Below are 134,039 nucleotides of genomic sequence, written 5' to 3' on the forward strand. Positions count from 1 at the left end.
TCGAGGGAGGAATTTCAGGGGTTTTGAGGGGATTTTAGGGGGTCCCCTAAAGCCCAGCAATGGGATTCAAGGGGTCCCCCAGCCCCCAGGGGAGGGGTCCTAGGGATGCCCCCCAAAATCCGGAGGGGGAGATGTACCACATCTGGGTAAGGGGATCCCAGTGCCCCCAGTATATCCCAGTGACCTCCCAGTTACCCTCAGTATGGCCCAGTAACCCCCTCAGTGACCATCCAGTGTGTCCCAGTGACCTCCCACTGTCGCCCAGGATGGCCCACTGATCCTGCAGTGAGCACACAGTAAGCCCCAGTATGGTCCAGTAACCTCCCAGTGTCCCCCCCGTTGTCCTGGTATCCTCCAGTAACTCCCCAGTTCTCTGCCAGTGCCCTCCAGTGTGCCCCAGTTCCCCCCCAGACCCTCCCAGTGCCCTCCCAGTGTCCCTCAGTAACCCCCCAGTCCTCCCAGTGCTCTCTGGTTCCCCCCAGTGTGTCCCAGTATCCCCCAGTAATCCCCCAGAACCACACAAAGCCCCCAACTGTCCCCAACGTGTCCCCAGATGCCCTTGGCCTTTCTGTGAGTGTGGTCGGGAGGGGGGATGTTTTTGGTGTCAGAGGGTCCAGGGGGGGCTCCTGGGGTGAGATGGAAGGTTGGGGACATCAGGGTTGGGGTTTGGGGACAGTGGGGTGGGGTATGGGGACAGTGGAATTAGGGGGAATTATGGCCATGGAGAGGCCCTGGGGACATTGGAGACACCAGGGGGGTCTCAGGGTGTTAAGGGGGGAATTAGGGACACCAAGAAGGTCTTGGGAACCCCAGGAGGGTCTCAGGACTCACCTGCTCTTGGTGCTGCTCCTCCTCTTTCCCCCTAGACATCATTAACCACCCCAAATGTCTCCCAACCCCCATTTTCCTTTTAATCCCCTCCCCCTACAGATCCCTTTGACCTCCCAAGACCCCTTTTAACTCCCCTAAATGCACCCAAAGCACCCCAAAACTCCCCAAATTCCTATCCAAGTCCCCCCTCCCAGATCCCCCTAAATCTCTTCCAGCCCCCCCCTCAAATCCCTTCCAACCTCCCCAAAGAGGGATCACCCGGCACCCTGGGACAGGAACACAGTGGGCTGTACTGGGGGCACTGGGCTGTACTGGGAGGGCACTGGGGGGGGCTCAGGTGTCCCACAACAATGTGGCCCAGCTCCAGGAGAGATGTGGGGAGCAGTGAGGAGGTACTGGTCTGTACTGGTCTGTCCTGGTTTGTACCCCCAATCCCCAAAGCCCCTCCCCAGCTCCCCCAGGACCCTCCCACACCCCAAAGCCCCCCAGGCCCCCCCAGGCCCCTGACTTGGTCCTGCTGCCCCTTGAGCATCTGCAGCTGCTGCAGAACCAGGCATTTCATCAGCAAATGTGCAGGTGACCCCAAGCTGGGGGTGTGTTGATGTGCTGGAAGGCAGGAGGGCTCTGGAGCACAGATGGTGTGAGGAGAGGCTGAGGGAGCTGGGGGTGTTGAGGCTGGAGAAGAGGAGGCTCAGGGGAGACCTCCTGACTCTCTGCAAGTCCCTGCCAGGAGGGTGTAGCCAGGTGGGGGTGGGGCTGTTGTGCCAGGAAGCAGCAGTAGGACAAGAGGGCTGGGTCTGGAGCTGTGCCAGGGGAGGTTTAGGTTGGATATTGGGAAGCAATTTTTTGCCAAGAGAGTAATCAGGCCTTGGAATGGGCTGGGCAGGGAGGGGGTGGAGTCCCTGTCCTTGGAGGTGTTGAAGGTGAGAGTGGATGTGGCCTCAGTGCCATGGTCTGGGAAGCACAGCGGGATTGGATCCAGGGCTGGACTTGATGATCTCGGAGGTCTTTTCCAGCCCAGCTGATTCTGTGATTCTCTGATTGCCATTCCTATGGCAGCACATGCTTGAGGCTCCATCCCCAGGGTGATGGAGATGTCTGTCCATATCTATCTGCAAGGTTAGTCTGTAAATGTGTGGTGTTAGAAAAGCAGGCTGAGTTCTGGGCTGGTTGTAGAAGGAGAAAGAAGCCCAGAGGCCAGTGCAAGCAGGCAGCCCTCAGCTTGCACCTGATGTCCCCTCCCTGCAGGTTCCTGTCCTTGAGCCCAGGCCCAGAGGTGAGGCTGAGAATAAGTGCAAGGCAGAGGTGCTGCTGAGGAAGGAGAGCCCCGTGGTGGGGAAGGCACAAAGCTGTGTGTGCCCATCCCCAAGCAGGTGCTGTGTCCATCCCCTGTGTGCCAGGTGAGCTGGGGCTTTGCTGCAGAGCTGCGGGTGCTGATTTGAGCGGCTGCAAGTGCTGAGATGGTGGGCACCCAGGAACACCAACTGTGCCTGGCCACGGAGCCTGCAAGGAGGAGCAGAGACAGCCCTGGCAGTGTGGGGGGCCAGGTTGTCCCTGTGCCTTCCCCTGCAGGCCCTGGCTGTCCCTGCTGGGCCCCTGTCCATCCCCATCAGGTCCCTGCCCGTCCCCCCGGGCTGAGCTCCCCCCAGGAAGTGCCGTGGAGCTGAAGCTGCTGCCATCCCCCCCTGCAGCCGCTGCCCCAGGCAAGGGAGCAGCAAAGGCAGGGCCAGGAGCAGAGGCAGCAGCAGGGGAGCCCTGGGGGGGCCGGGAAGGTCTTGTGTGGGGCAGGAAAGAGGCACTGGGCACGAGGCCGGGGCTGTGCTGAGCAGGCCCAGCCCTCACATCCCCCCAGCCAACGCCGGCTGCCCGGGGGGCTTGGGAGGGACCCCCAGCCCGTGTGCCCCACACTGAGCTGGCAGAGAGAGAGCCAAGGGACAGGGCCACGGGCAGGGCCCCGGGGGAGGGACAGGCAGGGCCATTGCAGGGCCACGGTGAGGGCACAGCCTGTGGCAGCAGAGCTGCCCAGGGCCGGGGCAGCCGGGGCTGTTGGGACCAGCCAGTGGTGGGGCCGAGCAGAGCACGAGGCCTCTTGCAGAGCCCTGGAGCAGCCTCCCACTTGCCAGCCCTGCCCTGGTGGGGTGACACTGTCCCCTCCCTACAGGACACTCCCCCCGAAATCTTCGGGGAAGGCCTTTTGTGTCTATTCGTGTTTTCTGATCCATCCTGAAGACCCAGGGGATCCTTTGCCATTCCATCCAAGCAGCAGGAGTCACCCTCCTGCCCTTGACTCCCTGCAGTAGAACAAGTGCCCTCTCTCTGTTTGGGAGAAACCAGATGCTGCCCCTGGGCCATCAGAAGTGGTGCTGAAGCCTCCTTCAGCCCAGCTCCGGGTGCAGGTTTCTCATCCCCTCACCGAGTGCCCGCTCCCCCAGCTGGCACTGACCAACCAGGGCGTTTGGCACTCTTGGTTTGGTGGTTTGGAGAAACAGCCCTGGACTGGCAGGGGGACAGAGAACCTCCAGGAACAGCCCTGGTGAGTTTTAAGTGACACTACTTTAATACAGCTTTTGATTAATATGTAGCAACTCAATCAAGAGCTCATGAAAGCACCTCACTCCCCTCATCCTCCCAACAAAACACCTTTTTTTGGGCTGAGTCTTCATATTTTGGAGTATTTTTTGGCTGAATCTTAACTTTTTGTAGTTTGGGGGGGTTCATCTCACTGTTTCTGAGGGATTTTTTGGCTGCATCTGGGTTCTTTGTGTTTTTCTGGGCTGAATCTTGGTGTTTTGGAGGTTTTTATGGTCACAGGATGCCCGGTGAGTTCTAGAGATGGACTTGGGCAGGAGGAACCCCCACGGCAACGCGCTCAGCCCTTGTTTTCCCCCCATCAGGATTTGTCCAAAGCTTGGGCAGATGAAGGAGGCTGCGAGGAAGAGGAAGATGCCTTGGGCCCCCCAGGCAGGTGAGGAGGAGGTCAGTGTCCCTTTGGGCCGGGGCCGGAGTTGGGGGGATGTCCTTGGCCTTCCCTGTGGGCCGGAGGCAAATCCCCTGCCTGTCCTTCTTCCCTCCTGCCCCAGGCCCCGAGGTGAGGCCGGAGAGCCCGGAGGACAAATCCCCCCGTGAGACCCTGGTGGGAGAGGCCGTTTTGAAGGGCTCCCCGGCGCAGGAAGGCAGCGGGGAGGAAAAGGGCCGGAGATGCCCCCGCAGGAGGGGCTCCAAAGCCAGCCCAGGGTGCTCTGAGGAGGAAAGAGCCAGCCTGTGCCGGGAAGGCGGCCGGAGCTTGAGGGGGAGCTCTGACCTGGTGGTCCCTGAGCAGCCTCCCAGCAGGGAGAAGCCCTTCCGGTGCTTGGAATGTGGGAAGAGCTTCAGGAACAGCACCAAACTAATCCGACACCAGCACATCCACACTGGGGAACGGCCCTACACATGTAGGGAGTGTGGGAAGAGCTTCAGGAACAGCTCCCACCTCCGCACCCACCATCACATCCACAGTGGGGAACGGCCCTACATATGTAGGGAATGTGGGAAGAGCTTCAGGGACAGCTCCACCCTGATCCGACACCAGCACATCCACACTGGGAAACGGCCCTACATGTGTGGGGAGTGTGGGAAGAGCTTCAGGGACAGCTCCACCCTGATCCGACACCAGCACATTCACACTGGGGAACGGCCCTACACATGTAGGGAATGTGGGAAGAGCTTCAGGGACAGCTCCACTCTGATCCGACACCAGCGCATCCACAGTGGGGAACGGCCCTACACGTGTGGGGAGTGTGGGAAGAGGTTTCAGCGCAGTGGGAATCTCCTCAGGCATGAGCAGACACACACGTATGAGAGGCCCTTCCGCTGCACCGACTGCGGGAAGGGCTTTAAGCGGAACTCCAACCTCATCATCCACCAGCGGACGCACAGGGATGAGAGGCCCTTCCACTGCACCGACTGTGGGAAGGGCTTCAACCGGAACTCCCACCTCATCACCCACCGGCGCATCCACAGCGGGGAGAGGCCCTACAAGTGTGAGGAGTGTGGGAAGAGCTTCACCCGGAGCTCTAACTTGACCTCACACCAACGGACCCACCAGTAAGGGGAACCCTACGAGTGCCCCGACTGCAGGAAGAGCTTCGGCCGCTGCTTCCACCCCGAATGAAGCCCCTGATGGTGAAGCAACCCCTGGAGTCCAGTGACTGTCAGTCCATCCCTTTCAACCACAAAGGGCCAGTCCCCTTTCCCAGGGGCAGCTTCTTCCAACAGAACCCTTCCTGGGGGGTGTGTGGAGATTCCTGCCATGGCTGGGGACCCCCCAAGGTCACTGCTGGACGTTGAGAGCAGAGATCTCCCCACCAGTGTTGGTCTGGGGGAGTTCCATCCATCTCTAATTAAGAATTATTGCTTTTGTGCCAGTTTGAGTAGAATTGCTTCAACAATTGCTTTAGTGTAGAGCACTGTCCTGTCTTATCCTGTACTCCTGGTAGTTTTAGTGTTTCTATTGTGCAGTAAATAATTCTGATGAAGATCTTCTGTCTGATCATTTGTAACCCTAAATAAGTTCATTTCTATCAATAGTTCTGATTTGCCATCATTAAAAGCTGGGGGACAAAAGTGGTTCAGTCACAGCTCTGTAATTCCTCTAAACTGAAACTGTTGGTATGATCCAAGGCTGAGATTGGATCCAGCAGCCCCCAGCACCCCACAGGAAGTTGGGAGCTCAGGGGGGCCACCCCCTGTGCCAACCCCCCTGTGCCCAAAGACCCCCATGGGACCGTTGGACCCACCAGCCCACCTTCCCTTTTCCACCCTTCTCCCTGTTCCTTCCACTTTCCCATTGTCCCCTCAATCCCCGTTTTCCTCCCGACCAGTTTTGGGCTCCCAACCCCCACTTTTTACCCCCTTTCCTTTGGTTGTTGAAGGATAAAATGAGGCTGCACACACAGAGTTCCATTTCAGGACTTGTTTGCCGACACTTTTCTGTGTCCCCTTTTATTCCTCTTCTCTCGTGAGCAGCACTCAGTGTTTGTCTTTTAGTCCATCAGAATTCCCAGCATGGCCCCAAAGCAGTGCCCTGATCCCACACATTCCCCTCCCCTCACGTGCTGGCTGTTCAGCCACCAGAGAACAACACAGGTTGGTCATGGAGGCTGGTTAAAGAGCATTTGCACTTGGAGAAACAACCTTCTGTCTCTCCAAGCACTCAGCCAAGGTCCATCCTCCCTTTGCATTCCCATGAACTCAGGGCAGGTGCAGAGTGACTCCTCTTGGTCCCACCTCTGCCCCTGTTCTGTTTGGACACGCAGAGTTCAGGGCCAAGAGGGCCAGGACCCGGGCTCCTTGTCTTGGGGCTTGTCCCATGTGCTCCCAGAGGACTTGGAATACTGAAACCAGGCAGATTCTGAACCCCTGCTCCTGGTGCTGCCACAGTGCCCATACACTGGCCCTGCAGGCATGGCCTGCACTGAATGGCCAGTGCAGCAGGAGCCGTGGCTGCGGCAGGAGCCGGGATTGCTGAGAGATGATCCAAGCAATCAGCCCTCCCCTGAGGATTTCTGCATTTCACAGTTGCCTTCATTCACTGTATCCTGCATCATCCTCCCGGCTTCTGCTTCCCTGGGAGCCCCAGTTTGGCTCTTCTGCCCACGGGAATTATGAATGATAAATGGAGGGTAGGCAGGTTTTGATCTGTGATACAACTAAAATAACAAGGATTACTTACAGGGGTGTTACAGGGCCCCTCGCCTCTCCGGTGCCACACGCAGAGCCCAGTCGGGGCTTGGTTACAGGGATTCAGGGAACCACCTGTTTCAACTCCTGTTTCAACTGCAGTGACAGCTAACAGCCAATCAGATGCTGCAGTCACAACTTTTACCTTATAAGGCATGATTGTCTGCTGGTGTTGGGTTATAAAAGGAGGGCTGTGACTCCAATAAATTGTCTAAGCTTCACCCCCCTCAGTCCGTGCCTCAATACGCCACAAAAAACTATTTTTTTTTATCCCAAACAAACTAAGCTTTTAGTCTGTTTGCAACAGAAAACAACTTTTAACGTGATAGTCTGTTGTACCTGGGGCTCAAAAGGCACAAGAAATAAATAATAAGTAAAATATGGCTAAATAACCTTGGGAAAGGGGAATGGCTTTCATGGGCACTTCATTGCACGCTGTTTCTGCCACTGCTCAGGGCCAAGAGTCCTTTCCCTGCTCCAGCGTGGGCTTCCTCCTGTGGCAGACAGTTCCCCGGGAACTTCTGCTGCAGGAGTCCTTCCACAGGATCATCCTTAAGGAATCGCTCCAGTGTGGGTCCCTTGCATTGGCTCAATCCTTCAGGAACGGGCGGCTCCAGCAGGGGATGGCCGAGGGGAAGCCCTCCTGTGTCGGCCCAGGCTGCTGCAGGCAGGCAGTGCTGGGGAGGAACACACTGCAGCCTGGCCCCAGGGAGTGACCTCTGGGAGATGAGACTTTTGGGGAGAAATTGTTCCCTGGGAGGGAGGTGAGGCCCTGGGCCAGGTTGCCCAGAGAAGCTGTGGCTGCCCCACCGTGGGAAGTGTCCAAGGCCGGGTTGGACGGGGTTGGAGCCAGCTGGTGTGGTGGAAGGTGTCCCTGCCCAGGTGTTCTGATCCCATTAGGGAGAGATGCCTCAGCCCGAATTAAGGTGTAAATGAGACCATTTGCCCAAAACAGGCGGATTTTATTAAATGCAGATTTTATTTAACACAGATTTTATTTAACAATAAATGTGAGTTAAAGAGATAGGTAGAGGGAATGGGTACTTAAATGGAATCTACAGGAAATCTTCCTAATCTTATGTCTTGTCTTGTCTCTAATTCCTATAGTCTAACTGTAAACATCTATCTATGTGCCCTAGAAATATAGTAATTATTATAATATGTAAATATAGTATTTCTATCTTATGTAACTCTATCTTCGAAGTAAATCTACAATAGTCTATCTAAATATTATAACTACATGTTATAATAATTATTAATTAAATTACTTAATTACTTAACTAGCCTAATTAATTAATTAAAGTAGTTAATTGACTTAAGGCATATTTGTTTGTTTGGCAAAAATCGTGTATGTTGTTATCCTGCAGGGAGTTCCTGGGAGCAAAATGTCCTGTCTTGTTCATTCCCTGCAGGAGCAGTCAGGCATTGGAATCAGTGTCTCAGGTGGGTGGTGGTGTCAGTGTCTGTGCTGGAAGCACTGCGGAGGTGTCCGGGCCCACCTGGCGCTGGAGCGGGGCCTAATCCTGGGGCTGTCCCGCCGTGCAGGAGCGGAACAGCCTGCGCAGAGCCCCGAGCGCCCGCCTGAAGCGGGAGAGACGTTTGGTGGGGACAGGCAGCTGCCTGCTGAGGGCCTGGGCCTCCAGCTGGGGCGGCGAGGGGCTGGGGGGGCAGCAGGGGCTGCGTGGGGCAGGGACCGGGCTCTGTGTCCCTGCCCATGGCACCTGCTCGTCGAAGGCAGGAGAAGCTTTAGTCCCCCCGGGGGACAGGGCTTCCAGCTGGGGAGGTGAGGCGCAGAGCGGCACTTGTGTGCACGGGGCAGGTGCCCGACTCTCAGCCCATGCCTGGCGAGGGACGGGCACTGGGAGCCCCTCTGCTGCAAGAATTCTCAGCCTGTCTTCTGTGCCTTGTCCTTCCTTGGGACAGCTCCAGCACGCTCAATTCTTCCCACTCGTCCTCCTCCGGGAGCAAGGGCTTGACCCCAAGCTGGGGACGCTCATGTGTTCCCAGTCCGCCAGTGCCAGCTCTCTGTCGCTGTCATCTTCCCATCGGGACAGCCAGGAGGGTGTGTAGTCTTCCCAGTCGGACACTTCTTGGTAGCTCTTCACTTCTCCTTGGGGCTCCTCTTCCTCGCTGTGTTCTTCCCAGTCAGACAATTCCTGGTAGCTCTTGACTTCTCCAGGGGACAGCTCCTGCTCAGTGCAGTCTTCCCCCGGGACACTTCTTGGTATGTGTTGATGTTTCTTGGGACAACTCTTGGTCTCCCTCATCTCCCCACTGGGAAATGTCTTGGTCAACGTAGTATTTCCAGCCTATGCCCTCCCCAGGGAAGGGCCCCTCGTCAGTGTCTTGCACTGCCAGGACTGAGTCCCCTCCTGCTCCCTCCTCCTGCTCGCTGAGGGCCTGGGCTTTCACCTGGGAAGGTGAGGGGCTGCTGGGGGAGCAGGGGCTTTGTGGGGCAGGGACTGGGCTCTCTGTCCTTTCTGCTGGAACTGTTGTTACTGTGTCTGTATCCATGGTTTGTTCCAGGTTTCTCTGTTCCTCCAGCTCCTGGCCAGATCCCTGGATCTCAAGCTCAGGCTCGCTCAGGATCTCACGGGTGATGGACTGGTCTGTGTCCAGCAGGGCCTTGCTGCCCTCTGAGGGGCTGTGTGGGGCAGGGACCGGGCTCTCTGTCCTTTCTGCTGGAATTGTTATCATTTTTGTAGCCGTGCTTTGTTCTGGGACCCTCTGTTCCTCCGGCCAGCAGCTGAGCACACACTCAGCCTTCCTCATGATCTCCCTGAAGAGGCAAAAGACCATGTCCAGCAGATCCTGGCTGCTGTCTGGGGGGCTCTGCGGGGCAGGGACTGGGCTCTCTGTCCTTTCTGCTGTAAGTAATGGTACCATTTCTGTAGCCGTAGTTTGTTCCAGCTCTCTCTGTTCCTCCAGCTCCTGACTGGATCCCTCGATCACAGGCTCAACCTTCCTCATGATCTCCCATGTGATGGACTGCTTTGTGTCCAGCAGGGCCTCACTGCCCTCTGAGGGGCTGTGCGAGGCAGACACGGGGCTCTCTGACTCTGGTGCTCTTACGGTTTCTTGCATTTCTGCATTCCTGGTTTGTTCCAGGTCTCTCTGTTCCTCTGGCTCCTGGATGGATCCCTGGATCACAAGCTCAGCCTTCCTCATGATCCCACATGTGATTGTCCTAGTTAGGACAGCTGAGACCAGTTCACCATGGTATGGGTGTAACCCAAAACTGTGTATTCTATAGCCTTCCATGCCATTTCCCAGAAACTGTTAGCAGTAGAGGCCTGTAGATGTTCCTGTCCTCATACCCTTTTATGGAATTCCCCGCTCTGAGGGAAGGACTAAGCATTCCTGCCTGAACTGGAGAATATATAAACTTGGAGTTTTGGAACCTTTTTACCACTCATGGGATCCAGAGGAGGACTGCAGCTCACCGCTCTGGGCCAGACTGAGACCACCACCCTCAACTGGACTGCAATCACCACTTTGACCAGACTGCAACAGCTCTCCCACCAGCAGGTTTTTCCGCTCTCCCTTTACTTTGGACTCAGGGGGGCCCGGGGAACACTGTTTTGTTCATGTCCCAGGGTGCTGGGTTGTACATTTGGGTTTTTGTGGATTGAAGCCGGTTGTTTGTCTGTATAATCATACTTGTGTTATTTTATTAAATTGTTATTCCGACTTATGGTCTCTCTTTTGAGTTGAGTTCATTTCCCCTGCTGGTTTACCTTTAAACCAGCACAGTGATGTACTGCTTTGTGTCCAGCAGGGCCTCGCTGCCCTCTGAGGGGCTGTGTGGGGCAGGGACCAGGCTCTGTGTCGCTGCCGATGGCACCTGCTCTCCAAAGGCTGGAGAACCTTCCGCCTCTTCCTCAACAGGAGCCAGAGGCCCCTGGGGCTCCTCCTCCTCAGCAGCTCCGGCCGGGGCAGCACCTGCTGGCTCGGTGTCCGTGGCACTCACCGGGGCAGGAGCTGGACTGGGCAGGTCACGGGCTGCCTCTGCTGCCACCTCTGTGCCCACGCTGCTGGCAGAGCTGGGCCCCTCCTGGGGAACAATCTGGGGGTCCCCAGCATTCAGCAGGCGCCAGGGTTTGTCCCAGATGCTGTAACCGACATCATCTCCCCACTGGGACAGCTTTTTCTCACTCCTGTCTTCCCTTTGGGGCAGCTCTTGGGCACTGTAGTCTTCTTGACATTGCTCCTTGTCTGCCTTGTCTCCCACTTGGGAGAGCTCTGGGTCTCTCTTGTCTTTCCATTGGGACGGTCCATGCCCTTGCACATCTTCTTCCCACTGAGGCAGGTCATGGTATCTCTCACCTTCCCACTGGGACAGCTCTGGGACTGCCACATCTCCCCATTAGGAAAGTTCTTGGCCTCTCAAATCTCCCCATTGGGACAGCTCTTGATAGGTCTCTTCTTCTTCCCTTTGGGACACCTCTTGCACTGTCACATGTTCTTCCCATCGGGTCAGCTCCTGGTATCTCACACCATCTTCTTCCCATTCGTACAGCTCCTGGCGTCTCACAGGTTCTTCCCGTTGGTACAGCTCTGGGTGTCTCCCATCCCGCCATTGGGAAAGTTCTCGAACTCTCCCATCTCCTTCAAATTCGTAGAGCTCTCGGTGTCTTCTGGCTCCCCGTTGGGAACGTTGTTGGACTCTCACTTCTTCTTCCCATGGGTAGAGCTCTTGGAGTGTCACGTTTTCTTCCCACGCGGCAACATCTGCGCATTGGGAAAGGTCTGGATGGGTGTCGTATTTCCAGTCATCGTCCACGTGGGCAAAGGCCCCCTCCTCAGTCTGATAGAGAATTGTGTCTTCTTCAAGCTGACGCCCAGCCCAAAGAGCTCAGCAGCCTCAGCACAGCAGGATGTTAAACGCTGCAGAGCTGCCACTGTGTGAGCCACGAGGGCGGCGGCGGCAGCGTAAAGCAGCTCCCGGACAAGATGGTTTAAGGTCTTGGTGTGGGCCTTCAGTCGCCTTAGGTTGAAAAGGCTTCCATGGGTACGATATGGGATGTAGATCCCACCTTCTTCATCGAGGTCTGCCGTGGCCCTTTGGAGCATCCTGCTGACAAAGATTGTGAACAGGGTTGGTGCGAGAACGCTGCCTTGTTTCCCACCATTGGATATTAGAAAGGGCTCAGAGAGTGCATTGCCATATCTGACTTGGCCGTGCTGATCCTCATGGAGCGAGATGATCATTTTAAGGAACTTGGGGGGACAATGTAAATGTTCCAAAATCTGCCACAGACCTTTTCTGCTCACAGGATGGAAAGCCTTGGTGAGCTCAACAAAGGTTCCAGAGAGACCTTTGTTCTGTTCCCTGCACTTCTCTTGCAGTTGTCTGAGAACAAACCCCATGTCTGTGGTCCCCCTGTTGGCTCTGAAACCACCTTGGACAGGCCTCTTTGGACACCTGGCCTCAAATTCTACAGCAGGTTTTATGCTATGGATGGCAAGCACTGAACTGATATTTGCCAAAAAAGGACCGAATAATCTTTTCCCAAAGACAGATTCTCTTTTGTCACTGATCTTCTTGCTTATTCCAAGAAAGACTGCACCACCTAAGCTACCAAGACAAGCCATGAATCACAGAATCCTAGCAAAACTCAAGAACTAACAGCAAAGAACGGGGATGGTTTGGTTTAGTGCTGAATGCCATGGGTGTACACGGGAGGGGAAGTGATGGCTGAAGCTTCTAAAAATCTGATCTCGTGGCTGCTTTGCTGTTTGTGCTTGAGATCAACTCTAGTGACGGGCAACTTCAGCTTCAGCCAAGTGTTTCTTTGCGCTTGGCTTTTTCCAGGCAACTGCATAACATTGGACGCAACATTTTGGGAAGCAGCAAGTTTTCACATTCCAGTCTCAACTGGAAGGCTGGCAGAAAACCCCCAAAACCTACTTCTCACAGGAACTTGGAAAAAATGGCTGGAGAGCTGTCAAGAGTTAGAAATAGTCACCTTTTTGCTTAAAAACCCTCCTGACATAATGACACATTACCTCGTTGAAGGTCTCTAGCCATTTTTGCATCCCGTTCCTGTCGTGCCCAGAATTATACAGAAAAGACACAGTTAAGATGTAGCACTGATAGAGTTAAGAGTGTAGAACTTAGGTGGGAGGTTCCTGCGCCACAGAGCTCTTTCCCACACTTTCTCTTGTCAAACAATGGAGTTCCACAGCTCATTGCTTCCATTTCCATATTTTTTGGCCTTTGACCACTCTGGAAAATTTGTACATACCTGTCTTCAGCTTTACCACAGGTGTCTGGGTGCTGTTCTGAGACCCAGGCTTCTGCTCAGTCCCAAACTGATGCCAAGATGTCCCAGGCCAGTTGAATCCAGAAGTGGACTTGCAGCCAGGTGTCCGCTGACGGCGCTGCTTGGACTGCAGATCTGCTTCTGTGGCGCTCCCAAAGGAGCTTGGTGTTGGCCTCTGCAAGTCTCTCATTAGCTCTGAAACATTCACAAGCACACACAGAGTCATCTTTGGCAGGAAGGCTTTCGCAAAATTACCCTCCACAGCCTTGGCTACTACTCGACTTCTAAAAGCCAAGGGCATGAAGAGCGTCCAAAACCAGCACATCCTTTGATCTGAGCTTGTTCACAGGGCCTGTTCCTAAGAAATCACACCAAGTGCAAGGAGCAGCGAGTGGCACCTCCATAAGAACTCTGGGCTAGCCTGGCCTTCTCAAGGAAAGCTCAACCCTCAGACCCGCTGCCAAAACAGAAGCCAAGAAAGAGCCTTCTTAGTTTGGATTCACAGAATCCAACTCTCTTCTCCGAGAGGCCTCTCCTTGTTCAAACAGCAAAGGGCACAAGATTCATCTTCTCTGTCACACATGGGATGAGGAGATGAGAGACTGGCAAAAAGACTGCCTGCTAAAACAACCTCAACTTGAAAAGACACCAGTAATGCCATAGTGGTGCTGCTGTGGGGTTACTGCTGGAACTCTAAAGAGAAAGGAAGACAGGTCTGAGGAAGGGAAGGGTCTGAAGGAACTTTCCCCACAAATATGCCACGTTCTGCTTTCCCACCTGACGCTGGCCAGATGTAGAAAAGGGAATTTAGAAGGAAAATGCATGAGGAAAAAGGAGTTTGTTATTCCCAGTCCAAAAAAGCAGGGACTTACCTTTCCAGTTTCTTGGCGAGGCTTTTTCTGGTTTTGGCTTCCACCAGATACAGCTCTTTGTACTTGTCCACTTCTGCCTGGGTGGATTCTTCTGGAAAAGGTCTTTCTGCTTGGTTGCTTTTTCTCCTTCCCAGTGCACGTTCCAGATCTCTAATTCTGTCTTCCAGCTGCTTTTTCAGTGAGTCGAAATGACTGCTTCTGATTTCTTCTAAGGTGTCCTGGTGGGCTGCCTGTGCCTGAAGGAGACAGTGCACCTTCAACCACCACAAGAAAAAGAGAGCTCTGCCCAGCACAAAATGGCACAGACCCAGTTCCAAGGGCCCAGCCTTACTCAGAGAGGCGGCTCTGCCTCCTCACTCCCAGCAGCAACCAAGGCAGAACCCAGGAGCTCCCAGGGCAAAGAATTCTTTGCATTGGCAAAGAAGCCCAAATTAGCACTCTTCTTCAAAGCTACTAATGAAGAGACCCTGTGTCTGTAGGACAGGGCACATGGAAAATGGTTCTTCAAAGACAAGAAGAGCATCCCCCACCTCCACCCCCTCACCCCCACCCCTGTCATTTAAGGGACTCCTTTTCTGAGCACCTTCCCCCCCTGCAAGGACAAAGCAGCACCTGTAGGTCTGGCCATGCCAGCTGGAAGTTGCCAAACCCATCCAAGGATGAGCAGCGAGAAGCAGAGCAGCACACAGAGATCCCCCCCAGGCACTGCAAAGTGGGAATCTGCCTTGGGCAGCCTTTGCATTCAGGGACCTGCCAGCACATTCCACACCCAGGACAGCACTCCTGCCCAACCAGATTGCCTTCTGCCACTGCCTTCAGCAAAGACAGAAGCTAACCCACAGAACACAGGAGCAAAAGAAAAAGACCAAAACCATGGCCACAAGAGAAGTTTACGTAGTGCCTGTGGACACTGGGGAGAAATTCACTTACTTGCAAAAACTCATTGACTTCTTGGAGTTTTTGCCTTATTTCCTGGTCTGCTCGTTCTTCCACCTCTCTTTTATGTTGTTCTAGTTGGCTGCGATCCACCACGTTGGTCTCCAAGTGATGCTGCAGTTTTGCCAGCTCTTCTTGCAGCTGGCATTTGTCCATCGCCAGGTTCTCGCACTTCCCACGCAGGGCAGACAGCTCTTCTTGCAAAGCCTGGTTTTTGGCTTCCAGCTGCGTGCACTGTTTACATTCCCTGTCCAGCTGCTGGGAAAGTTCAGCAACCTGCAGACAGAAAGAAAAAAAAGGAACTCACTGCGATGTAAAGGCAGTGAATTCTGGGAAAACCCCAAAAGGGGGTGCCCAGGGAGACTTTATTCATCATCTGCTGGCTCAGGACTAGACACAAAGTGCAACCAGGCTCTTCTTTTCCAGCAAGAACAGCTTTCCCATCATTTGTCATGGGATTCCTCAGCTTCCCATCCTTTTGGAGTTCCTCATGCAAAAATGCTCCAAGCTTCTGGACTCCAAAGGAATGACTGCAAAGGCAGGAAGCCATTCTGCAGGGATGCCTTCAAACCCAAGCGTGACTCTGACAGACGCCGCTTTAGCAACGGATCCGAGTGACGAGGGGAGAAGGGATGAGAGGTTCTGTGCCACTGCTGCACAGGCAGAGCAGCCTCAAACGCACTGCTGGGAACAGTCCTTCTGGCTCCCCGCCACAGGATGGGCTGAAACAGCTCCCCGTGAGCAAGAAGGGACAGATTTTCCCCTGGGAGGCCCCTGTCCTCCTTGGGCCCTGGGCAGCAACAACACTGTGGAGAAAAGCCAAACCTCAAGTGCCTCCTGCTCAGCTCGTGCCTGAGACAGGGCTCAGGGGCTGATGGTGCCCTGCCAGTGACAGCGCTGTTCCTCCCCTCTCTGCCAGGGCAGCAATTCATCTGTCACACCCAGAGGACGCTGTCACAGCCTCCCTCCAGCTGCAGCCAGGCCTGAGCTGGGCCCCACTGCTCTCAGCCCATGCACGTGATGTCCTGCCAGGACGGCAGACCTGCCCATCCCTCAGGCCCAGCCGGGGGATCTGCACTCTTGGCTGACCCCGCTCACTGTCAGTGGACCTGTTCTGCTCTTCCTGCTCAGGGCCTGTGGGACGGCTCCCTGGCCCCTCAGCTCACACACCCTGCCAGGCTGGCTGCCACTCCTGGCTTGCCCCTCCTCTGCAGGACAGCCTGGCCTCCATCAGCCCTTACACCTACTGCTTTGCCCTTAACATTTCCATCTTTCCCCAGAAGGAGAACTACCTCCGGATTAGTTTGAGTCATCTCCCACTGGAACAGCAGGAGGAGCATTAAGAAAAGCCCATCACATCCAAAATACAGCCAGGGAAATAAAAAAATCATTAACGTGACAAGAAATAGAGGGAAAGCATCTCCCAGGTTCCAAAAGAAGGAACACCACAACCAAAAAGCCCCACCCAGAGCACAGCTCACCTCTGCTTGTAATCTATCAACTTCCTTGACCTTTTCAGAATATCTGCTCTTCATTTCTTCCAGCTGGGACTGGCTTTCTTTCTCTTCATTAACCCTGACTTTCCTCCTCTCTATCCTCAGAAGCTTTTCCAACCTGCACAGCAAATTAGTGAAGAAAACCATGAAACACGGGAAGAACCAGCCTTTCCCCCACAGTCTCACAGAAACAGCACAGACAGCATCCAAGCCTAGAATGGCTTGGCTTGGCAGGGACCTTAAAGATCATCCAGTTCCAAGCCTCCTGCTGTGGGCAGGGACACCTTCCACCAGACCAGCTTGTTCACAACTCCATCCAGCCTGGCCTTGAACACTTCCAGCCATGGGGCATCCACAGCTTCTCTGGGCAACCTGTTGCAGTTCCTCACCACCCTCCCAGCAACCAATTTCTTCCGAGGATCAAATCTAAACCTCCTCTCTTTCCCTTTGAAGCCATTCCCCCTTGTCCTCTCCCTACAGGCTCTTTTAAATGCACTCTCTTCATCCTTCTTGTAGGCTCCCTTCACACCCCAAAAGGCCACCAGTAGGTCACCCCAAAGCCTTCTCTTTGCCAGGCTGAAGGGTTGCAATTGTCCCAGCCTTTCCTCCTAGCAGAGGTTCTCCATCTTTCCAAGCACCTTGGTGGCCTCCTCTGGGCTCAGTCCAACAGCTGGAGGTCCTTGCTGTGCTGAGGAGCCCAGAGCTGGATGCAGCCCTCCAGCTGGGCTCTCCCAAGGGCAGAGCAGAGAGGCAGAATGCCCTCCCTCCACCCGCTGGCCACGCTGCCTTGGACGCAGCCCAGGACACAATTGGCTCTCTGGGCTGCGAGCGCACATCGCCGGCTCATGTCCGGCCTCTCCTCCAGCCCAAGGGCTTCTCGGCAGGGCTGCTCTGCCCCTCTTCATCCCCCAGCCTGCACTGATACAGGGGCTGCCCTGAGCCACGGGCACCATCTTGCACTGGCTCTGGTTAAACCATCAGCAGATTGCCATGGGCCCACTTCTCCAGCTGGTCCAGGGCCCTCTGGGTGGCATCAGCTGTGTCAACCACACCCCTCAGCTTGGTGTCAGCCTCAAATTTGCTGAGGGCGCACTCCAGCCCTTCCTCTGGATCATTAGTGAAGAGATTAAAGAACACTGGGCCCAATCCAGACCCCTGAGGGACACCACTCGGCACTGATGGCCCTCAGCACTCTGAGCCATTGATCACCACCTCTGCATGGCACTGTTCACCCAATTTCTTATCCATCTAACAGTCCACGCATCCAATCCATCTCTCTCCACTTTGGAGAGAAGGATGTTGTGGGGGACTGTGTCAAAGGCTTCCCAGAATGACAGGGAGATGACATGGGTAGCCCTTGTCCACTGAGGCAGTCCCTCCTTCTTAGAAGGCCACCAGGCCGGTCAAGCAGGACTTGCCCTTGGGGAAGCTGTGCTGGTGCTTCCAATCACCTCCCTGTCATCCACGTGCCTTGACAGAGCTTCTAGAAGGATCTTTTCCATGGCCTTCCCAGGCACAGAGGGGAGGCTGACAGGTTGGCAGTTCCCAGGGCCCTCCTTTCTACCCCTTTCAAAGATGGGCACAGTGGGTTTCCCTTTTTCCCCTCACCTGGGACTTCCCCTGCCTGCCACGACTTTTCAAATATCAAGGAGAGCGTCTTGGCAACTCCATCAGACCCTGGTGGCCAATGGAGGGCAATAATGCTGGCCAGATGTAGAAGATGATTTCGAAGGCAAATGCATGAAGGAAAAGGAGTCTCTTATTACCACTCCAAAAAAGCCTGGACTTACCTTTCCAGTTTCTTGGCAAGGCATCTTCTGGTTGTCACTTCCTCCTGATACAGCTCCTTGTACATTTCCATTTGGCCCTGTGTTGCTTCTTTCCGAGAAGCACTCTCTTGTTGGGTTTTTTTGACCCTGTCCAATTCACTTTCCAGATCTCTAATTCTTTCTTCCAGTTGGATTCTCACGGAATCACAATGACTGTCTGCGATTTGTCCTGATGTGTCCTGGTGGGCTGCCTGTGCCTGAAGGAGACAGTGCACCTTCAACCACCACAAGACAAAGAGAGCTCTGCCCAGCACAAAATGGCACAGACCCAGTTCCAAGGGCCCAGCCTTACTCAGAGAGGCGGCTCTGCCTCCTCACTCCCAGCAGCAACCAAGGCAGAACCCATGACAGCACTCCTGCCCAACCAGATTGCCTTCTGCCACTGCCTTCAGCAGAGACAGAAGCTAACACACAGAAGACAGGGGCAAAAGAAAAAGACCCAAAACCAAGGCCACAAGAGAAGTTTACGTAGTGCCTGTGGACACTGGGGACAAATTCACTTACTGGCAAAACGAGGCTGACCTCTTGTAGCTTTGGACTTATTTCCTGGTCAGCTCGTTCTGCCACCTCTCCTTTCCATTGTTCTGTTTGGCTGCCATCCAGCCCCGAAGTCTCCAATCGATGATGGAGTTTTGTCATCTCTTCTTGCAGCTGACATTTGCTCTTTTCCAGTTTTTCACACTTCCCAAGCAGACTGGACAGCTCTTCTCTCAAAGCCTGCTTTGGGGCCTCTGGCTGCATGCCTGTTCTAGGCTCCATGTCCAGCTGCTGGGAAAGTTCACCACCCTGGACACAGCAAGAAAAAAAAGAAAAGGGAACTCAGCGTGATCTAAAGGCAGTGAATTCTGGGCAAACCTCTCAAGGGGGTGGCCATGGCAACTGTATTTATCATCTACTGGAAACCAGCCTAGAAAACACTTGAAAGATTCCCCAACAGAAAGAAGGAACTTTGGACCTACTTAAGAATTTGGGAGACATTTCTGGCAGCAATACTTCCGGCTCCCTTGGAGCTCAGGATGAAACTCCTCATTTAGAATCTAAGATCTCCTCGTGTCCAGCACAGCAAATACCCTCAGGGCTTTTGTAGCAGCTGGGGAAAGGAGCAGGCTGCTTTCTGAGCAGCCTCTGCTGAGGAGAAGGCAGAAACTGAGCTCCCCAGGCTCTCCAGGAAAACTTCCTCTTACAGTTTCCCCACAGAAATAGGCAACTAGGCTCAAGAGTCACAAAAAGGGACATTTAGGACCAGCTTACTGAGGCAGAGGCTTGCAGGGCTCTCGGAAGGGCTTCAACGCTGTCGCTTGGCTGCTGGACAGTGGCTTCCAATCTGCTGTTTCCACTTGCAAAGCTTAAGAAGAAATACAGCTCTTATTCCCAGAAAAGCCAATGCCAGACAAACTGTGCTAAGGAACAAAATCCACAGCAGAAGTGTCCTTCAAAATCCCACTGACTCTGCCCTTGTTTCCACCCAATCCCCCAAAGCCACAGACCCCTCGCTTCACTGGGTTACTCTCTTACTCTTGCGCGTCTTCTTCCAGTTGTTTTACGGTCGGATTGGTCTCGGAAGATGCCAACGGGAGGTCCTGCAGTTTCTGGGAAGAAGTTCTTGCTTCTCTTCCCTTGTCATCCAAGGCAGTCTTCAAGTCACCAACACGATGCTCGGACTGAAGATGCTTTTCTTCCTCCTCCCGCGGCTGTAAAATCACGGGAGGAATGCACAGTTGTCAGGGGAGCTTTTCCAGAGAGGAGCCAGCTGCTGCTGAAGAACTCAGGTGCTGCAGGTCTGTGTGCATCCCCTCTGCCCAAAGAACTGCATTCCATTCAAGTCCCTTCAAAGCTTCACTTCTACTCCCCAATGAACACAAGCTGGATGCCTTTGTCCTCTTTTACAGCAGCCTCTCCCCTCCCTCCACTGCTTTCCTGCAGCTCAGTTCTAAGCACCGACACTGCCCCTCCGACCTGCTTTGTGACCTGGGACACTTCTTGTATTCCCTTGCTTGCTACTCCAGGAAGAGAGGAGTGAAATAGTTCATCTCCCTAAAGGAAGGTGTCTGGCAAGTGTCAGAGGCCAAGTGCTCTGGCACATGTGCTCGGGAGCCCAGGATTGCACCAGGGGAGCACGGGGAGTTTTCTGAAGTGGGAAAGACCCGGACTGTGGTGCAGAGAGAGGCGCCCAGCAGCCCCTGAGCAGGAAGCAGAGGATGCCAGAATACTGGTTTGTCCGTTTTCATGATGGAGAGGAAGCAACAGGCACCCCCAGGTTTCTCCCTGTGGGGACAGGCTTTCCATACCTCCGCGTCAGCCCTGTCCAGCTCCTCCTGCAAGCACAGATTATCTTCCTCCAGGTGAGCCTCATGGCTTCCAGGAACCACAAGAGCAGTCCTAAAGCATGCAAAATTTCATTGGAAACATGTCTGACCCTGCATCATTTTCCCCCTGCTTGCTCCCAAAAGAGCTCTTTCCCCCTTTCCTACAAGCTCCGGGAAAGCAAAGCCAAGTCCATGGAAGCATTGGAGAATTTCTCTTACAAGGGGCCTCCCTAAAGCAGCCTCAGCTACGAGGTCAGGCCGTGCTGTTCAGGGCTCCTTGCACTGCTCTTCCAAGTCCCCCCAGATGCGGCTGCACAAACTCCCGGGGCAAGCCCTTCGACCCCCTGACCATCTCCATGGCAGGAAGTTTCCTCCTGTGTGCTCGGAGCCCCTCGTGTCCCCTGGGACAGTGTTGCTTCTCTTTCCCCCAACGCTTCCCTTCAGAGCACTTCACGCCCCAACTCTGCCGTGCCTTAAACCCCCCTGGCCTGCAGAGCAGCCACGCTGCTGAGCTACTGGCAAGTTTCCCCATGGCTCTGGCTCTGGGTGGGGAGAGGGCACCACAGACAAGGCTTTCTTGCAGACCTCAGCGGGCAAAGGACGAGAGCCCCTGAGGTACGAGAGCAGCCAAGGGCAGACCTGCATTTACCAGTCCCACTGGAACTGCTTCCACGGGGCTGCTCCTTCTTTTCCCCAGCTCATTGCCACACCCCTCGTCTGGGTCACACTTGCAGACTACCCAGAAGCCCCAGGTGCTGTTTTGACAAAGCCCTCACCTTTCCCCCTGGGCTTGAGCAGGCCTGTCAGCTGCTTGTTTCAGAAGGCACTCCATCTCCTCATGCTGTTGGAAGGCTGCAAGTTTGAAGGGGGTAAATCCCCACTAAAAGGAGAAAGAATCCCCATTAGAAAGACACAGACAAGCTGTGCAGCTGTTGGCAGCTTTAGCCCACATGCCAAGGTTACCTGGTTCTGAGCATCACTCTTGGCATGATGCTCCAGTAACAGCCCTGCTACAGCTGTGTTTTTAGAGAGCACAGCCAGGTGAAGGGCAGTGTTGCCGTCAGCGTCTGCCAGATTGGGGTCGGCACCGTGTTCCAGCAGAACAGCAACACATTCTTCCTGCTCCTGCTGGACTGCCTGGCAACAACACACCAAAAGGGAAAGACTTCCAACTTTTCCATCCCCCTCTCTCACAACTCCCTCAGCCCCTGAGTGCTGCCATAGAAGACCATCTTCAAAGATCAGCTAACAGAGGCTGTGCCGTGCCCATTGCAATAGGCGTGTTTCTATGGCCCTGCCCTGCAAGGAATCCTGCCAGACACCTCCCCTTTAACACCCCAGCACTAAGCCCCACCTCCAAGCTCAGAAGGCATTCCACACACCTTCATCAGGGCCGTTCTCTTGAAGCTGTCAGTGAGGTTGGGCTGGCTGTTCTTTCTTAGCAGATATCTCACGACATCTGCATGGCCATTGGCTGAAGCCAGATGCAAAGGTGTCCTAAAAATTAAACAGATGCTCTTAACCCAGACAGACAAAGGAGGAGCCCAAGCTGTGTCTCTACCCAGCACCCTGGGGACCCTGCCCAGACTCTGCTCCTCCTCCTGCTGCTGCTGCTGCTGCTGTTACAGGCCTGCCCTGATGAGCCAGAGGGCAGAAGGGAACAGGTGAGGGCTGAGCAGCTGCAGAACAGCCCTGCAGAGAGAGCACGGCCAAGGGGCAGGTAGGCAACACGCGTTTGCAACAGCGCTGGAGCCCGGCCGGCAGCTCCGAGCAGTGAAAAGCTCAAGAGTTCCCTCTCCCAGCTGACAGGGCAAATGTCACTTTTCAAGCCTTGTCCCTGAGAGAGGGCTGCCAAGGACTACTGCAGCTTGGCTCAGGAGCAGCCAAGCTGTGCCATCAGCGTGGCCCAGAACTCACCGCATCTCCTGGTCTGGCCTGTCGATGCCGACTACCTTCACGTACCAGCGCCAGCGCCTCAGCCAGCCCAGGTCACCGCGGGCGGCCGCGCGGTGCAGCCTGCCCAGCCCCTGCTCCCGGAGCTGGGAGGCGCTGCTGGAGCTGGTGGCAGCCCAGGGCTGCCCACTGGGGCTGCTGGAGGGCGACTGCCGTCGCTTCTTGCTCAGAAGCCACGGCATGGCCCTGCTTGGAGCTCCCAGCAGCAGGAAGGGCAAGAAGCCCCCGGCGGGCTGCCGGGAGCCAAGTGGGGATGAGGAATGGGATGGGGTGAGGTTTAGGGGGAGGGTGACAAAGGGGACGAGAAGAAGGACGGGCACAGGGTATGAAGCACAAGGAGATGAGGTCGCCCTGTGCAGCGGTCGTGGCCTGCAGCTGCCAAGACGGCGATGCAGGCGCGCAATGCTCCCCGAGCGGGATGTGCTGCTGCTCCCCGAGAGGCTACAGCAGCTCTGGGCGCCGGCTGCGGGCACCAACAAAGCCGTGCCCGACTGGCGCCTGTGGCGTCACAATGGCTGGTGGAAGGCTCAGCACGTCAGCGTGGGGTGTGACAGAGGCCACGGGGCAGGGTGGGGCCGGGCGGGGCAGGGCAGGGCGGGGCAGGTGTGAGGGCGGCCCTGCTGGGCCTTGTGGGAAGGAGGCGGCCTGGGCCTTGTGAGGGCGGCCGGCGGGAGTGGGCACTGCCCCGCCTCAGGGCGCCCCGGGGCAGGGCCCGGGACGCTCCCACCGGGCCGGAGGCTGCGGTAGGCGCTGGAGCAGCTCCCGCATCACCCGCTCTGGCTTTTTGCTTCAGCCTGGAGCCGGGCTGCCTCTGGACACACTGCCATGAAATGAGGCTCAGGAGGAAGTGGGATCCCAGCCCAAGCAGGCGGGACCCACCACAGCTCTCAAGAAATGCCCACCCAGCGCTCCAAGCCCACCAGGCCAGAGTTCCAGGACAATTCCCCAACTCTTTTGTCTTGTCCCTCTTGAAGAGCAGACACTTCACCCCCCTCCCCTTCACAACTGCTCTCACCTGCTGCTTTGCCTGATGCCAACAGTGAATTTCTGCTCTGCTGCTCCACCAGCCAACGGGCAGCACACAGCAGGGCAGCAAGAAACTTTCAAACACATCTTGTCCCACTTGGTCCCGATGACAAGACCAAGTGAAGGACCAGAGGTTTTGCACCAGCTTTCCCAGGGGAGGGACACTACAATGGACTGCAAGCAGGCTGAAGAAATTTCCCTTTTTCTTTACGGGTGTATCAGGGTTGTATTAGATGTTGATACTTTTGGTCTGTCTTTGGCCCAGCCACCTGGGACAGTCTCTCCTTTTCCTGCCAAGTTAGGAGAAAACAAGCACTGAGAAACAGGAACTTGGTCCTTGAAGGAGGCGTTTTGTACAAACTACAATTAATTGGTGTCTTCTTATTGGCTGATGGCCTTCCAAGGGCATTTGAAGAAGAAAGCGAAGAGGAGGGGTGTAACGGGGAGGGGTTACTGTATCAGGGAAAAAGGTTCGAGAGATTCTGGAACATGGAAAACTAAACACCATTGCTAGTTAACAAAGTAACTATTTATTATGAAAGGTGGCAAACAGGGAAAAGGAAAAAAACAGGCGCCTAAGGGAAAAGAATTAGGGAGGAGGAAAAAGTGAACAAAAGACCCTAGAAAGAAGGCTCGACACCCTACTCACCCAGGTGTCACCTATAAGAGAGTCTTACCCACCCTAACCCCCTCTAAAGCCTCTCTGCAGCAGCTGCGTGTTCCGGAGGGCTGGCAGGCTCCCACTCCAGCAGGCGTCCCCGCTAAAAGCAACTTGGTCCTTCGTGAAGAGCCGGCCCCACACACGGAAAACGTGTCAGCTTTTATACAGTTCATTGAGAACTCCTGCCCCGGGGAGGGGTGGCCAGCACCGCCCTGTCAGGGGCTCTCAATCCCACCCCCTTGGTTATGTCAGTGCCCCCCTCCTGTGCATGGGTGAGAACTTTGGAAATCCCCTCACGCAGGCGCAGTGAGTCCTGGGGGTCTTTCCCAATTGAGTCTGGGGGAGAGCCTTCATCATGTCATCGTCACTTTCTCCTCCAAATGCCCTTGATGAGCCATTGACCAATCACAGGAGACCAATTAAACAGTTTATACAGAAGTTCTCCCTCCAAGGCCAAATTCACTGTTTTATCAGTGAACTTGGCAGGGAGAACTATAAACTTCTGCAGGTGGCTAAGGCCAAACGCAGACCAAAAATATCACCCCAACTCCGTCCCAATACAAGGGAGATGGAGTACGCCCCCAGACTCATTTAGAAAAGACCCCCTGAATACAGCGCGCAAGCGTGGGGGGAATTCCAAAGGACACACGCGTGCGCAGAAGGGGCACCGCTTCCAGAACGCTGGGAGGGACTGAAGGCCTCTGGCTGGGCGGTGCTGGCCACACCTGCCCGGGCAGACCTCACCAATTAATTGGGTAAAAAGCTGATGGCTCGTGCTCGGCAGACACAAGCTTCACCTGAAAGCACAACGTTGCCTTTTGCGGGGACGCTGCGACCTTGTGAGCCTGCCGACTGTCCCAGAGTGCAGCTTCTGCCCTGGGCAATTCTGGGCATTCTGGGGCGGTGAGATAACTTCAGAAGCAACATCTGGGCGACTGAGGAGTCGTACTGAGGGCTTATTTTTCTCCTCCTTCCTCTCTCTTGGGTTTTTTCCTTTTGTTGGCAACCTCTTGCTAATAAATATTGGTTTTGTTGAGTTTTCAACGGTGTATGGTTTCAGTTTCAGCATCCTTCCAAACTCTCCCTGATACAACTGCTAAGAAATTAATTAAAAAACAAAACAAAACAAAACAAAAAAGCCCCCCCCAATTAGAGGAGAACTGTTACATATTCGGTAGTACCTGCACAGATAGGACCCCAGCCAGCAAAAAGCAGGATTCATTGGGTCCAAAAAAGTATTTCTTTTATAGGACATAACCTATAAGGTTTGAAGAAAGGAAACCCTCATCAATCATAGAATCCTAGAATAAATAAATTTTCTCCAGAAATGGGACTCCCCAAAACTTTCTCAGTTAGAATAGAGCTTTGCTCAAAAGCTGGCAACCTAACCCCAGAATAGCTCTGGGTATAATAAGAGACAGGGTGCTGAGAGTGTTCCAGCAGGTGAGGGAAACAAGGGGGAGTAAAATGAAGTTAAGAAGTGACAGTCCCCAGCTCCGGGAAGTCTGAGATTTTTAACTGGACATCAGCTTCCCATTGTCACTGTTATGTGCTATCTATGCACCAATAGGAGGTTTTGTGAGGGTGGTTTCCAGAGGAAGATCCAAATGAGCTGACACTTAAGGGACCAAAGAGCCAAAGAGCCTCTGTTCCCTGCACAGTGGAGCTGCTGGTGCAGCCTCAGCAGCCCAAGCCAGAGGTGGAAGGAAACAGCTTGCAACTAAAGCTGCAGAAATGAACAACTTCCATGAGTTGCCACCAGAGCAACGGGACATTTGGGATGGCTTCATCCTGGAAAGGAGACCTTCCCTATTTCCACGGGCAAACACGTACATGACAGGAAAAAGGACCCATGACAGGAAAAAATACCACTGTAGTTCCATTACAGTGTCAAACCACCAGATAATGGAAGCCACGAGCTTGTCCCGTGGGGCTTGTTCAGGGGGTGACAGACGATGTGACGGCAGCTGTGAGTGACATCTGGGTGGCTCTGGCCCGCTCCTGCTCCCACTGTGCCCTGTCCAAGCTCCAGAGCCACCTGAAGGCCACGGGGAAGGGCCCTGGTGAGGCTGTGCTCCTCACCTTGGGCAAAGTGGCCGCAGCTCCGGCACGGCACTCTCGGCCCCCTGGTTTGGGCAGGGGGCTGCGGTCATGGGGAGGTCCCTCCCCTTTCTCTAAAGCTCCCTGTTGGACTGGGGGCTACGAAGTTGCTGTGCCTCCTTGCTCTGAGCCAGGGCCAGCCGGCTGCTCTGCCTTACCAGCCCAATCCCAGTTCCTGCAGGGTAGGAACCCACTGGGAAAAACCTGCAGGGTCTCTGCCCCTCTCTGTCCTCATTTGCCTCAAGGGCTCCTCGGGGTCCCCCTTAGGAAGACAGCTCTCCCCACACCCCCCGGCTCATCCCGCATGGCCCAGCAGCCCCAGCCTCGCCAGGGAACAGCCCCAGCCTCCTGTGTCTCTCCCTACTCCTCTCAGTGCCTGTCTCTGCCTTCTCCGCAGCCCCCGGTGCATCCCCTTCGTGGGAACGCCGCTCTCGCCCTGCTGTGCCCAGTCGGGTGTGGAGGGGCCGGATCCTGTGCCCGTCTGCAGTGCTGAGTGTCGGCTCCTTGGCCGGGATCTCGGGGACAGGGGCTGGAGTGACCTTGGATGCCTCCCTGTGATCTCAGAGGGAACATGGGGAGTGTCAGCCTGCTGCAAGGTCAGGCTTTGGCGATGCCCAACTGCTGTGAGTGAGCAGGAGGAGCCGGGGAAGCCTGGGAGGTTTCTGTGGGCAGGATGTGGCAGTGCTGGGGTGGAGGAGCTGCAGGGTCCCTTCCCCAGTGCTGGGGTGGAGGAACTGCCGGGTCCCTTCCCCAGTGCTGAGCACAGGAACTCCTGGGTCCCTTCCCATGGCTTTGTTCCCTGGCTTTGCTTTAGGGTTAAAAGGGTGAGTATTGGGAGGGGAAGTGCAGGGGTGCAGTGGAAGAGGCTGGAGGGGAACAGCCACTTAGGAGGAAAAGATGCAATGGGGAGGAGGAAAGAAACAGCCAGGGGTTTGAATCCGGATACCTCAGGGCACAGGCTGAGCCTGGATCCAGAGCTGGTCCTGGGCTGAGCCTGGGACTGCCCAGAAAGCTTGGCTTGGGGGAGGGTGCAAGGAACCTTCCTCACTGCAGACTCTCGAGTGCTCCCTTTTCTCCTGGCACAGTTGTGAAACAATGGTCCAAAGGGGTCAATATGTCACCCAGGAGCAACACCCCTTCCCTGGCAGCCAGGAAGTGCAGCTCTGTGAAGACATTTACCCCCTCTTCCATTACGTGCTGGTCAATTGGCTGGGCTGCCAGGAGGGAGAGGAGAGAGCTGCTGCTTCCCACGCCTTGGGCCACAGCTGGGACGGCCACGTCCGTGGGTCCATCTGTGCCTGGTGGCACGTGAGGAGAGGGGGGCTGGGAAGGGCCGTCTGGGTGACAAAGCACCCCAAGCCAGGAGCCTGCCAGCACCGTGCCCGAGGCTGGGGGCTCCCTGGAGGGACACAGCCCAGTCCTGGGCCCCTTCTGCAGGGAGGCCTGGGGGGCCAGCATGGGGAAATGCTGCTTTCTCTGCTCTCCAGGGAGCCCTTCTCCTGCAGGCCAGAAGGTAAAGGGAAACCCCTCCCAGCAGGGAGGACAGACCCACCTTCAGCCCTCCCAGCAGAGCCTCTCCTTTCCCTTTCCAGGACAAGCAGCACGTCCTCAGGGCTGGCACTGCCATGACACAGCTCCTTCTGCACGAGGAGCAGCACTGAGAGCAGCCCTGGGAGCAGCTCCTCTGGCTCCAAGACCAGGAGGGCCGAGACACCCCCAGATCGCTGTCAGGGGTGGGAGTGGAAGGCTCAGACAACACTTATTACAGAAGCCCTGCTGGGGAGTCACAAGGGCAGAAAGGACCCCCTTGCTTTCTAAAGTCCTTCTCAGAGAGGAGTCTCAGTGTGCCTGGATCCAATCTTAGCCTCGGATCATGTCAATGGTTTAAATTTGAGGAATTACAGAGGTGGGACTGAACCACTTTTGTCCTGCAGGTTTGAATGATGACCAAGGGAGACTATTTCTATAAAATTAATCATTTATTAATACAAATGATCAGACAAATCAACAGATGAGTGAACAGAGGGAAGATCTCAATGAGAATTATTTACTGCACAATATAAAGGCTAAGACTACTACTGCACAGGGTAGGATAGGATAGTGCACTCTATTGAAGCAATTCCTGAAGCAATTATATTCAAGGTAGCAGAAGGAAATAATCATTAAGTAGAGATTGGATGTAACTCACCCATACCAACGCTTGTGGGGAGAATTCTTTTGCTCAACCTCAAGGAGTATCCTTGGGGGGTCCCCAGCTCAAGGGAGGAATCTCCACACATACACCCCAAGAAGGGTTAGGTTTGAAGAACCTGACTGCAGAAAAGTGGACTGGACTTTTATAGTATAAAGTGATTGACTGCTAGTCACAAATTTACAGGCCAGCCACCAGCTTATCTGCCACACCCAACTTCAAAAAGCAGGATGTGTTTGGAGTTTGGTGAACCAGGCTGGTTTTAGCCTCATTCAACACCAAACCCCACCACCGTGGCACCACCAGAACTCACCACAGCCAGCTTGCATGAGAGCCTGCACTGTGGGCATTTTCTGATGGGCTTCTGGGCCTTCTCGGGGTAGGCCCTCCTGCCACAGCCCCCCCTGACTACAGTCAGTCATCTTTACCTCATGAAGTGGTAGTGCAGGTACCTCTTGCCTCCATGCTATAAAAGTGTCCGCTGCAGATGTGAACCTTATGGCTGAGTATGGTGAGATACATCAGCCTCCTAAGTTTTACTGCCTTACTTGAACTCCTGGACTTTAAAAGGGGCCTAGATCCCATTCCCATTACTTGGGATGGCACATGTGTGAGCAGTTGTTTCCTTTCCCCCAGGCTGCCACAGGGGGAATTTTTGCTGAGATGCAGGAAGGAGGAGGTTCCCCAGATCTGCCTCACCACCTGCCTGGAATGAGCTCTTTCCTCTTGCAGATTCCTCCCTTCTGGGCTCATCTCAAGTTCTCACAGTCTGCACAGCAGGGATTTTTTGTCCACTGGCTTCTCTTACAGCAAGTTCCTTCTGTGGCTTTGACAGGGTTTGGAGACAGGCAACTGCACTGAAGTCCTTACCCCACCCCATGGCTCAAACACTCTCTGCCAGGGACTTTTCCTCAGTTCACGGGTTTTCCATCAGGGTGATGTGCACGTAGACAAGACAGAGCAGAAAAGACACAAACAGCAGAAACAACAACAAGAGTAATCATACCACAGACATCAGCTATTCCAATCATGAAAAACGTAAATCCAATTGCAACCATCAACCCAACCCTCATCAGCCACTGCCCCCACCCCGTGAGTCCCAAGGATTAGAACATGGACATCAGCCAGGAATTGGGGCCAATTCCTTGAAGTCAGTCTTTGGGATGGAGTGATTGCAAAAGTTCTGATGTTTGATCAGCCTTTTCTTTCATTTTGGCTCAGATTTTTCAAATTGCTGCCGTTACATTGTGAATGGCAATACAACATTCAGGAAGATTTAACATTCCACACACCCCTTGTTCCTTTAACAGTAACATATCCAACACCAACCCATTTTGTAAAGCCAGTTTTGACACCTGCTGGACTCCCAAGTTCAGCTCTCTGAACACACACCTGGCCCAATTACTGAGGGCATGCACCTGCCCTGGGGTACTTTCCAAGGCCCACTGGTGGTGTGTTAGAACTAGAGAAGGTGTAAAAAATACCCAAAGATGAAAATCTATCCTTTGCCTGACTGTATAACAATCTGGGGCACGTGTGTCAGTGATCCAGTCTCAGCTTTGTTCAGGACAACTCAGTTCCTGCCCTGTCCTTCCTGCCCATGGGTCAGGAGAGACACGATTTGGGCAAAGGGATGGCAGCACTACCCCCACCTCAGAGCAGAGTGATGAGTCAGAACACCCCAAGCTGACCCAAGTGGGGCACCAGAGCTGCTTGTCTTGCAAGTCCAGGGGTCTCTCAAGTACATCTGGGGCTTGAAATGAGTCCCAGAATTCCACAGCAAGTTCTGATTTTTCAATCCCATCGAGGGGGATCCCCAACAAACACACCTCACGTATAAGACACGTGTTTTTCAGCCAAGACTCAAAGGGCATCTCCAGGTCTCCCAGTAAATTGGTTCCCTTTGCACACCAGAACAAGTGGGACTGGGTTTGTAAGGAGGTGTGTTCATACAGTTCAAAGGCTTTAAAACAGGGTTCTCTCTGGGCCACATCCACATCGAGTTGGAAGAATTCCTAGGCAACGTTCCTGCCCCACTGGGTAATTCTACACACCATGAAAAATTAACTTTTGGTGTACAAAGTCCTCATACAAAATATAAAAGTGTTCATATAAGCACATCTTTACATCGGGCCTATACTCCATTCTCAGGGGACAGAGCACAGGGGAGAGCTCTGCTGTGATTTAGTCCTGACACAAAACAAAAAGCTGTGGCTTTACTGTTGGGGTCATAAATGAAATTAATTCCCTTTCAAATTTAACTGTATTATCCCCAGGTGCTTTTCCTTTTTTATTTTTTTAATTTTAGTGGGCAAATTCCCCTCATCACATTCCTTTACAATTGCTGCTACAGTAAATTGCACCCAAAGTTTAGAAGCATGTGGGGTGCACAGTGGACTAGAGTTACCATATTGATTAGCAAAAATGAAAGAAGAGATGCAAAGTAAAAAACCTGCTTAGGACACAGGGTAGGAAACCCAACAGTACATCAGACACGTTCAAGTGAGAACACAAGTGTTTCCAAAACTGGTTACAGGTCTTGAGAGCTGGTAAAAGACCTTCCTGTATTTTATCCATGTCCCCTTTGCAGTCCGTGGCCGTCCCTCCTTCTGGTTTAGGAAGGGGGACTCAACCATTTCCCATGTAATGTTTTCTTTTGTTTTGTTAAGATTATTTAGTTCACTCATTAACATCTCTGAAAAATTTAGCCAAATCATAATAAATCTAAATCCTTCTGAAGCAGAATGGGAAGGTTAATACACATTTATATGATTCCAAATAGGCATAAATTCTTGTACCATCTCCCAGGCTAAATTTGATTGAGTTTTCTGAGACAAACTTATACGTCCATAAGATAAAAGCTTTCCCCACCCCATTCTTTTTAGTAAAAAGACAAAATGAACTTAGCAAAAATCAAACTGGCAATACATAGAATGGTTTGTCTTATATAATCCTCCTAATATTTTTAGTTCTCAACAAGTTGCTTGCCATGGAAACACAAACAAATCACAAACATCAATAAACTGACAGCACAAGCAATTATGGGGCAGTTAAAAGTTCCATCGGTTTCAGGCAGCTGGGTCTCACCTGTCAGCAGGTTCCTAGGAAAAGAAAAGGGAAAATTTGGCCTAATACAGACCAATCCTGAAAAAGAAGAAAGAATGTCTTGTCTGGCAGGATGCTACTCAAGCAGCAAGTAACCAAGGTTCAAAGGGCCTAAGGGAAAAATGATTATCCCATCTTGGCTGGCTGTGAGCCTTCTCGGGGAAATCCGCTGGCAGCTGCCCTGCTTGCAACTCCTTCCTCTCATCTTCAGTGGGGGGAGTGCTGGCTTTCCTGGAAAGAGAAAACAACACAAACTTCCCCTATTTTTCAGGGAGGTCTGCTCTGGTTGGCAGAGCAGCTGTTAAAGGCCAAGCATTGGTATTCAACTGTCTGTAATAAACTGCCCAGGCAGGAGAATTAGAAGGGAAGGCTGAGACCACTCCTCCAGGGCTGAAGCACGGGTGTGCTGCTACTGTGGCTCCTGGGTTTGCAGCATTTAATGCTGCAGCTGTCAGTGGAGCCAAATTAGCTGTAACTTCAGAAATTCTGTTTGGTGTTGCAGCAAACCCCAGCACTGTGAGAGCACAGTCCCTGCGTTTCCTTTAGGGTTAAGATTACCAGATTTCCACTTTTCAACCGGGAGCCATAAAGTAACCTCAGCAGTTTGGCAGATCCCACTTGCTCTGTTTACTGCAGTGATTTTAACTCTTTGCTACCCGGGAAGCACACCTGGCCCCTCAGCATCCCACTGCTTTAATACTGACCAGATTTCAATCTCACCTCATTTATGGTCAGACCTTCACATCTCGTAGCCGTACCTGGCACCATTTTAGGAGCAGTTTGCTGACCCTGACAGTCGTTTGTGGTTTCAGTTTTAATTAAGGGTCGTAATGTTACTTCCTCGTCATCAGCTGTCAATGCAAACGTTAGGTTTTGCTCTTTATCAGAATAACACTCATTCACCATCTCCCAAACTCCTCCACTGAACACAGAAGGTCTGAGGCACAGGTTCTACATCCTGCAATTCTTCCCTCGGATTCTCTCTCATGTGCATTCCAAAGCTCTGGGGGAAGCTTTCCAACACGGTGCTCACCAGCAGCAGCCCCTCTACCTGCATCTCTTTTTCCTTCTCCTCATTTAACTGAAAGTACAATTCCTTCACCAGATCTTCTAAAGAACGTATTATTTCATGTTCAGATTTCTGAGTGACCAATCACTCATTATCCCAATTTACTCGTGTGTGGTGGTTTGAATCTTGTTTTCCCCCAGTGGCTAAGAAAGTGGTAGAACCCCAAGGGGTGGAAACCCCTGGAAGTTTTGAAGTTCTGCCCAATGGGCGCTCCTGCAAAAATGTCAACATTCCACAAGCACCGGAAGAGACAAATTGTAGTTTGGTTGTTGAGGAGAGGTGGCCATGTTGTAGAGCCACGAGGAAGGGGCTCTGAGCCCCTCGGGGCCTCTGGGCCCTCCCAGCCCCGGGCTGGGGGAGACTGCAGAGACTCGGAACAGTGTTAGACTGGGCTAAGTGTTTGTGGTTAAGCTGGGAGATGTTTCTCTCCACCCTGGGCAGTGGAGACAGAGCAGAAAGCAGAGACACAGTGTCCAGAGACTGGCAGAGAGCCAGGACAGATAAGACCTGAACCGGAGGAGCAGCAGGAACAACCTGCAGCACCGCAGAGAAGACTCCTGGAAGGAGAGCCGAGGAAAAGAGAGCCAGCAGCTGAGAGACAGAGTTCTGGGGGTGAGAACTGATACCAGACCCCCTCCCCCCAAAACTCCTTTGATCCCTCTGAGAAAAAGAGGGAGATGGACTCCTATTTTGGAGAAGAGTTTTGGACATGCAGCACTGGAGAGAGAGAGGAGCTGAGAAGCTCAAAAGACGTCCCAGAGCTGGACCAGGACAGCCAGATGGAATGCGGGGGGGGGGGTTGACCTTGGTCCCCCCGCTGCTGCTGACAAACCTGGCAGCCTGAGACAGAGCACAGGAGCTCTGGCAGAACTCTTGAGGCAAAGGCTTGCAACTGAATGCTGCCCAAGATGTTCTGACTCAGGGGTGAATCCCCTGAGGAAGGGACTTTCACGAAGATGCCCCTGCATTTCGTGACATACCTGTGGTGACGCGAGTCTTGTCCCTGCTGGCAGCCCACAGGTGAGGCCTTCGCTTGGACCGAAGGGGAGCCAAGGGGCTTGGAGACCCCCTTGTGTGTATGGAAAAGAGATCCAGCTACAACAACCCAGTTACTGCCGCATGGAAGAGAGATGAGGAAAACCTGCTGCCTTAGAAGATGCTTCTGCTTTGAGACTGGAAGGGATCTGTCCTTCTTTCCCTCCTGGACTTTTATTTGGAGGGGAGAAGAGATCTGATCCATTGTAAATACTATATGTCATGGTAGAGATAGTTGTGATCGTGTGTATAATGTGTTATAATATTTATTTGTACAGTCATTGTAATATATTCTCTTTCCCCTACTCTGAGTCTGGTGTGTTTTGTCTGGAAAGCCCATCCCACATTAGGTTGAGATGGGGAAGGGGGCTAGGACTAGGGAATTAGGATTTTGGGGCTATCTCAAACCATGACATCGTGCCAGCTCCACCCCAGGGTGGACCCTCTGGGTCTGGAGGGTTCCCGCTCTGCCCGGTGGGGACACATCAGCTCCACGGTTCAGGTGGGGGCGGGTCCCCAGAGGGGACCTTGGCCAGGGCTCAGCACCAGGCTCGGAACTGGTGCGGACCAGGGGAATCCGACTGTTTAACTAAAGCCAAGCATCGCCAAGGCCCACGGCGGGGGCTGACGCGCTGGGATTTCTGCCCAGAGCTCTCAATGGCAAAGGGAAGAAATTCAGTGAAGTGCAGGTAAACGGTGGGAGTAACTATCACTCTCCTAAGGTGGGAGCAGAGTTACTGACTGGGCTCAGCCCCAGTGGTCGCACCTCCTCGTGGTCCCGCTGGATGCCCTTCACAGGTAACTAAGTCGGCCTCTGCCCCAGTTCGGAGGAGGGGTTAAAGCCTCTCTCTTCCCATCGTCTGGAGTCACTGCCCAGCGAGAGTAATCAAACGAATCAATACAAATTTTTGGTAATCACTTACAGAAGTTATTTACTCAGAACCTTGCCCACTGGTTGGAAAATTGGAAGAGTTGGGCTAAAGTTGGAAAATGGAAACCAAGCAGAGCAAAGCCTGCAAAAGATGGACCAATGACGAGATGACATGAGACTGAGGGGGAGGTGGTTGCAAAGGGTATAAAAGATGGGGGTTTGACTCTGTTCTTTGCGGACCGCGGCAGGAACAAGGGTTTCCTCCGGTCGCCCGGTGCTCCGTTTTGCTTATTTGCCTTTAATAAATTCTTTTATATTTTCAAATTTAAAATTCTCGAGTCTAATGACTACAACAATTGGTGCCGTGACTCGGATCGAGACCTCCTGGGCGGTAGGATCATCTCTCCAGGGGGGCACCCCCGTCCCTGCTTGGACGGTCCTGGAGGGACTCCTGCAGCACAGAGTCTTGATATCCGACCGAGAATTAGAAAGAGGCAAATAAGCAAATAAAACACTACAGTTCCCTGCAATCTTGGTGCACAAGCCCGGGCGAAGACTCACTCAGGAAAGAAGTGAGCAGAAAACACCTTCGGGTGAAAGGGGTCTGTTCTGCCAGGTGAGCGAACGGGACTTACTCCGGGAGAGAGTAAGTGCCTTACTCCGGGCGAGAGTAAGGGTTGCGGGTGCCATCCGGTCGGGGAAGGGACCGTCCAGTGAGGAGCTGGACGAAGACTTGCCCTGGTGAGGTAAGTATTTGTGATCCCCCTCTTTCGGTTGGGAGGGGGCCCTGGAGTGTGACTGATTGAGACGTCCGGCAGGACGAGGCAGTTTGTAGCAGGAGCATGGGAAGATATTAAAAAGAAATTGGAGGATAGTGAAGATTGGCAACATAAGGGAATGGATGAATTGTTGAGGGCAGCACAAAAGGTGTATGTACGAAGGGACGAGGAGAAGGAGCCGTGTGAGAGCACCGAGTGCCAGGAGGAGCAGTCGCAGCCAGGAAACATCAAGGACATCCTGCACACAAAAAAATAATTTCGATATATTTTAAATTAAAATATTTCTGGTCTATTGACTATAACACCCCCGATTTCCCTCAGAGTCCGGGGCCATTTCCCCTGAATGATCAATAAATCCCTGGGGGGTCTTGGTAGAGCCTGTCTGCTCCAGGAGGGCTGGAGGCACTGCTCTGGCCTATCCTGCCCTGGGCCTTGGGTGGCCTTGACCTTTCTGCTTCCCCTTACAGCCTCCAGTGATGAGCCCGAGCTGGATGGTCCCAACCTGTCCAGACAGTTGAGATTGGAGCCTTCCTATGAACCCGAGACCATCAGCCCCAGCACTGGTAACCACATGCCATCAGGGATGATTCCTGGCTGTCCAGCACCAGAGACCAGCAACCCCAGCTCTGATCAACAGGCAACATGGGAGCAGTCTCTGGAATCTCCCTCACAGGAGACGAGCAGCACCAGCACCGAGAGCCAGGTGAAATCAGACTCATCCAACAGCAGCTCCTCAGAACCTGAGGACAGCACCTGCTCCAGCAGTCCTGTGCCTGACCTGACACAAAACCGCTTGCGCCAGCAACGTCGCGCCCCAGATTCACATGGGTGGCGCAGAACTCTGTGTGACAGGACCCATGTGCCATCAGCAAGTGCTACAAGGTGCAGGCCCAGGCAGAGACAATCAGGGACAGCCCGCAGGCGAAACCGCTCCTGCCTGCAAAGTCAGACCCCAAATCCATCCATCCGGTCCAGAAGTCACCGTGATAGGAACTGCTTAATAGCACCAAGTGCTGGGAGGTGCACCCCCAGCCAGGAAGCATCAGAGCCATCCCGCGGGCAAAACCGCTCCAGCCTGCAATGTCAGACCCCAGATCCATCCAGCCGGTCCAGAAGTCCCCGTGGCAGGAACTGTGCGCCAGCACCGAGTGCTGGGAGGCGAAAGCCAACGGGGAGAGCAGCCAGGACTTCCCAAAGGCAGCACCACTCCCGCCAGCAGCGTCGGACCCCAAATCCACAGAGCCCGTCCAGAAGTCCCCATTGCAGGACACATGTACCAGCACCAAGTTCTGGGAGGCCCAGGCCTTCCCGCAGGCGAAACCACTCTCGCCTGCAAAGTCAGCCCCCAAATCCATCTGGCCAGTACAGAAGTCCCCATGACAGGAGCGTGTGAGAGCACCGACAGGAGCCGTGTGAGAGCACTGAGTGCCAGGAGGAGCAGCCGCAGCCAGGAAACAGAGGACATCCCGCACACAAAATCGCTCCCGCCAACAATATCAGACCCCGAATCCATCCGGACGGTCCAGAAGTCACCGTGACAGGAGCCACGTGAGATCACCAAGGGCTGGGAGGTGCAACAGCGGCCAGGAAGCATCGAGGACATCCCAAAGGTGAAACTAGTCCCGCCAGCAACGTCGGACCCCAAATTAATGCAGCCAATCTAGAAGTTGCCGTGACAGGAGCCGTGTGGCACCCCCAAGTGATGGGAGATGCACCCCCAGCCAGGAAGCATCAAGAACATCACACACGTGAAACTGGTTCTGTCAGCAACATATCATATCCCTCTATCAAATCCCTTCAATTTCCCCTAATTGTATTCTTCAATCCCCTTCCACGTGCTCTCACATGCACTACAGCAATTCTTTTTGGTTTTCTTAAGGCTTTTAAGGTTTCTTTAATTAAGGTTTCATGGACTAGTTCTTTTCCTTGGCTATTAATTAATCCTCTTTCTTCTCAAATTTTTCCAAATGTATGTACTACTCCAAAAGCATATTTAGAGTCTGTAAATATTGTTTCCACCTTTCCCTTTAATTGTTCTAAGGCCCTTACCAATGCATACAATTCACAGGCTTGAGCTGACCATGTCTTATCTAAAGGTCCAGCCTCCCTGATTCCAAATGTGACACCATCCACTACAGCATATCCTGACTTCCTATGTCCATTAACTACTCTGGATGAGCCATCTATGTATAATTTCTCACCTTCCTCTAATTCTTCCTCTTCTAAGTCCTGTTGCAATCTGCTTAAATATTCTGGTAAGAACAGACTCCTTTTTCCTCATGCATTTTCCTTCTAAAATCCCTTTTCTACATCTGGCCAGCGTCAGGTGTGAAAGCAGAACGTGGCATATTTGTGGGGAAAGTTATTGAACACGGTCACCCCCTTGATAAAAAATCCGCAAAGGCACTCGCCAAGTGGCTGGACCACAAGAGTCACGTACCTGCAGAAAACACCTCTGTGGACCAGTGGCAGTCGATAGGTTATGATCTCTGGCAAGCTAACGATAGAGGGGACTGAACAGCTAAGGAAGCACTGACTGCCTGGAGACTAGTTCTGATGGTGCTACAGCACCAGATGATGAGCTCCAACAGCGGTCTCCATGAAAAATCCACTAAACACGAGAAACCACGTATGAGACTCTCATCCACTAAAACGACTATCACCTCGGCACACAAATTTCATCAGTCACAAGATGGTGGGAGGGAGAATGAAGCTGCATCACGGCACCAACAAAATGGCATCGGGAAGGAGGGAGGCGAGGAGCGAGGAGCGAAGGCGGGAAAAGTTGCTGTGGGAAACGCCAGTGCGGGAAAGAAGGGGGCGGGTTCCCTCAGCACCACCCCCTAGGCCACCTCTGCCTCCACCTGCGCGTGTCAGGGACTCCACCCCTGACACACCTACACCCACGGCCTCTCCCTCCAGCTCCACCTCCTCCCCAGAAAGTCCTCCCTCCCGGGACAGAAGGGAATTCAGGGGCGGGGCCAGGCCAAAGGTCAAGTCCAGCTTCCGCAAACACGGCCATGCCCATAGGGTCTGTTCCACCGAGGCCCACCCTACCTACCAGTTATCCGACACCCACTCAGACTGTTCCCAGCACTCCCCTGAGAGACAGGCAAACCATCCAAACATCTGGAAGTCTTTCAGGGAGGAGGCTGCTCAGGCCAATGACGAAGACTTCCTAAAGGCCTTTCCAACTTACTTAGAGGAGGGTAAAGCTTCAGAATGGAGGCCTATCTCTTACCCAATGCTGAAGGACATTAAAAAAGCTCTTGTTCAGTATGGGTTAGGAGCACCCTTCACGGTTGGCCTGCTGGAATCATTCCTTTTACCTTACAGACTCACACCTTATGATATTCGTGCAGTTATAAATGGGCTTTTTTCCACCGTGCAATCGTCCGTCTTTGAGACGGAGTGGAAGAAATTAATTACAACTTATGTTAACGAAAAGGTGGAAAGGAGAGGAATACCAGTGACACAGGCTGTAGACATGCTTTATGGTCAAGGACATTACTCAAGTAGGGACGATCAGTCTAGAATTGATCTGAAACATTTGGATATATCTAAAGAATTGGCATTGGAAGCAGTTAAGAGGGTAGCAGATGCATACGTCCAGACTCCCTCATTTACATTAATTAACCAAGGTCCAAAAGAGCCTTTTGTGGACTTCATTACTAGACTGAAAGAGGCCATTAGCCGACAAGTCCAACAAAAGAAAAGTCGAGACATCCCCTTTAACAAACTGGTAATCGAAAAAGCAAACGAGGATTGTCAAAAGGCTCTTAAAAGACCCCTCCCTGCTTGAGATGATTGAAGCCTGCAAGAACATTGGCTCCGGATCCCATAAAGCACGTCTATTAGCCGCCGCTCTCACCGGACCCCAGTCCTGTTTTAACTGCGGGAATAAAGGTCCCTTCAAAAAGCATTGTCCAGAGTCAGCAGCAGAACCAAATGCTCCAAAGACACTTTGCCGGAGGTGCGGGAAGGGCTGCCATTGGTCCTCCAGCTGTCGATCGTTAACTAATATCAATGGCGAGTTCCTTCCCCCGAGAAGATCCCGGGGACTGAAAACTCACCTTTAGTTCGCTGCCGGACCTCCGCCCGTGCTCTTGTGAGCACTCGGGAAACGGGGAGCAGAGCGCTCAGGGAGGGGCGACGACAAAAGCATCCCCTCAGCTGCGCTCCGTCCTGCGCCCGACACCGCGCCCAGTTACCCCGTAATACAGGAGCCCCCACCGGTCCCAGTCCCTATAAAGCAACAGTGCACCCCCTTGGACTGGATCATTTTAACAGCTGTCCATCCCTCAACCCATCTCAGTTCGTACGAGCAGTTGGCCAGGGTTAGGTCATCTGCAAACGTTCACCCAGAAGAGACATATTTAACAGTGTCCCATTTCTCGGCAGTGTCGAGAGGTGTCATGGTGGTTCCAACTCTCCTGACGGGTCTTGCTAATGATAACGTTGCCGTGTGTTTGTCTGTCATACTTCCGCCCGTACAGCTGGAAGATCGGTTCCCGGTCACTAAAATGATCTCCACTGATGCCCTGACTGGTGTGATGCCCAAGGACGAGGAGGAGAGGAGTGAGACTCTGAAGGAAGCCAACTGGGTGACCTCAGTGAAGTCTTCTCGACCTCTCCTAAAATGTTTTATTTATTTTCCAGAGCCAAGACATCCCCAGAAAATTAAGGTGGAAGGGCTTTTGGACACAGGGGCGGACGTAACCATTCTGGCAGCAAAGCACTGGCCGTCCGGTTAGCCGGCCCAGTCCACAGACACACGTGTAAGCAGGGTAGGAGGCTCACAACACCCGGTCAGGAGTAAAGAAATTGTTACGGTGTACGGGCCGGAGGGCAGGCCTGCATCCTTTCAACTGTTTGTATTGAACATTCCAATAACACTGTAAGTACAGGACGCCATGGAACAATGGCAGTTAAGTTTGAAGACAAAAGAAAATTTTTAGGAGGGGTCACTGAGCAGGTGCAGCTGCCCAAACTAAATTGGAAAACTGAAACCCCTGTTTGGGTGGATCAGTGGTCCCTACCCAAAATGAAGCTGCAAATCCTAAATGATTTGGTTAATCAAGAATTGGCTAAAGGACACTTGGAGCCTTCCACCAGTCCCTGGGACACTCCACTGTTTGTGATACAAAAATCCTCAGGCTCCTGGAGATTTCTCCAGGACCTGCGCAAAGTGAACGAAGTCCTGGAACCGATGGGAGCCCTCCAGCAGGGAATGCCATCTCCATCTATGCTCCCTGCTGAATGGCCCCTAGTGGTCATTGACATGAAGGACTGCTTTTTCCACATTTACCTTAATCCGGCTGATTCGGTCAAATTCACGTTCTCAGTCCCAGCCATCAACGCTTGTGAACCTCACCGCAGGTTCCAATGGAAGGTGCTTCCCCAGGGGATGAAAAATTCCCCAACACTATGCCAAATGTTTGTGGCAAAGGTGCTGGAACCTATCAGACGGGAATTCCTGCAGTCAATCATCTTCCATTATATGGATGATGTATTGATCTGCACCATAACAGAACTGGCGGTAGAAAAGACTTTCAATTCGACAATTTCAGCTCTGAATTCCCAAGGATTGGAAGTATCCCCTGAAAAGGTACAGAGGGAAGCACCCTGGAAGTACCTCGGACTCCAAATTATATCTAAATCCATCAAACCTCAATCACTTGTGATTAATAAAGAAGTCCAAAATTTAAATGACCTCCAAAAACTATTAGGAGCGATCAATTGGATCCAATCAGTATTGGGGATCACAACTGGTGATTTGCACCCCCTATTTCAGTTGCTTAAGGGAGATGCAGACTTGTCCTCCCCCAGAACCCTAACTCCTGACACAGAGAAAGCCCTTTCCACAGTCGAGAAGATAGCTGAGAGACAAATACACAGAAACATGGAGGGACTGCCATCTTCCTTGACTGTCGTTAGGGAGCACAGCCACTGGCCATATTAGGCCAATTTTCTGCAGACACTAAAGACTTCTGTTTGTGGGAGTGGACATTCCTCCCACATCAATTTTCAAAAACCATTGTTACACTAGCAGAAATGACTGGAAAACTAATTTTTCAAGGACACACCAGGTGTTTGGAACTCAGTGGGGAAGAGTCAGATTTCATTTACCTTCCACTGACTTCCAAACAGCTGGAACAACTGATGCAGAATTCCACCAATTTCCAGATTGCCATCGTGGGCTACCCGGGAGAAATCAAATTCCACCTGCCGGCGTGCCAATTTTTACAGAGGTTGATCCCAATTCCTGTCAAATTAAAAATTATGCCATCAGACATATCAATAAAAGATACTAAAATATTGTTTACCAATGTGTCGGGGAGAACTGGAAATGCTGTAATCATCTGACAAGAAAATGGCAATTGGTAACAAAATACTCATAAAGCCCAAGGTTCTCCTCAAATCGTGGAATTGTCAGCAGTTGTTCGTGCCTTCGAAATTTTCAAAGACAAAGTGATTAATATTATATCAGATTTGGTCTATGTTGTGGGCATTGTGAAAAGAATAGAAAATTCATTTTTAAAAGAAGTTTCCAATAAGAGACTGTTCAACCTGCTAAAAAAATTATTGTCTTTAACTCGTGACAGAAACTTTGATACTACATTGTCCACACCAGATCTCACACTACTTTACCAGGCCCTGTGGCGGAGGGAAACCAAATCGCTGATCACCTAGCAGGTATGGCTGTTACCCCTAATTTATACCAACAAGCTAAAATTTCCCATGAATTTTTTCACCAAAATGCATGGTCACTGCAGAAACAATTTGGCCTGAAATTTGTGGGGTGAAGTCACAGCCCCACAACTGAAGCTTGAGGGGTTTGGAATATTACAAAGTGTTGGGCCGTTTTCCATGAGAGCAGTGGAGCTAATTAGATAATTCCCATGGACACAGCCTTGAGTTATAAAGAGTACAAGGTTAAAGCTGTTTGGCTGAGTGCAGGTGCTGCATTCCTCGGTGTTTTTGTAACAATATGTTTATGTTATATGGGTGGGAAAATAGAAGTTAGAGAAGTCAATAAAAAAGATGCCTGCTGCACTGAGCAGGCAGACATCTCTCTGGCTCATCCTGGTGTGTCTCATCATCCTGCTGTGCGTGTCGTGTGTCTCTCTTCCCCCACAGACCAAGGCCTCCGACAGGTACCCTACGACAGAAATTAGTACAAGCAAAAGAGATTCTAAAAGCGTGCCCTGATTGCCAAATGGTTGCCCCGCTAGTTCCAGAGGGAACTAATCCCAGAGGATTAACAGCATTGGAAATTTGACAGTCAGATGTCACACACATACCTGAATCTGGAAAATTTAAATATGTACATGTGTCCATCGACACATTTTCAAAAATGATTGTGGCCACCGCGCGTTCTGGAGAAAAAAGCAGGGATGTGAAGAGACATTTTTTATCAGCATTTGCAAGAACGGGAGTTCCAAAACAAATTAAGATGGACAACGGATCTTCCTATGTCTCTGCAGATACAAGAAAGTTTTTTGAAGAATGGGGGGTACACCATACCACTGGGGTCCCACATAACCCCACAGGACAGGGTATAGTAGAAAGAGCCCACCAAAATATCAAAAATTTACTAAAAAAACAGAAAAGGGGGAGTACAGGTATGACCCCCCAAGAAAGATTGGAACAGGTCATGTCTGTTTTAAACTTTTTAAATTTGCTGGAGGAATCTGATACACAAACAGAAGTCCAACCGATAAGCACTTTAACTCAGGTACAGTCCAGGCCATTAAAAAAGCAAAATTAATGTATAAGGATCTACTAATGGAAAACTGGACAGGCCCCTTTCCCCTTATCACATGGGGGAAAGGGTACGCTTGTATTTCAGGAGACGCAGGACCTAAGTGGGTCCCGGTAAGGAGAGTGAGGATTTTCTTAAGTCCAGATAGGACACGTGGGCCGTCCACATCTGTGCCATCATCGTCGTCACTTCAGGAATAATTATCAACGCCACTGCCTCATCACCACTTAGAGACTGGATGAAGCAGCCTTCGGAAAACCTGTGGGTAACGTTGGCCAAAGCCACGGGCACAGACACCTTGTGCCTGGCTTTGTCCAGTGCTGGGAACCCCTTTCAAACTTGCCTGGTAGGCATCCCTGTCACCCCAGGCGAGATCTGGAACATGTTTGTATCTCAAATCTGGATCTCAGGCTACCTTCCATTGAATTCAGCTACACTGTCACAAACCGTCTCACGCCAGGCATTCACTCCCCATCCACCCCAGGAAATTGTCCTCCTCAGCTCTCTCCCCACCAGCTACTGTGTCATTTTTCATAGATACACGGAACCACAGTTGTTTTCACCCCACAATGTATTTGCCAACAAAAGGATCTATCAGGGTGCTTCCTTGCTGTGGTGCAATAACTCAATTGCCACTCCTGTGGCTACAGAACACGTGCCAAGGAACATGAAGCTCCCTAAGGGGTTTTTCCTTCTGTGTGGGGATCGGGCCTGGCAGGGCATTCCTGCTTATCCAGAAGGAGGTCCCTGCACAGTAGGGAAGTTGGCACTTTTTAATCCGGCCAAATTTAAATTGTTGGATTTGTCGTCTACCCCTAAAAGTCCTGTCAAAAGATCTTTTTCTTTTGCCATAGGTGCACCACTCAGGCTTCCAAAGCCGAAAAAACCGACACCGCCGACCCTCAGCCAGTCTGAAAGGTCATTTATTGCTTATAAGGTGACACGCCCCAAACCAAAAACCACTAATCCCCCTACCCTCCTTACACCACGTGTGGATGCTGAAATCGCCACTCTGCCATCACCCCTACCATTCCCCACGGACTGCGATTCCAACATCCACATATGGTCTCGCATGAAGAGTTTTTGGGCTTCCTTCCCGATCCCGGGGACAGGAACAGCCCACGCTTTATCACTACTGACACACTGGGGCAGGAAGAATGCAACGAGGAACCATGGGAGTTGTAGTCTTCCGGGTTTTCACGCATGCTCACACAATACTTGGCTGTCATTGGTTGGAAGGTCACGTGACATGTTTAAGCGTTGTATTTAAACCTAAGCGTTTTGAAATAAACGGCAATTCTGCTCTGGCACTCGTTCGTGTCTGAGTGGGGTTCGTGCCTTAATCAACACCCCAACACACCTTGGCTGTTGGCTCATGAAGGAAGCCAACGCCACCACAGCAGCCATAGAAGGACTGCTGGCAGATACTCAAAACCTTAAAGAGGTTAGTTTACAGAATCGTGCAGCCACTGACTTCCTACTTCTGGCACACGGACATGGATGCCAGGAGTTCGAAGGAATGTGTTGCATGAATTTCTCTGACCATTCCCAATCGATCCACCAAAGTATCCATCAATTAAAGAGTTTAATCCAGGATATCCACAATTGGATATGGATGGATGATTTGATTGGCTGCACTTCCCCTCGCTTCCAAAGTGGTTAAATAGACTTATAATCATGATTGCAATTTCTATATGCACTTTTATATCCTTTTTAACCTGTATTCCGTGTATTGTCGGCTGTATGCGCAAGCTGCTACTGAAGAGCCTTTCCGCGAATGTCGCGTCAGAAAATAAAGAAGGGGGAGATGAGGAGGATCACCCAAGCGACTGGGAGAGATTTAAGGCCTGGAGGGACTTGTATGGGGCCTGAAAGGACTATTAATCCACAGACTTTCTTGTTACTCCCCAGTTTTATACCATGTTCAATGTACTCCCATGTTAATTTGTACTGTTCAGTGTTGGGGGAACACACAGACGAGTGGAAGCAATTTCAAGCCTGGAGACAAATCTACAATCCTCAATAAGACGTAACCACACAGAAATAGACATTTATTTACTGGATGTGACACTACACCGGACTGGACAGTTTTCCTTGTTATCCCCAGTTTTCCCCGGTTTATCATTGTATTGTTATATGGTTGTGTATACCCCCAGTTGTTGTTTTAAAACCCTATCCACCATACTGTCTCCTTCTTCCCCTCAGAGTTTTCCCGCCTAAACCCTGTTTTCCCGCTCCTCTGCCTGCTATTGGCTGATGCTTGGTGCAGTGCAGAGGCAGCTACCATTGGCCCATTTCCCCGGTTACACCCAAAACTCCTCCCTTCCTTACCCAGTCGCCCTATCATAAATGTCCCTGAGCTGCCAATCCCAGACTCCTCCCCTCTCCTGGTTCCGCCTCCCCATCCTACCTTATTTAAGTCTCGTGCTCCCCCAATAAAGTTGGCATTGCTCCACAGACCTCTACTGTGTCAAGACCCCTTTTTGCAGTGCCCGGTCCCATTCCTTTTTTCCCCGTGGGCCGTGGCAGTTCAGGGCTTGTCTGGACTTGCCCTCAGTTATTTCCCGCCAAAAGAGAACTCCCTTGTTCTCTCCTGGTTTTCCTGCTCATCTCTCACTGACTGGCTGACAGGTGCCGCGGTGCAGAGTGAGCTCCCATTGGTCCCTTCTCTTGGATACTCCTAAGTTCCACCCATCTTTTCCTTGTTCTCCTATCCTGTTTCACCCTGAGTTGTCAATCCCATGCTCCACCCCAGTTATTGAACCTCCCCTTACCCAAACCTTATCTAAGTCCTTGTTTTCCCTAATAAACCGGCCATTGCACCCTGACCTTCTACTGTGTCAGTGTCACGTCCATATTCCTTTTTCTTTCGGGCCGTGGCAGCTGGAGCCATTTTATGCAGTGCTCTTTCTGTTCCTCCTTTTAAGCCATTCAGTTGTACCCCACTTTTATAATAAAGTCACCTTACCAGTTGCACCCTGAAAAGTTGTGGAGGTGTTTATTCAAGTGTCAACCTCCGCACAACACCAGCACATGCACACTGGGAAACGGCCCTACATGTGTGGGGAACGTGGCTAGAGCTTGAGGAACAACTCTGACCTGATCCAACACCAGCACATCCACACCGGGGAATGACCCTACATGTGTTGGGAATGTGGGTAGAGTTTGAGGAACAACCTCCACCTGATAAAACACCTGATCCAACACCAACACATCCACACTGGGGAATGGCCCTACACATGTGGGGAATGTGGGAAACATTCCCACATTCAGGAACAGCTCCGACCTGTTCCAACACCAGCGCATCCACACTAGGAAACGGCCTTACCCATGTGGGGAATGCGGGAAAAGCTTCAGCCAGAGCTCCTACCTCCGCAGACACCAGCTCATCCATACCGGGGAACGGCCCTACCAGTGTGGAGAATGTGGGAAGAGCTCCAATCTCCTCCTGCATGAGCGGATTCACATGGATGAGAGGCCCTTCCGCTGCACCAACTGTGGGAAGGGCTTAAACCGGAACTCTGTCCTCATCAAGCACCGGCGCATCCACACTGGGGAGAGGCCCTACAAGTGTGAGGAGTGTGGGAAGAGCTCCACTCAGAGCGCACACTTGACCAGACACGAACAGACCCTCCGGTAAGTGAAGCCCTACCAGTGCCCCCACTGGGGGAAGAGCTCTGGCTGCTGCTTCCACCCTGAATGAAGCCCCTGATGGTGAGGCAACCCCTGGAGTCCAGTGACTGTCAGTCCATCCCCTTCTACTAAAAGGGCCAGTCCCCTTTCACAGGGGCAGGTTTGTGGCGGTCTAAAATAAGGAAATCGTAGATTATGCATATAAGTTGTATTGTATTGTATGTATGTTCTGTCCTTTCATTGGTTGGTATTTGACACAGTACCATATATGGTTATGTTCAGCCCCTATCTCCGATGATTGGTTGTCATTTGCAGGCTCCGTCTAAACCCCACCTTCTGTTCCAGTGCCTTCCTTACCCATATCATTTAAGGCTGGAGCCATTTTGTGCAGTGCTCTTTTGTTCCTCCCTTTAAGCCGTTCAGTTGCCCCGCTACTTTTATAATAAAATCACCTCACCAGCTGCACCCAGAAAAGTTGTGGAGGTCTTTATTCAAGCGCCGACCTCCGCACAGGTTCTTCCAACACAACCCTTCTTGGGGGGTGTGTGGAGATTCCTGCCTTGGCTGGGGAACCCCCGAAGTCACTCCTCGAGGTTGAGGGCAGAGATCTCCCCACGAGCGTTGGTCTGGGGGAGTTACATCCACCTCTAATTAAGAATTGGCCACTTCACAAGTCAAAAGGCAAGTGGAGATTAACTGGGCACTACCGACGCCTTAATGCAAACACAGGGCCCCTTACTGCAGCAGTCCCAAATACTGCTGAACTAATGGCTCCCATACAACAACAAAACCACCAAATCATGGCCACTGTTGATGTCAAAGACGTGTCTTTTACGCTTCCCCTGTGGGACCAAGATCAGGAGTGTTTTGCTTTCCCGTGGGAAGGCCAGCAGGACACTTTAACCTGCCTCCCACAAGACCGAAGCATTCACCCACTCTACCACACCACACTCTGGCACCAGAATTGTAATTCATTCCTCTTGCACGGGGAGTAAAAGTATACCAATACACTGATGACATTTTGGTAGCAGGAGATGAAACTGCACCTGGACAGTCAACCCAAACACACATTATTAAACATCACCCTCCTGGAAAAGTACAACTGCCTTCGCAAGAAGTGAAACTCCTGGGAATATGGTGGAGGGGAGGAATGGTCTGTATTCCCCCAGATACGCTCACTGCCCTAGACCAAATTAAAAGGCCTGCAGCATGATCCTTAGATCCTAGTATTTACAATTTAGTGTCATTTCTAACCACCCTTTGTGTCAAATTCCTGAAACTCTGTTTAATGTTCTTTTCCAAAGAAAGATTTTAGCAAAAACATCCAGTCTGGAGGAGATGTACCCAGACAACATAACACACACACACTGTTTGATATAACTTGACTTGTGGAAACAAACCCCAAAACTCACAGAGAGTACTGAGGAGGTATGTTTATTCAGGCACCGGGTGCATAGGGAATATCTCTGCCCAGTATGCACACCTACTCCCTTTGTTTGGCCCTTTTACGTCATACAATGTTACATACACATTAATTGTGTTACAGATGCAGTCAGCAAATTCCTGACAACTGGGAGGGGAAGTCATTAACATACACCACACCTCCGACTCCATCTCGGAATGCCCCTTGAGGGTCTTCATTTGGGGGTCTTTTGGATGAAGTAGGAGTCTTCCTCAGCTCCAAACTTTTCACCTTTGCTAAGAATTGCTGAGCTGGCACAGTCCAATTACCTCAAAACTGGTATCATCTCTAGGAACCTTTCTTTAGCAGTCTTCAAGGTCCCTCTTCTTAAGCCTCAAAGCCCCTTATCGAAACCCCAAGGTTTTCTGCTCCTGCTACAGTTCTCATTATAAACTTAACTATGTCCTGTCTGTGAATTAACACAAGCAAGCAAGGCCTATTCTAATTTAACAGTATTATATCTAAAATTAACTTTAGGAAGTATCTAAGGCCACAATCTTTTATCACCATTCCAAATTTTGATCACCCCTTATCAAATTTTAGACTAAACTAGTAGAGAACACCCAGGATCCTTGAAAGAGGGCCGAGCAGGACAGAGAGGGATGATGAAGATGAAGGAGGGACCAACTCTTGTTTTCTTGGGACCACCAACCCAATTTGGGGAGGTGTGCCTAGGGGAGGGCCTGAAGGCAGGAGGGGGGATGTACAGTTTTTGGGCCAGGATGTAATGGTTAGATAGGATAATTAGCCAGTATTATAAAATTGTAACAGCTATTCTGCATGTGTGTGCTGAATGTATTTTATGCACCTTAAGGCCTTAAATAAAGACCTGTTCTCTGCCTTACTTCAACAAACTCTCCAGAGAATTTTCCTTTCATTTTAGGCAACAGTAGCCTCTCACCAAGAGACTGAAATCCCAACTAGCCACTGGAATGACAAGGCAGATGAACTGGCCAGACTAGCCCCACCACACGTAAAAACTCCAGCAGAAAACTGGGACCAATCATTAGAGTGGCTGCACTCAAAGCAAAAGCACACAGGGGCACAAGACCAATACAAACAAGCAGGAAGTAGAGGATGGCAGTAACTCCTGAGATGGCTCACACCTGCATATCTGCATGGGAAGTGTCGAGTCCGACTAGAGCATCATCCCCTACAACAACCTCCCTTGCACACAAGAGACAGGAAGAGACCGGGGGACACACGGCAGCTGGACTATATTGGACCTTTCTGGAAATCAGAAGGAAAGCAATATGTGTTGGTAGGAGTGGAAGTTAGATCAGGACTGGGACAAGCCGAGGCTTTCCCTCCAGCAACTGGGGCAAACACTCTGGAAGCTCTTAAAGCAGGGTTCAGTTTCTTCCCAAAACCTGTGTCAATTCAATCAGACAACAGGTCGTATTTCACAGCTACAGTCCAAGGCTGGCCCAAAGAAGGAGGAGTTCAGTGGGTATTCCACATACCATATTATCTGCAAGCTAATGGCATAGTCAAGGCAAAAATAGCTCATACTGCTGTATCTTAATTTACAATAAAGTTAAGCAATACCTACGGCTGCAGGGCTGCCACAAGCCAGTTAGATCAGGGCAGACAGTACGTAGGGATGACAACTGGGGCTCAGATCATCACGTGTCACACAACATCGACTTCTGGACAAAATTCTACCATTCTGACCAAGGTGGACAGGCCACCTTTATGTAACCCGGAAAAGGAACATATATTTCTATGTGTTCAATAAACAGCCAAATGCCTCGTCATCTAATTAGTGATGTGCATGAATGGATGAAGGACATTCCCACTGCCCCTACCTACTACCCAGTGAAACCACAGCCAAGGGAACGGGCTTGGCAGAATCGGCAGGGAAAGAAGACCCTGTTGAGCTTTAGTCTGGCGCTGGGAAGAGACACGAGAGGTGTAGAATAAGTGGGAGGCCGGGCACGTGCTCGGCAGTGCAGGGCGACCTGCCCGCCGGCGTCCCGGCCGTCGGTGAAATACCACTCCTCATCATCTCATCATGGCCAGTCTTCGTGAACGAAGATTTGGGAAAGGTCTTTTTACCCTTCGAGCCTGCGCAGTGGATGTTTTAGGTGAGACACAGTGTGCGCTGAACTGAGCCCACCCTTTAATCCTGAGGTTCATCTGCCGGGGCCGAGCGAGCTTGGACGGTGGCAGTGAGGTCCTCAGGACGTAGGTTTGCTTAGAGTGACCTTCTCTTAGATGGATGGCCTTACAGGGCTGAACGAGCTCCATCTGCCCGGGGAAGTCCCCTGACCGGGAATCGAACCCGGGCCGCGGCGGTGAGAGTGCCACATCCTAACCACTAGACCACCAGGGGCCCCCGAAATACCACTACTCTGATGGTTTTGTCACTCACCAGTGAGGGAGGGGTGAGCCCCGAGGGGGGCTCTTGCTTCTGGCGCCAAGTGCCCAGGGCCCGGGGGCCTGGCATCAATAGCAGGGCACGTGGGAGGCCTCTCGTTGTAGGAGCCCAAACCCAGCTGCCAGCAGAAAGGGGCTTAGTGGGCTTGAACAGTAAACCTTCGACAATGGGGACTGAGAGAAATCCCGTGACCTGAGGGACTGGACCTTCCTCACAAGACCTGGTGATGTACAACCATGTGGCTTAGCCTGGCTCCTGCAGCAAAATAAGAAAGGACTTTGAGATGGTTTTATCAGACCATGTTTAAACCCTTTATCCTCTTCCCCCCATGTAATCCTGGTTGAGGGAAAGATTAATCAATTAAGTAACTTCAGTAAAAACTTGTGCAATTCCCTTATTATCATGACCTGTCCTCCTCATTAACATGCCCAACCCCCAAGGCCCTTAAATTACATTTTGCTCTTCAATAAAGTATTCCAGTTTCTCGCCTCCACCTGCAATCACTTAGTTACCGACTCGCCATTCACCGTCACAGAGGGTGGCAGTGGCAGTTGGACCCTCGCCACTCCCAGACCATGGAAGTTTTCCATCTATGGCTGGCATCAGCAGTGATACCAGACATGGTGAGGTGCTGCTGGACTATTTTAATACCAAAGTCAACCAGACCAGAACGCCTGAAGGACATCAGCAACTCACAGCCCATTACCATTGGATCAATCACTTTAAGCCTCTTTTCCAGAACTATGACAGCAAAGCTGGCCAAGGCATGTCCCATTAATCTCAGGCAGAGAGCATTTAGAAGACAGGCAGGATGCTCCAAAAATCCAAACTGTTACAACTGCTAATCTGAAATGCTAAGGACACAGAGAACTGCGAGTGCTATTGGTCGATATCGCAAAGGCCTCTGATACCCTGAGCCATCAACACATCCTAAGGGCTCTCAAACAGAAGGGAGGAGACCCTCCTATTATCACCTTGTTAAAGAACATGGATGAGAACTTCTACACCTGGATAGACACAAAGAATGAACACACAGATCACATCCACATACAAAGTGGTGTGAAACAAGGTGATCCAATGCTGCTGCTTCTATTCAGTTTGCCTGTAGACCCTCTGCTGTGCAAGCTGCAAGAGTGTGGAAAAGGGTACCAACAGGGAGGGAACACTGTAACAGCAACACCCTTCACTGATGACTTGGTCCTATTAAATGGATCCTGGCAAGGCATAAAAAACAACATCAAAATCCTACAGACCTTCTGCAGGACACAGGGAGAAAAGTGCCACGGCTTCTACACCAAGCCAACTAAGGATTCGTACACCATCAGTGACTGTCCAGCACGGACCCTTAACTGCACACCCCTCAATGGGATTGAACCCAGTAGTTCTGAGAAATATCTGGGCCAGCAGATTGACCCCTGGACTGGTAGAGATACACCAGAACTATCTGCAAAATTAACAAATTGGTCACAATGGATCAATAAGGCACCGCTGAAACCATTACAGAAAACTGACATCTGCAAAACTTATCCCATCCCCACATTAACCTACTTGGGCCCCACACTGATGTGAAAGCAGGGTTCCTCCAGTCCCTGGACCTACAGATACGATCCACTGTCAAGGAATGGCTGCATTTGCCACCGAGCACATCTCACATCATCCTAAATTCAAGCACAAGGGGTGGAGGTTTGGGTATCACCAGGTTGACAGGATTGATCCCAAGTGCACAAGCCCAAAGATGGCAGAGACTGGCTCAGTCTTCAGATGAAACAGTCAAAACAATTCTGAAAATAAAAGGAATCAAACAAGCAGATGAAAAGCTATGGATAAAAGCTGGAGGAGACAAAGAAAAGAGCCAACAATATTGGAACCCAAACCTCTAATCCAACTATCCAACAATGGGGATGAGAAAAGAACATCAGAATGGGAGGTACCCACTCCAAAGATCAGCTTTCTGAAACCCTGAAACTGGAGAGCATCAGAATTTACAAAATGGACCAAGCTGGTATCCCAGCACCTGGGCATTACCAACTTTGAAAGGGGTGGGACCAGCAACTTTGGGATCTACAACTACAGAGGCATCACCCACACGAAGCCTAGAACAGCACTGCAATTGAGAGCCAACGTTTACCCCACAAGAGAGTTCCTGGCAAGGGGGAGACAAGCAAGGTACATCAAATCCTGCAGACACTGCCAGGCTGAGAAGGAAACATGCTCCCATATCATCAGGAACTGCCCAGCCTTGCAGGAGGCAAGACTTAAAAGGTACAACTGTATCTGTGATACCTTATCAAAGGAAGTTAAACACAAAAACTGGGTGGTGTTTCAGGAACCACATAGAAGAGATAACAACAGTTCCATAAATGGCACCTCATATTTGTGAAGGACAACCAAGCATAGGGGGTGGATGTCACTGTGATACTGACACATCTTTGGAAGAGGCTGCAATGGAAAAAGTAGGGAAATACCAACAAATTTAGGATCTGACAAATGCAGCAGACACTGTATTTATGGGCTTTCCCCTTGGAGCACAGGGGAAATGGTACCATAAAAATGAGGAACTTTTGAGGGACCTGTGTTTCTCCAAATGGAACAAAGAGAAGACAGCCCAGGGCCTGCCCTCCAGAGCACTCCTTACCTCTGCAGATATTGTACAATGTTTGGGAGCAAAGCACGCACTGCTGTATCCTCTTAGTTCACAACAAAGTCTCACAGTACTTCAAGTGAGTGCTGTGAATGCAAGGCCACCACAATCCAGTTAAATCTGGCCTGGACAGTAGGTGGGGATGACAATGGAATCAGATCATGATGTGTCACATACCACCAACCTGTGACAAAATTCTACCAAGCCTGACCAAGGTGGACAGGCCACCTTCGCTTAATCCAGAAAAAGAGCACGTTGAAATTATATCTGCTATTATATGTGCCTGATAAATAACCAAATGCCTTGTCATCTAATTAGCGATGAGCATGAAAGCAGGAATGAGATTCCCACTGTCCCTACTGACTATCCAGCAAAACCACAGCCAAGGGAACTGGCTTAGCTGAATCACCGAGGAAAGAAGACCCTGTGGAGCTTGACTCCAGTCTGGTGCTGCAAGAGACACGAGAGGTGGAGAACAAGGAGGAGGCCGGGCACACACTACTCTGATGGTTTTGTCACTTACCCACTGGGGGGGTGACACAAGCCCCGAGGGGGGCTCTCACTTCTGGCACCAAGCACCTGGGCTCCAGGCAACAATGGGAGTGCCCATGGGAAGCCACTGGTGGCTTTTGCTTCCCTGGGTGGGATCCGCGGGGCTGGGGCTGGGCTGCGATGGGGGAACCCACCGTCACAGGGGGTGGCAGTGGCAGGCGGCCCCTCGCTGATCAGTGCAGGGGTCCGGCTGCTCCCCTCTCCCACCACACAGGAGACCTGGTGGCCCTCGAGCCAGGGCCACCCACCCTTGGCACGCCTGGGCTGGGTGGGGCAGACATGGCATCCCACTCCCGTGCCCCGTTTCCCCCTGCCTGGCGGATCCCGCTGCCGCAGGTCCTGCTCCCCGTTCCTGGGTTCCCCTGGTGCACCTGGGCTCCGGGAACGGACTTGGCCTGTCTGGTAGAGGAGTGTCTTCCATCCAGATGGGATTCGGGGTTTTTCAATGCCTTTAGTCTTTCATCTGCTCCTCTCCTCTCCACGGCCAAAGGGACAGCACTCTGGCTCGCCTGTGAGCAAAGGCAATCGCAGGCAGTCATCTCATTATGCATTAAATCAATAAATGACCAATCAGAATATTGGTTTCTAACAATCCTTTCAAAACGTTTTCTATTTCACCGGGATCATCTCGGTATCCCTTAACCACCCCCTTCCAATTACCAAGATCTGCTGCACTAAAAGGGACCTTTACTCTCACCAACTCTCCTGCCCGTCCTACTCCCTTGCCCAAGGGGGGCCCGGAGCTGGGGGCTTTTGGCTCCTTTTACTCCTCCTGTGCGGTGATGGGGGGGGCTGCCGCTGGCTCCTGCTTCACTGCCATCACTGCTGGATTCATCTCCTGATGCCACTGCAGGGGCTTCAGGTCCCGCGGGGGGGAACTGGGGGTGTGCTGCTCTCAATTCTTCCCGATCTATAACCCCTCAGACTTAAGGTCTCTCCCTTTCCTTGTTTTAAGGCACCTTTGCCGATGCTGCATGATGAGCAGCACCTTTTTATCTTTTGGTTCTCTTTCCCCGTCCTTTTCTAATGTTAATAGCAGAGAATCCTGGAGTGAAACGTTTCTCCCGCAATCTCTCTGCCATTCTGGATGGTTTCTCAAACAGAAAAACCTATCTCCACATATTGCCTCATTCCCTTTTCCATTACGCCTTAAAAACAACATTAATTGCAAAAGTATATTATAATTTAAAGTTCCATTCGGCGGCCAACTTTCTCCCCCGTTTCATTTATACAAAGACCACCATTATCTGCAAGATTTAATCGTGTTAGCCTTATTGACACCACTTCCACTCACACCACCCAGATCTCTCCAATGGCTTAAAATACAGCCCAGAGGACTCTTTTTCACAACTTTCTTACTCTGGCTATTTCCCACAGTAATTTACAGGTGCTTTTCTACCTCCTTGCCTTTTACCAACCCTTAAATACAACTGCTTTTTAAGTTACAAACTGCGGGAAATAAATACTGGGAAGCTGATGAAAATTAGTGCCACAGAAAATAAAAACTCCTAATCACACTGCCTGCACCAGACACTGAGGTGTTAACAACTGCGAATTCAAACCGGCACTACAGAACAATAAGAAAACCTTTTCTTACCACACTGCTTCAGCAAACATTAAGATGTTAAGAGGTGCTAATTAAGACTCCTGTCACAAAACAATAAGAAAACTTTTCCCATTCACACTACCTACACCAGACACCGAAATGCCAACAGTTCCTAATTAAAATTGTCGCTACAAGACAATAATAAGACTTCTCTCACAGCACCTACACTGAGTTGCCAACACCTCCTGATTAAAATCGGTGCTGCAAAACAAGGAAACTTCTCACTCACACCACCCCCACCAGACACTCAGATGCCAACGCGTGCCCATTAAAATCGGTGCTGCAAAACAAAAAGAAAACTTTTCTCACTCACTGCACCTAATCCAGACAATACCAACACGTGTCCATTAAAATCGGTGCTACAGGACAAGAAAAAAATCTTCTCGCACTCGCAGCACCAACGCCGGACACTGAGATACCAACACCTGCTGATTAAAATCGCTGCTACAACAACACTGCTCTCACAGTACCTACACCAGGCATTCACACGCCAACATGTGCCCATTAAAATCGGTGCTACAAGACAATAACAAAACCTCTCTCACAATAGCCCCACCAGACACTCAAATGCCAACACGTGCCCATTAAAATCGGTGCTACAGGATAAGAAAAAATCTTCTCTCACTCGCAGCACCTACCCCAGACACCGAGATGCCAACACGTGCCGATTAAAATCAGTACTACAAGACAATTAAAAATCTTCTCTCACTCTCAACACCCCTACCAGACACTCAGCTGCCAACACGTGCCCATTAAAATTGCTCCTACAAGACAACTTCTCTCACTCACACCACTCACACCGGACACTAAGCCAACAGGTGCTGATGAAAATCGCTGCTAGAACACAAGAAAACTGCTCTCACAGCATCTACTGCAGAGACGCCAACATGTGCCGATTAAAATCGGTGCTACAAGACAATAACAAAACCTCTCACTCACACCACCCCCACCACACACTCAGATGCCAACACGTGCCCATTAAAATCGGTGCTACAGGACAAAAAGAAAACTTTTCTCACTCACAGCATCTAACCCAGACAATAAAATACCAACACGTGTCGATTAAAATCGCTGCTACAGGACAAGAACACTGCTCTCACACTACCTACACCAGACATTCAGACGCCAACACGTGCCGATTAAAATCGGTGCTACAAGACAATAACGACTTCTCTCACAGACCCACACTCAGACGCCAACACCTGTTAATTAAAATCGCTGTTTTAAGAACACTACTCTCACAGTAGGTATACCCGACACTCAGACGCCAACACGTGCCGATTAAAATCGGTGCTACGGGATAACAAAAAATCTTCTCTCACTCGCACCACTTATGCCAGACACTCAGATGCCAACACGTGCCCTTTTACCAACCCTTAAACGCAACTCTTTTAGGTTAGGAAATACGGGAAATAAATTGTCGGAAGCTGATGAAAATTAGTGCCAGAGATGATAATAAAAACTTCTCCTAATCACACTGCCTACACCAGACACTGACATATTAACAAGTCCTAATTAAAATTAGTGTCACAGAACAATAAGAAAGCCTTTTCTGACCACACTCCTTGTATCAGACACTAAGGTATTAACAGGTGCTGATTAAAACTCGTGTCACAAAAATATAAGACAACTTTTGCCATTCACAATACCTACACCAGACACTGAAATGGCAACACGTGCCGATTAAAATCGCTGCTACAAGACAAGAGTAAAACTTTTCTCATAGTACAGCACCTACACCAGACACTGATGCCAACACGTGCTGATTAAAATCAGTGCTATAAAACAAGGAAACTTCTCTCACTCACAGCACTCACACCAGACACTCAGATGCCAACACGCGCCGATTAAAATCGCTGCTGCAAGATAAGAACAAAACTTCTCTCACTCGCAGCATCTACCCCAGACACTCAGATGCCAACACGTGCCGATTAAAATCCGTGCTACAAGACAATAAGAAAACTTCTCTCACAGCAGCTACAGCAGACCCTGAGAGCTATACTTCACACGCACTGCACTCACCAAACTCCTGAAATAATTTATTAAGACCCACAAGCTTTGCCTTACACACCGTACACGACCTCCGAAACAGAAACAATTTACCGGGACACACACGAACTCCGAAACAGGAACAATTTACCGGGACACACACGAACTCCGAAACAGAAAGCGGCTTACAGGTACTTTCCAATGACCGGGACACACACGAACTCCGAAACAGGAACAATTTACCGGGACACACACGAACTCCGAAACAGTAGACGACCGGTCAACCAAAGTAGACGAAACAAATACCTTCAATTGGTCGCAGAGGTCCCCGTCTGCTCCCGCAGCGAGCCCAGCGAAGTGAGGAGTCCCTTCGGCAAAATCTCGAGGGCGCCCCAGGGAGTCCCTGCCTCCAGCGGAGTCTGCAGCCGAGCGCAGGGTGACTCCCGCCTGGCTGGAACTGAGGCCGGCAAAAGCCGACGGTAGGAAAACCCAACAGCCACAGGTCCTATTAAGCCGCTATTTGTTTATTACGGCGCAGGACGAAAACAGGACACCTCCAACCAACACACACACACCCTCCCCCCTCACAGCTTCCCTTTCCTACAACTACTCATACATATTCATTGTCATTTTACATATTCATGACCTACCCGAGACTGGGCGGTGTTCGATGTCAATCTCGGCACACGCTTCTGCCGCCTGCGCGCTTCTCTCCCGTGGCCGTCCCGGGCGGTCGTAGGGGATGAAGGCTCAGAGTCTTCCTCTCTCCGAACTGTCCCCTCGCTCTCGGAGCATGCGCAGTCTCTCAGCACCGGCCCCTGGTGGCAGCTCCTCATTGGCTGCCCGGCTGCTCGGTGTCCCATTGGTTGTCTATTGGTTACGCTTGGCTGCACCGCGCGCTCTCCCATTGGCTGCCCCTTCCCGCCATCCCGCAGCTTTCCCATTGGCTGTCCCTGGGCGCCTCCCCATTGGCTGCTCCCCGCCCACACGGCTGCTCTCTGAGCGACCGCCCCGGACCCTGAGAGCTGCACTGATTCAGCTCTGCAGCTTCAATTGTCCCGCAGCAGCAGCAGCGGAACATCTTCTCCACAGCAACTTAACATTTTCCCTCGGCGGGGCGACCCCACGACACCAAAAACACTCCCAGCGACGCAACCCCAGCTGTGCTTCGCACAGAGACCCCGCCCGGCCCCGCCGGCAGCGCCCCCGGCCCGTGCCCAGCCTCCCCTCTGCTCCGGGCTCCGCGCCCGGCGCCGAACGCCTTCGCCTCCCCCCGCGCCGCCTCCTCCTCGCCCCGGCGCTGCCGCTGCCGCCGCCCCGGGGCGCGGGGACCGCCTTGGCCGCCCCGCTCCGGCACCGCCGCTGGGAGGGGGGAGCGCGGGGCGGCCCCGACCCGTGCGCGGGGCCTGAAAGGCGGCGGGGGAGGAGAGGGAGAGCGCGGCGGGGGCTGTGTCTGCACCGGGCCGGGCCCGGAGCTTGAACACTGTTTGTTTGGGACGGCCGAGAGCGCTGCGGGAAAGCTGCCCAAGAAAGCCGGAGCAGGAACCTGTTTGGGGGCTTTTGGAACAACCCCTTTCGCGGGAGCGACAGACCCCGAAAGGCTGTGTGCTCCCCTGGGTTTGGGACCCGCCTGACCCCCCTGGGGGGCCCAGGCACCTCTGTGAGGATTTTAGCGCTTGGAGCAAGGGAGTTACCTCCGGGCAGCAGATAAAGAGAACATCGCAGCACCCTGCAGGAGAAAGTTGTTTCTTCCCACGTTAAAGCTTTTCCCTGGCAGCGAGAGTTTCCTTGAGTGGGCATTAAGGTTTTCCATCCTCGGTGTTTCTTGGAAGGTTTTCTACCCTACACTCTGTGTGTGTGTCTGTGTGTCTGTCTGGGAGTCTCTGTGTGTCTGTGTGTCTGTCTGGGAGTCTCTGTGTGTCTGTATCTCTTTGTCTGTGTCTGTGCGTTGCAGCAGTGGGGGGGCCCGGCCTTTGCAGGATGGCAGCTCCATGTCTGCAGAGATTTATTTCATTGAAAAACTGACAAGTAAAAACCAAACCAAACCAAAATGCAGTGCTGGAAAAGGGAAACAAACACCTCCCCACCCCCCTCCCAACATCCCTTCCCCGGCCCCCTCTGCCTCCCACGCCCCAAAATAAAAAAAAATACATAAATAAGTAACTACAGCCACTCCCCACCACCAACACAAAAACAAATACCTCCCTTCACACCACTATGGCACCAGTACGGGCCAGTATGAGACCAGTACAGACCAGTAGGGACCTGTATGGACCAGTCTGGGACCAGTATGCATAACCATGGTACCAGTATGGGCCAATATGGACCCATAGGGGCACCAGTACAGCACCAGGGTGGACCAGGACAGGCACCAGTGACACCAGTATGGCAGCAGAATGGGCACCAGTGCTCCCAGGATGGCCCCAGTATGGGCGTCAGGGCTTCCAATATAGGAGTCTCCAGTTCTCCCAGTATGGGGGCACCAGGGCTCCCAGTGCATTCAGTACTTTCAGGATGGGGTCAGCAGTACTCCCAGAGCTCCAGGTATGGGGTCACAAACGCTCCCAGTACAGGCCCAAGGGTTCCCAGTATGGGCTTCAGTCACAGGGGCTCTTGGGGGTCCCCTGGCTTCCCAGCCCCTCCCCTCATGGAACCAAAGGGACCCTGGGACACTGTGGAACCTCATGGAATCACAGGGCCAGTGACTCTGTGGGACCTGATGGAACCAAAGGAACCCTGTGACACTGAGAAACCTCATGAAGTCAAGGGGACGTTGTGACATTGTGGAGCCTCGTGGAACCAAAGGAATTCTGGGACACTACAGAACCTGATGGAACCAAAGGAACCCTGGGACCCTGCGGAACCTCAGGGAACTGAAGGAGCCCTGGGACATTGCGGAGCCTCGTGGAATCGAGGGGCCATTGTGCCACTGACAAGCTCTGTCAGGGTTTAACCCCAGTCAGCAACTGTGGAGACGTTCGCTCACTCCCACACCAGCCAGAGCAGGGGCAGACTTGGAAGGATAAAAGCTGGAAAACTCCTGGGTTGAGGTAAAAGACACTTTAGAGGGAGAGCAAAACTGGGCACACGAGCAAAGAAAAGCAAAGAATTAATTCAGCACTTCCTATGGGAAGCAGGTGTTCAGCCACCTGCAGGGGAGCAGGGTCCCATCCCACACAATGCTTCCTGGGGAAGACAAATGCCATCACTCCAAACCTTCCTTTTCCTTCTTCTTCCCCTCCCTTTCTATCCTGAGCATGATGTCATGTGGTCTGGAATATCCCTTGGGTCAGTTTGGGTCCCCTGTCCTGGCTGTGTCTCCTCACAGCCTCCCAACTTCCTTGCCAGCCTGGCCCTGCGAAAAGCAGAAAAGGCCTTGGCTCTGTGTGAGCCCTGCTCAGCAACACCAAAACATCTCTGTATTATCAACCCTGTGTTCAGCACAAATCCAAAACACGGCCCTGTACCAGCCACTGGGAAGAAAATCAACTCTACCCCAGCTGAAAGCAGCACAAACTGTGACCAAAGTAGTTGTATTTTTTAAAAAACAGAGTCTATGCAGCAGTGGGGAAAGATGCTGGAAAATTCTTTTAACTGTAGTACAAGAGTGTTTGATCCCTACATCTGTGACTAGTAGCCTTGTGGCAGCTCTTGCTTCCTTATTTCCCTATATCAGTGATTAACATGCACTTGCAAATGCCTTAGTTTTGAGAGCAAGGATTGTGTGTCAGAGCAAAGAATGGTAAGAGAAGTCCATTATGACATGACCACATGTCTGAGATACTCTCATGGAGAAAAGATTCCTTGGAAGCTCCAGAGCCATATTCAAGTAAGTCCATGAAGGTAATTAGTACCTATGCATGTACTCAGGAAGTGTAATGAATATGTAATAGGAATGTCATGGCTATGAATTTCATGACTCTAAAGTGGTCTGTGAGGTTGGTGGGTGTGCATGCTTTATGGAGCTACCTTCATGCACCCAGCACACTGAATGAAGTCATGTGGGCTTTCTAACCCCAAAAGCTGGTTGGAGAGTTTGTTTCCCAGTTTTTGGTGCCAGAACCTGATGGAACCAAAGGGACCCTGGGACACTGTGGGGGCTCAGGGAACCAAAGGGACCCTGTGACACTGTGGGGGCTCAGGGAACCAAAGGGACCCTGGGACACTGTGGGGGCTCAGGGAACCAAAGGGACACTGGGACACTGTGGGGGCTCAGGGAACCAAAGGGACCCTGGGACACTGTGGGGGCCTCGTGGTGCCCAGGGCTGAGGAATCCCGTGGGTGCAGGTGGCTCAGGGAGCAGCTGCAGTTGGAGCTGTGGGATGAGCTCTGGGTGAGGGGCCTCAGACAAAAGGCCGTGAGCTGCCCACCCTGGAGCAGCCAAGGGAGAGGACACTTGGAGACAGGGCAGGAGCCCAGGACTCAGCAGGAAGAGCGTTTTGTGTGCTTGGACTGTGAGGAGATAAAACCCCAAGGAGTTTTTTGTTGGGGGTCCTTCCTCGAGGCACCAGCTCAGCCTGTTTTTGTGTTTCTTCACAAGAAAGAAATTGTTTTACTGTTTTTAAGACATCAGAGACTCTTCCATGGGAAAGCTGGGGTGGAAGCAGTGAGGAAACCTGGTCTGACTGTGAGAGTGGGGGTGTGGGGAGTCACAGGGGATCCGTTGGGTCACTGGAGCTGCTGCTGCTGGGAAGGGGCCTGAGGGTCAGCAGTGCCAGTCTGGGCTGGTGGGAGAGTGACTGCCAGGGAGTCTTGGGAATGGTGAGCCTGGGAAGTTCCCTTAAGAGTGTGAGGGGGATCTGGTGTGCAGAGACCCCCAGGAGCCCCCTGAGCCGCTCTGCTCATGGTGGGGGTGCGGGCAGAGAGGCACCGGGTGTGCAGGGGCTGGAGAGGGGAGGGGAGAGGGACACGGGGACACACATGGTCATGGGGACACACATGGTCATGGGGACACACATGGATGTGGAGACACATATGGACATGGGGACACACACATGGACATGGGGACACACATGGACGTGGGAACACACATATGGACATGGGAACACACACATGGACATGGGAACACACACATGGACATGGGGACACACATGGACGTGGGAACACACATATGGACATGGGAACACACACATGGACATGGGAACACACACATGGACATGGGGACACACATGGACGTGGGGACACACATGGACGTTGGAACACACACGGACATGGGAAGACACAAATGGACACAGAGAGCATTTGCTTTGCATCAGGGGTTTATTGATCATTCCAAGGAAATTCCCAGGGCACCCAGGGGATCAGGGGGGTCCTCCAGAGATGATCATCTCCTCATGCCACTGGAGGGAGACAGGACATGGGTGTCACCACCACTTCCAGTCCTGAAAGACAGAGCCCAAAATGGGACCCCTGGTGTCCACCGGCATGAGAGGGGCCTTGTCCTGACCCTCTCTCTGCAGGGACCTGGGGCAGAAGAAGGGAATTGGAACCCTGGATATACCTGGGACAGGACTTGGCTCCCAAATCCATGGGGCCCCCAGAGCCTCTCCCCCCGGATGCCCTGAAGTCTCCCAGAGCCCCTCCCTGCCCTCACGGTGACCCTGAGGGTCTGCAGAGCCCCCTGAGTGCAAGGAATTGCTTGGAGGCAGCTCTGTCCAGTTCACCTGGACATGGATCAGGGACAGCCCACTTCGTGTCCCTCTGCTTTCCCCAAGCTCTGCCCACCCTGCAGGGCTCAGGAATCCCCCACGACCCCCTCCAGGACCCTTTGTGGGGAAGAGGACCCTCCATTATTTCTCACCTGGACAGGCAGCTCCACCTGGTCAGCCACGGGGGGCTGGGAAGAAAGGCAGGGTTAGAGATAGGCTGGGGTGTACTGGGGCATACTGGGGCACACTGGGATGCCCTAGAACCCTGTGGCCATGACAGGGGAGGGTCTGGGAACAGCAGAACTTGGGATACCCACCTCAGACCTCTTTGCTTGACTGGCTTTGATCTCTCCCTGTGGAGAGACAGTGAGGTGTCACTGGGGTGCCCCTAATTCCAGTAAGAGATTGGAGGGGATCCTAAGGCGTTAAACTGGGGGAAATTGGGGACCCCGACAGATGGGGACAGGGGTGTCAAAGGGACTGGACTGTGGGGGATGCAGGTGAGGAGGAAGGAATTCCAGTGGAGGGGACACGGGGAGCAGGGGAAGGCAGAAGGGGCAGGGAACAAAAATCGAGGAATTGGATGGGGTGTCAAGGAGGGGGATTTGGGGACACCACTGTCCTGGGGAATGGGAAAGGGAAAGGACTGGGGGAAAGCAGGAAGGAAATGGATGGGAAATGATGTCTTGAGTGTGTACTGGGGTGCACTGGGATGGATGGGATTACAGTGGGGGCCCGGAGAAAGAGGCCTCCCCAGGAAACACTGGGGTGCATTGGGGTGCCTTGGACAGTCGTGGCCATGAGAGAGGAGGGTCTGGGCCCAGAACAACTCCTGGCACCCACCTGGCCATTCGTCTCTCCCCTGATGATGCCTCCCTGTGGAGAGACAGTGAGAGGTCACTGGTCACTGGGGTGTCCCCAGTCTCAGTAAGGGATGGGGGGACCAAACTGTCCCCCAGTTCCCACACTGCATGTCCCCCAACTCCAGGACTTACCAGGATGCAGGAACCCCAACCTGTGTTGATGATGGTCTGGGGAAGGAGAGCAAAGGGTTGATCAGGATTGGCCATTGTGGGCCTGTGGGGGGACACAGGTGTCCCCACCCCACCCCGCCCATGGATACCCCCTCATATGAGAAGGAAAATCTGCGGGAACCATGGAGATGCTCCTGGATGGTGAAAGGGAGATGCCAAGACAAGCGTTTTCCTGCTCACCACCACGATCCAGTCCTGCACCAGAGCCGAAGCCAGGGCGACAAGACCCAACCCTGAGCCCATCCCTGAACCCATCCCTGAAGTGATCCTGGTGGGAAGGGGGACCCATCCAGGCATCTGCCGGGGGGCTCAGCAGGATGGTGAAGAGCAGGGCCACGCTGAGCACAGCAACCTTCATCTTCCTCTGGGCCTGGGCAGCGCTGGCTGAGGCTGCACAAGGGCAGGAGCACATTTATCCCTGCCGGGACTCCTCCCTGACCCTCCCCGAGAGCCCCCGGGGCAAAGCCCGGCTGGGCACAGCCCCCAGCCCTGGCCACAAGCCCAGCCCTGGCACAGAGTCCATCCCGCCTGCGGCACCCATCCAGCCACCTTCCCCGGCATCCCTCCAGCTTCCTGCACGGGGCAGCTGCCCCTGGAAGGGCCCAGGCCCCTGGGGGTGCCAGGGGGGTGGGCAGGGAGCTGAAAGCAGCTGCATACCCTGTGGGGACAATCCCACACAACACAATCCATCCTCCAACGGCCCCCAAAGCCTGATCCACTCATGTCCTCCTGCCCATCCCTTCCCACAGCTTTCCCTCTGGGACACCCCAGAGCACACCCAGGCCCCAGACCAGCATGTCTGTCCACAGTTGTCCCTGTTCCACTCCAGCCCCGTGGGGAAGGAAGGGGTTGCCACTGAACATGATTTGGGAAAATCCCACTCCTTGGGTGGGAGAACAATGGGGGACCTGGGCAGTGGGAACAGCCCCGTGACTGGGATCTCCAGGCACTGGAGGCACTGGGGAGCACTGGGCAATGTTGGGCACCTGGAGACAAGGGGGAGGCTTGGGGAATTGCTGGGGTGTGGCAGTTCCCAGATCCAGCCCACCCCATTTCCCAGCACTGCAGGCCCCAAATGGGTCCAGTCTCCAGCCCCAGAGCAGAGCCCAGGGGGGAAGATTCCTCTGCCACTCCCTTTGTCACACCCGGGGCCACCCACATCACCTGGGTCCCGCTCTGCAGAGCTGCCCCACACGGGGGGTTCCAAGGGACCCCATCCCCAACAGGGCTCCAAGTCCAGCTCTGTCCCTGGCTGGGACTTGTCCCCAGCTCCCCACAGGCCCTTGTCCCCACACGGTGTCTGTCCATGGCCCTGGGCCCACGCCAGCGCTGGCCCTGGGCAGGATGTGGCCATGCAGGGGGACAGGGTGAAGGGGCCCTTGTCCCCAGGCAGCCACTTGGAGCTAATTGGGCAAACAGAGCTCCCCTGCCAGCAGGAGGGGTGTTTGTCCCTGCCAGCACCTCTGATAAGCCCTGTTTGCCCATGGCCTGAGGCAGCAGGAAGCCATTCAGCAATCCCGGGGCTTTCCAGCCCTGTCTGATCCGGGCAGTCTGGGAATGGGGGAGGGCAAGGCAGCCTGGACACCCGGGCTCCCCCCAGGCCTGGCAGAGCAGGGCAGAGCTGGGGGCACGGGCAGGAGCAGGTCCTGGGGCACCCCACAGCCCTGGGGCTCCCTTGCTGCCCTCAGGACAGGCCGGAGCCCAGAGGTGGGGGCAGCGCCCAAAGCCTTGCTGAGCTCCAGGCACACAACACCCACAGCTCTGCTCTCCTCCTGCCAGCCAGCTGGGCCATCCTAGATGGCAATCAGGTGGGTCAACCCTTGGTGAATCCATGCTGACCACTCCTGATCCCCTTCCTGTCATCCACGTGCTCAGACGGCCTCCGGGATGAGCCATTCCAGCCCATTCCAGGGATGGAGGTGGGGCTGACTGGCCTGCAGCTCCCTGGGTCCTTCTTGCCCTCTTGGAAGAGTGGGATGACACTGGCTCTCATCCAGCCCTCAGGCCCCTCTCCTGACTGACACAGCCTTTCAAAGATCACCAGCAGTGGCCTCCCTGTGGTGTCCAGCAGCTCCCTCAGTGCTCCCAAATGCATCTGACAGGACCCACGGACTTGTGGATGCCAAGTTTGCCCAGGAGATCTCAACCCAGATCCCCCTTGACCACGGGAAAGTCTTTCTTCCACCCTTTCTTTTCACTGCTCTCCTGGGTCAGAGACTCCTCAGGGCTGGTTTTCTGTTCCAGAAGGGGCGACTCCACTGCTCTCCTTCCTGGCCTGCTTTGCCAAAAGCCCTGGAGCCATTCATGACAACACTCCAACCCTGGAGCCATCCCACCATCTCTCTGGGAGATCCAGGTCTCCAACTGCACAGGATCTCCAAATCTCTGTGTTTGTTTCCCTACCTCGGGCTTTGCTCTCCAGGCACTTCACTGAGGTGTTGGAGAGGGTCTGTTTGCCAGGAGGGCTGCCAGAGGACACCCCCTTGTCAGGCCTTGGGGCCACTCCCTGGGCTGCTGGACCTTCCTGGAAGTTTCCCCACTGGAGCCTTGTCTTGCTGCCTGGCTGCTCTCCAGGACTCTGCCCTTCCCATGTCTTTCCTAGTTGAAATCCCTCCTTCCCAGGTTGGCTCAGACACCTGTGTCCCATTTCTTGTGTCTCCCAGTCCCCTGTTGATCTTCAAACAGGGTGCCATGGTTCCTCTGGAAACTCATTCTCTGTCTGATATGTGCCACAGTCATTCAAGCTGTGCTTCCCAATCTCCATCCACTTCCAAATCCATCCAGCAGCCCGTGGGACAGGAAAATAACCCTCTGGTTTAGTGCTCTGCCTATGAGGGTGTGAAGAGAAGTATTTTTAGGAGTCCCAAGCTGGGGATCAAAGGATGAAAACCTGTTTTGGGTTCTGAAGGCAGAGGAAGGTTTGCCTGATCCGCAGGCAATCCCAGGTGTCCCTGGGTTTGTTCCCATGATGATACAGTCGCCCGTCACGGCTTCAAAGAAGTAAAAATACCCTGAGAAGTGGTTCCTGAGAACTGTCAATGGCTGATTGTTGTGTGACCTTCCAGGGCATTTGTTAAGGGTTGGGTTTCTCTCTTTCCAGGGCACTGTGGGGCCAGAACAGATCTGTTGTGGGGCAGCTGGGGAAACATTCCAGGCAACTGCCTTGACTATTTGCTCTGGAACTTGCCCAAGGAGGCAGCAGTGCCCAGGAAGATTTTCCTCTGGACTGTTTCTGCTTTCTGCCCCATTTCTTAGAGACCAGAGTGTGCCAGGGGGGGATTATTGCCCAGATGCACATGTGCCGTGACATCATTGGTGTGCTGAATTCGTCTGGACAGGAATGAAGGAACTGCCCACAGGGTCATCACTGAGGAACATTGACGGAGGAGAGGCCCAGGCTGCCTTGGAGATGCCAGTCAGGGGCAGGGCACTGGACACCAACTGAACATGTGCCAACAGCCTGGGGTTAACGAGCTGGGCAGGCTGGGAGGCTCCCAGGGCAGGTGGGTTGGCCAGTCAGCTGCAGGAGCTGAGTGGGAACCCCACTGCCTCCCTCGGGGCTGTGTCTCAGCACATGTCCCAGCGTTTAAGGATGTCTTCCCCTCTCCTGCTGACCACTGTCTCAGCCAGGGAGAGCTGACCTTTTCCTGCTCCAGGGAAAGGCTCTGGTGGCACAGCCCACGTGTCACCCTGAGGTTCTGTCTGTGGCACTGGGGCTTGGCCATGAGGGAGTGGGATGGGGAAGCTCCCTGGAGACTGGAAGCTCAGGTCCAGAAACTGGAAGGAAAAGCAAAGGCCAAAAGCATTTGTGCAGGAGAACTCCTGCTCCAGTGTCTGTTGGGCAGAGGAGAGGGGCTGGTCTGACATTTGACCCTGCTCAAGGCAGGGAAGAAATGTAACAAACCCCGGAAATCAATCCCCTGAGCAGGAACAGGGTCAGCCCGGCCTCAGAAAGGGGTCCTGAGGGTTCCTGGGCTGTGTGGGATCAAAGGGCAACCAATGTGCCAATTGCCACTCTGACAGATGGCCAAGGACAATATCACACCCACCGGGGCTTCCTGGTTCCCTTCCATCAGCTGATCAGTGACTGGAGAGCAAAGGATTGCTCAGGAAGGCTCACTTGCCCTTTAGCAGTCCCATCTGGCCAGTGCAAAAGTGTAATGGGGAGTGGAACCCTCCCTGGGCTTTGAAAAGCATCTTCGGGGGGCACAGCCCCCCTGAAAGGACTGAGCCATGGAATGGGACTCATGAGGGCAGAGTGGGAAAGAGAAATGGCCTGCAGAGGAACAGGGAGGGCCAGGGCAGAGAATCTTCCCCCTGGGCTCTGCTCTAGGGCTGGAGACTGGACCCATTTGGGGCCCGCAGTGCTGGGAAATGGGGTGGGCTGGATCTGGGAACTGCCACATCCCAGCAATTCCCCAACCAAAGGAACCCTGGGACATGGCAGAACCTCCTGGAATAAAGGGGACATTGTGACCCTGCAGCACCTCACGGAACCAAAGGGAGTCTGGGACGTGGCAGGGCCTGATGGAAATGAAGGAACCTCCTGGGAACAAAGGGACCCTGGGCACTGCCAAAAGTCAGGGAGACAAGGGAACCCCAGGACACTGTGGAATCTCCTGGAATCCAGGGGCCACTGGAATCCACTGGGGCCTCCTGGAACCAAAGGGAACATGGGACACTGCGGAACCTCATGGAATCAAAAGGACCCCGGGACTCTGTGGAACGTCAGGGAATCAAGGGGCCAGTGTGACATCCCAGAACCTTTGGGAACCAAAGGGAACCAATGGGACTTTGTGGAACCTCATGGAATGAAGGGGCCATTGTGACCCTGGGGAAAATGATGGAATCAGTGGGCCATTGTGGGCACTGCAGTGCACTGCAGGGCCTTCTGGAGCCAAAGAACACTGGGAAACAGTGCAGCCTCATGGAATCAAGGAGCCATTGTCCCACTGCAGAGCCTCAAGGAATAAGGGATCCAATCTTTGCCTCAGATTTTGTCAACAAATTAAATTTAAGGAATTACAGAAGTGGGATTGAACCACTTTTGTCCCACAGGATTTAATGATTGGTCAAATGAGAATACTGATATAAAATGAATCACTTATTCTTACAAAAGATCGGACAAAAATCTTAATCAGAATTATGTACAAGACAGTATAAAGGCTAAAACTACTAGTAGTACAGTATAAGATAGGATAGTGCCCTATATTGAAGCAATTATTGAAACAATTCTATTAAAGCTAGCCAAAAGAAATAATTATTAAGTAGAGATCTGATGGAACTCACCCAGACCAACGGTCACTGGGAGATTTCTTTTGCTCAGCCTTGAGGAGTGTCCTTGGAGGGCATCCCCAGCCAAGGCAGGAATCTCCACACATCTACCCCAAGAAGGGCTGTGTTGGAAGAACCTGCCTGGATGAAAGGGGACTGGACTTCTCTAGTATAAAGTGACTGACTGCTCCTCACAAATGGACAGGCCAGTTCCCAGCTTCTCTTCCAAACTTCCCACCCAACTTCCAAAAGCAGGCTGTGTGTTTGCAGTTGGGTGAACCAGGCTGGTTTGAGCATCATCCAACACCAAACCCATCCCCATGGTGGCACCAGTAACTGGCAGATCTCACAGACAGCTGGCAGGAGAGCTGGCACTGTTGGCATTGTCTGATGGCATTTTAGGCCTTATCAGGGCAGGCCCTCCTGCCACCCAGCTAGAGAGGTTGGCTGGGCAAGTCCATCCTGGAGATGCACAGGGAGCCAAGAGTTGGGCTCCTGAGTGACATCCAACAATGGACAGGTGGGTGGGACTGAGCAGGTGAAAGTGTCTCAGGTAGAGCTGGACTGGCAACCCAAGGGGGAATTATTCCTGGCTCGCTGGGCCCAGGACACCTCAGGGCCTCAGGGAAGAGCTGCAGCAGGGGAGGCACAGTTTAGACTGAATACCCTCTTTGCACTGGAAGGCATTTTTTGTTGCACAGGCATTTAAAAGCCTTTCCCAGGACAGAATTTCGGGACAGGGGCACAGGTAGGTGTGGGGAATCCCGGCTGGGCCGGGACCCCTGGTATAGAACGAAAAACTGACTGAGAATAAAGGCCTTAGTGCTGACAGCAGGCACCCTGAGAAGAGGAGAAAAACATCCAGAGAACAAGGCCACTATTCCTGTGAGAACAAGGATACTGTCTCGTGGGAACGAGGGCTTGTTTTGAACAGAGTGACTGAGAAAAATATAAACATCAAAGGAAAACAGGGACAGGTGCACAGAAATGTTGTGAGAAAGTAGAACTGAGAAAGTGCAACTAAAATCCACCTATTGGCTGTAAGAATTGTAGTTTGTGTGTTGAAATGGACCTATCTGTGTGGTAGACGTGTGCCTGAAGAGCTGTATTTAAGAGGCTGTAAACTGCAGCTCGTGGTTGCTGCTGCTGCTTCGTATCCGTCCCAACCACGACAGGTAGGTCCCAGCCTCACTTCTGAATACGTTTCTTTTTCTTTTCTTTGTGCCTTTCCACTGTGCTGCTGATTCAGCCTAAACTCAGACTCTGAAAGCAGTTGGGGGCTCATCAGTTGGTTGTGGTAGCAAGTAAAGACACTGAGGAGGGATCCTGCGGAAGGTTTGGGAGCATCTCTGGGCACAGGGGTGCCAAAAGGGCTCGGAAGCGGCAGAGCTGGTCCCCAGGGGTGCTCCGCTCTCCGGCTCCTCGTCTCCCTGCACGAGACACTCATTTCTCGGCCGAGGAGGATGAGGAAGGGAAGGAAAGCAGCAGGTGGATGCAAAGGGCTGAGCGAGAAGGCGGGTGAGGAGAAAGGTTCCTTTGGAAGAGCGAGACAATTAGGGCAAATTTGGGATTAAAAGCGGAGGGGCAAAAAGCCGCGAGCGGTAATTTGGGACTGCAAGGTCTGCCGTCAGCGGGAGCGGGAGCGGGCGAGGATGCGGGAAAGGCGGGGAGCGGGACGGGAACAGGCTCGGGGCTGCCGCGGAGGATCCCGCAGGTGCGGGAGGAGCAGCACCTGGGCTGCGGGAGCGCGAACGGGGCAGGGGGCGGGCACCGAGCGCTGCCCCGGGACCCGGCGGGGCTCCGGCGGGGCATCGAAGGGACAGCGAAGGGGCATCGAAGGGGCAGCGAAGGGACAGCGAAGGGACAGCGAAGGGGCAGCGAAGGGGCAGTGAAGGGACAGCGAAGGGGCAGAGAAGGGGCAGCGAAGGGGCAGCGAAGGGACAGCGAAGGGAGCTCCGCGGGGCTGCGGGAGCTGCGGGAACACCGGGAGCACCGCGGGGCTGCGGGAGCCGCCCCGGGCAGGGCAGGGCAGGGCAGGGCAGGGCATGTCCCCCCCGCCCGCACAGGTGAGCGCGGCTCGGCACCGGGAGCAGGCAGGGGGGGTTAGAAAGGGGAAAGAAAATAGGAATAACTAAGGAAATTAGGAAAGGCTGCGGTTCGGGGGAAGGAGAGCGCGGCCGCGCTGCGGGAGCCGGCGGGGATGCGGGGCCGGGCGGACGCGGTGCCTGCCCCGCCGGGCTCCCCGCAGTGCCCCCGCGGCTCCTGGCCGGGCGGAGCTCTGTGCGGGGCTGGGCGCGGGGTCCGCAGAGTCGGCCCGGGCGGGGGTCGGGGCGTTGCCCCCGGGCACGGGGAGCGGGAGCGGCGGGACCGGGAGCATCCTTCGCTCCCTCCATCCCTCCCTCCCTGCACGCGCAGGGATGCTCCCGCCAGGCTGGCACAGACGCGCGCACAACTTTTTGCTGGCTAACGCGGCTGGAGCTGAAGCTCCTTTCGCCTTCCCCAGGCTGATGCTGCTCCCGTGTCCTGAGCAACAAACTGCAGCGGGTTGTTTTATTGATCCCAGACAGGAATGACTTGCTCTCTAAACTACAACTTAAAGGATGCTGCTTGCATAACAAGTGGGAATAGCTGGGATCTTACATACTAATTATCCGTCACCTTTTAGGCTCAGCAAAAGAGGGTTTGAGGGTTTTTTGCAAGGAGGGTTCGATATTCTGGTGCCACGTGATTTATTTCCCTTGGGTTAAGGAGTTGGCTTTGTCTGACAGTTCTGTGTAGTTAACTGAATTTAAAACACTAGGTAAAGGTAAAGACAAGGCAGAGTGAAGGAAGGCTATTAACCGTCAGATAACTCAATTGCCTTTTTCTTTGCTCTCGTGGTCTTTGTGAGTTCTATTTGCTGGGCCATGCTGGAGATGGCTGATCCCCATCAGGGGCAGGGGTGGGCACAGCCCTGGTACTGTGCAGGCCCTGCCAGGGAAGCTGCTACTCCTTCGAAATCCTCTTCTGGGTTTGAAAGTCCCTAACTCCTGCCAGGTCTCTTTTGAGGTGTGTTAGATTAGAGCAAGTGTGGGGTTTCTTCCCCCTGTGGCCTGCAGTGCCCCCCTCCCCCCCGTGCCAGCAGTTGGCAGAGTCCCTTTGCTGCTGCTGCTGCCCTGGTGTTGAGCCCCGCGGTTCCCCAGAGGACGAGCCTCCCTTTGCAGAGGATTTGGCGCGGGGGGAGGCGGAGCGGCGGCGAAGAGCGGCGAGGAGCGGCTGAAGGAGATGGAGGCCGAGATGGCGCTGTGAGGAGCGGGGGAAGGGGCGGGGCTTTGTGGCCATGGCAACGGGGGCGGGGCCGGGGCTGCAGGGAGGGGAGGAGTGCCATGGGAACGGGGGGGGGCTTGGGGTGGCCATGGCAACGGGGGCGGAGCTTGGGCAGTGGGTGGAGCCTGAGTGTGGCCATGGTAACAGAGGCGGGGTCGCTCTGGTGGGTGGGGCTTAGAGACAGGAGGAGCTTTGGGGTGTTAATGATTGTGGGTGGGGCTTGGAGGTTAATGGCGGTAGTGGGTGGGACTTGGGGCAGTGGGCGGGGTTTAAGGGTGTCCATGGCAATGGGGTGGGGTTTGGGGCAGTGGGAGGAGTTTGAGTTCCTATGGCAACAGGGGTGGGGTCTAAGGGGTTGGGATGGGCGGTGCTTGGTTTCCCAGTGGCCATGTGGGCGGGGCCAGGGGCTTGGTGACGGGGGTGTTATTGGGAGGGCCCTGGGTGTTACTGGGAGCACTGGGAGGGTGCTGAGGGGTCACTGGGGTGTCACTGGGAGCACTGGGAGGGTGCTGAGGGGTCACTGGGGTGTCACTGGGAGCACTGGGAGGGTGCTGGGGGGTCACTGGGGTGTTACTGGGAGCACTGGGAGGGTCACTGGTGTCACTGGGGGGGTGTCACCGGTGCCCCTCCCCCCCCAGGTTCGAGCAGGAGGTTTTGGGGGCTCCAGGCCCCGCCCCTGGGGACCCGCTGGCCCCGCCCCCCATCCTGCAGCCAATCATCGCCACCAACACCTACCAACAGGTGACCTTTGACCCCCTGAAAATGACCCCTGACCCCCCCAATGTCCCCCAATGTCCCCAATGTGTCCCCAATGTCCCCAATGTCCCCCCAATGTCCCTCCAATGTCCCCCAATATCCCCAATGTCCCTCCAATGTCCCCCAATGTCCCCCAAGGTCCCTCCAATGTCCCCAATGTCCCCAATGTGTCCCCAATGTCCCCCAATGTCCCCCCAATGTCCCCAATGTCCCCCCGATGTCCCCCCGATGTCCCCCCGATGTCCCCCAATGTCCCCCAATGTCCCCCCAATGTCCCCCAATGTCCCCCAATGTCCCCCCAAATTTCCCACCAATGTCCCCCCCATGTGGCCCCCAATGTCCCCAAATGTCGTCCCCAATGTTCCCCCAATGTCCCCAGTCCCACAATGTCCCCCATGTCCCCCCAATGACCCAATCCCCCCAATGTCTCCCATGTCCCAATGTCCCCCAATGTCCCCTAATGTTCCCATGTCCCCCCCAATTTTTGTCCCCAATGTCCCCCCAATGTCCCCAATGTCCCCCCAATGTCCCCCCAATGTCCCCCCAATATCCCCCAATGTCCCCAGTGTCCCCCAATGTCCCCCCAGTTGGAAATGTTTGCCATCATCCAAACACAGGTACAACTCACAGCTGTCCCTCCTCACGTCCCTCGCAGGTCAGCAGCGACAGCCTTGGAGGAGCCTCAGGATTGCTCCCTGCAGTGATCCCTGCTCCAGCCTTGGAATACAGAGCAAAAACCCAGGGAATGCTCCGTGCCTGCAGCTCTCCCGCTCTGGGCTGTGCCACCTCCACACAGCTTCTCCTGGGAAGTTCTCTGCAGCCCAGCACAGGAGGATCCAGCTCTGCTCGCGGCCCTCTGCTCCTGGAGTCGTCGAGGAGCAGCTGCAACAATTCCCCGAGTCCCATTCCCGCCTTTCGGGACGTTTCCTTGGAGCTCCCTTTGTTCTGTGACATGTTCCAAACCTCCTCAGATCCCCCCGAAAACTCCCCCAGGACCCCCCAAACCCTCCTGTGACCCCCCAAAATCCAGCAGAGACCCCCAACCCCCCCCAAATCCCTCATACCCTCCAACTTCCCCCCAAATCCCTCGTTCCCCCAAATCCCTCATGTTCCCCCAAATTCCCCCAAATCCCTCATGTTCCCCCAAACCCCCCCCAAATCCCTCATGTCCCCCCAAATCCCTCATGTCTCCCCAAATCCCCCCAAATCCCACTCCCACCTTGCTGGCGAAGCACAGGGAATTGATGGATTCCCCAAAATTCTCCTCCAGGGAGAAAATGGTTACTAACATGTCTCCAATTTCCCCTCTCCCCCTGGGGAGGGGAAATTTGGGATTCAGGGAGGAATTTGGGGATTTAGGGGAGAATTTTTGGATTCAGGGAGGATTTTGAGGGAAATTTGGGGGTTTAGGGCTGTCTCATCATCGGACATCCTTGGATACCGGTATCGCTTTGTTCGGGTCTTTTCCGTCTGGTGTCTGGTCTCCTGTAAAACACAACTTAGGGCACAGAATTAGTTTTTCCCCAGGGCTAGATTTCCTTGAGGGACACATTGGATCTCTCCATCCTTCCTCATAACCCACCAGGTATTTCTGGGCCCTTGAGCAAAACCAATCCCACGACTGGGTTTGTCTTGGCCTGAGGGAGGAGTGATCCAAAGGGCCTTACCTAACATACCTTTGAGATGGATGGCTGGAACTTTGTCTCCATCTCCAGTGTGGAGGGATTCTGCTTGGGCAGGACCAGCTCGGTTGACAGAGCCTCTAGTGTTGACGAGCCAGGTGGCCTTGGCTAAGTTCTTATCCCAATTTTTGTAAGTTCCCTCACCTAGTGCCTTTAGGGTTGTCTTCAACAGTCCATTACACCTTTCTACTTTTCCTGCAGCAGGTGCCTGATATGGAATGTGATAGACCCATTCAATCCCATGCTCCTGTGCCCAAGTGGCTACTGGGCTGTTCTTGAAATGAGTCCCGTTGTCTGACTCAATCCGGCGCTCACTGAGCTCCCTGTGGAGCTGCTCCCGGGACTCCTTGAGCTCCCTCTGGAGCTGCTCCCAGGACTCTCTGAGCTCCCTCTGGAGCTGCTCCTGGGACTCCTGGAGCAAAACTCAAGAACTAACAGCAAAGAACAGGGATGGTTTGGTTTAGTGCTGAATGCCATGGGTGTAAACATCCGGTCTGAGATAAAGAAGTTTTTTCCAGTTTAGCCCCCTCAGCCCCTGTCCCATTGTGACAGGCCCTACTGAACCCTTTGCCCACATGTTTCTAGAAGCTGCCTTGAAGTCCTGGAAGGCCCCAAGGAGGTCTCCCCACAGCCTTTTCTTCTGCAGGCTGAAGAGCCCCCACTCTCTCAGCCTGTCTCCATGCGAGAGGTGCTGCAGCCCTCTGATCCCCTTGGTGGCCTCCTCTGGAAGTGGAGGAATTCCAGGGCCCCGCAAACCTCTGGGTTCCCCAAGATGTTTGAGAGGTCTTCATGCCGAGCTGTGGCGTGGCTCTGCCGCTGCTCCTCCTCCTGCAGACGCCGCTCCAGCTCCGACTCCAGGGAGCTGCGGGAAAGTCCCAGAATTTCTCCCTGAATCCCCCCCAAATTCCCATCAAACCTCTTCCCAAAGCCCCCCCACAGCTCCGACTGGAGGGGGATTTTCAGTGGATCTTTGCCAGATTTGGAGTGGGTTTGGAAGGATTTTTGCTCCATTTCAATGGATTTCAGCTCAGTTCTGAAGGATTTCCTGGGATTTTGAATGGATTTCAGGGCGATTTGGAAGGACTTGGATGGATTTTGATGGTGTTTTTTACGGGATTTGGGTGGATTTTGCTGGATTTGGGGCAGTTTTGGGGGATGTTTCGGTGCTTTGCTCACCGTACTCTGGAGCTCAGGGTGCTCTCCCATTGTTCTCGCTCCCTTCAGCTTCCTCTGGAGGTTTTCACAGGACTCCTTGAGCTGCTCTCAGGACTCCTTGAGCTCCCTCTGGAGCTGCTCCCGGGACTCCTTGAGCTCCCTCTGGAGCTGCTCCCGGGACTCCTTGAGCTCCCTCTGGAGCTGCTTCCAGGACTCCTTGAGCTCCCTCTGGAGCTGCTCCCAGGACTCCTTGAGCTCCCTCTGGAACTGCTCCCGGGACTCCTTGAGCTCCCTCTGGAGCTGCTCCCGGGACTCCTTGAGCTCCCTCTGGATCTGCTCCAGGGACTCCTTGAGCTCCCTCTGGAGCTGCTTCCAGGACTCGAGCTCCCTCTGGAGCTGCTCCCAGGACTCCTTGAGCTCCCTCTGGAACTGCTCCCGGGACTCCTTGAGCTCCCTCTGGAGCTGCTCCCGGGACTCCTTGAGCTCCCTCTGGAGCTGCTCCCGGGACTCCTTGAGCTCCCTCTGGAGCTGCTCCCGGGACTCTCTGAGCTCCCTCTGGAACTGCTCCTGGCACTCTCTGAGCTCCCTCAGGAGCAGCTCCAAAGGGAGCTCTGTGTGTGCCAGGAGCAGCTCCAGAGGGAGCTCAAGGAGTGGAAACAGCAGGAGAGTGACGTCATCTCCAGAGTGCGGTGAGCAAAGCACCAAAACATCCCCCAGAACTGCCCGGAATCCAGCAAAATCTGCCCAATCCCTTAAAAATACCCTGAAAATCCATGCAAGTCCTTCAAAACCCCCTGAAATCCAACCAAGTCCTTTTGCAGCAAAAAAAGTACTTTTTTGGGCAAAAATGCCTTTTTTTGCCTCTGCCCCTCTTTTTTCCACCCCTCCAACTCCCCCTTTTCCTCCAAAACATCCCCTTTTCCCCCCCAAATCCTTTTTTTCCCCCAAATTCCTATTTATTTCCCAGAATTCCCACTCCTCTCAGCATTCCGTGCATTCCCATTCCCAGTCTGCCCTGGATGGGTATCCCGTCTGCATCTTCGCCTACGGGCAGACTGGAAGTGGGAAGACATTCACCATGGAAGGACTGGAACCGCCCGGAGATCCTGAATCCCGCGGGATGATCCCGAGGGCCGTCCGACACCTCTTCCAGAGCACCCACGACCTGAAGGGGAAAGGTTGGGAGGTAATTCCCAAAAAAACCCCAAACCTGGGATTCTGAGATTTTTAGGGGCTGGAATTCCCAGGATTTCGGGATGACCGAGGCGGTTTTAGTCCTGGTTTTCCGCCCGTTTTGGGAGTTCCAGGGGAGGGAATTTTAGGGGTGGGGGAGGGGTATTTGGGGAATTTTGGGAATTCTGGGGGGGATTTTGGGGGTGGGGAGGCCGAATTCCAAGGCTTTCAGGCTGACTGAGGTGGTTTTAGTACCGGTTTTCCAAAGGTTTTCTGGAGCTGCTCCCGGGACTCCTTGAGCTCCCTCTGGAGCTGCTCCTGGGACTCCTTGAGCTCCCAATTCTCACACTCCAGGCCCCATTTTTCTCTGTGCAGCTTCCGGAGCTGGTTCCGGGTCTGGCCCAGCTTGTCCTGTAGCTCCTGCATCTATACCCACAGGTCCCAGGGTGAGCGTTTGGGGGGGCACCGGAGGATCCTGGGGGGAAACCCGGGTTTGGGGACAATGAGGAGGGGTTTGGGGACATCAGGGAGGAACTGGCTCTGGACTATCTTAATTTTTTTTCTCCGGTCCCTGTAAGTTTTTGGGAATTCCAGGCCCCCCGCAAACCTCTGTGTTTTCCACGTTTCCAACAGCGCTCGCTCCCGAGCTCTGGCCTCATCCTGTGGGTGCAGTCACGGGAGCTCCGGGACAAGCTGGACCAGGCCCTGAAGCAACTCCGGAAGCTGCAGAGAGACAAACGGGGCCTGGAAAGGCAGAACCAGGTGCTCAAGGAGTCCAGGGAGCAGCTCAAGGAGTCCACAGAGACTCTACATCAGGAGCTCAGGGAGCGGGAGAGGAGAGAGAGCACCCTGAGCTCCAGAGTACGGTGAGCAAAGCACCGAAACATCCCCCAAAACTGCCCCAAATCCAGCAAAATCCGCCCAAATCCTGTAAAAAACGCCAACAAAATCCATCCAAATCCTTCCAAATTGCCCTGAAATCCACTCAAAATCCCAGGAAATCCTGCAGAACTGAGCTGAAATCCTTTGAAATGGAGCAAAATTCCTTCAAAACCCACTCCAAATCTGTCAAAGATCCACTGAAAATCCCCCTCCAGCCGGAGCTGTGGGAAAGCTGCCTCCGAGTGGGGTGAGGGAACCACCAAAATTCCCCTGAAATCCACCCAAACCCCCGCAAATTCCATCAAGAATCCCTCAAATCTTCTGAAAATCCACAAAAATTGACCTCAAGTCCACGCAAGTCAACCCCAAACCCCTCAAGATCCCACAGAATTTCCCCCAAAAGCCTTCCAAAAATTCCCCAATTCCCTCCAACTTCTCCACAATTTCCCCAAATCGCCCCAAATTCCAGAGATTTCCTCAAAATCCCTCAACATGGGAATTTTCTGAGATTCTCTCAAGGCTCCCCACAGAAATTCCCCAAAACCCTTCGACAAATTCCCCAATTCCCCACAAAGCCCCCTCCAAAATCGTATCAATTCCCTCCAAATTGCCTTCAAATCCCCCAAGCCCCTTGAGGTTTGGGAATTCCAATTTGGGAATTTGGGGGATTCAGGGGGAAATTTGGGGGGAAAGTCAGGGGATTTGGGGGCATTTGGGTGGAAATTCAGAGACACCCAGGGAATTTGGGGGGAAATTCAGGGAATCTGGGGGGATTCGGGGGGAAATTCCAGGCATTTGGGGGGTCAGAGGGAGGATTTGGGAATTCTGAGGGGGGTTTGGGAAGGGATTTGGTGGGAATTCAGGGGGAAATTCAGGAAAATTCAGGGCATTTGGGGGATCAGAGGGAGGATTTGGGAAGAATTTCGGAATTCTAAGGGGGAGTTGGGAATTCCAGGGGGTTCGGGACTTTTGGGCGGGGCTTTGGGAAGAGGTTTGATGGGAATTTGGGGGGGATTCAGGGAGAAATTCTGGGACTTTCCCGCAGCTCCCTGGAGTCGGAACTGGAGCGGCGTCTGCGGGAGGAGGAGCAGCGACAGAATGAGACCAGAGCTCCGGAGGAAGAGCTCTCAAACATCTCGGAGAACACAGAGGTTGGCGGGGGGCCTGGAATTCCCAAAAACTTTCGGGGAAAAAACCGGGGAAATCCGGAGCCGTTTGGGTGCTTTGTGGGGCGAAATCCGCCAGGGGGCGCCAACGCGGAGGAAAAAAAGGCGGGAAACTCTGAGGGTGGCAGCAATTCCCGGTCTTTTGAGCCCAAAATTCCTCACGGGGGGCCCGAAAACATGGGAAGAGTCAAGGAAAAAAGGCAAGAAATGGGAATTCGCACCAGTGTTGCTGGTTTTTGAACCGAAAACACCTCAGAATTTGGGAAAAATGGGGAAAAAATCGGGGATTTGCTCCGATTTCGGCTTTCTTTTTGGCATCAAAAACCCATCCCAAAAAATCGGGAAAGATTGGGAAAAATGAGGAATTTGCACCACGTCTGGCGGTTTTGTGCCCAAAATCCACCAGTGGTGCCAAAAAAAAAAAGGTGGGAGAATGGGGGTTTGCACCAATTTTGAGCTTTGTGGCATTGAAATCTCTCAGGGAGCGCCGCAGAATTTGGGAAAAGAAGAAAAAAAGGGAATTTTCCACCCAAAACCCCTTGGGGGGAGCACCTCAAAATTCTCATGGGAAAAATGGAAATTTTTACCAATTTCACGATTTTTCGGCCAAAAATCCCTCCGAGGATGCTGAAAAACCGAGAAAAAAATTTGGAATTTTCACCAATTGTGCTGCTTTTGGCATCAAAATCCCTCAGGAGGTCCCTCAAAAATCTGGAAAAAATGGCACTTTTTTACCTGTTCTGCCATTTTGGCGTCAAAATCCGCTTCGTGGCACCTCAAAATTTGGGAAAAGTCAGGAAAACCTTGGGAATTTTGCCCCGATTCCGCTGTTTTTTTCCCTTTTGGTGCCATTTCCCCCCCGTTCCTCCCCAGGCTCACCGGAGGCGGGTCGAGGACCATCTCCACCTGCAGCGGCACCAGATGGCCGCTCTCCAGGAGGTACAGAAATCACAAAAATCCCTCCTGGATCAGCAGGAAGAACAGATCCACCATCTGGAGATGGAGCGACGCCGCCTCCACAATGACACCCAGGAGCCCAAAGTGGGTCTGGGGCAGAGGGGGGTATTTTATGAGGGGAACCCCCCCTAAACTTTCCCTAAATCCTATTTTTTCCCTGTTTTCCAGGACAACATCCCCGTGTTCTGCCGTGTGCGGTCCGTGCTGCCGGAGGAGTCAGAGCGGCAGCGGGGGCTGCAGCACCTGCACTTCTCCCCGCAGAACTCCACAACACTCATTGTCAGCCAGCCCGACGAGGTGAGAAGGGCTGCACCCAAAAATGCCCTTTTTCCCCTCAAAAATCCCTTTTTTCCCCTCAAAAATTTCTTTTTTCCCCCCTCAAAAATGTTGGGTTTTCCTCTCAAAAATCCTTTTCCCCCCTGCAAAAACGTTGTTTTTCCCCTCAAAAATGTAATTTTTTCCTCTCAAAATATAATTTTTTTCCCCCTCAAAAATCCCTTTTTTACCTTCAAAAATGTCTTTTTTTCCCTCAAAAATCCCTTTTTGCCCTCTCAAAAATGGCCCTTTTTCTCTTCAAAAATGTTTTTTCCCCTCAAAAATCCCTTTTTCCCCTGCAAAAACATTGGTTTTTCCCCTCAAAAATGTCATTTTACCTTCTCAAAAATGTCATTTTTCCCCCTCAAAAATGTCCTTTTTTTCCTTTGAAAACATCCTTTTTCCCCTCAAAAATCCCACTTTTCCCCCTCCAAAACGTCCTCTTCTTGCAGCAAAAAAAGGCCTTTTGTGGGCAAAAATGTCCTTTTTTGCCTTTGCCCCTCTTGTTTCCACCCCTCCAACTCCCCCTTTTCCTTCAAAAAATCCCCTTTTTCCCCCCCAAATCCTTTTTTCCCCCAAATTTCCATTTATTTCCCAGAATTCCTGTTTCCCCCCCCCCCGGCATTCCCAAATCCCCCTTAGAATTCCCCAGGCCTTCCCGAAATCCTCCCTCTGACCTGCCAAAATTCCCTAAATATCCCCCCCATTTCCCCCTGAATCCCCCCAAATTCCCTGATTTTCCCCTGAATGCCCCCACATTCCCTGATTTCCCCACCAACCTGCTGAAATTCCCTGATTTCCTCCCCAATGCCCCCAAATAATGTGAATTTCCCCCCAAATTCCCTGAATTTCCCCCCAAATTCCCCGAATTTCCCCCCAACCCCCTGAAATTCTCTGATTTGGGGGGAAAATTTGGGATTTAGGAGAGATTTTGGGGGAAATTTGGGATTCGGGGGGGATTTGAGGGGCTTTGGGGGGGCTTTGGGGGTCACAGGAGGGTTTGGGGGGTCCTGGGGGAGTTTTGGGGGGGATTTGAGGAGGTTTGGGCAGTCACAGAGAGGATTTGGGGGTTCCGGGGGGGCTCACAGAGGGGTTTGGGGGGGTTAGGGGAGTTTGGGGGGTCCAGGAGGGGGGTTGAGGTGGATTTGAAGGGGTTTGGGGGAGTTTTGGGGGGATTTGGGATGGAATTTATGTTGGAGTTGGGGGGGGTTTGGAGGGTCCGGGGGCGGTTGGGGGGGATTTGAGGGGGTTTGGGGGTCACTGGGGGAGTTTTGGAGGATCCTCGGGGGCATTTGAAGGAGTTTGGGGGGTCGCAGAGGGAATTTGGGGGGGTGACAGAGGGGGCTTGGGGGGTCTGGGGAGAGGTTTGAGGAGGTCACAGAGGGGCTTGGGGGAGGCCAGGGGGAGTTTTGGGTGGGATTCAGGGGGGTTTGGGGAGGTCACAGAGGGAATTTGGGGGGTCACGGGAGCATTTGAGGGGGCTTGGGGGTCACTGGAGGAGTTTTGGGGGGTCACGGGGGGTTTGGGGGGTCTTGAGGCTGGTTTTGGGGGTCTCACCCGCCCCCATCCCCCCCAGGTGAAAGACCGCGTGATCGGCACCCCCAAGCCCAACCGGAAGTGAGATCAAGCCCCACCCTTCGCTCCGCCCTTCGCTCCGGCCTTATCTTGCTTTTAAAACAAAACTAGCCCCTGGTGGTCTAGTGGTTAGGTTGCAGCACTCTCACCGCTGCGACCCGGGTTCAATTCCCGGCCAGGGAAAAACTCCCCCGGGCAGATGGAGCTCGTCAGCCCTGTAAGGCCATCCATCTAAGAGAAGGTCACTCTAAAAACAAACCTACGTCCTGAGTACCTCACTGCACTGTCCAAGCTTGCTCAGCCCCGGCAGATGAACCTCAGGATTAAAGGGGGGGCTCAGTTCAGCGCACACTGTGTCTCACCTAAAAAAAAAAAAAAAAATCCACTGCACAGGCTCGAAGGGTTAATGACCTTTCCCAAATCTTCGCTCGCGAAGACTGGCCATACAAATTAATAAAGATTTGCGTATGCTCAGCGCTGATTGGCTGCCGCTGTCCCGTGTCTTGCCCAAAATGGCCGCGCTTTGTTCCTCCTTAAGGAGAATCCCGCTTGCTAATATTATAAGTGATCTAAAGAAATTTGCTGCTCAAAATGGGAAAAAGTTAATCCAGTTGCTGTATTGTGTTAACTGCTTTGTTGGAATTATAAGCTGACGAGTTGTGCAATGCCTAACCACAAGTTCTGTAAGCTGTGGAATGATTAACACAACGCAAGAATGATTTAGCATATTGTATTTTGGAGATGTTTGTTCTAAGCATATTAATAGGAACCAATATGGAGGGGTAGACCACGAGGAGTCCGGGTGATCAACCGTCACCCTGATGGAAATTTCCAGGACCACGGCTTCATAGAAATCAATGACTTTGAAATTCTTGGTGGATTGCCCGCGAAAGGAGGAACCAACCCCAAGTTGACCCGCGAAGAGGGAACCAAGCAGGATGCAGCCCGTGAAACCTCCACCAATGGACTGATGACATGACTTTGGGGGGAGGTGACATCAGAGGGTATAACAAGTGCTGTTTCTGTTCCTCTTTGCGGACAGTGGTAGGAACTGAGGTTTCCTCCTGTCGCCCGGCTGGCCGTTTTTGCTTGTTGGCATTAATAAATCTTTTATTACCTTGCAACCCAAATTATAGCCTCGTTTCACTTATTACACTGATTGGCTGCACCCGTGCGGCGGCGCGGCGGCCGCCATTTTGCTCCGCCTGTTGTCAGCAAATGGTCTCATTTACACCTTAATTCGGGTTGAGGCATCTCTCCCTAATGGGATCAGAACACCTGGGCAGGGACACCTTCCACCACACCAGCTGGCTCCAACCCCGTCCAACCCGACCTTGGACACTTCCCACGGTGGGGCAGCCACAGCTTCTCTGGGCAACCTGGCCCAGGGCCTCACCTCCCTCCCAGGGAACAATTTCTCCCCAAAAGTCTCATCTCCCAGAGGTCACTCCCTGGGGCCAGGCTGCAGTGTGTTCCTCCCCAGCACTGCCTGCCTGCAGCAGCCTGGGCCGACACAGGAGGGCTTCCCCTCGGCCACCCCCACCTAAGGCAGCAGTTGCTCTGGGCTGCTCCTCACAGATCCCTGTGCCATCAGCTGCAAAGCTCTCAGCAAGGCTGTCCTAAAGGAAGCTGCCCTGGGAAAGCCAACGTGCTGCAGCTCCAACGGGAAAAGAATCCCAGAATCAGGAAGGTTGCAAAAGAGCTCCAAGATCATTGAGTCCAACTGGGACCTCTCCCAGGTGGCTCCCTGAATCCCTGTAACCAAGCCCCGGCACTGGGCTCTGCGTGTGGCACCGGAGAGGCGAGGGGCCCTGGCCCTCAGCCACTGCCGTCCTTGCCATGGCCCTCACACATCGCCCCTCAGCACTGAGCCATCGCCCCTAGGCATGGCCCCTCAGCCACCTCCCTCAGCCCTCCCCCTCAGTGCCCTCGCCCTCAGCCATCGCCCCTCAGCCCTCAGCCATTGCCCTCACCCCCCAACTCCCTTTGAAATCCAGCCTGGGGCTCGCCCCAGCCTCACACAGGGAGCTGCCGCGCTCCAGCTGTCACTCAGCACTGGGGGGGGATTTGTGCTCGCCCCAGGAGAGGGACCTTTCTACACCCAGCTCTTGATGTGTCCACACAGCTCTGCCTGGGTGTGGGTGTGAATTGACTGTGGGGTGAAGGTTGTTGTGAATCTCTAGTTCAGTCACATTTAAAATTGTACCAAATGCTATTGAATCACTTGATAACTGTTAAACTGGTCAATAATTAAATGCTACTAATCTCTTTTGCCCCTTTATCTTTGTGTCCAAATCCTTTGCACTCTGACCCTCTGGCATCCCAAGGCACTGTGGAAATCACTCCCTTTCATCAAAAAATATATTTTCCATGACTTCTACTTTAAAATTTTCCTCCTTAGCTAAACAACAAAACAACTCCAATTAGTTGTTGATGTCTTGAAGACTTGAAGACAATTAAAGGAAGGGAAAGAATTTGTTTTTCTGTGTTTTAATGAGCTCCATGGTATGTTTAGAGACAAGTCCATCATCCTCAGGTACTGAGAGAAGACTGAAGCAGCTGCTGAAGAAGTCAGAAGCCAAACTCCAAGTGCCTTGAAGCATTGCTGGGCCCCACTGAGGGCAGGCACTGCCAAAGCCTCCCCAGGGACTCCTTGGAGCAGCTCCTTGGAGGCCAGGAGTGCAGGCAGACAAAGGCTCTGGGCAGGCCCCTGCAATGCTGAGCAAAGCCTGCCTTGGTTTTGTGCAGCACAAAGGCCAAGGGCTGAGCCCCAGGCCCTGGCCCAGCAGATCCTGTCCCTCCCGGCTGGCTCAGGGCTGTTTGGGGGGCACTGGGATGGGAGGGGGAGGAACAACAAAGGCCCAAACTGGGCAACCCCTGCCAGGCTCCTGGGGAGGGGCGAGGCAGAACCCAAGGGCAGAACCTGCCAGGAAAGTGGCTTGTGGTGGCCTGAGTGGCAGAGGCAGCTGCCAGAGGCAAGGGGACAAAGGCCTGGGTGCCTTTGGGCCTTGCAGCCCTGCCAGAGCCCTTGGCCATCTCTCCTGCAGGCTGTCCTGCCCTGGCCCTGCTGCTGCTCTGGCCTTGCAGGCTGCACACACCCCTCCTGCTTTCCCACCCCCTCCCAGCAGCATTTCCAGACCCTCCCTGATGGCTCTGCACCAGCTCTGGCTGTTGCCAGGGGCACTTGGCCTTCTGAACTTGGATCCTGAGCCCCTGTGCCACAGGACATCCCTGCCAGAGCCCAGGCCCTTCTCCTGGGGGTCACTGCAGAGCTGAGCAGATCCAGGTCACCTCCCATTCCTCTGCCAACCCCCTGGGCCTGCTCTGGGCCCTGCAGGTCCTTGCCCTGCTCCCAAGGGCTGGGGGGGTGCTCAGTGGTCAGGGCTTGGGGTTTAGAGCTCAGGCTGGGGATGAGGCAGAACTTTGGGAGCTTTGTTGTTCTCCTGGTGGTGTCTGGTTCATGATTAGGGGAAGAGCTTTTGGGGCTGGGTAAGGATTAAAGCTTGGCTTTTTATACTGGTACTATAGGTTTGTGTAATGAGTAAGCAATGGTAAAATTTATTCGTCAAAATATATATATGTACTTTTCATATATTATAGCTAATGCTTTGTTGGGACTGAGGAGTTGTAAGCTGCGGAATAGTTAACTGCTGTGCTACTATTATAAGTTGACTATCCTGCAACTGTCAGTTTCCTAGTTGGCAAAGTATTTTGCTTTACTGAGCATGTGTACTATATCCTGTTTTTCTAAAAATATTGTCTAATGTACTCATTAGAAAAGAAGAAGAGAACAAGGATCAAGGAGTCAAGGATGAAAATGATAAAGAAGAGCCAAAGAGAACATCTGGGCACCATACTCATGTCCAGCTTCAAGGACATTTGAGTTAATTAAAGCTACTGATGGAAAGTCCCTGGCAATCAAAATGGGCCTACAACAGAACCAACCAGAACGAAGCCCGCGAACTCAAGCCCAATGAAGAGCTAACAAGTGACTATGGGAGGGGAGTTGAAAAAGTTACTGTTTGTCTCTATTGAGCTTGTGGGCCGTTGGAGAGCAGGGGTCTCTCCAGGCCACCCAATGCGCTGATTTGCTTATCTGCACTTTATATAAATCTTATAATAAATTTTGCTGCTATATTTTGATTTGGTTTATTTACCTATAACATACTGATAAACATTAACTAAAAACAGAAGCAGGAAAGAAGACAGGTAATGCAAGTGGAGTAAACATGTCACAGAAAAATCAGGACTGCAACTGAACACTTCATTCTCCAGGTGAAATGGTTCCCCCACTGCTGTACATCCCGGATTCCTCACACACACAAAATGTTAAAACACTTAAAATCCAGGATTCCCAGAACTCTGCCCTGAGATTTTGTGTAGAGCTCGCTGGGTAATTCAGCTCTGCTCTGGGTTGCACTTTGGCTGCTGTTGCCTTCACTTGTTGAAACCGGGCAGTGGATGGATCTGCCCTGGCACAGGAGGAACCAGCTCACAGGAGGGAGAAAAGCCCTAACAATTATCTCAGTCTTCCAGCAGCACGAGCACTTCCCAACACAGCAAGCCCAGGGAGTGCAGGGGGTGGGGGGCCAAGCTCAAGAGAAATGTAATGAGAGCCAGACTTTAATTTTGTTGATCAATGCTTCACCTGCTCAGGAGATGTCTATGCATCTGTATCAGTGCCCTCGTCTTCTGATGCACTTTCTATCGGCACACCTGCAAAAGATTAAAGAGCCAAGAGGAAGTGAAAATAAAACCCACACAGGAATTGGGTAGAGATCCAGCTACATCTGACTTTGTAGATTCTGAAACTTGTGTTTTCAGATGTCTCGTGCCCTGTACAGAATCACAGAAACACAGACAAGGTGAAGGTTGCAAGAGACCTCCAGAGACCCTCTGGAGCTGGGTGGCCAGAACCTCCTCCAGGGGCTTTTGAATATCTCCAAAGAAGGAGACTCCACAATCTCTCTAGGAACTGGCCCCAGTGCTGAGTCACCCTCACAGTAATGAAGTTCTTCCTCATGTTCAGGTGGAAATTGCTTTGTTTCCCTTTCTGCCCATTGCCTCCCATCCTATCACTCAGCACCACCCAGAAGAGCCTGGCTCCATCCTCCTGACCCTTCAAACACTTGTGTCCACTGATGACGTCCCCTCTCAGACTTCTCCAGACTAAACAGGCCCAGCTCCCTCAGCCTCTCCAGCCCCTGATCATCTCTGCAGCCTCAGTTGGACCCGCTGCAGGAGCTCCATGTTTCCCTTGTACTTAGGAACCCAGCACTGGACACAGCACTCCAGATGTGCCTCACCAGGGCTGCTCCTCTCTTGGCCTGCTGGCAAAGCTCTTCCGAAGGCAGCGCAGGCAGCCTTGGGTCTTCTTGGCCATTGCTGACCCTTGGTCAGCTCTCTGTCCACCAGAACCCCCAGGGCCTTCTCTGCACAGCTACTTGCCAGAGGGTCAGCCCTGAGCCTGGACTGGTGCCTGCACTTATTCCTGACCAGGTTCCTTGAACTGGTTGGATGGGTTGACTGCAGCAGGGCTGGGGAAAGAGCCCAGGCCCTGTGAGCCTTCCTGAGGCCTTGGCAAAGGCCTGGGGGGCAGGATGGGGGGTAGGGATCATCCCCCTCCACGTCTGCAGACAGCATCCGTGGGCCATGGGAGACAACCCTCTGTCACGAGGAAGGTGAGTGTGTGGGAGGACTGGGAGTGGACACCTTTAGCACCCATCGGGTCAGAGCTGTCCTCACTGCCCTCAAAGACAAGGGAGAGAAGAGGGGCCTTGACCCCCTGCAGGGAACACTTCAGCATGGAGCTGTTTCAGTGTCACAGATCACAAAAGCTGTTTGTTCCCTGTGTGCAGAGGCCCAGACAAGTGGCCTTTAGTCACGGGATGGATTGTGGTGGTGATTCCCAGGACTGAAGGCAGCTTCTCTGGGTCTCTCCCCATGTCAGGGCCGTCCTTCTCCATCCCCTTTGAGGAGATGGAGAAGGACGAGCTCTCAGAGTCGTTTGCCTGTAGAGCAGCTTTGGCATCCAGAGAGATGGAAGTGCTTGGGAATGGCCCTGCTCACCGTGTTCCATCTCCATTTTTGCTCCGAGGAGCTGAAGGATGTGCTGTTTGGACCCCTGCCTCCCATATAATTCTTGTTCCAGAGTTTGAATTCTTTGGCGGAACTGCTGGAATTCCTTGTCCATCTTGGATTTCTGGGCCTTCGCCATTTTCTTCATTTTCCTGTCTGTGAAGGCAGAACAATGATCCTGGGTCACTGACTGTGATGGCTTTGCACAGTTACTGGTGGATTGAGATTGTAAACAAATCACTCCCCTTTTGTTTCAACCTCTCCCTACTCCTCTCCAATAATGAAGGGACATAATATAATATGTCCTCTCCATATAAGGAAGAGATAAAAGTACAAACCCAAAAATTTAAAAAGGAAATAGCAGGAACTCCAAAGAACCAAGGGAAAATGGTTTAAGCTAAAAAGGCAGAAATTGTTTCCTAGTTCCCCTACCCGGGGACAGAAAAGCCCCAAATGGCAGCTACCACATGGCTGCCCCAAGCAAAGACAAAACATTGGGAGGCTCCCCTGCCCTCTGGACCATGCAGGGGAAAAGAAACAAATTAAACCAAACCAGAGCAAACAGGTTCTCAAAGACCCACCCTCCAGGATGAGGGGATGGGGTGAATATTCATCACAAAGCTCCACGCCCTGGCTTTGGAACCATAACACTGATGCTTCCTCCTTGAGAGGCAGACCAGCTCTCTGACACAAGGATGCCCAAAGGCCCTGATTTAAGCTCTCTGTCAGAGGATCATCTTCTTATAACTCTCCTCTCTGGGGGTATATTTCCTTGCTCACTCCCCCTCAGAAATCCTCAGCTCACAGGAATTCAATTTTGTGATGGAGGTACAATCTGGAAATGGTTTTCCCTTTACCCTCTGTCTTTTAGAAGGGAGGGAACAAGAAACTCAGAGCACATTTTCCTCCCTTTCCAGCCTCTCATTGATGCTTTCCGTAGTTCAATAAATATGGCTTCAGCTTTGAAAAGGGGGCCACAGGCTTCATTCTAAGGCCACAATGGCCTGAGCCATCAGGAGGTCAAGGGGTTGCCCTGGACTGTTCTGGGCTGCTCACTGCCACAGTTTTGCTCCTGCAGCAAGAACAGGACCCCCAGGCAGGTGAGGCCCATCTTGTCTCCCCTTTCCCTGCCCGGGGTGCAACAGGCTGTGCCCCAACACACACTGTGTCCTGCCTGAGCCAGGCCCAGCAGCACCATCTGGGGCTCAGCAGGCCCACTGGGGTGTCTGTGCCCCAGCTGACTCCTTCCCTTCCCAGCACCAGCTCCTTCAGGGAGAGCTGTTCTCCACAGGCCCCTGTGCTCAGAGACACCTGCAGTGCCCATGGAGCTGGGTCTCCTTGTGGATCTTCAACAGGAAGACAAGGTTGGGATCACATGTGCCCCAACACAGCCCCAGGAGCGGGGAGTGGGAGAAGGGGAGTGGGGAAAGGGAGAGAGGCGCTGACAGGACTGCGAGGGGGGAACCTTAACAAGGATCAGGGGATCAGAGAACTCACAGCACACACTCTCTGCAGAGATGAGGGAGACAAGTGTGGCCATGACCACCTGCAGAGAACACTTCAGCAGGGAGCTGTTTCAGGGTCAGGCAGCACAAAAGCTGTGCCCCATGTCAGGGCCGTCCTTCTCCAGCCCCTTTGAGGAGCTGTGCAGGAGGAGCTCTCAGAGTGGTTTGCCTGTAGAGCAGCTTTGGTGTTCAGAAAGATGGAAGTCTGCTTGGGAGTGGCCTTGCTCACCTAGTTCCTTGTTCAGGTCTTCTCTGAGCAGCTGAATATCCTGCTTTGTGGATGCCAGCCCTTCCTGGAAATCTTCACGCATAGCTTTCATTTCTTTGCAGAGCTGCACAAGGGTCTCCTCCATCACAGATCCCTGAGCCTCTGGGGGATTTTCCTCCTCTGTCTTTCCTGTGAAAAAATAGACAGGTGTCAGAGAGAGACTGAGATTGCCCCCTTGAAGGGGAGACCACCCATCTGCCCTGGGGATGCTCAAATCCTCTGTTTTCAAGTCTCCTCTTCAGGGTCTCTCCTTAGGCCTTCCTGCAGGTTGTCTTTTCAACTTCTCTTTCCTCCTGAGAAATACTCACTTCAGAGGAATTAAACCTTGCACTCAAGGTGAAACATGTAAATGGGCTTTTTTGTCTTATTTCTTCATGCAGGGAGGGAACAAGAAACTCAGACTCAGGTCCCTCATGTCCAGCCTGTTTACTAATTTGTTTGCTCCACACTGCTTTTTCTTTAGAGAATCCTTCCTAATTCAGCAGCCTTGGAAAAGAACTCGCTCATCCCTGAAAAACAGGGCTGGGGAATTCCCAAGCTGATGCACTGTGGCCACCATTAGTGATCTCTTCCCCAGCTTTCAAACCCTTTCCCACCAGGAGTTTGCTCCGGGAAGGAGCCTTGGTCTCTCTCCTGGAGCTCCAGTCTTCCTTGGGACATGGAGACTTTTTTTATCTTCCAACTTTTGTTTGTGGAAAGGAATCTCAGCACCACTGTGAGCCCTCAGAACCATGGGCTTGGAGCTCCTGTGCTGCTGGGGAGGAGCACTGACAGGAAGCCCCCTGCCCCCTCACTCCCCAAGGGCCTGGCCACGGGGGAGAGCCCAGGCCCTGCTGATTTCCAAGGGTTCCTTGAGGGAAGAACATTGCCCTGCCCTCATGCCAGCTGCAAAGAGCAGGGACAGACAAACAGCTGCCTTAGAACCTGGGCAGGATGGGAGCCAGCAGAGCCCAGGCTGTGCTGGGCAAAGCCACTGCCGGGGCAGCTCTGCACCCTGGGGGCCTGGACACCTGAATGAGGGTGGGAAATACAGCAAAGCACTTCTGGAGGCCCTTGGAAGTGGGAATTTATGGACAGATGGGACTATTTGACCTCACTGTGCTGGGCCCTCATGCACAACAGGCCTTCGTCTCTTCTCTTTGTTCGGCAGGGTTTAGTTTCCAGGTAGCGTGGGCAAGTCCTGACCCTCACCTGCACGGAAAGGCTTCTCCCTTTTGGCCCTGGAGGAAAGCCCAGGAGGAGATTCCTCCTTTAGTGGTCAATGGAAGGAGAGGAAATCCCAGAAGTGCTGTGTTATGTCTTTCAATCCTTACCAATTGCCAGGGTTACCCTCTGCTAGAGCAGGACGTGTCTCTGGTCAGAGAGGGATGTCCCTCTGACCAAAGTCACCCCACCCCAAAGGCCAGGCCTCCTGCTGTGCACTGAAGGGATTCTGCAGGTAATGTGCTCGGGAGAGAGACCTTGACTGGCTTTGCCTCTGCCAGGGATAACACACAAGGCAGCAGCTGGGACTCGCAGGGGCTCCTGCTGCCAAGGTCCCTCAGTGCAGTCTGGGCAGTGCCAGCCCCAACAGCGACTGTGACCTGCAGGCAGGCTGGAGAAAAGTGGCTGCCTCTCACTCCAGTGCCCAGGGGGAAGAGGATGGCCACCCTTCCCTTTCTGGTCCTCCGATTCTTCCTGTCAAGCCCTCGGCCCATAGGATGAGGGGATGGGGTGGACATTCATCACAAAGCTCCACGCCCTGGCTTTGGAACCATAACACTGATGCTTCCTCCTTGAGAGGCAGACCAGCTCTCTGACACAAGGATGCCCAAAGGCCCTGATTTAAGCTCTCTGTCAGAGGATCATCTTCTTATAACTCTCCTCTGGGGGTATATTTTCCTTGCTCACTCCCCCTCAGAAATCCTCAGCTCACAGGAATTCAATTTTGTGATGGAGGTACAATCTGGAAATGGTTTTCCCTTTGTCCTCTATCTTTTAGCAGGGAGGGAACAAGAAACTCAGACCACATTTTCCTCCCTTTTCAGCCTCTCATCGGTGCTTTCTGTAGCTCAATTAAATATGGCTTCAGCTTTGAAAAGAGGGTCACAGGCTTCATTCTAAGGCCACAATGGCCTGAACCATCAGGAAGTCAAGGGGTTGCCCTGGACTGTTCTGGGCTGCTCACTGCCAGAGATTTGCTCCTGCAGCTGCTGCAAGAACCTGCAATGCTGGGGCCTGAAGAACCGTCCCTGAGCCAAAGTTGATGAGCTCTCCTACCTAGTATTGTATTTCTCCCTATATCTGCTTATTAACCAAGATGCTATATAATCCTTAGTACTGCCTGAAGAACACACATTTATGCTTGTTAGCCCAGCATGTTATCAATAATTAGTAAGGCCTGTATGTGTTATAAATATGCCTTTTCTTTCCAGCCAAGGTCACGAAAAATAGTAGGGCCTCACATGGTCGGAGCTGGTTCAATTTGATTTCAATGTAGCGATAAGTTCTGTATTTATTGACCAGTCAAGGCCATAATAAGCATTTAATAGTAGATGCTCCAAATCTACTCCCTTGGTCTCCCTCTGGGCCCTGGCCAGGTGGAAGGGGAACACCAACAGAGGTAGAAAGGCAGATTGTTTTTCTGCCCCAGTCGAGTGACTCAGCTGGTTTGTTTAACACTGTATAAGCTGAACTCTCACAGCGAGGATGGAGGCCCCACCTACGAGTGGATGCACTGCACAGGATTTCCCAGTTACAGGGAAGGGCTTCTCCAGGCCTTCGCTGCCACGGGGCTCCCCAGCTGAAGTGTGGTCTGGATGATGACGATTCCTTAGGGGAACTGGTGATGTATCTGTCTCTTAATCACTCCGAGACTTTCTCTGTAGTAATGATTAGATGCATTGCTAAGTGTATCCTTTGATAAGCCACTGCTTCTTTTGTAATTCTATACTGTCTTGCACTAAAGGAAACTTATACACTTATTCTTTAAAGTTGGTGTCTGTGCTCTTCAATCTATCCTGGTTACCAGGGGAGGGAGGGAGGGGGTAAAACAGAACAGGACCCCCAGGCAGGTGAGGCCCATCTTGTCTCCCGTTTCCCTGCCCGGGGTGCAACAGGCTGTGCCCCAACACACACTGTGTCCTGCCTGAGCCAGGCCCAGCAGCACCATCTGGGGCTCAGCAGGCCCACTGGGGTGTCTGTGCCCCAGCTGACTCCTTCCCTTCCCAGCACCAGCTCCTTCAGGGAGAGCTGTTCTCCACAGGCCCCTGTGCTCAGAGACACCTGCAGTGCCCATGGAGCTGGGTCTCCTTGTGGATCTTCAACAGGAAGACAAGGTTGGGATCACATGTGCCCCAACACAACCCCAGGAGTGGGGAGTGGGAGAAGGGGAGTGGGGAAAGGGAGAGAGGCGCTGACAGGACTGCAAGGGGGGAACCTTAACAAGGATCAGGGGATCAGAGAACTCACAGCACACACTCTGCAGAGATGAGGGAGACAAGTGTGGCCATGACCACCTGCAGAGAACACTTCAGCAGGGAGCTGTTTCAGGGTCAGGCAGCACAAAAGCTGTGCCCCATGTCAGGGCCGTCCTTCTCCAGCCCCTTTGAGGAGCTGTGCAGGACGAGCTCTCAGAGTGGTTTGCCTGTAGAGCAGCTTTGGTGTTCAGAAAGATGGAAGTCTGCTTGGGAATGGCCCTGCTCACCTTGTTCCTTGTTCAGGTTTTCTCTGAGCAGCTGAAAAAGCCAATTTGTGTATTCCTGCCCTTTCTGGAGATCTTCACGCATAGCTTTCATTTCTTGCGTGAACTTCTGGAAGTCCTCCTTCATCAAAGATTCCTGGGGCTTTGAGGCCTCTGGTTCCCATCCTTTTTCTGTGAAAAAAGACTGATGTCAGTGGGAGACTGACACTGCTCCCTTGAAGGGGAGACCACCCATCTGCCCTGAGGATGCTCAAATACTCTGTTTTCAAGTCTCCTCTTCAGGGTCTCTCCTTAGGCCTTCCTGCAGGTTGTCTTTTCAACTTCTCTTTCCTCCTGAGAAATACTCACTTCAGAGGAATTAAACCTTGCACTCAAGGTGAAACATGTAAATGGGCTTTTTTGTCTTATTTCTTCATGCAGGGAGGGAACAAGAAACTCAGACTCAGGTCCCTCATGTCCAGCCTGTTTACTAATTTGTTTGCTCCACACTTCTTTTTCTTTAGAGAATCCTTCCTAATTCAGCAGCCTTGGAAAAGAACTCGCTCATCCCTGAAAAACAGGGCTGGGGAATTCCCGAGCTGATGCACTGTGGCCACCATTAGTGATCTCTTCCCCAGCTTTCAAATCCTTTCCCACTAGGAATTTGCTCTGGGAAGGAGCCTTGGTCTCTCTCCTGGAGCTCCAGTCTTCCTTGGGACATGGAGACTTTTCTGTTCCAGCTTTTGTCTGTGGAAAGGAGACTCAGCACCACTGTGAGCCCTCAGAAACCATGGGCTTGGAGCTCCTGTGCTGCTGGGGAGGAGCATTGACAGGAAGCCCCCTGCCCCCTCACTCCCCAAGGGCCTGGCCACGGGGGAGAGCCCAGGCCCTGCTGATTTCCAAGGGTTCCTTGAGGGAAGAACATTGCCCTGCCCCCATGCCAGCTGCAAAGAGCAGGGACAGACAAACAGCTGCCTTAGAACCTGGGCAGGATGGGAGCCAGCAGAGCCCAGGCTGTGCTGGGCAAAGCCACTGCCGGGGCAGCTCTGCACCCTGGGGGCCTGGACACCTGAATGAGGGTGGGAAATACAGCAAAGCACTTCTGGAGGCCCTTGGAAGTGGGAATTTATGGACAGATGGGACTATTTGACCTCACTGTGCTGGGCCCTCATGCACAACAGGCCTTTGTCTCTTCTCTTTGTTCGGCAGGGTTTAGTTTCCAGGTAGCGTGGGCAAGTCCTGGCCCTCACCTGCACGCAAAGGCTTCTCCCTTTTGGCCCTGGAGGAAAGCCCAGGAGGAGATTCCTCCTTTAGTGGTCAAGGGAAGGAGAGGAAATCCCAGAAGTGCTGTGTTATGTCTTTCAATCCTTACCAATTGCCAGGGTTACCCTCTGCTAGAGCAGGACGTGTCTCTGGTCAGAGAGGGACGTCCCTCTGACCAAAGTCACCCCACCCCAAAGGCCTCCTGCTGTGCACTGAATGGGTTCTGCAGGTAATGGGCTCGGGAGAGAGACCTAGACTGGCTTTGCTTCTCTCAAGGATAACCCCTCACATCCCTGTGGTTCCCAAGGATGAGCACAGACAAGAGGAATGGGATCAGCACTCTTACTTGTTCGCTCGAATGCCTCGTCTACGAATTTCTCGACCAGCTTCAGACCAACCGTAGCAGCTGGGCATCAGGGTCACATGGAAATAAAACAAAGAGAAGAAGAGGACATTTAACAAGGACTTTTCCTTGAGGAACTCCTGGAATGCATTGAGCAGGTTCTGGGGCAGAACACACCACCCAGCTGGCCCTGGAACCACAAGGTCCTGTGCACCAGAGCCCGACAGCAGCGCTGGGGGGGCTCTGACCTTCGAGGCCACTCAGGCTCTCCTGGCCAAGAACCTGCCTCGGCTGCCACAGCATTCAGGCACCACACAGGTGCCTCAGCACAGTCCCACCAGAACAGAGACACCCCCAAAGTGTGAGACACTCCTCCTCCACACTGCACGAGTGGAGAGGGACCTCCCAGGGCCCTTCATTGTCCCTTGGCCTTTTCATTTGGACCTGTCTTCTCAAAGACTTTCAGATGACCACAGGCAAGAGGAATGGGATCCAGCACACCTACTTATGAACCCAAATACATCTCTTAGGACACTCTGCCACCAGCTCTCCATTTCTGCCCACTGGGTTCACATGGAAAGAAAAAGGAAAAAAGGAAACTTCACTAGGACTTTTCCCTCCGGATTTGAAGAATGCATGAAGGAGCTTTTTGGGGACACACATATCCCTTATACTGCTCAAACCTCTGATGTACTTGGGGTTTTTAAATCACTTATTTCCCCTTCTATTACTGTCAAAGCAGAAGAAACACAGCTCTTACCAGCTCCTCCCAGGAATTCCATGCCTCTTCTGTCCCAGGTCTTTTTCTCAGGGTTCATTCTGCAATGCAAGGGAAAAGGGGAGCAAAATCTATGGGGTGGGCACAGGACTAGAGAAGAGAAGGCAGTTGAGAAGATCTGGGGGGGCAGCCAAGAGAGACAGGAGGCTGTGAACTGCCAAGCCTTTGCCTTCCCTGGGGTTTGCTGGAACAAGGGCTGAACCCTGCTGCTCCCCTATGATCCACCCCAGGGCCTTTGCTGGGCTTTATGAGAGCCAGGGACGAGCCTGCCTGGTGTGAATTTAGGAGAATAACATTGATGGCACACCCGTGTTTCGGCTGTGCCTCAGTCGTGCTCACCCCAAGTCAAGGACCTTTCAGTTGTCCATGATCTGCCTGGGAGGAGCTGCACGAGAAACCAGGAGGGAGCACGGCCAGGATGGGTGACCCGAACGGGCCAGAGGGATATTCCAGAGCCCAGAACATCATGCCCAGTACATGAACTGGGGGAGTTGACTGGGAGGTGCCTCCCGGGGACGGGCTGGGCATCGGTCAGTGGGTGCTGAGCAGTTCCCTTGTGCATCACTGGTTTTTCATGGCATTTATTCCTCTCAGTATTTTTCTTTTTCATTCCCGTTATTGCTATTACTATTGTTATTATTACTGTTATTATATTTTACTTTATTTCAATTATTAAACTGTTCTTATCTCAACCCACCAGTTTTACCTCCTTCTGATTCTCCTCTCCTATCACAGGGGTGGGGATGATGGGAGGGAAGAGCAGTTGTGTAGGAGGGAGGAGCAGCTGTGTGCTCCTTAGTTGTTGGATGGGCTTAAACCACAGCAGTCCTTTTTGGTGCCCAATGTGTGCTCCACCAGCGCTCAGCCTTCCAAACCATTCCACAGTGCCATGAAAACCCCTCACTCCCAGAGCTCCTACCTCCCATCCAGCTCTTGGGCTGCTCCAGAGTATTTGGTCACAGAAGCTGCTGCGACCAAGGACACCCTCTGCCAGGAGCTGCCCTGCCGAGGCTCCCCGGGCATGTCACGACCCAGGACCTTCACCTGGAGAAGAGAAAAATGGGAAGAGCTGCAGGAAAACCACGAAGCTCCAGAGCTGAGAGCTCAAAGGGCTGGGCAGGGTCTTCTCCTGCCCCCACCCCCTTAGAGATGAGCTCCAAAATCCAGGCCCTGGCGTGGGAAACTCCCCTACGGTGCTTCAGAGGAGACTTGGGAGTGGAAAGTGGAGGGTTGGTGTGTGATACTGGGAGCACTGGGAGGGAAATGAGAGCGCTGGGGGGGACCAGTGAGCGATACTGGGAGCTCTGGGGTTGCACTGGAATTTTTAGCCCCTGAACCCCACACTCTGATGGCAAACAGGGCATGTGGCTTAAGTTAGGGGTATTCAAGGCTCTGGAACGTTAATTTTGGGAGCTGCAAGGCTCAGAAAGACAAATTTTGGGAGCTCTGGGGCTCAGAAAGAATGATTATGGGGGCTTTGGGGCTGAGAAACTGATTTCAGGGACTTTGGGGCTCTGGAACACTGATTTCAGGAGCTTCTGGACCTAAAAAACCCTTATTGAGGGATCTTTTAAGCTCAGAATCAGCAATGTAGGGAGTATTTAGGCTCAGAAACACCCATTTAGAAACATTTTTTGGTCCAGAACACCAATTTAGGGAGCTTTGGAGCTGAGAAACACTCTTCTGGGAGATTCTGGGCTCAGGAATATCCATTCAAAGAATTTTTGGGCTTCCAAAAAAAATTGTTTAGAGAGGGTCTTGTTCAGGAACTCTGATTTAGGAAGCTTTGGGCCTAGGAAACACACGTTTAGGGAGCTTTTAGGGTCAGAGCCAGTGATTTAACGAGCTTTTGATGTTCAAAGCATTGATTTTGGGAGCATCTGGACCAGAAGGACCAATTCAGGGAGCTTTGGGGCTCCAAAACCCCCTATATTGGGTTCATGTGGCCAGGTTTTGGTAGCGGGGGGGCTCCAGGGGTGGGTTCTGTGAGCAGCTGCCAGAAGCTTCCCCCATGTCCGGCACCGCCAATTCCAGTGGCTCCATCTGTTGTGCAGAAGGAATTACAGCCAGAGAAGAGCAGAGTGAGAACAGATGAACAGCTCTGCAGACCCCCAGGGCAGTGCAGAAGGAGGGGCAGGAGGTGCTCCAGGCACCAGGGCTGAGATTCCCCTGCAGCCCAAGGAGGAGCCCACGCCAGAGCAGGGGATGCCCAAAAGGAGGATGTGGTCCTGTGGGAAGCCTGTGCTGGAGCAGAGTCCCTGCAGGGACCTGGGGATCCCTGGAGAGAGGAGCCCCCGCTGGAAGAGGTTTTCCTGGAAAGACTTGTGGCCCTATGGGGGACCCCCCTTGGAGCAGGGAAGGGACTCCGACTCCTCTCTCTGAGCAGCAGCGGGATCAGCCTGTGATGTTTTGGATTACATTCCAGTCTCCCTGAACCACTGAGGAGGAGGAGGGAGGGTCTGGGATGGAGGGGGCTTGGGGGGAAGATTTTTGTAAGATTTCTTTTACCTCTCATTATCCTGCTCTGATTTTGTTGGTAATAAATTCAATTAATTTCCACAATTCCAGTCTGTTTTGCCCATGATGTAATCAGAGAGGGATCTCTCTCTCTCCTTATCTCAACCCATGAAGCTTTTGCTGTATTTTCTCTCCCCTGTCCAGGTGTGGAGGGCAGTGATCAAGTGGCTTTGGTGGGTGCCTGGCACCCAGTCAGAGTCAACTCACTACACACCCATCTGGGGAGCTTTTGGGCTGAGTGACAGCGATTTAGGGAGCTCCTGCATTCAGAAATACCCATTTTGGGATCTTTGAGGCTCAGAAAAAAAGGTGTAGCGAACTTCTGGGCTCAAAACCAGCAACTTCTGCTGTTTTAGGGGCTCAGAACCCAGCCCCTCAGGAGCTTTTGGTCTCAGATACTGCAAGTTTGGGAGCTTTTGATCTCAGAAGCAGTGATTTAGGGAGCTTTGGGGCTCAGAACCATCCATTTAGGGAGATTTTGGTGTCTCAAACACTGATTTAGGGAGATTTGGGGTTGAAAAACACCAATTTCGGGAGCATTTGGCTCAAAACCACTCATTTAGGGAACTTTTGGCCTCAGAAAGTCTCATTTAGGGAGCTTTTGAGCTCACCCAATTCCAATTTAGGGAGCTGCTGGTCTCAGAAACAAGTATTTATGGATCTTGTGGGGCCTGAAGCAGCAATTCAAGTAGCATGTAGGTTCAGACAGAGGGATTAAGGGAGCCCTGGTGCTCCAAACCACCAATTTAGTGAACCTTGGGCCTAAGAAACCCCAATTTGGGGAGCTTGAGGCTCAGAAAACCTGAGTACCAGTATCCTGGTATCAGGAGCTTTGGGTCAGGGATAGCGATTTGGGGATATTTTCAGCTCAGAAAGAGCGAATGAAAGAGCTTTTGGGCTCCAAAAGACCAAGTGAAGCAGATTTTGGGCTCAGTAGCCCCCATTTAGGCAGCTTTGGAGCTCCAAACCAGCGATTTAGGAAGCTTGTGGGCTCAGAAACACTAATTTCGGGAGCAGAAGTAGCCCCACGGGGGGAAGGGTGGGAGCGAGGGGCTGCACTTACCTGGAAGAAGGTCGGGATGAAGCGGCTCCGCTGCGAGGGTGGGAGCACCGCGGGGCTCCTGAGGCTTATATTCCTCCTGCCCTACCCCACTCCTACAGGACCCACCCCTGCCCTTTATCCCCTGGCACCCCAGTTCTCGGGTTTACACCAGTTTCTCGGAAATCCCTAGAAACCGAAAGCGAAAATGCTCCGAGCAGGGGGCGGCTCCTGGGGCGGGAGAGGAACGGCAGAGCCCCGGGGTCCTGCTGGGGTGAGGGGGGCACAGCCAGTGGCCCCTGCCTGCTCCTGGGGCCTCCCGGGGCACCAGGAATGGCACTGGGAGGGAACTGGGAGCACTGGGAGCGAACCCCATGGTCCGATGGCAAATGGGGTGTGTGGCACGAGTTAGGGGGTTCGGGGTTCTGGAACCCCAATTTCAGGAACTTCGTGGCTTAGACACTCCTCTTTTGGAGGTTTGGGGTAATAACAGCGATTTCAGGAGATCTGAGGCTGAGAAAGAGCAATCTGGGGGGCCTTGGGGCTCCAGAATACCAATTTCAGGAGCTTTTGGGCTCAGAAATTCACATTTAGAGAGCTCCGAGTCTCAGAAACACCAATTAAGCAAACTTTGGACTGAAGAAAAAACAAACCCCAAACCAAACAATAAAACAATTTATAGATGTTTTGAGCTGAGAAAGAACAATTTAGGGAGAGTTTTGGCTCAGAAACACCCATTTAGGGATATTTTGGGGTCTAAAAAACTGCTTTAGGGAGCTTTAGGGCTGAGAAACACTCATTTTGTGAAGATTTAGACTCAGAAATATCAAACTAAGGAGTGTTTGGACATCCAAAAAAACCTGTTTAGAGAGGGTTTTGCTCACAATGGCTGAAATATAAGTATGGGGAGGCCTGGCAGATTGTCTGTATCCCACTGCCCCAAACCCCTCAGCAATGCCATGTGCTTGCAATGGGGGAATCAACACTGGATGGCTGGAAACATCTCCTGTCTCCCAATGCACTGCCTGGAACACTGTCCTGGGACTAGAGAAGCAAGTTTTAATGGTGACATGAAATCCCTGAAAGAACTGAATCAGACAGTGGACCTCATTTCTGAACCAGCCTCAGAGACACTTGGGCCAAAGAACCTGGCCCTGAGCGGGTGAATCACATCCCCTGTCACGCACCAGCCTCTGGGCAGATCCAAGGATGCAAGGGACAGGTGAAGAGGACACTGAGGGCAAAGGCTGGTGGGGCCTGCAAACACTGGGTTACACATTTACCAAAGGTTCCTCAACAGCAGAGGATCTGCCAGTCGGGCTGGCCCTGCCCAGTCAACATATTTACGTGCTGTGGAAGGGGACAAAGTTCCTGCAGTGCACATTAAAAACATGCTGGGGAAATGTGGTGGGTTTCTGTGGCTGGGTTTGGTAGCGCTGGGGGGGTGGTTACAGGGGTGGTTTCTCTTAGAAGCTGCCAGAAGCTTCCCCTGTCCTGTGGAGCCAACACCAGCCGGCTCCAGGACAGACTCCCTGCTGTTGGCCAAGACCAAGCCAATCAGGAGTGACAGTAACACCTCTGGGATAACATATTTAAGAACAGAAGGCTGTGGGACAGAAAGAATTCCAGCCAGGGAAGAGCGGAGTGAGAACATGGGAACAACAAAGTAGACCCCAAGGGCAGTGCAGAAGGAGGGGCAGGAGGTGCTCCAGGTGCTGGAGCTGAGGCCCTGCAGCCCGTGGGGCAGAGCAGGGTGGGGCAGCTGTGCCCCGTGCCCATGGGGGAGCATCGGGGTGCAGAGACCCCCCTGCAGCCCCTGGGGGAGAACTGGGGTGCAGAGACCCCCCTGCAGCCCCTGGGGGAGAACTGGGGTGCAGAGACCCCCCTGCAGCCCCTGGGGGAGAACTGGGGTGCAGAGACCCCCCTGCAGCCCATGGAGAAGCCCACTCCAGAGCAGGTGGATGCCCAAAGGAGGCTGTGACACCGTGGCAGGCCCAGGATGGAGCAGGGTCCTGGCAGGGACCTGCAGCCCGTGGAGAGGGAAGCCCAGGCTGGAGCAGGTTTTTCCTGGGTAGGACTCGTGGCCCCTGTGGGGGACCCACGCCGGGACAGCTCATCCGTGAGGGACTGACCCCATGGAGGAGTGACCCACGGGACAGCAGGTTGGGAAGAGCTGCTGCCCGAGGGGTGGACTCACACTGGAGAGGTTCATCAGGGACTGTCTCCCGTGGGAGGGACCCCAGGGGAGCAGGGGAAGGACTCCAACTCCTCTCCCTGAGCGGCAGCAGAAACAACAACTGACTGCAACCCCCATTCCTGTCCCCCTGCACTGCTGGGAGGGAGGAGGGAGAACATGGAGGGAAGGAGGGGTGGGGGGAAGGTGTTTTTAAGACTGTTTTATTTCTCACTCTTTGGCTCCTATCCTGTTAGCAATAAATTTAAGTAATATCCTCACTTTGAGTCTGTTCTGCCCATTGCAGGTAATCAGCAACTGACCTCTCCCAGCTCTTATCTCAGCTCATGAATCCTTGGCTGTTTTTTCCTCTCCTCTGTCCAGTTGCAGAGGGAGAGTGAGAGAGTGGCTTTAGTGGGTACCTGGCATCCGGCCAGGGTCGACCCACTACAGGAGAAGAGTCTGGGTTATTCCTGCCTCAGGCAAAGGCAAACCCACACGTGGGATTGATATTGCTCAAGGACACGAGTGCACTTGGTGGGTGATGTGGGAGAATGGGAATTCCTGTGTGTGCCTTAAGGGGATTTGATTTGGGGTGAAAATAGCCAATGAATTAAATTTGATGTTAAGAACTAGCCAACACTGTATTACCACTTCTGTGGTGGCTACGTGTGCATCACCTGAGCACCTCACAGCATCGACCTCAACCACAAGTGTTCTGGGGATCTGAGCCTTGACTTCCCTCGGAAGGAAGGAGGAACTTTGATTAAACTGAACAACAATTGAACAGTGGAGTCAGAACTGACTCAAATGTGCCACACGCAACAATCCAACACCTCCCACACAGCTTTCCTGTTCCCAGGGATGGAGGCCAAAGTCATGGACTGAATGAATTCAACAAACAATTTTTGTGGACATTTTATGACCATTTGACAGAGGTGTTCCACAGACTATGGGAATGATGTCTGTATTTATATCTACCAAATAGATAAATAGGAAATGTGATGGGGAATTGGGAAGTGTGAGAATTGGCATGACATCATTGGTATGGAGTAAGGGGTGGATATTGTCCTGTTTTCAGCTGGGATGGAGTTAATTTAGTCTCAGTAGCCATTACAGTGCCATGTGTTGGATTCGGAATGAGAATATTGTTGATAACACACTCATGTTTGGGGTTTTACTGAGTGGTGATAATCCTAAGTCAAGGAATTTGGTTTTGGTTTTGTTTTATGTCCCCTGCTCTGCCAGTGAGAAGGTTCCCAAAAGAAAAAAGCTGGGAGGCAGCAGAGCCAGGACAGGTGACCTGAAATGGCCAAAGGAATATTCCACACCATTAAACATCATGCCCAGTATATAAACTGGGGCAGTTACCTGGAATGGGGGGCTGATCTGGGCTTGGGAAGGGGGCCTGGCATCAGTCAGGGGGTGGTGAACGATTGCATTGTGCATTGTTTGGTACTTTTTTTCCTTTCCATTTAATCGTCGTTACTCTGATTATTCACTATATTATTATATTTTACTTTGTTCTCAATTATTAAACTGTTCTTATCTCCACCTGCAAGTTTTTCCCTTGATTCCTCTCCCCACCCCACCGGGGGGGGGGGCTGTGAGCGAAGGGCTGGGTGGTGAATAGTTGCCAGCAGGGCTTAAACCAGGACAAAGAGCTACAGAGTGAGGCTGCAGGAAGGGGGCCCATGGCACCGTCCACAGCCAGGCCTCCAGGTATAATCCTGGAGGGCCTGATCTGTGGCCTGGTTTTCTGGACACCCTGCTCAAGGTGCCCCAGGGCCACTGTCACACACCAGGCCCTGGAAACCACTGTTCCCAGCACTGGTCAGTCAGCCACCTCTGAGAGGTGGTTTGTTCCTTCACAGAGGGACATCAAGTGACGGGGCCAGAACTCCAAGAGGTCCCAAGACTTTGTCCCCTCGGGCACAGCCTGGTCTGTGCCGCCACGGGCTGTGAGGACACACGTTGTGCTGAGGCCCTGGGGCCTCGTGGCCTCCTGGCACAGCCCGGGAAGGCTGGGCACTGTCACCCCCTTGTCCTTCCCTCAGCGTCACCCCCATCCCAGTGCCCTGGCAGAGTCCTGAGCAAGGCGTGAGGGACAGGATCTGCCTTCCCCGGGCTGGGGGTCAGGGCTGGGCCTTTCTGCTGCTTCCAACCGAGCCAGGCTGTGCTCAGCACCTGAGCTGCTGCCCAGAGCCTTTGCCTCCCTGCACTCACGGCCTCCAAGGATCTGCTGGAGTGTCCCTGGGGAGGCTTTGTCAGGAATGGCCCTCGGGGGGCTCCTTAAGGCTTCAAGGGCCTGCAGGATTTTCAAAGTACTTTTCATTTTCCACACTGAATCTCTGAGAGGTTTGTGCAATCATCTGCAATTATCTGCTTCAACCAGTCCCCTGAGAGCCTGTGTCAGTAGTGACACTCACTGGGGCTCATTAATTCTTTCAAGGAGTTCAGTTTTTAGGGGGACTTTGGGTTTTGCTTTTGATACTGAGAGGTTTGTGCAATCGTGGCCCCCAATTATCTCCTCCAAGGGGGTCCATGAGGAGCCTGTTTTGGGAATGGTCCTCAGTTGCACCCATTAATGCTCTGAGATACTTTGAGTTTCTCTTTGACCCATGAAAGGTTTGTGCAATGTCCTCTCAGTCCCTGAGGTTCAAAGGCTCAGCACCAAGTACACCACAAGGCTCATTGAGATAAACCAGGTCCTAATAAACCATGGAACTTCTGTGATTGTCCTCTAATCTAGGAGGGTTAATTAAGAAGGTTGCCTATGTAGTTATGGAGAAAGTTCAAAGAGCTTCTAACAAACATGCATTCCTACTTTAAAGGGTGTACTTTATTACTTTTCTCTTTGAAGAAGAAATGATTGCAGCGTTCTCGAACTGATCTTGATCCAGGGTCTCTCCTAAGGAGGTCTGGGCTATTTGGAGAACTGTCCCTTGAGGTCTGACACAGTGTGGACAACCTTGCTCCACATCTCCCCAACCCCATCATGTCTCTCATCAGTCTCCTGGGTCCTGCTCTGCTCACAGAACCGGCTGCACACAGCACAGAGGGGGTTTTCTTCTTTCTTGGTAGCAATCTGAAAGCCCCAAGTTTCACCTTTGGTAACAGACACTCCTCAGCTGTGAGCCAATCCCCGCTGCCACCAATGGGGTTCAGCTCCCCCAGGGCAAACCCGTGCGAGAAACGTTTTAGACAAACAGGAACACAAATAAAGAGTTGGCACTGGGGGGGCACTTAGGGATCCTGGGGGGTACTTATGAGGCAGTTTGGGGTCCGGGAAGCATTTTGGGACGCTTGGGCGTCCAGGGGGGCACTTGGAGGTCGGGGGAGGGAATTTGAGGGCACTTGGGGGTCTGGGGACACTTGGAGGAACTGGGGGCATTTATCGGGTCTCTGGGTGCGGGGCATGACGGGAGTTGTAGGCACGGGTACAATGGGCTCTATGAGGCCGCAGGGCATGACGGGAGCTGAAGTCCCAGAAGTGGCTCTAAGGGGCACTTCGGGGTCCGAGGGGCCATTTATGGGTCCGAGGGGCCACTTTGGCGTTCTCGGGGCGCACTTGAGGGCACCTCAGGGGTCGGAGAACCTGTGGGAGGCACTTGGGGGTCTGCAAACACAGCTGTAACGGGGCTCAATGGGGCGCGGAGCATGACGGGAGTTGTAGTCCCTGCCTTGACTTTCTCGGGGCTCTGTCACCCCCTTGTCCTTCCCTCAGCGTCACCCCCCCATCCCAGTGCCCTGGCAGAGCCCTGAGCAAGGCGTGAGGGACAGGATCTGCCTTCCCCGGGCTGGGGGTCAGGGCTGGGCGCGTTGCTGGGGGTCCCAAGCAGGGGTCAGGAGACCCATCGGGGTGTGAGGGGGCTCTCAGGGATCCCGGACGGCGCCTATAACGGGTCTTACGGGCCGCGGAGCATCATGGGAAGTGCAGGCGCGGCTGTGATTGGCTCGTGCCGCGGGGCACGATGGGAGCTGTAGTCCCAGAGTGGTTTAACGGCTCTTGAACAGACTAATACCCGCTATAGCAGAAGAACTTCTTCCTGAAAGCCAATGTGGTTTCAGAGCCAACAGGGGGACCACAGACATGGGGTTTGTTCTCAGACAACTGCAAGAGAAGTGCAGGGAACAGAACAAAGGTCTCTCTGGAACCTTTGTTGAGCTCACCAAGGCTTTCCATCCTGTGAGCAGAAAAGGTCTGTGGCAGATTTTGGAACATTTACATTGTCCCCCCAAGTTCCTTAAAATGATCATCTCGCTCCATGAGGATCAGCACGACCAAGTCAGATATGGCAATGCACTCTCTGAGCCCTTTCTAATATCCAATGGTGGGAAACAAGGCAGCGTTCTCGCACCAACCCTATTCACAATTTTTTCCAGCAGGATGCTCCAAAGGGCCACAGCAGACCTCGATGAAGAAGGTGGGATCTACATCCCATATCGTACCCATGGAAGCCTTTTCAACCTAAGGCGACTGAAGGCCCACACCAAGACCTTAAACCATCTTGTCCGGGAGCTGCTTTACGCTGCCGCCGCCGCCCTCGTGGCTCACACAGTGGCAGCTCTGCAGCGTTTAACATCCTGCTGTGCTGAGGCTGCTGAGCTCTTTGGGCTGGGCGTCAGCTTGAAGAAGACACAAGTTCTCTATCAACCTGCACCTCAGGAAGGCTTCCATCACCCCCACATCACCATTGGCCAATCAGAGCTCAAATCAGTCCAGCAGTTTAATTACCTGGGGGGCCTCATCTCCTCGGACGGTGAGATTGACGGAGAGACAGACAACAGGTTAGCAAAGGCATCGAGAGCTTTCGGAAGGCTCCATCAAAGAGTCTGGCGAAATAAATACCTGAAGAAAAGCACCAAGATCAGGGTTTACAGAGCCATAGTGCTGTCTACTCTCTTCTACGGATCTGAATCGTGGGTCATCCACCGCCACCACCTGCATCTCCTCGAACACTTCCATCAACGCTGTCTCCGCACAATCCTAAACATCCCCTGGTCAGATGATGGGACCAATACGTCTGTTCTAGAACAGGCAGCAGGCACAAGCATTGAGGCCATGTTGCTGAGAACACAGCTGAGCTGGGCAGGGCACGTCTCCAGGATGAAGGACCAACCACCGCCTCCCGAAGGTCCTGCTTTATGGGGAACTTGCCACCGTCTGCCGCGAGAGACGAGCCCTGAAGAGGAGAGGTGGACTGCCTGAAACAACATCTCAGCCTTGGCCACATTGATCATCATAACTGGTCTACTCTGGCCTCCAATCGGGAGGTCTGGAGACACACCATCTCTAACGCTGCTGATGCCTTTGAGAACTCTCACAGGATCACTCTCAAGGAGAAAAGACAGCACAGAAAGAATCGTGTCCTGCAGAATATACCACCTAAGGAGTCTTTCTGCTGTGCCTTTTGCAATCGGATATGTCTATCTCATATTGGCCTCTTTAGCCACCAGCGTGCCTGTAATAAATGGGGATAGAGCCTTCCTAAATCTTCGTTTACGATGCCCAGCCATGAGGGGGTAGGAAAGGGTTGTGGGGGCACCATGGAGGCTCGAGGGGAGCGACATGGGGGCATTTAGGGGTCGGAGGGGCATTTAGAGGTCCCGAGTGGGCACTGGGGACACTTGGGGGGCACTGAGGTGACAATGGCGGAGCTCAAAGGGGCCGCAGGGCAGGACGGGAGTTTTAGTCAAAGAAAGGCTAAAATGGCGCGGCTCCAAGGCACCGCCCCCTGCCCCATTCCCAGACTGTGATTGGCTGTGCGCAGTGACAGGCGGGTGCAGCTGCCAATGGGAGGCGGCGGAGGCGGGAGGCGGGAAGCGTTGGCGCTGAGGGGAGGGGGGAGGGCAGAGGATTTGGGGGGGATTTGGGGATCCCTCATGACCCCCCACAGCCCCCCAGGACTCCCCCGGCACCCTGTTGGCCGTGAACGTAAAGGAGGAGAAGTCAGATGAGCCCTTCCCCCTGCAGTTTCCTCCTGGGACCCCCAAATCCCGCCGGACCCTCCCCAAACAAGGGTGGGAAGGGAAAGGGGTCCCAGACGTGCTGCCCGCGCTGGCCAGAGGAGCTTCTGTGCTGATGCTCCTTGGTTGTTGTGTCTGCAGGGACTGGAACAGGGATGTTTGTCCCAGGAAAGCGCTGCTCCATCTCCGAACCGCCCCTGCTCCTCTCACACCTTGTTCTCTCTCTTTCCCCAGCAGTCCCTGGGTGGCTCCAGAGCCCTCCGGCTGTGGGTGTGTGACACATTCACATCAGCCCCTGCTCTCCTGGGCTCCTACACACGCCAGCCACGAGCTGCTCCTCCGTGATCTTGCTGTCCGTTCATAAACAGATCTTTGAAAGTGTTGCTGATTTAGAAACTGAACCTCTCAAGGCCCTTCCCCATCTTCGTTACCTCCTTTGGAAACTCTCTAATGGCTCAATATCTTTCTTTTATCGTGTCCCCCCAGACTGCCCCAATGGTGCAGGTGAGGCCGCCCCAGGGCAGAGCAGAGCGGGACAATCCCCTCCCTGGCCCGACCGGCCATGCTGGGCCTGATGCCCCCAGGACAGGGTTGTCCCTCCTGGCTGCCAGGGCACTGCTGGCTCAGGGCCAACTGGCCACCCACCAGGACCCCCAGGGCCCTTTCCTGGCACTGCTCTCCAGCCTCTCATTCCCTGCTCTGTCTGTCCATCCGTGGTTACCCCATCCTGGGGGCAGAATCCAACACTTCCCCTTGTTGAACTCCCTGTGGTTGGTGATTCCCAGCCCTCTGATCTGTCGAGGTCTCTCTGCAGGGCTTCCCTCTTCCATGAGGCCCCTCAGTGTCCAAATGCTCCCTTTGTTCCATGAGGTTCCCAGGGTCCCTTTGGCTCCTTAAGACTGCAGTGTGACAGTGTCCCCTTAGTTCCATGAGTTTCTGAAATGCCTCAGGGCTCCTTTGGTTCCAAAAGGCCCTGCCATGTCAAAATGGCCCCTTACTTCCATGAGGTTCTGCAGTGGCCCAGTTTTCCTTTGCTTCCATGAGGCCCTACAGTGTCACAATGGACCCTTGATTCCAAGAGGTTCCAAAATATCTCAGAGTTCCTTTGGTTCCGTGAGGCCCACCAATGTCTCAATGGCTCCTTGGCTCCATGACTTTCCATAGAGTCCCTGAGTTCCTTTGCTTCCATAAGGCCCTGCAGAGTTCCAGTGGCCCCTTGATTCCCTGGGGTTCTGAAATGTCACAATGGCCCCTTGATTCCATGAGGTTCTGAAATGTCACAATGGCCCCTTGATTCCATGAGGTTCCACACTGTCCCAAAATTGCTTGGGTTCCATGAACCCTTGGAGTGTCACAGTGGACCCTGTTTCTCCAGGGGAAGAGGGACAGCACAAGACACACAGACACCAACTCTAAGGAACAAGTGTGTCATTTCTCCATAGAGCAAAAGAGCAAAGAATTACAAAAGGATAAGCTCAGTAATGCACCTCATCGTTCCTACAAAGAGTGCCTGGAGTGATGAGAAAAGATGCATCCTCAGTTCCCCTCATCCGTTCCCCTCAGCCAGGTCCACACGGCAGAGGGGGAGCCCTGGTCACAGCCAAGGGTTGGAGAATCCCTCCTGGGGAAGGGAAATCCTACCCAGGGCGTCCACTCGTAGGGGAGGGCTCCATCTCTGCTGGGAGGGGGTCCAGCTTTTCTGTGCTTGAATAAACAAGCTCACAGAGCTACGAGTGCAGAAAAACATCTGGCTCCCTTCTCCTCCTGGGTTCCACCCAAAGCCTGGCCAGGGCTTAAGGGGAAAACCAAGGGACTTGATGTGCACCATCTGCTGCCAAACAAGGCCAGACATCGACTGCCATGGCCTTGACCGGGATCTAAATACGGAAAGATAAATGCATTCATATTTCACTAACAATCATACGTATTTTATTAATGGACAAATACAAATATTTTTCACTAATGAGCGGATACAAATATATCTTACACAGATATAGTCCTGTCATACTACATGTTTCACTGATGATTCCACACAGTTTTAGCTAATGAGTGGATAAATATAACGTTAAGTTGGAAGGTTCATCCAGAGGCAAACTTTGGCTCAGGGGATGTTGTTCAGGCCTCAGTGCTTCAGCTGCAGAGCCTTGTGGAACCAAGGGGCCATTGTGACACTGCGGGGCCTTGTGGAACCAAAGGGATCCTGTGATGCTGTGGAACCTCATGGAGACAAAGGAACCCTGGCACATTGTGGAACCTCATGGAATCAAGGGGCCATTGTGACACTGTGGAACCTCATGGAACCAAAGGAACCCTGGGAAACTGTGGAACCTCATGGAATCATCAGGGCAATTGTGACACTGTGGAACCTCATGGAACAAAAGGGTTTAATTGTGACACTGTGGGGCCACATGGAACCAAAGGGACCCTGTACCTGTGTCTGATGGACACTCGAGGACCATTATCCTGGCTGATTATGGACTCTGATGGGCACCAACACAGGATCAGTTCCCCACGGACATTTCCCACATTCTGAACCACTCTTATCGTTGTATAAGTTTGTTATTTTAGCTTCTCTAATGACCTTGGATGTTCAAGTATATCCTCACCAGACAGAAAACTGGGTGTATATCCAGACGTGAGACAAAAAACTGCTCAAGCAGAAGTGGGAAGGACTTTTGTCTCCCAACAGGGCTGTGGAAGCTTTGTGGGGAGACTCCCAAATTCCCTGTATGGGAATAAAACAGCTCCGGACACAGATGAACCCACTGTCCTGGACAGTGCAGTGAGCAATGAATCTGCTGCAGGTAAAGCTGCAACAGAATCAGAACCTCTATAATGAAAATCATTAAATGGTTTATCTTTTTATGTTTACAGGACATTGTTTCTGGTATTTTTAATATAAATATAATAATATTTAATATTTCATGGTTATTTATCCCCGGATTAGCCAGCCATCCTAACAAGACCTTGCAACTCACGATTTTAGAAGAAAGAATTCAGAGTGATGTCCCCTAAGGGCCACTCTCATATAACACATAGAGAGCAAATGCCACCTGACCCTTGGAAGAGAAACTCACCCCGAAAGCTAATGCAGGCTGTGACACTGATAACAAACAGCAGGAACTGCTGGATTTGCTCTGTTTCCCACTCCTTCAAATGAAAGCATTCCAGTGATGGGACTTCCAACACCAAACATGGACCACTCCAATGGTCTCCCTCCAACTGGAGTGATGCTCCTTTTAGAAGGAAAAGCAGTCCAACCTCCCATTGATCCACAAATCCTCTTCATGGTCACTCCCCTGGGGTTAAGTAAAAGGAGAGATCTGCCTGCTATCTCGTATGGTGGTTTATATCAATCTCTTCTTAATGCTTGTTTCTTTTGCAGGTTCTGATATAATTGCTTTAATACAATTGCTTTGATACAGTGCACTGTACTACTTTATGCTGTATTATACTCTACTAGTAGGTTTTTAGTCTTTACACTGTGTAGTAAATAATTCTGATGAAGAGTTTTCATCTGTTCACTTGTCTGTTCATTTGTCATAATAAAGAATTCATTTTATATAAATACATCTGATCTGCCATCGTTAAAACCTGTGAGACAAAGTGATTTAATCACACCTCTGTAATTCCTTAAATTTAAACTGTTGACACAGCCCAAGGCTAAGACTGGATCCAGCCACACTCAGGCTCCTCTCTGAGAAGGAATTTAGAAAGCAAGGGGATCCTTTCTGTACCTCGTGACTCAACAGCAGGGCTTCTTTAATAACTTTGTCTAAGCCTTCCGCTCCCACCCGTGACAGCCCCGCGTCCACAACACGAACCCTGCAGTCCAGTTGCTCCGGTCGCTCCATTGTCAGCACTATTGACACGTGGGCTGTTCAGTGCCCTGCTCCTCCTCCACTTGCTGCACTCACACCCCCATGCTCACGAGCCCTTGCAGAGAGAATTGGCTCACACAGGAGTTAGAAGTTAAGTTTAATGAGAAGACAGAACAGACTGCACTGGTTGGGGTTCTCCCCTCAACTTCCCTCCAGTCCTGTGTTATCCAAAACTGCTCTTCCCCTGCATCCCATCATGTGTCCTACACTCCAAGGCAACAATCCCCCTAGTCCAAATGGGGATCTGCTCTCAGTGACTGAGGGGTTTCAGACCTGGACAACAGGGCTGATGGCTCTCCCAGGGCAGCCCTGGAAAGAGCTGGGACATGGTGTCCATTTCCCAGAGCCTGGCATTGGGGTTGTCACTTGCCACTGTTCCTCTGTGCTCTCTCTGTTTGGAGATGGATTCTTGGAGAGCTGATGGCCCTGCAGTGATGGAGCAGCCAGGGCAGAGCATTAACTGAGTTACTCCTCCTCCCACTGTTAGTGCCCTGTCTGTGTGTGCAGATGAGCTTCTTATCACTTAACCTGACACAAGCTGACAAGAGCACAAATCTCCTGAGGCATCCATGTTTGGAGGTCACACACATATGCCCTGCTATTGTTTAACAGATGAGAGCAGATCCTTGGAATTTATGTCCAGAAATGCATCATGGTTAGGGGAAAAGCTTTGTTATTGTACTGGCAATGGATTTGTTCAGTGCCAGTATCACAGCCTTGTTCCTAAGGCTGTAGATGAAGGGATTTAAGAATGGGTACAGGACTGTGTTCAGCAAAGCTACAATTCTGTTGGTCTTCAAGGAAACATCTGCTGAAGGACACATGTAGAGAGCAATGCAGCTCCCATATACAATGGATAAGGTGATGAGATGGGAAGAGCAGGTGGTAAAAGCTTTCTTCCTCCCAGAGGCTGCTGGAAGCTGCAGAACACAGAAAAGGATGCACATGTAAAATGCCAGAGTTAAACATAAGGAACCCAGCACGACACACGATAAGAAAACAGAGTCTATTTTCCAAAGCAGGCTGGTGTCAGAGCAGGACAGTTTGAATAAGGGGGAGTTGTCACAAAGGAAATGGGGGATCCTGTTGGAGCCACAGAAGGACAGCTGAGAGAGGAAGAGCAGGCGGTAGCTCAGGAGGGTGAAGCCCATGAGCCAGGCAGCAACAACCAGGCAGAGGCAGAGCTGAGGCTCCATGGTGGCAGCGTAGTGCAGGGGGTGGCAGATGGCAACCCAGCGGTCAAAGGCCATGACAACAAGCAGGACAAACTCTGTGCAGCCCAGGGCGAAATAGAAATAGGATTGGGCAAAGCAGCTGCTCAGCGAGATGGTTTTCTGATCAGAACTCAGGATGGCAAACAATTTAATGCTGGTGGAGGATGTAAACCAGATTTCCAGGAACGCCAGGTTGCTAATGAAAAAGTACATGGGGGTTTGCAGGTGGTGATCCACACACACGAGGAAAATGATGGTTGCATTCCCTGTCACTGTTGTCAGGTACATGAGCAGAAGGATCACAGAGAGAAACAGCTGCAGGCTTTGATCAAGCCCTGGGAAACCCTCTAGGATGAACTCAGTAACTGCTGTTTCATTTGCTGCTCCCATGCTGAATTTCAGTTCATCCTGCCGGGACAGGAACATGGCAAAACCAAGTGTGATAATTTCACAGGCTGGACAAAATGTTTTATCCTTCCCTCTCTGCTCCTTTCTTTTCCTGCAGTCTTCCTGTACAGCACAGAGATCGTCCTTCAAGCAATTCTCACACCCTCATTTTTCTGTTTCACATTTCACTCAGAGTCCTCAGAGATTTTGTTGTCTTATTTCTACTTTGCCAAATACTCCCAAAGAATTCTTTCACCAGAACAGAGGATTCTGAAGAGGCTGTTGGCTATTTCACCCCATTCCTGGGAAATTCCAAGCTCACTCAGACCTCTGGCAAACATCTGTCACACCTATGTGCCAAAAGCCTCTCTTCTACTGCACAGATGCTAACCCATGAAATCACATCCACTTTGCATGTTTAAAGCTCTTGTTTCTACTTTTCAGTGTTTGCCTTTTGCACTGGGAATCCCTGAGAATCTGTTGATTCCAAAATAAGCAATATCAAGTATTTTGCAATCCCCTGCTTTCTGCCACAGCTTCTTGCTCTCTGGTTCTTCAGGAAAAGAGAGGGGAGGGCAGAATAGGGACCAAGTATAACTTGACTTTTTAGTACTCTAAATAATGACCAAAATTTATTATGGATCCACACAGTGTGTCACAGAGTCCCACCTCACACCCGTCTGCACAAAAAGGCACTTGTTGCCATACAGTTGCTCGTTGCTATTGCTATCAAATGTTCCAACCCAAATGCAGAGCAAGAGAACAGTGCCAGGAAGAGATTTGTAACCTTTCCTTTGCCTGCCAGTTTTACACTGGGAGAACCCAGCCTTCAGAGCCTTCTCTTGTCTCCACTGACTACAGAGGGAGCCTGGAGAAAACAAGTTCCCATAAGGGCCTGCAGTGGAGCAGATGAAACTCATTATTCAAGTCTCAAATCTCCGATTAATTAAGTTGTTATGCTTTTAAATGAAAATTCACAGTTCACAGAAAGAAGCATGAAAAAAAATGTGCAATAAAGACTGGCATTCTTCCTTTCATCTTTTGATTTTGTTTTTAGGCATAGAGAGGAACAGAGCACATGGCTCCAAAACCAGGGTGATTTGAAATGCCAGGGGGAGAAGAGGGGATGGTGGGTTTGAAGCAATGAAACAAAGCTGTGTTGATGTGCAACCAGAGCACTGAAGTCATTAGTCCCCTGAGTGGTCCCAGCTCATTGTCCACATAGATGAGAGGAGAGACTGGTCTGAGAGAGCCCATCAGCTTGAAACCAAGGGATTGAATTCAGTCAAGACCCTTAAAAATTAACAAACTCCAAAAGGAGCACCAATTTTGAGTCCCCTTCCAAATCAGCTGTTGGACTGAATTGTGTGGGACCTGTCCAGGGACACCCTCCAGGAAAGTCCAGGCTGTCCTAGAGATGGGCAGATCCTGCTGTGCCCAGGCCTTTTCTTGGGCATAAATGTGGCGATTGCCGTCCTGGGGGGAGAATCTGACGGCTTCAGAGATCCCTGTAGCAGCTTCTGCTGCACAGCTGAGTAAACCTGAATAAATTGGAAGGTGCTTACACATGCCAGAGGGGGCCTGCAGGACCACAGGTCAGGTGGATTATAAGAATGAATCAGAACAGTGGTGACCAAAGTCACACCTGATCCAATTGAAGACACTGGTGCAAGGACCATTGCAAAGGAAACTCTTCCAATCTGAGTTATCCCACAATTCAAGCAATCTTTTCCTTGAGAGCTCATCAAAAATAGAGAGGAAGAAAAAAAAAGCGAGGAAGAAGTAGAGATATAAAATGTGCTAATACCAACTGAGAAGAACCTCTGAGCAATGTTTCACCACTCAAACTGTTGGTAGAAAATGTGTTTGGGAAATGACTGCATAAAGGACATTCATGAATCTGGGAAGGAAGACTTCTCCAGAGAGTACATAGAAGTCTTCATGTCAGAGGGTTCCACTATTTCCTAAAATCTACATTCAGGGCTTGAGTCAACTGTTTGCAGAGAGGCCACCAGTGGCTCCAGCATTCTCTGGGGTAGCTGAAGCCCTCATGTGGGACTGGGAAAAGTGTCCCAGGACCTACGGGAGCTCTTTTGGAGCACGAGCTGGAAGGCCTGAGCTGAGGCAGGTACCTGAGGAGCGGTGCAGGACTGCTGGGTGCACTGGGCAGGGACCAACAGCCCAGGAGCTCATTGTCCTTCTGGATGCCAGGTCACTTCTGTCACAGGAACTGAGTAGCCCCCAGCTGATTTGTGGGAAGGCAAAGAGTCAGAAGTCATGAATGTCGTCAGAAAGCTGCTCCCAACATGATGACAGATTTGGGAAGGTCAAGGGGAACGGGGACAAGGGAGATGGGAGACTTGGCAAGGGAATAATGCTTGGTCAAGAGAGATGAAAGCTTTGAACAGAGAAGGGCTGTTGGGAGATGTGATGGTCAGAGGTGTCTTGGGCACAGCAACCATGAAATGATGGAGTTTTCAGTTCTGGGTGAAGTAAGGAAGGGGTCAATAAAACCTCTACCTTGGACTTCTGGAGGGTGGACTTTGGCCTGTTCAGGACACTGAAGTGGTTGAGACAGTCTCCTACAAAACAGTCCTTAATAACAAAGAGGTCCAGGAAGGCTGGACATACTCTAAGAAGGAAATCTTGAAGGCACAGGAGCAGCCTGTCCATGTGTGCTGCAAGGTGAGCCAGCAGGGAAGACGACTGGCCTGGCTGAGCAGGGAATTTTTCTGGGACTGGGGGAATAAAAAGGGTTTATGACCTTTGGAAGAAGGGGCAGGCAGCTCAGGAAGAGTACAAGGATGTTGTTAGGCCATGTAGAGAGAAAATTAGAAAGGTAAAAGCTCAGCTAGAACTCAATCTGGCTACTTCTGTAAAGGGTAATAAAAAGGGTTTAATAATACATCATCAACAAAAGGAGGGCACAGGAAAATCTCCATCCTCCATTGTCACCAAGGATGAGGAAAAGGTCAAGGCATTTAATGCCTTCTTTGCCTCAGTCTTTAACAGAAAGGCCTGTTATCCTCGGGACAACCAGCCCCCTGAGCTGGTAGACAAGGACAGGGAGCAGAATGGACCCTCTGTAATCCAGGAGGAAGCAATTGGTGATCTGCTGAGCCACTGAGACACTCCCAAGTCTATGGGACCAGAAGGGATTCATCCAAGGGTGCTGAGGGAGCTGGAGGGAGAGCTCAGCAGAAACCCTCCATCATTTACCATCAGTCCTGGCTCACTAGGGAGGACCCGATGAGTGGAGGTGCTCATGTGATGCCCATCCACAAGAAGGGCTGGAAGGAGGATTGAAACAGGAGCCAGACCTAGAAGAGTTAACTGAGACATCTTGGCCTGCTAAGAAACCCAATACCTGTTTTGCTGGAAGAACATTTTCGGAGCACTGGTTAATCTCATGTTCTGTTCTGCTCACTGGACCATAGGGCTTATTCTAGAAAGAATAGGAGTAGTACACACAGTAATAAATTAGGTAACCCAGATGTTTGAATAAGATCTAGAAGGCCCAGAGCCAGGATTTTGCAATCACCTGATTGAAGAGGTCAAATTGAGGAAGACGTCCATGGCGACCACCAGAGGGATGAAGGCTTGAGGAGAAGCCCCCCACAGTAGAAGACTGGGCATGTCTGGAAAGACTCTGCCCAGAGACCAACCTGCTTATTAATATGTATAATAAATGAGGTAACCATGTATCCAAAGCGTATAAAATGGCTTAGTTTTGCACTTTCAAGTTGAGCAACATTGTCCAGTGCGAGCTGGCTTGCTCCCAACTTTGAATAAACAAATACCTTGCTGCTTAAAGATAAAAGAATGTCTCTGAGCAGTGTTTCGGGCCGATTTTTCGGATTCACTGGTCACGTGCAAACAAGTGAGTGGTCAGTGCCCATCCCTGGCCATGCCCAGCAAGGGATCCCCACAGTCTGTCCCGTTTGCTTCATCCCTCCATTGCCAAGAACTTTTTAGGACAAGGGAACTCCGTACTCTGGGTTTGGAGGGAGGTCCAAGTGCCACTTTCTGGAGTGGGAAGCACAAATGATGGGGTCTTGTGTTCTCTGGGGGGCCAGACTCTGGTGAGACTGGTGTGTGTGCACATGAGACTGGTGTGGGTGTGGGTGGGTGTAACCACCAGTGACATCAAACTGGAGCACCCACTGCCTAGATGAGACGTGGGAACCATCTCCTGGAGGGATCCACCTGGGCTGGGTGTCCCTGTAGCTCTACATCTCCCCCTGAGGTGGCAGAGCACACAAACTGCCCATCCCTGTGTCCCTTTCTCCACTGGCTGTGCTTTGGTTTGGCCCAGAAACCTGCCGAGGTCCCTTCCAGGATGAGTCCCAGTGCACTGCCCTGCACCGTGGGCCTTCCCCTCCTGGTCCAGCATCTGTGGGGCAGCAGAGCTGGGTCAGTGCAGGGACAGGGCTGGCTCTGACAGGGGCCATGAAGCCACTGCCAGGAGGTGACAGCAAGGACAGTTTGCAAAGAACAAATTTAGATAGGGTGCCTTTGCTGGAATCAAGGGGGCCATTGTGACACCAGAGAAAGTCAGGGAATCAATGAGCTGTTGTGACACTTCAGGGTCTCCTGGAACCAAAGGAACCCTGGGACAGTTTGGAACCTCATGGACTCAAGGGCCTATTGAGACCCTGCGAAGCTCATGGAAGCAGAGGAATTCTGGGAGAGTGTGGAACTTCATGGAATCAAAGGGCCATTGTGACACTGGAGGGCCTCATGGATCTGAAGGAAAGCTGGGAGACTGCAGAATCTCCTGGAATCAAGTGGTCAGTGTGACACGGGGGACCTCATGGCAGCAAAGAAACCCTGGGACATTTTGGAACTTCATGGAATCAATGGGCCATTGGGACACTGGGGAACCTGATGGAATTGTGTGGCCATTGTGCCATTGCAGGGCCTCCTGGAATAAATGAAACCTGGGACACTGGGAAACCACGTGGGAGCAAGGGGTGCCTGTGACCCTGCAGGACCTGATGGAACCAAGGGAAGCCTGGGACCCTGAGGAAACTCGTGGAACCAAGTGGCCTTTGTGACCCTGCAGAACTGCACGGAATCAACAACCCATTGTGTCACTGCAGGGCTTCATGGAACCAAAGGAATCCTTGGACACTGTGGAACCTCATAGAAACAAAGGGGCATTGTGCCACTGAAGAACCTCATGGAATCAAGGGGCCATTGTGACACTGCTGGGCCTTGTGGATCCAAAGGAATCTTGGGATGCTGTGGAACCTCCCAGAATCAAGGGGCCATTTTGACACCGTGGAACCTCATGGAATCAACAGTCCATTGTGACTCTGCAGGGCTCAGGGAAGCAAAGGAATCCTGGGATAGTGTGGAATCTCACAGAATCAAGGGACCATTGTGACCCTGCAGAGTCTCACGGAGATGAAGAAGCCCTGGGAGACTGGAACCTCATGGAATCAAGGGACCGTTGTGACAGTGCAGGTCCCCATGGAAGCAAGGGAACATGGGGACACTGAAAATTCATAGCATCAAGGGGCCATTTGGACATGCAGGGCTTCCTAGAACCAAAGGAAGCCTGGGACGTTTGGAATCGTCCTGGAATCGAGGGGCCATCGGGACACTGCGGAACCTCCTGAAAGCAGAGGAACCCCGAGACTGTGCAGAACCTGAGGGCAGAAAGGAGCCATCGGGACACTGCAAAACCTCGTGGAATTGAGGGGCCACTGCTTCACATCTGGGTCTCGTGGAACCAAAGGAAACCTGGGACTCTGGGGAAACTCATGGAAGCAGGGAGACCCTGGGACACTGTGGAGCCTCATGGAATCAAGGGGCCATCGGGACACTGCAGGACCTTGTGGGGCCAAAGGGACTCTGGGCTGCTGCAGAACCTCATGGAGGTGGGAAGCTGCTGTGTGGGCCCCCCCGATGAGTGGCTGAGGCTGCTGCAGGAGAAGGCAAGTGAAGCCAATTTGCAGAAGTGGAAGCCGTGGGCAACGGCACTGAGCCCCCTTGCCAGGGTCAGTTACCATGGCAACCATCGTACGCTCCCATCGTGTGCTGGGTTAAAAGTAACCGGAGGGAGAAATGAACCCACGCGAGGGATTACAAGTCAGACTTATAATTTCCTAAGAAGATGACAAGAAATACAATGATACAGAGAAAACTGGTTCTAACCCACAAAAATAGCTGTATAAGCCAGCAGCCTGGGACAAGAAGAGAACAGTGCTGAGCACCACGTGGGCCCCCAGGGTGCAAAGGAAAAGGAAAGGAAAAGCTGTTGGTGCAGATGATGGTGGCAGTTGTGTTGAGGTACTGATGGCAGTCCTGTGGAGAGTTCCAATCCCAGTCCTGTTGGAGTTCTGGTCCTCCTCTCCATCCCACGAGTGGTAGCAGAAGTGCCCAAAGCCCAAGAGTAAATGTGCTCAGGTTCAGGTGGGGATGTGCAGCACCTCCCACCTCCCCCAGGGCAGGGAGTTTCCCAGTGGGTGATTTAACTCTGTGAGTCCCAGGTATTTTTGGAGTGTGTGATGGTCTGGGTGTTGCAGCTGCCTGTTCTGCCAGTCCAAGGCGGCCCATTGGCAGAGATGACCCCTCAGGCTGGGGGTGAAGGCGCTAATGCCTCCCCAGGGGGAGTTCTGACAGCAGAGTCCTGGGTGTGAAGGCAAAGGAACACTCCTTGCACAGTTCTTTCATGGCCAGCTTGTAGGCTGAGGTGTCAGGTGGGCCCTGGGCAGCTGCTGCAAAGGATCCATTCTTAAGAGTCCCTCAGAAATGCCCCAGAGGGTGTAAAATACACAGTTTTGGTTGTCTCCCCCAGTGATAAACTGGTCCCGGCCCCTGCAACTAGGAGAGATTGCTCGGGTTGGTTACCATGGCAACCATCATACACTCCCATTGCTATGGTCAGTTACCATGGCAACCATCCTACATTCCCATTGCTCCAGTCATTTCTAGATCCCTTTCCCCACCCACAACGTGGGGGAGCCCAGTTCCAGTTCCATCTCCGTCTGAAGAACCATTCTGACGTCTTGAGGGACGGGGAAAGGGAACTCCAGGGGTTTCTTCAGGGGTTTCTCAGGCCCCGAGCCTGGAAGGGAGAGGTGCCCTCCCCTCCCCCCAGCACCCCCATGGTCCCATGGCTGGTACAGAGACAGCACACCGGCGTGGAGAGGAGGCAAGAGAGAGTTTATTGTTGGGGGTTGTTACATTTATAGGGTTAGGGAGAATCACAGGTTAACCAATTAGAAGTCTCAAGGGGCTTACAGGAACACCCAATCACAGGAAGGGGTTAACAAGGTCCAATGGGAAACACCTCAGGACACCTTCCCAGGACATTCCTGCATGGGAGATAACAGTTGTCGTGGGGGGTGTTGGGAAGAAGAAACACGTGTTTGCAAAGAGACCACAAAGAGCCAGTTTAAGACATGTTTAAACAACAGTTTTCCCATATAATGCAGCTTTAGTGCCACAGTCAGTAACCATGGCAACCATCATACTTCCCACTGCTATGGCCAGTTACCATGGCAACCATCACACATTCTCACTGCTACGTTTGGTTACCATGGTAACTATCATACTTCCCACTGCTATGGTCTGCTACCATGGCAACTATCATACATTCCCATTCCTACGGTCGGTTACCATGACAACCATCAGACATTCCTGTTGCTACAGTCGGTTACCATGGCAACCATCATACATTCCCACTGCTACCATTGGTTACCATGACAACCATCATACATTCCTGTTGCTACAATTGGTTACCATGGCAACCATCCTACATCCCACTGCTACAGTCAGTTACCATGTGAACCATCATACATTCCCATTGCTGCAGTCAGTTACCATGGCAACCATAATACATTCCTGTTTCTACAGCCAGTTACCATGGCAACCAGCATACATTCCCACTGTTACCATTGGTTACTATGGCAACCATCAGACATTCCAACTGCTACGGTCACTTACCGTGGCAACCATCATACAGTCACGTTGCTATGGTCACATTCCATGACAACCAGCATCCATTCCCGTTTCTACAGTCAGTTACCATGGGAACCCTCACACATTCCCATTGTCATGGTCGGTTATCGTGGCAACCATGGCAACCATCACACATTCCCATGGCTATGGTCAGTTACCATGGCAACCACCATACAGTCCCACCTGTTATGGTCAGTTACCATGGCAACCATCATATCTCCCACTGCTACGGTCAATTACCATGGCAACCATTATATATCCCATTGCTACACTCAGTTACCATGGCAACCATCACACATTTCCATTGCTACGGTCAGTTACCATGGCAACCATCACACATTTCCATTGCTACGGTCAGTTACCATGGCAACCATTGTACATTGTCATTGCTATAGTCAGTTACAATGGCCACCATCACATTTTCCATTGCTACTGTCAGTTACCATGGCAACCATTATATATCACACTGCTATGGTCAGTTACCATGGCAGCCATTGTATATTGTCATTGCTATAGTCAGTTACAATGGCAACCATCACAGTTTTCCATTGCTACTTTCAGTTACCATGGCAACCATAATACATTCCCATTGCCATGGTCAGTTACCATGGCAACCATCGTATATTCCCATTACTACGGTCAGTTACCATGGCAACCATAATACAGTCGCGTTGCTACAGTCAGTTACCATGGCAACTATCATACATTCCCATTGTTACATTCAGTTACCATGGCAACCATCATACGTCCCACTGCTACAGTCAGATACCATGGCAACCATCATACACTTGTGTTGCTACGGTCGGTTACCACGGCAAACAGCAAACATTCTGGTTGCTAGGGTCAGTTACCATGGCAACCAGCAGACATTCGCATTGCCCATGTCAGTTCCCATGGCAACCATCAGACATTCTCTTATAGGTCAGGAATTTAAGAGAGTTTGTCTTTCCCCTGCCCCCCCCAGTGTAGGAGAGACGGAGTTGGAGTGGAAAAGGGGGAGATGGGCTCAAAGGCTTTCCTGAAGTCAGAAGAGACACATCCCCAGCCTTTCCCTCAGCTACTGAGGGGCTCATTGTGTCAGAGGAGGAGACCAGGTTGGTCAGGCAGGACCTGCCTTTCCCAACCCCACACTGGCTGGGCCTGATCCTCCTGCCCCAGGGGTGGAAACACAGTCCAACCGTCTGTCATGGACTGATCCAGGCCACACTAGAGAAGGGTGAGGCTCCCGAACACATCCAGTACATCGATGACATCATTGGAGGGGGGGACACAGCTGAAGAAGTTTTCAAGAAAGGACAGAAGATCATCCAGATTCTCCTCGAGGCCGGTTTTGCCATCAAGAAGAGCAAAGTGAAGGGACCTGCCCAAGAGATCCAATTCCTAGGGGTGAAATGGCAAATGGACGACGCCAGATACCAACAGACGTCATCAACAAGATTGTAGCCATGGCTCCACCCACAAACAAGAAAGAGACCCAAGCTTTTCTGGGAGCCACAGGCTTCTGGAGGATGCACATCCCAGAGTACAGTCAGATTGTGAGCCCTCTTTACTTTGTGACCCGTAAAAAGAACAATTTCCAGTGGGGTCCTGAGCAACAACAAGCTTTCAGGCAGATCAAGCAGGAAATTGCTCTTGGACCAGTCAGGACGGGACCAGATGTAAAGAATGTGCTCTACACTGCAGCTGGAGATAAAGGTCCCTCCTGGAGCCTCTGGCCAAAGGTGCCTGGCGAGACGCGAGGGCGACCACTGGGTTTCTGGAGCCGAAGCTACAGAGGTTCTGAGGCCAATTCCACCCCTGTGGAGAAGGAAATCTTAGCGGCGTATGAAGGCATACGAGCAGCTTCAGAGGGAATTGGTACCGAAGCACAGCTCTTCCTGGCACCCCGATTACCAGTCTGGAGCTGGATGTTCAAAGGGAAGGTGCCCCCTACGCATCATGCCACCGATGCCACGTGGAGCAAGTGGATCGCTTTGATTACGCAACGTGTCCGAATCGGGAACTCGAATCGCCCTGGCGTCTTGGAAATCATAACCAACTGGCCTGAAGGTGGGAACTTCAGTCTGGCAGAAGAAGAAGGAGAACCAGTAAGCCGAGCTGAAGAAGCTCCACCATTTGATCAGCTGCCAGACAAAGAGACACGCTATGCCCTTTTCACTGATGGTTCTTGCCGAATTGTAGGAAGGAACCAGAAGTGGAAAGCAGCCGTTTGGAGTCCCACCCGACGAGTGGTGGAAGCCACTGAAGGTAAAGGCGAGTCGAGTCAATTTGCGGAACTCAAAGCAGTCCAATTGGCCCTGGACATTGCCGAACGAGAAGGATGGCCAAGACTCTACCTCTACACAGACTCGTGGATGAGAGCCAATGCCCTATGGGGGTGGTTAGACCGATGGAAGAAGATGAACTGGAGGCGTGGAGGAAAACCCATCTGGGCTGCTGACTTGTGGCAGGACATCGCTGCCAGAGTGAAGAGTCTGAATGTGAGAGTCCACCATGTAGATGCCCATGTGTCCAAGAAGTGAGCTAATGAAGAACACAATAACAACAGAGAAGTGGACCGAGCTGCACAGATAGGGGTGTCACAAGTAGACCTAGACTGGCAGCAGAAGGGAGAGCTGTTTCTGGCTCGATGGGCCCATGATGCTTCCGGTCATCAGGGCCGAGATGCCACCCACAGATGGGCACGAGACCGAGGGGTGGATTTAACCATGGATATCATCTCTGAAGTTATCCATGATTGTGAGACTTGTGCCGCTATTAAGCAGGCGAAAAGACTGAAGCCCCTGTGGTATGGTGGACGATGGGATAAGTATAAGTATGGAGAGGCATGGTAGGTTGATTATATCAAACTGCCACAGACCTGCCAAGGTAAGTGCTATGTACTTACCATGGTGGAAGCAACAACGGGATGGTTAGAGACTTTTTCAGTGCCCCACGCAACGGCCCGGAATACCATTCTGGGCCTTGAAAAGCAAGTCCTGTGGAGACACAGGACCCCAGAACATATTGAGTCAGACAACGGGACTCATTTCAAAAATGAATTACTCACCACTTGGGCGAGGGAACATGGTATCGAATGGGTGTACCACATTCCCTATCACGCACCAGCTGCTGGGAAGGTTGAGAGATATAACGGACTGTTGAAGACGACTCTAAAGTCACTAGGTGAAGGAACTTATAAAAACTGGGACAAGAACTTAGCCAAGGCTACCTGGTTAGTTAACACCAGGGGTTCTGTCAATCGAGCTGACCCTGCACAGGCAGAATCCCTTCATATTGTTGATGGAGATAAAGTTCCAGCAATCCATTTGAGGGGAATGCTAGGGAAAGCTGTTTGGGTTACCCCTGCCTCAGGCCAAGACAAACCCATTCGTGGGATTGTCTTTGCTCAAGGGCCAGGACATACGTGGTGGGTAATGAGGAAGGATGGAGTCATCCAGTGTGTGCCTCAAGGAAATTTAGCCTTGGGGAAAAACTAATTGTATGTCCTGAATTGTGTTTTTACAGGAAGCCAGTCACCAGATGAGAGAGAGAGAGAGAGAGACCTGAACTAAGCTGATGCTGGTATCCGGTGATGAGACAGTCCAGTGATGAAACAGCCATAAATCAGAACTGTAATTGTGACTGAGGAGACCAAAGATCTGAACTGAACTGAACTGACATTGGTATTGATTTTCCAACGACGAGACAACTGTGCTGAGAGACCAACAAGAACTATATATATGTATATGTATATGTGTATATATATGCGCGGGATGTAGGCGAAAGTGAGACATAGGTGTTACGTAAAGAAATAGTATGGAATAAGGGGTGGAGAATGTGATGGTTTCACTCTAGGCCTTCCTGGAGACCAGCTTGTAACCAGGAAGGAACTAGGAAGGTGATCACAGAAGTTTTCCATGCTATTCCTTTACGTAACTTGAGGTATAAATAAAGCCAGCAGGAGGGACCTCGCGCTCTTCCTTTCCGGCGAGGTTCGAGAACGGTGGGTCCCTGTCTCGGTCTGGCTTATCTGGAGCTGAGGCCCACAGTGACTGCTGTTATCTGCCACACGTGAGGGGAGAGTGCTGGGCCGTGTCCAGCCATCCTGCTTGTTCAAAGGGAAGTGGTGAGATTTTGCTAATTTACCTTCAGTTGGCTGGTTGACTTGGTTGGTCTTTGTCCCTTTTTGTCCTTTTCCCTTCTCCCTCCCCCTCTTCCCTTTTTGGGGAGCTGTTTGGGATTTCTGGAGTTGTGCAGTATAGTATTCTCATTGTATATATCTGTCTCATATGTAAAATATATATATATATTTTTGCTATAGCTTTGGCTGCTTAAGTGTTTTTTTTTTTTCTCTTCCCTCTCTGGGAAGCAGGTCCTTGTTGTCGAGTTTCGGGGACTCGGCGGGAAGCCAGCTTGAAACTCGCACACCTTCCTACGATGAAAAGCAAGCAGCTTATAAGGACCACACTGAGAAACCCAGGATTGATTGTTTCATTGAATATCGTTGTTTAATCCTTAGTGGAAGAGGAGAGAGACTTCCTGAGGAAAAAGGAGTTGGCTATGCTGGAACTCCAGGCCCTGCAGAAGAGGCTGGAAGAGCTGCAAGAGCTGAGCAAAGGCCTGGAGGAAAACAGGCTGGAACCAGGAGCTGAACTGATCCAGAGAGTGGTGAATGTGTCCTGGGATGGTGTCCTAGTTAGGACAACTGAGACCAGTTCATCAGGGTATGGGTGTAACCCAAAACTGTGTATTCTATAGCCTTCCATGCCATTTCCCAGAAACTGTTATCAATGAACCATTTACACCATCTGCCCATAGAGCCTGACTCCTCAGGCTACAAACTAGGTGTTAAGAGGCCTGTGAGATAGGAGGATGCTCCTGTCCTCACACCCTTTGTGGAACTCCCCGCCCTGAGGGAAGTGCTGAGCATTCCTGCCTGAACTGCAGGATATATAATCTTGGAGTCTTGGAACATTTTTAACCACTCTGTGGGATCCAGAGAAGGACTGCGGCTCATCGCTCTCAAACAGACTTGGATCACCCTATACTGGACTCCAATCACCACTTTGACCAGACTGCAACAGCTCTCCCCCCAGCATCTCACTGCAATCACCACTTTTGACCAGACTGCAACAGCTCTCCCACCAGCAGGTTCTTCCCCTCTCCCTTTACTTTGGACTCAAGCGGGGCCCAAGGAACACCACGTTGTTCATGCCCCAGGGTACTGGGTTATACATTTGGGTTTTGTGGGTTAAGACCAATTGTTTGTTTGTATGATTGTACTTACTGTATTATTTTAGTAAATTGTTATTCTGACTTATAATCTCTCCTTTGAGTTGAGTTCATTTCCCCTGCTGGTTAACTCTTAAACCAGCACATTTTTGGCGCCCAACGTGGGGCAGAGAGAGAGAAGTCAGAATCACAATTTCACTTTAAGCATTTGTCTATTTGGATATAGAAACTCCCTGATCACCATGTTGTTTGATGCATTCACATGGATGTTGTATTTGAGCCTGTTCATATTTCCACAGATGGGGAACTATTTGCCTGTTTTGATGCTCTCTTTAAGACCAGGGAGAGGGATCCAAATTGCTTTATTAGTATATTATGTTTATGTCATTCTAACATCAGAAGCAATGAGTTTCATTGTAAATGTGTATTCAGTCCTGTTTGCCTGTCCTGGTTTGGGTTGCTACCTCTGGGGCTTCATTAAAAATCGTACCCAGCCCTTTGGGGGAACAGGGGGGGATGGTTGTTTCCAGCCTCTCACCTCCTTCTTCCCCTTCAGACCTGCTACAACAGTTTTTGAAAATATTGAGTTCCCTTTTGATGTTAAGGACAGTATAATGTTATTGTTAGTGTTGCTCTGTCTGCTCTGTACTGTGTACACCATGTTTAGGGTCAGAACAGGGCCTTCTAGGGAGGTTGTCTGGACACCTGCCCTGGGAGCAGATAATGCTGAGTGGCACGGGAAGTGGGAGGACATCAGCCAGTATTTGGAGAAGTTTTCTCCTCCAATGATCTGGAAATTCACCCCTGAACAACTGCAGGATCCTGTTAGCATGATAAGACTGGTGAAGGAAAAATGCTCTGGCAACTCCAGAGATGGCCAGCTCACAGCAACCTGCTGGGCCCTGGCCACTGCCTACCGGACACTACTTGACATGGTACAGCACTGTCAGGGGGAGGAGAGAAGGACCAAATCCGCAGGCACCACGTCCACCCAAACCACAGCTGAGTCAGAGGGAGAAAGAAATAAACCAACCGGCACCGTGTCCACACAAACCATCGAGGAGCCAGAAGAACAACCAAAACCAATAGCAGTCGCCCCTGTCCAGAAAAGGAAATCAAAGACTAAATCAGTCCGTATAGCAAATGATGACGAAGAGGCAGGACCTTCACATCCACTGGAGGAGACAGAGCCAGAAATAATCACTCGGTCCCTATCCCTGGGTGAGCTACGCGAGCTCCGGAGAGAGTTCACACGACAGGCGAACGAGTCCATTCTGACCTGGCTGCTCCGAATCTGGGATGCCGCAGCTAACGATACAATCCTAGATGGGAGTGAAGCCAGACAGCTGGGGTCCCTGTCTCGAGATGTAGTCATTGATCAGGGGATTGGAAGGAGGCAGGAAACTCTCAGCCTCTGGCGGCGACTGTTGTGCAGTGTGAGGGAGAGATACCTTTGCAAGGAGGACCTCCACGTACAGCAAGGACAGTGGAACACGATGGAACAAGGTATCCGGTGCTTAAGGGAGTTAGCTGTACTGGAGATAATCTTTTCAGACGATGAAAGATTCCCTAAAAGTCCAGATGGCGTACAGTGCACCTCCCAGATGTGGTTAAAGTTTGCACGACTCGGGCCAGAAATGTATTCCCGCTACTTAGCAACGCTGCAATGGAGGGAGGGAGAGGACAAGGTGGGAGCATTGGTTAGTAAACTAAGGATGTATGAAGACACTGTCACCGCCCCATTACGAGCCCACGTCTCATCTGTGGAAACCAAACTGGCTGAACACGTCAGAAGCCTGGAAGAGAAAATTGAAGAGGGACACCAGAAGCTAAGAGAGGAAATTAAGGAAGGGATCTTCCATATCTCACCAGGACAAACAAGAGTCTCTGCTATTAGGAGCCAGCGTCCCCCAGCTAAGGAGAGAAGGTACACTCCACGTGGCGATCTATGGTTTTACCTCCGTGAGCACGGAGAAGATATGAGGAAGTGGGATGGGAAACCCACCCCTTCCTTAGCAGCCCGGGTACGTGAACTGAAAAGAGGAACAAGTACCACAAGGAACTCTTCAAGGGTAAACGCTGCTCCAGTCTCTCGTGGGCAAGACTCCAGACGGTACAGGAATGATGATACGTCTGATCCTCTTGAAGGGACCTCCAGGTCATACCCACAAGAAGAGCACAATGAGTACCATGACCAGGACTAGGGGTGCCCTGCCTCTAGCCAGGTAGAGGAGAGGGACAATCGAGTCTATTGGACAGTGTGGATTCGGTGGCCTGGCACATCAGAGCCACAAAGGTATAAGGCCTTAGTGGACACCGGCGCACAATGTACTTTAATGCCATCAAGATACGTAGGGGCAGAATCCATCTCCATTTCTGGGGTGACAGGGGGATCCCAACAGCTGACTGTACTGGAAGCTGAAGTGAGCCTGACTGGGGAGGAATGGCACAGACACCCCATCGTGACTGGCCCAGAGGCCCCGTGCATCCTTGGCATAGATTACCTGAGGAGTGGGTATTTCAAAGACCCAAAAGGACTTCGTTGGGCTTTTGGCATAGCTGCTGTGGAGACGGAGGAAATTAGACAGTTGAACACCTTGCCTGGTCTCTCAGAGGACCCCTCTGCTGTGGGACTGCTGAAGGTTGAAGAACAATTGGTACCGATAGCCACAGCAACAGTGCACCGTCGGCAATACCGCACCGACCGAGACTCTGTGACCCCTATACATAAGATGATCCGTGAACTGGAGACCCCGGGGGTGGTCAGCAAGACTCGCTCACCCTTTAATAGCCCTATATGGCCAGTGCGTAAGTCCAGTGGGGAGTGGAGGCTGACGGTGGATTACCGTGGACTCAATGAAGTCACACCACCCCTGAGTGCTGCTGTGCCGGACATGCTGGAGCTCCAGTACGAGCTGGAGTCCAAGGAAGCCAAGTGGTATGCCACCATTGACATTGCCAATGCCTTTTTCTCCATTCCTTTGGCAGCTGAGTGCAGGCCACAATTTGCTTTCACTTGGAGAGGTGTGCAGTACACCTGGAATCGACTGCCTCAGGGGTGGAAACACAGTCCCAGCATTTGCCATGGACTGATCCAGACTGCACTGGAAAAGGGTGAGGCTCCAGAGCACCTACAGTACATTGACGACATCATTGTATGGGGGAACACAGCGGGCGAAGTCTTCGAGAAAGGAGAGAAGATAATCCAGATTCTCCTAAGAGCCGGTTTTGCCATTAAACGGAGTAAGGTCAAGGGACCTGCTCAGGAAATTCAGTTCCTAGGAGTGAAGTGGCAAGATGGACGCCGCCTAATTCCCATGGAGGTGATTAACAAAATAGCAGCCATGTCCCCACCAACCAGCAAGAAGGAAACACAGGCTTTCTTAGGTGCTGTGGGCTTTTGGAGGATGCATATCCCCGAGTATAGTCAGATTGTAAGCCCTCTCTACCTTGTGACACGGAAGAAAAATGATTTCCAGTGGGGCCCCGAACAACAACAAGCCTTTGAACAAATTAAACAGGAGATTGCCCATGCGGTAGCCCTTGGGCCAGTAAGGACAGGACAGGACGTGAAGAACGTGCGCTACACCGCAGCCGGGGAGAATGGCCCTTCTTGGAGCCTCTGGCAGAAAGTGCCTGGGGAGACCCGAGGACGACCGCTGGGATTCTGGAGTCGGGGATACAAAGGATCTGAAGCCAGCTATACACCAACTGAGAAAGAGATCCTGGCTGCCTATGAAGGAGTTCGAGCTGCCTCAGAAGTAATCGGCACCGAAGCGCAGCTCCTCCTGGCACCCCGACTACCAGTGCTGGGCTGGATGTTCAAGGGAAGAGTTCCTTCCACACATCACGCCACCGATGCCACGTGGAGTAAGTGGATCGCTCTGATCACGCAGCGAACCCGGATAGGGAACCCTAATCGCCCTGGGATTCTGGAAATTATCACCAATTGGCCCAAAGGTGAGAGTTTTGGACTATCCTCTGAAGAAGAGGAGGAGAAGGTGACACGGGCTGAGGAGGCCCCACCATATGACAAGCTACCAGCAGATGAAAGGCGATATGTGCTCTTCACGGATGGCTCCTGCCGCATTGTAGGGACAAACCGAAAATGGAAGGCAGCTGTATGGAGTCCCACACGGCGAGTTGCAGAAGCAACCGAAGGACAAGGTGGGTCAAGTCAGTTTGCAGAGCTTAAAGCCGTTCAGTTGGCTTTGGATATAGCTGAACGAGAGAAGTGGCCAAGACTCTATCTCTACACTGACTCATGGATGGTGGCCAATGCTCTGTGGGGATGGCTGGAGCGATGGAAAAAGGCCAACTGGCAGCGCCAAGGGAAACCCATCTGGGCGGCGGAGATGTGGCAGGACATCGCTGGCCGGGTAGAGAAGCTGAGTGTGAAGGTCCGTCACGTAGATGCTCATGTAGGCAAGAAACGGGCTAATGAGGAGCATTGTAACAACGAGCAGGCGGACCGAGCTGCCAGGATTAAAGTCTCTCAGGTAGATCTGGATTGGCAGCACAAAGGAGAATTATTTCTGGCTCGATGGGCCCATGACGCCGCTGGTCACCAGGGGAGAGATGCAACATACAGATGGGCTCGTGACCGAGGGGTGGACTTAACCAAGGACATTGTCTCACAGGTCATCCATGACTGCGAGACGTGTGCTGCCATCAAGCAGGCCAAGCGGGTGAAGCCTCTATGGTATGGTGGACGGTGGTCGAAGTACAGGTATGGGGAAGCCTGGCAAGTTGACTACATCACGCTCCCCAAAACCCGCCAAGGCAAGCACTACGTACTGACCATGGTAGAAGGAAGTACTGGATGGTTGGAGACATACCCCGTGCCTCACGCCACTGCCCGGAATACCATCCTGGGCCTTGAAAAACAAGTCCTGTGGCGACACGGCACCCCGGAGAGAATTGAGTCTGATAATGGGACCCATTTCAAGAATGGCCTCGTAGACACCTGGGCCAAAGAGCACGGCATTGAGTGGGTGTATCATATCCCCTACCATGCACCAGCTGCTGGAAAAGTTGAGCGGTGCAACGGACTGCTGAAAACCACCCTGAAGGCACTGTGTGGGGAGACTCTCAAACACTGGGAGATGCATTTAGCAAAGGCCACCTGGTTGGTCAACACCCGAGGCTCCATCAATCGAGCTGGCCCTGCCCAATCAGAACTTTTGCATACTGTAGATGGAGATAAAGTCCCCGTGGTACATATGAGAGGAATGTTAGGGAAGACTGTTTGGATTAGTCCCACCTCAAGCAAAGGCAAACCCATCCGAGGGATTGTTTTTGCTCAAGGACCTGGTTCCACCTGGTGGGTAATGCAAAAAGATGGGGAGACACGTTGTGTACCACAAGGGAACCTAATTCTGAGTGAGAATGGTCTGTAATGTTTCATTGTATATATATATATATATATATATATATATGTAGATGTATATAGTTTTAAAGGGATATAGTTTTTTTAAAGGGGGTTAATTTGGGCATGGCATGGATGGCATAGAATAAGGGGTGGATAATGTCCTAGTTAGGACAACTGAGACCAGTTCATCAGGGTATGGGTGTAACCCAAAACTGTGTATTCTATAGCCTTCCATGCCATTTCCCAGAAACTGTTATCAATGAACCATTTACACCATCTGCCCATAGAGCCTGACTCCTCAGGCTATAAACTAGGTGTTAAGAGGCCTGTGAGATAGGAGGATGCTCCTGTCCTCAAACCCTTTGTGGAACTCCCCGCCCTGAGGGAAGCACTGAGCATTTCTGCCTGAACTGCAGGATATATAATCTTGGAGTCTTGGAACATTTTTAACCACTCTGTGGGATCCAGAGAAGGACTGCGGCTCATCGCTCTCAAACAGACTTGGATCACCACCCTATACTGGACTCCAATCACCACTTTGACCAGACTGCAACAGCTCTCCCCCCAGCATCTCACTGCAATCACCACTTTTGACTAGACTGCAACAGCTCTCCCACCAGCAGGTTCTTCCCCTCTCCCTTTACTTTGGACTCAAGCGGGGCCCAAGGAACACCACGTTGTTCATGCCCCAGGGTACTGGGTTATACATTTGGGTTTTGTGGGTTAAGACCAATTGTTTGTTTGTATGATTGTACTTACTGTATTATTTTAGTAAATTGTTATTCTGACTTATAATCTCTCCTTTGAGTTGAGTTCATTTCCCCTGCTGGTTAACTCTTAAACCAGCACAGATGGGTATGGGATTTGTCCCACAAAATTGAACCGTGCTTGAGGAACCAGAGTGGATTGTTCACCAAATTTGGAGCTCAAGGAGTGCCGGGAGCAGCTCCAGAGGGAGCTCAAGGAGTCCCGGGAGACTGCACAGAGAGCTCAGGGAGCGCGAAAGACGGGAAAGCGACCTGAGCTCCAGAGTACGGTGAGCAAAGCACCGAAACCTCCCCCGAAACTGCCGCAAATCCAGCAAAATCCGCCCAAATCCCATAAAAAAACGCCATCAAAATCCATCCAAGTCCTTCCAAATCCCCCTGAAATCCACCCAAATCCCTTAAAAAAACCTCTCAAAATCCATCCAAATCCTTCCAAATCCCCCTGAAATCCACTCAAAATCCCAGGGAATCCTGCAGAACTGAGCTGAAATCCTTTGAAATGGAGCAAAAATCCTTCCAAACCCACTCCAAATCTGTCAAAGATCCACTGAAAATCCCCCTCCAGCCGGAGTTGTGGGAAAGCTGCCTCCGAGTGGGGTGAGGGAACCACCAAAATTCCCCTGAAATCCACCCAAACCCCTGCAAATTCCATCAAGAATCCCTCAAAACCTTCTGAAAATCCACAAAAACTGACCTCAAGTCCACGCAAGTCAACTCCAAACCCCTCAAGATCCCACAGAATTTCCCCCAAAAGCCTTCCAAAAATTCCCCAATTCCCTCCAACTTCTCCACAATTTCCCCAAATCGCCCCAAATTCCAAAGATTTCCTCAAATTCCTCAAAATGGGAATTTTCTGAGATTCTCTCAAGGCTCCCCACAGAAATTCCCCAAAACCCTTCGACAAATTCCCCAATTCCCCACAAAGTCCCCTCCAAAATCGCATCAATTCCCTCCAAATTGCCTTCAAATCCCCCAAGCCCCTCGAGGTTTGGGAATTCCAATTTGGGAATTTGGGGGATTCAGGGGGAAATTTGGGGGGAAAGTCAGGGGATTTGGGGGCATTTGGGTGGAAATTCAGAGACACCCAGGGAATTTGGGGGGAAATTCAGGGAATCTGGGGGGATTTGGGGGGAAATTCCAGGCATTTGGGGGGTCAGAGGGAGGATTTGGGAATTCTGAGAGGGGTTTGGGAAGGGATTTGATGGGGACTTGGTGGGAATTCAGGGGGAAATTCAGGAAAATTCAGGGGGAAATTCAGGAAAAATCAGGGGGAAATTCAGGAAAATTCAGGGCATTTGGGGGATCAGAGGGAGGATTTGGGAAGAATTTCGGAATTCTAAGGGGGAGTTGGGAATTCCGGGGGGCTCAGGACTTTTGGGGGGGGGCTTTGGGAAGAGGTTTGATGGGAATTTGGGGGGGATTCATGGAGAAATTCTGGGACTTTCCCGCAGCTCCCTGGAGTCGGAGCTGGAGCAGCGCCTGCGGGAGGAGGAGCAGCGACAGAATGAGACCAGAGCTCGTGAGGAAGAGCTCTCAAACATCTCCGAGAACACAGAGGCTCACCGGAGGCGGGTCGAGGAGCAGCTCCATGTGCAGCAGAACCAAGTGGCTGTGCTCCAGGAGGTGCAAAGATGGCAAAAGTCC

At 52.4% G+C, this 134,039-nt stretch overlaps 5 protein-coding genes and 1 long non-coding RNA gene across 7 annotated transcripts in view; 2 read left to right on the forward strand and 4 right to left on the reverse strand.

The window, feature by feature from the left end:
- LOC113983535 (zinc finger protein OZF-like) overlaps nt 1-46,449 on the forward strand; it is a 69,722-nt gene extending 23,273 nt beyond the window's left edge. Inside the window, 3 exon segments of the mRNA XM_039389202.1 lie at nt 4,162-4,958; nt 34,831-34,837; nt 46,089-46,449. Of these exon segments, the coding sequence (XP_039245136.1) occupies nt 4,162-4,958; nt 34,831-34,837; nt 46,089-46,449 (1,165 nt within the window).
- A 16,422-nt stretch (nt 46,450-62,871) lies between these two features.
- LOC120324814 lies at nt 62,872-66,424 on the reverse strand. The gene is made up of 5 exons (XR_005566420.1): nt 66,391-66,424; nt 63,716-63,751; nt 63,564-63,596; nt 63,038-63,073; nt 62,872-62,908 (listed from the first exon to the last, which is right to left on the reverse strand). It is a non-coding gene; the product is annotated as an uncharacterized LOC120324814 (long non-coding RNA).
- Nucleotides 66,425-75,975: 9,551 nt separating this feature from the next.
- On the reverse strand, nt 75,976-76,702 carry LOC120324812 (trichohyalin-like). Its single transcript, XM_039389203.1, has 2 exons — nt 76,690-76,702; nt 75,976-76,538 (listed from the first exon to the last, which is right to left on the reverse strand). Exons 1-2 carry the CDS (start codon nt 76,700-76,702, stop codon nt 76,036-76,038), a joined length of 516 nt encoding a protein of 171 aa, XP_039245137.1. The 3' UTR covers nt 75,976-76,035.
- Nucleotides 76,703-76,828: 126 nt separating this feature from the next.
- On the forward strand, nt 76,829-82,066 carry LOC113996658 (kinesin-like protein KIFC1). Its single transcript, XM_027737852.2, has 6 exons — nt 76,829-77,113; nt 77,734-77,966; nt 79,028-79,133; nt 80,022-80,189; nt 80,274-80,402; nt 81,997-82,066. Exons 1-6 carry the CDS (start codon nt 77,006-77,008, stop codon nt 82,039-82,041), a joined length of 789 nt encoding a protein of 262 aa, XP_027593653.2. The 5' UTR covers nt 76,829-77,005; the 3' UTR covers nt 82,042-82,066.
- Nucleotides 82,067-82,320: 254 nt separating this feature from the next.
- On the reverse strand, nt 82,321-99,590 carry LOC113996659. Of its 2 annotated transcripts, XM_039389207.1 has the most exons (9): nt 99,472-99,590; nt 96,811-96,935; nt 95,874-95,932; nt 95,117-95,176; nt 93,532-93,699; nt 89,808-89,975; nt 88,065-88,229; nt 86,644-86,711; nt 82,321-82,357 (listed from the first exon to the last, which is right to left on the reverse strand). In XM_039389207.1, the coding sequence occupies exons 2-8, from the start codon at nt 96,912-96,914 to the stop codon at nt 86,659-86,661; spliced, it is 777 nt and encodes a 258-aa protein (XP_039245141.1). In that variant the 5' UTR covers nt 96,915-96,935; nt 99,472-99,590; the 3' UTR covers nt 82,321-82,357; nt 86,644-86,658. The 2 variants fall into 2 exon arrangements, with proteins under 2 accessions (XP_039245141.1, XP_039245140.1); XM_039389206.1 differs by lacking the exon at nt 82,321-82,357 and having other exon boundaries at nt 86,129-86,711.
- Nucleotides 99,591-112,127: 12,537 nt separating this feature from the next.
- Nucleotides 112,128-113,171, reverse strand: LOC113996656 (olfactory receptor 6F1-like). The gene has a single exon (XM_027737851.2). The coding sequence runs from the start codon at nt 113,109-113,111 to the stop codon at nt 112,128-112,130; it is 984 nt and encodes a 327-aa protein (XP_027593652.2). The 5' UTR covers nt 113,112-113,171.
- Nucleotides 113,172-134,039: the final 20,868 nt, after the last annotated feature.

The sequence above is a fragment of the Pipra filicauda genome, unplaced genomic scaffold (genome assembly GCF_003945595.2).
Source record: "Pipra filicauda isolate LSUMZ 115617 unplaced genomic scaffold, ASM394559v2 scaffold715_size207569_pilon, whole genome shotgun sequence".
In the NCBI taxonomy this organism is placed as follows: domain Eukaryota; kingdom Metazoa; phylum Chordata; class Aves; order Passeriformes; family Pipridae; genus Pipra; species Pipra filicauda.

Bases quoted from the DNA above. Each gene is read 5' to 3' on its own strand.
- LOC113996658 (XM_027737852.2), top strand. From the start codon at position 77,006: ATGGAAGGACTGGAACCGCCCGGAGATCCTGAATCCCGCGGGATGATC. The intron at 79,134-80,021 runs GTTGGCGGGGGG...GTTCCTCCCCAG, and splicing joins ACATCTCGGAGAACACAGAG to GCTCACCGGAGGCGGGTCGA. The intron at 80,190-80,273 runs GTGGGTCTGGGG...CCTGTTTTCCAG, and splicing joins ATGACACCCAGGAGCCCAAA to GACAACATCCCCGTGTTCTG.
- LOC113996659 (XM_039389207.1), bottom strand. From the start codon at position 96,914: ATGCCCGGGGAGCCTCGGCAGGGCAGCTCCTGGCAGAGGGTGTCCTTG. The intron at 95,177-95,873 runs GTAAGAGCTGTG...CCTGATGCCCAG, and splicing joins GGAATTCCTGGGAGGAGCTG to CTGCTACGGTTGGTCTGAAG. The intron at 86,712-88,064 runs GTGAGCAGGGCC...AATCTTTTGCAG, and splicing joins AAAAATGGAGATGGAACACG to GTGTGCCGATAGAAAGTGCA.
- LOC113996656 (XM_027737851.2), bottom strand. From the start codon at position 113,111: ATGTTCCTGTCCCGGCAGGATGAACTGAAATTCAGCATGGGAGCAGCA.